This window comes from Scyliorhinus canicula, chromosome 9 (assembly GCF_902713615.1).
Source record: "Scyliorhinus canicula chromosome 9, sScyCan1.1, whole genome shotgun sequence".
NCBI lineage: Eukaryota > Metazoa > Chordata > Chondrichthyes > Carcharhiniformes > Scyliorhinidae > Scyliorhinus > Scyliorhinus canicula.
In genome coordinates this window covers 3,602,173-3,746,351 of record NC_052154.1, presented here as the reverse complement: position 1 = coordinate 3,746,351, position 144,179 = coordinate 3,602,173, and the positions used below count along the sequence as shown (strand labels likewise).

The following is a 144,179-nucleotide window of genomic DNA, read 5'->3' as shown; positions in this document are numbered from 1 at the left end:
TCCCAGAGCGACTTCCCCCTGGTGGTCGGATAGTACAACTGCACTTACAATGGGTAGATAACGAACATATATACATGGAGTGATATTGGCAACTATATATAGTGTGAATCACATTCACCATAGAGGTCAGTCCATAAGAGGGTCATTTAGGAGTCTGGTAACAGCGGGGAAGAAGCTGTTTTTGAGTCTGTTTGTACGTGTTCTCAGACTTCTGTATCTCCTGCCCGATGGAAGAAGTTGGAAGAGTGAGTAAGCCGGGTGGGAAGGATCTTTGATTATGCTGCCCGCTTTCCTCAGGCAGCGGGAGGTGTAGATGGAGTCAATGGATGGGAGGCAGGTTTGTGTGATGGACTGGGCGGTGTTCATGACTCTCTGAAGTTTCTTGCGGTCCTGGGCCGAGCAGTTGCCATACCAGGCTGTGATGCAGCCCGATAGGATCCTTTCTATGGTGCATCTGTAAAAGTTGGTCAGGGTTAATGTGGACATGCCGAATTTCCTTAGTTTCCTAAGGAAGTATAAGCGCTGTTGTGCTTTCTTGGTGATAGCGTCGACGTGGGTGGACCAGGACAGATTTTTGGAGATGTGCACCCCTAGGAATTTGAAACTGCTAACCATCTCCACCTCGGCCCCGTTGATGCAGACAGGGGTGTGTACAGTACTTTGCTTCCTGGAGTCAATGACCAGCTCTTTAGTTTTGCTGGCATTGAGGGAGAGATTGTTGTCGTTACACCACTCCACTAGGTTCTCTATATCCCTCCTGTATTCTGGCTCGTCGTTATTCGAGATCCGGCCCACTATCGTCAGCAAACTTATAGATGGAGTTGGAACCAAATTTTGCCATGCAGTCGTGTGTGTACATGGAGTAGAGTAGGGGGCTAAGTACGCAGCCTTGTGGGGCCCCGGTATTGAGGACTATTGTGGAGGAAGTGTGATTGTGATTGCAGTAATTTATAGTGTAGTCCTCACATTCAAACTCCGCAAATGGAAGTCAAAAGCCTCCAGGCCCCCTATATACACAGTTTGAGCGCCCCCTCTTTGGAATCCAATAGAGCTCTACTAATAATGTACAACTTAAACTATGATAACCGCTGCTAAATGGACCCTTTGTACCTCTGTACTGATGAAATGTGACAAGAAGGAAGAATGTGGTGCTGCTGTTTAAGTTTTGTAGATTTTGTGTTGTAGATAAGTTCTTTATGTAAAAACAGCAGCATGAGTGTAGCATAGAAAATTTAGTTAGCAACCAACCGTTTAGTATGAATTTAAGTTTAATTAATTTATATAAATTTAATTTAGATATAAAATAGCCAGTTGTAGTGAATTATTTTAATGAATGTATGTGATAAGGTATTAGGTAAAATTGTACAGTGAAGTCTGGGACAGAATAGAGTAGGACCTGAACTGACTGACCAGTGACCGGCTTGATAAGGTAGACTACGGGATCAAGACTGTGATCCACCACGTTCAGGATCAAAAGGACGGAATGTAGCCATGTGAAATGGCCACCTGCAAAGGACCATGGGAATTGTGGTCAATTTGGGGCACAGACAGGCACACAGCCTCTGTGTATTGTGCAAAGAAACCAGACTTCGCTGAAACTTGTATCCGTTAAGAATCAATTTCCATTTTCTCCAAGAAAATTGCCTTCGCACTAAGGACGATCAACGATAGCAGGCTAACCGGTGCCACCCACCCCCTTATTTGGAAAGGCCTACGTGCTGGGACAATGATAGCTCGGACCCGCCCAGCCATTGAGGTATCCGCCCCCTAATTGGCTAAGATCGATGAGGGTGATCGAAACACTATCGATCCATTGGACCTGGAGATTGGTCTCTTTTGGGACCGGCCTGTGCGCGACCAACTGGAGCAGAACAACCAAGTTCAAGGACCCGCGACCATCCTGAAGGACCACCCTGAAGGACCAGCCCAGCTGAGACAACCTCAACAACTTCCAACCGACCACGTGGACCCGGATAAAGGCCTCATCTCGCACAGTGCCAGTCACTCGAAGTCAAGTAAAGGTCACCTTAGTTGTTAGGTGTAGTTTAGCACGGAGCCGCGTGTATTATTGCATAGAGATACAAGTCTTGTGTTATTAATAAACTGTGTTTTTGAGCTAACATGCTGGTTGTATGGTCATTTGGTCAGTTTGAGAAACAGCTTGTGGTTCACATAAAGGGTAAAAAAGGCAACAGTGACTTGCTAGGCAATTTTAGAGGTTTTTTAAAAATATCAAACCACATTGCTGTGGGTCTGGAGTCACATGTAGGCTAGGCCAGGTAAGGGCGGCAGATTTCCTCCCCTAAAGGACACGAGTGAAGCAGGTGAGTTTTTACCACAATCGACGATGGATTCATGGTCAGCAATAGGCTTTAATTCCAGACTTTTTATTGAATTCAAATTTCGTCATCTGCTGGGGTGGGTTGGAACCAGGATCCCCAGAGCATTATCCAGAGCATAAAATTTGTCGGACCATTGAAATGTCCGCTGAGCTGTGTGGGAATTTCTGGCCTTGGAGTTGAGATAATCGTGCAAAATGTGTTTCTCTGCCATTTCCTTATTCCCCATGATAAATTCTCCTGTCTGTCTGTAATGGGCCCACATTTGTCTTTGCCAATCTTTTGCCTTTGACGTACCTACTGAAACATTCACCTATTGAAGATAGGCTCGGAGATCGGGCCAAAATTTGGCAGATGCAGTTTAATGTGGGTAAGTGTGAGGTTATCCATTTTGGACGAAAAAAACAGAAAGGCAAATTATTATCTAAAAGGAAAGTGGATTCAAACTGTGTCTGGGCAGAGGGATCTGGGTGTCTTTGTCCATGAATCACAGAAAGTCTGTATGCAGTTACAAAACATAATAAGAAAGGCAAATGGAATGTCAGCGTTTATTGCAAAAGAACTGGAGTATAAAAGTAGAGAACACTTCTTTACGTTTATCCTCCAATCTTTTTGCAATAATTGCTGACATTCCATTTGCCTTTCTTATTATGTTTTGTAACTGCATACAGACTTTCTGTGATTCATGGACAAAGTGTTGTTGCAATTGTACAGGGTGTTGGTGAGACCACATCTGGAGTATTGTGTCCAGTTTGAGTCTCCTTATTTGAGGAAGGGTGTGGTGACATTGGAGGCAGTTCAGAGGAGATTCACCAGATTGATTCCGGGGATGAAAGGGTTGACGTATGAGGAGAGGTTAAACAGTTTGGGCTGATACTCGCTGGCGTTCAGAAGGATGAGAGGGGAACTGATCAAGGTGTATAAAATACTAAATGGGATTGATAAAGTAAACGTTCCCCCTTGTGGGGCAATCTAGAACAAGAGATCACAGATATAGGTTGAGAGGAGGTTGATTTAAAACCGAGATGAGGAGGAACTACGTCTCGCAGAGGGTGGTGAATTTGTGGAACTTGCTGCCCCATAGTGGGGTGGAGTCCGAATCATTAAATGGTCTCAAGAAAGAGATAGATATATTTCTGCTAAAAATGAGTTAAAAGGGCAGCACGATGGAGCAGTGATTAGCGCTGCTGCCTCACGGCGCCGAGGTCCAGATTCGATCCTGGCCCTGGGTCACTGTCTGTGCAGAGTTTGCACATTCTCCCTGTGTTTGCGTCTGTCTTGCCCCCATAGCCCAAAGATGTGCAGGGTAGGTGGATTGGCCGTGCTAAATTGCCCCTTAGTTGGAAAAAATGAATTGGATACTCTAAATTCAAAAAAGAAAATGAGTTAAAGGGATATGGGGGGGAACAGGTAGGGACGTGGGTTTGAGACCAGCCATGATCTGATTGAGTGGCGGAGCAGGCTCGAGGGGCTGAATTGCCTCCTTCTGCCCCTATTCCAATGTTCCTAAGATGTGCTGATGCCCTGGGCCTGAATACCTTGAGTTAGTGAGGGAAAAACATCAACTAACATTGCAGTCCTTCATTCCCACCCAGTGACTCCATTATGGAACACATATTAGGCGGTTAAAAGATTGATCAAATCACAGATTCAGACAGCACAGAGCTGCCTGCGTCAGCTCCTTATAATAACTCGCCAATCATTCTCAATCCTCTGCTCTTTCTCATCAAATCTTACTGCAGTGGAAACTATGCAGCCAAATCACCTGCCAATGCAACACGTTCAGACTCATCAATGAAGAATGGCATCTCGCACCTGTAGGAATGTACATCAGCACAAACTGACAGCGCAGGAAAATATTTCCATGTTTAGAATTTCTGGTGACAGATTCTCGGAGACAATCCTGTCAGGGTGAGAGTTTCAAAGATATGGGGGGGGGGAATTCTCCGTTTCTGAGACTAAGGCTTGACGCCAACGCAGAATCCGTGGAGTTTCATGCTTCACTTGGACTGATTCTGCTAAAGTTGAGGGGCTAGCACTGGTGCATATGGAATACAATCCATTCCAATGAAAAACGGTGCGGGATTTGCCGGGTCCGTGATTGACACTCGGGAAGCTGACAAGCTGCAGCCGCAGATACACATTACACTCCCCACACACACTCATCCCAGCCTCACACACATTACACTCCCCACACACACTCATCCCAGCCCCACACACACTCATCCCAGCCGCACACACACATTACACTCCCCACACACACTCATCCAGCCTCACACACATTACACTCCCCACACACACTCATCCCAGCCCCACACACACTCACCCCAGCCCCACACACACATTACACTCCCCACACACACTCATCCCAGCCCCACACACACATTACACTCCCCACACACACTCATCCCAGCCGCACACACACATTACACTCCCCACACACACCCATCCCAGCCGCACACACACATTACACTCCCCACACACACTCATCCCAGCCACACACACACATTACACTCCCCACACACACTCATCCCAGCCACACACACATTACACTCCCCACACACACTCATCCCAGCCACACACACACATTACACTCCCCACACACACTCATCCCAGCCACACACACATTACACTCCCCACACACACTCATCCCAGCCACACACACACATTACACTCCCCACACACACTCATCCCAGCCGCACACACACATTACACTCCCCACACACACTCATCCCAGCCACACACACATTACACTCCCCACACACACTCATCCCAGCCACACACACACATTACACTCCCCACACACACTCATCCCAGCCCCGCACACACACATTACACTCCCCACACACACTCATCCCAGCCGCACACACACATTACACTCACCACACACACTCATCCCAGCCGCACATACACATTACACTCACCACACACACTCATCCCAGCCACACACACACATTACACTCCCCACACACACTCATCCCAGCCACACACACACATTACACTCCCCACACACACTCATCCCAGCCCCGCACACACACATTACACTCCCCACACACACTCATCCCAGCCGCACACACACATTACACTCACCACACACACTCATCCCAGCCGCACATACACATTACACTCCCCACACACACTCATCCCAGCCACACACACACATTACACTCCCCACACACACTCATCCCAGCCACACACACACATTACACTCCCCACACACACTCATCCCAGCCCCGCACACACACATTACACTCCCCACACACACTCATCCCAGCCGCACACACACATTACACTCACCACACACACTCATCCCAGCCGCACATACACATTACACTCACCACACACACTCATCCCAGCCACACACACACATTACACTCCCCACACACACTCATCCCAGCCACACACACACATTACACTCCCCACACACACTCATCCCAGCCACACACACACATGGGGCCTCACGGTAGCATGGTGGTTAGCATCAATGCTTCACAGCTCCAGGGTCCCAGGTTCGATTCCCGGCTGGGTCACTGTCTGTGTGGAGTCTGCACGTCCTCCCCGTGTGTGCGTGGGTTTCCTCCGGGTGCTCCGGTTTCCTCCCACAGTCCAAAGATGTGCGGGTTAGGTGGATTGGCCATGCTAAATTGCCCGTAGTGTAAGGTTAATGGGGGGATTGTTGGGTTACGGGTATACGGGTTACGTGGGTTTAAGTGGGGTGATCATTGCTCGGCACAACATCGAGGGCCGAAGGGCCTGTTCTGTGCTGTACTGTTCTATGTTCTATGTTCTATTACACTCCCCACGCACACTCATCCCAGCCGCACATACACATTACACTCCCCACACACACTCATCCCAGCCACACACACACATTACACTCCCCCCACACACTCATCCCAGCCGCACACACACATTACACTCCCCACACACACTCATCCCAGCCACACACACACATTACACTCACCACACACACTCATCCCAGCCACACACACACATTACACTCCCCACACACACTCATCCCAGCCGCACACACACATTACACTCACCACACACACTCACCCCAGCCACACACACACATTACACTCCCCACACACACTCATCCCAGCCCCGCACACACACATTACACTCCCCACACACACTCATCCCAGCCGCACACACACATTACACTCACCACGCACACTCATCCCAGCCGCACATACACATTACACTCACCACACACACTCATCCCAGCCACACACACACATTACACTCCCCACACACACTCATCCCAGCCACACACACACATTACACTCCCCACACACACTCCCAGCCACACACACACATTACACTCCCCACACACACTCACCCCAGCCGCACACACACATTACACTCCCCACACACACATTACACTCACCACACACACTCATCCCAGTCACACACACATTACACTCCCCACACACACTCATCCCAGCCGCACACACATTACACTCCCCACACACACTCATCCCAGCCACACACACACATTACACTCCCCACACACACTCATCCCAGCCGCACACACACATTACACTCCCCACACACACTCATCCCAGCCTCACACACATTACACTCCCCACACACACTCATCCCAGCCGCACACACACATTACACTCCCCACACACACTCATCCCAGCCGCACATACACATTACACTCCCTACACACACTCATCCCAGCCTCACACACACATTACACTCCCCACACACACTCATCCCAGCCGCACACACACATTACACTCCCCACACACACTCATCCCAGCCTCACACACATTACACTCCCCACACACACTCATCCCAGCCGCACACACACATTACACTCCCCACACACACTCATCCCAGCCGCACATACACATTACACTCCCCACACACACTCATCCCAGCCTCACACACACATTACACTCCCCACACACACTCATCCCAGCCGCACACACACATTACACTCCCCACACACACTCATCCCAGCCCCGCACACACATTACACTCCCCACACACACTCATCCCAGCCACACACACACATTACACTCCCCACACACACTCATCCCAGCCGCACACACATTACACTCCCCACACACACTCATCCCAGCCACACACACACATTACACTCCCCACACACACTCATCCCAGCCGCACACACATTACACTCCCCACACACACTCATCCCAGCCCCGCACACACATTACACTCCCCACACACACTCATCCCAGCCACACACACACATTACACTCCCCACACACACTCATCCCAGCCCCACACACATTACACTCCCCACACACACTCATCCCAGCCACACACACACATTACACTCCCCACACACACTCATCCCAGCCCCGCACACACATTACACTCCCCACACACACATCCCAGCCAACAAGATGGTACTGGTTGCGCTGGAGCGGGTCCATACAGCTGATGACACCTAGCAGGGGACACCTATATGACCCATAGCACTAAGTACGTTCAAAGTGGGCTGTTAGCTGTGTGCAGCTGCCTTGCTGTTGCTGCCTGCGGCAATGGTATTCCGTGCCCGTCCACCCCGACCCCACAGCCCACCTACTGGCCACCCCCCCCCCCCCCCCCCCCCCGCTACTCCCCCCATCCCTGGCAGAAGCCCCCGGCCAGCGGAACAACTGTCAGTAAACTATGGCGATGTTAGTCACTTTCCGTAACCTCCCTCTCTCTCCCTCGGCACCCACCACACCGGTTTCATGATTTTTAAAAGCACAAGTGAACCGCGCTGTCGGGAACCCGGCCCTTCGGAGGCGGAGAATCACGGAGGCCCCGGAGAATACCGGATCGGGCCCGCTAACAAACGGTGTCTAGTGTACATGTGTTCCGGAATGCACTGATGACGCTGTCGAGGTGCTGGAGCATTGCGATTTCGCCGTTGGCTTACGGAGAATCCTGTCCATGGATTTTCTACACCGGAAGCTCAGCTACATCTCTCAGGCAGTGAGCCTGTCAGCACCATTTAGTCTCTGTGGAGTTTGAGCTGTACTGGCCAGTTTCAGCCCTCCTGGACCAGGTCTGGTGCGGACTGGTGAGGTTCTCAGATCAGGTGTTCCGTGTGGTGCTGCATTGTGGGAGTTGTTGTCCTTCCAGCAACAGTTCAGGGGGTTGTGAAAGTTACAACATCACAGAGAAGGAGAGATATCCCAGTGTCTGCGACAACATTTCTCTCGGACAATGGCACCAGAAACACGTCAACTGATCATTCATTCCATTTGTCATGTTGGGCGATTGTGCTATGAAAATGAAATGAAAATGAAAATCGCTTATTGTCACGAGTAGGCTTCAATGAAGTTACTGTGAAAAGCCCCTAGTCGCCACATACCGGCACCTGTCGGGGGAGGCTGGTACGGGAATTGAACCATGCTGCTGGCCTGCTTTAAAAGCCAGCGATTTAGCCCAGTGAGCTAAACCAGCCCTGTGCAAATAGTCCACTGTTTTCTTGTCAATGCTCACCACACTTTGGAGTTATTTATCCTGTGTGAAGCATTTCGAGATGTTTTTAGGAGGGATGAGAAAGTGTTATTTAAATATGAGGATTTATTCCAACAAAATTCTCTCTCCTGGATTATAATGAGGCTTTTCCTGAACTTTTCCCTGTGTTTCTCCCTCACCTTTGGATTGGATTGGATTGGATTTGTTTATTGTCACGTGTACCGAGGTACAGTGAAAAGTATTTTTCTGCGAGCAGCTCAACAGATCATTCAGTACATGGGAAGAAAGGGAATTGAACAGAATTCAAGAAAGTACATGAGAATACATAATAGGGCAACACAATATATACAATGTAACTACATAAGCATTGGCATCGGATGAAGCAGACAGGGTGTAGTATTAATGAGGACAGTCCATAAAAGGGTCGTTTAGGAGTCTGGTGACAGCGGGGAAGAAGCTGTTTTTGAGTCTGTTCGTCCGTGTTCTCAGACTTCTGAATCTCCTGCCCGATGGAAGAAGTTGGAAAAGTGAGTAAGCCGGGTGGGAGGGATCCTTGATTATGCTGCCTGCTTTCCCCCGGCAGCGGGAGGTGTAGATGGAATCGATGGATGGGAGGCAGGTTCGTGTGATGGACTGGGCGGTATTCACGACTCTCTGAAGTTCCTTGCGGTCCTGGGCCGAGCAGTTGCCATACCAGGCTGTGATGCAGCCCGAGAGGATGCTCTCTATAGTGCATCTGTAAAAGTTGGTAAGGGTTAATGTGGACATGCCGAATTTCCTTAGTTTCCTGAGGAAGTATAGGCGCTGTTGTGCTTTCTTGGTGATAGCGTCGACATGAGTGGACCAGGATAGATTTTTGGTGATGTGCACCCCTAGGAATTTGAAGCTGCTCACCATCTCTACCTCGGCTCCGTTGATGCTGACAGGGGTGTGTACAGTACTATGCTTCCTGAAGTCGATGACCAGCTCTTTAGTTTTGCTGGCATTAAGGGAGAGATTGTTGTCATTGCACCACTCCACTAGGTTCTCTATCTCCCTCCTGTATTCAGACTCGTCGTTGTTCGAGATCCGGCCCACTATGGTCGTATCGTCAGCAAACTTGTAGATGGAGTTGGAACCAAGTTTTGCCATGCAGTCGTGTGTGTACAGGGAGTAGAGTAGGGGGCTAAGTACGCAGCCTTGCGGGGCACTGGTATTGAAGACTATTGTGGAGGAGGTGTTGGTGTTCATTCTTACTGACTGTGGTCTGTTGGTCAGAAAGTCAAGGATCCAGTTGCAGAGTGGAGAGCCAAGTCCTAAGTTTTGGAGCTTTGATATGAGCTTGGCTGGGATTATGGTGTTGAAGGCGGAGCTGTAGTCAATAAATAGCAGTCTGATGTAGAAGTCCTTGTTTTCGAGATGCTCTAGGGATGAGTGTAAGGCCAGGGAAATGGCATCTGATGTGGACCGGTTGCGACGGTATGCAAATTGAAGTGGGTCAAGGCATTCCGGGAGTATGGAGGTGATGCGCTCCCTATGGATTACCGTGTTTCCTTCCTTTGTGTCTGCAAAGAGCCCATTTTCCCACTAAGTACAGGTCTGCGTGCAGCCATTTGAATGTTGTAACTGAAAAACGTTAATGATCAAACTGGCTGTGAGTTCACCAGGATTTTGTTACACTGGTCATGGCAGGTTTATTTAACCCTTTGTGTCATCGATATGCCTCTCGATTCTCTCCCCTCCTCACAGCACTGAATCAGATTCTATAACTGCCAGGTGACCGGGTCCCAGGTTCGATTCCCGGCTGGGGTCACTGTCTGTGAGGAGTCTGCACGTTCTCCCCGTGTCTGCGTGGGTTTCCTCCGGGCGCTCCGATTTCCTCCCACAAGTCCCGAAAGACGTGCTTGTTAGGTGAATTGGACATTCTGAATTCTCCCTCTGTACCCGAACAGGCGCCGAAATGTGGTGACTAGGGGCTTTTCACAGTAACTTCATTGTAGTGTTAATGTAAGCCTACTTGTGACACTAAAGATTATTATTATATCGCCAGGAACCAGCCAGCTTCCAATACATGAGCACGGTCAGGCAACCTCTGTGACCTTGCCCATGTGCCAAGCAGCCATTATGGACCTTTTCCCATGCCAGTTAAGTTCTGGTGCTTTGTCAAGTGACCATTGCCCAAGTATGGCCCTTGATGGTGTCAGGCAGGCTGTCCAACTAATTGCCTGCGCTGAACTATCATCCATGGATCCTCCAGCAGGGGTCACTGTGTGGCGATACGGGGGTCATTTCCTGGAAAACAGTATATCAGGAACATGTAAATTGAACGGACAACAAGGATGGAGAGGCACCAGAGAACGTACAATATAGATTTACAAGGATGATACCAGAACTGGGAGATTATAACATTCAGGAAAAATCCAACAAGTTTGGGTTTCTTTTCTCTAGAAAATAAAAGCTTGAGGGGTGATCAGATACAGGTCTTTAAAATGATAAAGGGGTTTGAAAGAGCAGGCACAGCAAAGATGTTTCCACTTGTTGGAGTGCAAAAATAGGGACCATAAGTATACGACACTGACTCATAAATCAAATAGGAATTGAGGAGAAACTTCTTTACTAAGAGAGAGGTGAGAATGTGGAACTTGCTGCCACAGAGACCAGTCGAGGTGAATCGTTTTGATACATTTAAGGGAAGCTGGACGAGGGAGAAAGGAATAGATGGCAATAATGATGGATTACATAAATAGGGGTGGCTTGTGTGAGTATAGACCAGCTGAGCAAATGGAATGTGTTTGTACTGGAAATTCTTTTAATTATGAGAATCCATTTGATGTTTTTTTGATTAATTCATGGGATGTGGCTGGAGAGGAAATGATGGAGGGAAGTTATTTGTGAAGCAGCTGGAGGTGGTTAGCCCAAAGGCACCAACCTGAGGAACTGTTGCAGTGATCCCTGGGACTGAGAATGATTGACTGCCCACCACCACAACCATTTTCCTTTATGCTGGGTATGACTCCAGCCAGTGAAGCGCTTTCCCATGATTCCAGTTTTGCATTGATGCCATTTGATAGCATTGAACACTTACTGCTGTCTGCAGCACGATGCTCATAGAATCATAGAATCCCTACAGTGCAGAAGGAGGCCATTCGGCCCATTGAGTCTGCACCAACCGTCTGAAAGAGCACCCCACCCAGGCCTATGCCGCTGCCGTAACCCCGCGACCCCACCTAACCATTTGGACACTAAGGGGCAATTTAGTGTACCCACTCCACCTAAACCGCACATCTTTGGACTGTGGGAGGAAACCGGAGCACCCGGAGGAAACCCACGCAGACACGGGGAGAACGTGCAAACTCCACACAGACAGTCACCCGGGGCCAGCATTGAACCCAGGTCCCTGGCGCTGTGAGGCAGCAGTGCTAACCACGCTGCCACCGTTTATGCTGTTGAACATGTAGAGTATGTAGTTCTGTGTTGTAGATCCACCAGGTTGATACTTCATTCTGAAGTATCCACGGTATCTTCTACATCAAATAATGTCAATGTCCAGGGTTCTGGACAAGGTAACAAGTGGAAGCTGTTCCTTGCCGCACAAGATCCACGAGATATTTTGTTTATATTTTGTTTACCTTAATTAAACATTAACGAGCTGAGGTTAATGGTGTACTTTATTCCTTTGAGGATTGGCATCTGCGTTGCGTAAGTGCTGATGCTGTGTAAATGAGATTAGATTGTTTGTACTGCGAACATTGGATTGAATTTAGTGGGACCCTGCCACAGCGGGAATGATGGTGGGTAGTGGCGGCACGAGAATTGGTCACCAACTCTCATGGCTGGGGTTTCTGCCCAATGAGAGTTTGGCCCAACGTTGGCCAGCGATTTGCCCGACGGGCACTGAATCGTGCGGGGCCTCCCCTCGGTTCCCAACCACTAGGTTGGGCTACGTCACTGGAACAAAATTCATTCTATTCAAAATCTATTTCTCCGCTGGTGAAACGAGTATCTAAACCTGGTCAGTCTCAGTCTTATGCCCCCTTTTTCACGACTGAAACATGCCCCACCTTGCTCTGGACTGAAACATGGCCCTTCTTCTTCTAGACTGAAACATGCGCCATCTTGTTCTAGATTGAAACATGCCACCTAGTTCTGGACTGAAACATCCCCCCCCCCCATCTTGTTCTGGACTGGCCCCAACCAGCAGAATTGGTTTCTCTCCATCTAATCCAGCGCTTTAGAGACAACATTAATTCGTAGAGATGACCTTCCTGTGCTTCAATTGGCCTCAGTACCCTTGGGTCTGTGAGTGGAAAACACCAGCAGAGGTCGGCTGCTTGTAATCCACCCGGCCAAGCTTCTTTCAACTACAGGTAATGCAAGTGGAATTTATATCGGTAGCACAAGTGGCTAGCACAGTGGCTTCACAGCGCCAGGGTTCCAGGTTCGATTCCCCGCTGGCTCACTGTCTGTACGGAGTCTGCACGTTCTCCCCGTGTCTGTCTGTGCGGAGTCTGCACGTTCTCCCCGTGACTGTCTGTGCGGAGGCTGCCCGTTCTCCCCGTGTCTGCGTGGGTTTCCTCCGGGTGCTCCGGTTTCCTCCCACTGTCCAAAGACGTGCAGGTTAGGTGGATTGGCCATGATAAATTGTCCCTTAGTGTCCAAAAAGGGTAGGAGGGGTTATTGGGTTACGGGAATAGGGTGGAAGTGAGGGCTGTGGTGAATGTGATTCACACCGGATTATAATCTGTATATACATGTGCCTATATTGTAAGTGCAGTTGCACTACCTGACCACCAGGGGGAGTACATAAGAACATAAGAACTAGGAGCAGGAGTAGGCCACCTGGTCCCTCGAGCCTGCTCCGCCATTCAATTAGATCATGGTTGATCTTTTGTGGACTCGGCACTTTTCACTTTACCATTCATCTTAGTGTCATCTGCAAACTTGGACACATTGCCCTTGGTCCCCAACTCCAAATCATCTATGTAAATTGTGAACAATTGTGGGCGCAACACGGATCCCTGAGGGACACCACTAGCTACTGATTGCCAACCAGAGAAACACCCATTTATCCCAACTCTTTGCTTTCTATTAATTAATCAATCCTCTATCCATGCTACTACTTTACCCTTAATGCCATGCATCTTTATCTTATGCAGCAACCTTTTGTGTGGCACCTTGTCAAAGACTTTCTGGAAATCCAGATATACCACATCCATTGGCTCCCCGTTATCTACTGCACTGGTAATGTCCTCAAAAATTCCACTAAATTAGTTAGGCATGACCTGCCCTTTACGAACCCATGCTGCGTCTGCCCAATGGGACAATTTCTATCCAGATGCCTCGCAATTTCTTCCTTGATGATAGATTCCAGCATCTTCCCTACTACCGAAGTAGGGTACCGAGTAGCTCTGGGAATGCTCGAGAATTGTACTGGGCTTCTCCCTTGGTTCCGCCCAGGACTCCTCCCCGGAAGCTGCTGTATAAAGATCAGTGCCACATGGTCAGCCGGCCAGTTCACCGAAAGTTCAATGGCTAATAGGCTGGCTCTGTTGTGAGTATATTAAAACCGCTATTCTAATCCTACAAGCATGTGTCCGTAGAATTGTTGGTTCCAACAAGGACTTAAATGGGTCAGTGCAGACTCGATGGGCTGAATGGCCTCCATCTGCACTGTATGTTCTATGTTCAGATAGTGTGATTAATGCCAGGTTTACAATGTGGACAGTTCTGTACCTCAGTTAATAATTAATGAAGTGGCAATGCAACACTTTTATTCCTATTCAGTATATATCAGTGGACATCATTCTGTCATTGTACAGGTCGTTGGTCAGGTCACCTCTGGAATATTGCAGCCAGTTCTGACTCTCTTTTTCAAAGCTAGCTGACCCCTGTTTTTTTGCCGTGACTGTGTTGATGGGGGCGAGGAGGGAATTTTTCGGTGGGTGTGCTGGCAGGATACAGGATACAGGATGCAGCATGACTCCCCCAGTACGACCTGAAGGACCAGCTTTGTCTTTTCTTACCTGCTGTGTTTGTGTCCTTGTAGTAATCAATATCTGTTCTTCCCTCCATCCAGACACGTATAGAGGCCCTGGCTATCTCGACCTTTCAACCTTGAATGGCATGAAGCATGAGTTGAAAGGCATGGTAATCGATGTGGAGCAGAGATTCACTCAGAGTCAGCAATTGTCATTAGATATTGACACGGGTGTCAGCTCAGATCTCACTCCAAAGTGTGTGATCTAAACTGACGTTCCCAGTACAGTACAGTACTGAGGGCGTGCTGCACTGTCAGGGGTGCTGTCTAGCAGATGAAGCAATAAACCGAGGCCTTGTCTTCCCTCAGCCACTCACGGCCACTAGCTCAAAGGGAAGCAAGGGAGTTTTCCCAGTGTCCACGCCAATATTTATCCCTCAATCTGGTCGGCATCACATTGTGGTCTGTGGGAATTTGGTGAGCTGCTGTGTTTTCCACGTCACACAGCAACTACAATTCAAAAGCACTTTGTTGGATGTGAAGCACTTTGGAACTTACTGAGTTAGTGAAAGGTGCTACGCAAACGCAAGTCCTTAACGTAACAGGAGCATTTCCACTGGAGCAGTGAAGGAGATTTAATCAAGGTTGTTAACATTCTGATGGGCTGTATAAGGAAAACTTATTTGAAATGAAATGAAATGAAAATCGCTTATTGTCACGAGTAGGCTTCAATGAAGTTACTGTGAAAAGCCCCTAGTCGCCACATTCCGGCGCCTGTCCGGGGAGGCTGGTACGGGAATCGAACCGTGCTGCTGGCCTGCCTTGGTCTGCTTTAAAAGCCAGCGATTTAGCCCAGTGAGCTAAACCAGCCCCTATTTCCTCTGGTTGGGGAGAGTTCGTCATCATAAGCCATAAATTTAGATTACCCAATTATTTTTTCCAATTAAGGGGCAATTTAGCGTGGCCAATCCACCTACTCTGCACATTTTTGGGTTGTGGGGGCGAAACCCACGCAGACACGGGGATAATGTGCAAACTCCACACAGACAGTGACCCAGAGCCGGGATCGAACCTGGGACCTCAGCGCCGTGAGGCGGTTGTGCTAACCACTAGGCCACCGTGCTGCCCTATGCTGAGGACCTTTGGAGGAGACCAAGATGGACCATCCACGCAGAACGTCTGGTTGAAGATTGTTGCAAATGCTTCAGCCTTGTCTTTTGCACTGATGTGCTGGACTCCCTCATCAATGAGAATAGGGGATATTTGTGGAGCTGCCTTCTCCAGTGAGTAGTTTAATCGTTTCCGTTATAGCAATGGTACCAGGTGTCTACCTGTGCCCTCAGCCATTTGCTTTGTTTGCTATACTCTGTGTTTGGGAGTCCCAGCGCTCCAGAAATCGGAACCCTCTCTCCTGCACCATCTCTCCATCCACACATTCACCCGGTGAATTCTCCGGTTTCTATACTCACCAGCACGTGGTCTTGGGAGTAATGAAGGGATTACTACCTTTGGGATCCTGCTTGCTAATCTCTTTCTCAACTCCCGAAATTCAGCCTGCAGGACCTCATTCCTTTTTCTGCCTATATTGTTGGTGCCTGTGTGGACCACAACCTCTCGTTGTTCACCCTCACCTTCCAGAATGCTCTGTACGTGCTCCGTGATATCCCTGCCCCTTGCACCAGGGAGGCAATATATCATCCTGGGATCACATCTGCAACCACAGATGGGCCTGTCTGCTCCTCTTTTCAAAACAATGTAGAGTACCCAGTTATTTCTAACGCAGCAAGAGAGTTGAGGTGGAGCGGAGACAGATGATGTTAAGAGTTGGAAATAGACGGTCTTTGTGATAGCGTGGTCATGTCATTTAAAGTCCACCTCAGGGTCAAATATGGCACCAAGATTGCAAACCATAGAATCTCTACAGTACTGAAGGAGGCCATTCGGTCCATTGATTTTGCACCAAACCTCTGAAAGAGCACCCTACCTAGGCCCCCTCCCCAGCCCCATAACCCCATCTAACCTGCACATCCCTGGACACTAAGGGGCAATTGATCATGACCAATCCACCTAACCAGCACATCTTTGGACTGTGGGAGGAAACCGGAGCACCCGGAGGAAACCCACGCAGATACGGGGAGAACGTGGAGACCCCACACAATCACCCAAGGCCGAAATTGAACCCGGAACCCTGGCGCTGTGAGGCAGCAGAGCTGACCACTGTGCCGACCAGAACATTCTAGTTTACCTCAGACTCCAGAGGGAGGAATGGAGTGAGTTGCTAGCGTGCGCAGATTGTGTGAGGAACGAAAGGCAATGGTTTCAGTCTTCTTAATATTTCATTGGAGGAAGTTGGGTATTAGTGTCTCGGCTGCGTATGGGGCAATGGACATCTTCAACCTCTCCCTACTCCACTCCGAGGTCCACACCTGCTTCAAGAAGACCACCATCATACCGGTGCCAAAGAAGAATCAGGCAACGTGCCTCAATGACTACCGTTCGGTGGCCCTGAACAATCGTAATGAAGTGTTTTTTTAAATAAATTTACCATACCCAATTATTTTTTTTTCCAATTAAGGGGCAATTTTAACGTGGCCAATCCACCTAACCAGCACATCTTTGGGTTGTGGTGGTGTGAAACCCACACAGACATGGGGAGAATGTGCAAACTCCACACGGACAGTGACCCAGGGCCGGGATTCGAACCCGGGTCCTCAGCACCGCAGTCCCAGTGCTAACCACTGCGCCACATGCTGCCCTGTAATGAAGTGTTTCGAAAGGTGGGTCATGAGGCACATCAACTCCATACTCCCAGAATGCCTTGATCCACTGCAATTCACATACTGCCACAACCGGTCCACAGCAGACGCCATCTCCCTGCCCTACACTCATCCCTGGAGCATCTTGACAACAAGGACTCCTATGTCAGACTCCTATTTATTGACTACAGCTCCGCCTTCAACACCATAATCCCAGCCAAGCTCATATCAAAGCTCCAAAACCTAGGACTTGGCTCCTCCCTCTACAACTGATTCCTCGACTTTCTGACCCATAGACCACAATCAGTAAGGATAAACAACACCTCCTCAATAGTCTTCAATACCGGGGTCTGCTAGGCTGCGTACTTAGCCCCCTACTGTACTCCCGATACACACACGACTGCATGGCAAAATTCAACTCCAACTCCATCACAGCCTGGTATGGCAACTGCTCGGCCCAAGACCGTAAGAAACCACAGAGAGTCGTGAACATCGCCCAGTCCATCATGCAAACCCGCCTCCCATCCATTGACTCCATCTACACCTCCCGCTGCCTTGGGAAAGCAGGCAACATAGTCAAAGGCCCCTCCCACCCGGCTTATTCCCTCTTCCAACTTCTTCCATTGGGCAGGAGATACAAAAGTCTGACAACATTCACTAACAGATTCAAAAACAGCTTCTTCCCCGCTGCTTCACAGCTCCAGGGTCCCAGGTTCGATTCCCGGCTTGGGTCACTGTCTGTGCGGAGTCTGCACGTTCTCCCCATGTCTGCATGGGTTTCCTCCGGGCGCTCCGGTTTCCTCCCACAAGTCCCGAAAGACGTCCTGAATGACCCTCTTATGGACTGATCTGATCTCTTCACACATCTTCTCTACTGATTAGTACTACACGCCTGCATGCTTCCCCCAATACCTTTGTCTATGTATTTACATTGTGTAATTATGTTTGCCCTATGTATTTTACTCATGTATGGAATGATCTGTCTGGACTGTACGCAGAACAATACTTTTCACTGTACCTCGGTACATGTGACAATAAACAAATCTAATCCAATCCAAGTAGACAATCAAAAGCCATATCAATCTGAGCAGGGTAGTGTGAAGTCCAGCCTCTACTGTACTTGAGAGAAAAACATGATTCACATATGTGACAAACGTAGAAATTTCAGATATATTGTATTCTAAGTATTTGGTGAAGGAAGGATTAAAAGCCTGGGTTAGCGAATGTTTGACTGCTGCTGTCATACTTTAAAATAAATCTTGGTTTGAAAGACAACAAAGCTTTTAGGAGCCAGAGGTGCAATTACCGTTTGTAAAAGCTTGGGTTAACGCAATTTTGTTTTGATTATGGGATTTCCCTGGGGAGTTAATTAGTTTTGAGCTTGGTGAGATGATGTCATTGCTGGGTGGAGATAAGGCATCAGGGCTTTCTGAGAAAGCATTTTTCAGTTAGTTCTGATTCTGGCTGACACCAAGCAAGGCAGTTTCTTCTCTCTGTACGTTAGTTAAAAGAGATTAACTGTATTGAAAGCAGTGCAGACTTGTCTCAGGACAAAGGGCAGCTAAAATAAGCCATCAAAACACTCTCCCCTTGTCTGCATGGGTCTCAAAGATCCAGCCAGCATTTCTGAAGGGGTTTGGACTGGAGTCCGATCTGTTCTGCGAAGCAATGTCAAGAGGTCTCTTTCTCAAAGAATAACTGTAATTCTTCTCTGCCATCGCCAGTACGGTAGCACAAGTGTTGGCACTGTTGCTTCACAGGGGCAGGGTCCCAAGTTCGATTCCCGGCGTGGGTTACTGTCTGTGTGGAGTCTGCACGTTCTCCCCGTGTCTGCGTGGGTTTCCTCCGGGTGCTCCGGTTTCCTCCCACAAGTCCCGAAAGACGTGCTGTTAGATGAATTGGACATTCCAAATACTCCCTCTGTGTACCGAACAGGCGCCGGAATGTGGCGACTAGGGGCTTTTCACAGTAACTTCATTGCAGTGTTAACGTAAGCCTACTTGTGACAATAATCAAGATCATTATTACAGAGGGTGGATTGTGAGCTGATCTGGTCTTTTTCTTGTTGTTTAAGTGGATTGGATTGGATTGGATTTGTTTATTGTCACGTGTACCGAGGTACAGTGAAAAGTATTTTTCTGCAAGCAGCTCAACAGATCATTCAGTGGGAATAAAGATAGCAACTAAGGCTATTGTATTCACTGTGTTGAGTTATATAGTTTAAGGGGCAATTGTAAGTTATTTTCTTGTGCAATTTTAAAGACTTTAATACTGTCTTAGTAATAAAGTTTGTTTTAATTTACCATATCCCTATTCCTTTCTGAAATCACTCCTGGAGCGAGGTAGCCTTTCCTCACAGTCTTACAAAATTAAAGTAAAATATTGGGGATTCTGTCCAGTATCCTGGCCACTGGTCTGGGGGTAATAAATAGTATAAACAAAATTATACAAACTTAAAAAAAAAAATTTTTAGAGTACCCAATTCATTTTTTCAATTATCTGTCCGTGTGGAGTTTGCATGTTCTCCCAGTGTCTGCATGGGTCTCACCCCCACAACCCAATAGATGTGCAGGTTAGGTGGATTGGCCACGCTAAAATGCCCCTCAATTGGAAACAAAAGAATTGGGTATTCTAGAAGAATTAGGAGAAGTCAGCAATTCAGCCCTTCGAGCCTGCTCTGCCATTCAATCTGATCATGGCTGCTCTCTTCCTGCTCTGAAATCCACCTCCCTGCCTCTTCCCCATATCACTTTATCGTTTTTATCAGAAATATATCTATCTCCTTAGTTAGTTACTTCCCAATATATCGATTTTCTCTGAGCTATTGTCTCAGCTTGAATCATAAAATGACATCCTGTGTGACTGTGACAAAGGTAAACTTTCCCTCCTTGTCCCTTTTGACCATTGAAAGTTGACCACACCATTCTCCTCCAACACCTCCCATTGTGTCTGGGGGGTATGGGACTTCTCTCACCTGGTTCCATTCTTACCGACCAAATCGAAGCTAGAGTATTACCTGCAGTGGCTTATTTCTGGTGTCTTGCATTGACCTATTCTTGGCCCCGTTCCATTTCTCATCAGAAAACACTAAGGCCGGGATTTTCAGCCTCATCATGTCAGGAGCCTCCGTGGGAGCTTCAGCCGCCCAGTGCACTGACTTTTAGTTGGACCAGACAATCCCAGCAGAGAGCAGGGCTAGGAAAAGCTGCCCTAAGTCAATTTGCACATGTACAGACAACTCCCTGTCTCACTAGCACCACTCTCGATTCCTCCATTCTTTTTAAACAATCAGACTGCTTATCTGACGTACAGTACTGGATGTACTGAAATTTCCTTTAATTAAATATTAGGAAGATTGAAGCCATAAGTCTTCTCTCCCCACTCAAACTCCATTCCCTAACCAGCGACTCCATCCCTCACCCTGACAACTATCGGAAGCTGAAGCAGACTGTTTGCAATCTTGGTGTCATGCAAGACATAAGTGACCTTCAGATGACTTTCCGACCTTGTATCAGCCACATCACTCAGATCACCGACTTTTATCTCTGTAATATTGCCCAACTCTGCCTTGTCTCAGGTAACCCAAAACCGAAACCCTCATCTATGCCTTTGCTATCTCAAGACTAGACTATTCCAATATAATTCTGGCTCATCACCCACTTTCTACCCTCTGTAAACTTGGAGGTGATCCAAAATTCAGCTGCCGTGTCTTAACTCACACCAAGTCTCAGCAGATATGTGCTGTCTGAACTACATTATTCCCAATCAAACAATGGTTCAACTTTAAAATTATCATCTTTGTTTTCAAATCCCTCTATGTCCTCACTTTTTCCTAACCCCATGATCCCCTCTTGCCACACAACCCGCCAAAATATCCGTGTCTCCAATTCCAAACATATGAATTAGGCCATTTGGCCCCTCGAGTCTGCTCTGTCACTCAAAAGATCCTGGCTGACCTGATTGCAATCTCAACCCCACACTTCTGCCAACCACCGATAACCTTTCACCCTGGCCCCCTTGTTAATCAATAATCTAATTAGCTCTGCTTGAAAAATATTCAGTCTCTGTTTCCACTGCCTTTTCAGGAAGAGTTCCAAAAAAACTCAAGAAACTTTGAAAGAAAAGAATTTTCAACTCTTTATCTTAAATGAGTGACCCTTTATTTTTTTTAACAATGACCCCTAATTCTAGATTCTTCCACAAGAATCATAGAATTTACAGTGCAAAGGAGGCCATTCGACCCATCGAGTCTGCACCGGCCCTTCGAAAGAGGCCATTTAAGCCCACGCTTCCAACCTATCCCCGCAACCCCACCTAACCTGCACATCTTGGGACACTTGAGGGCAATTTATCACGGCCAATCCACCTCACCTGCACATATTTGGACTGTGGGAGGAAACCGGAGCAGCCGGAGGAAACCCACGCACACACAGGGAGAATGTGGAGACTATGCACAGACAGTGACCCAAGCCAGAAATCGAACCTGGGACCCTGGAGCTGTGAAGCAACTGTGCTAACCACTGTGCTACTCTGTTGCCCATCCTCTCCACATCCACCCTGTCAATATCTCTCAGGATCATAATATTCAATCAAATCACCTCTTACGCTTCCAAACCCCAGCGGATACAAGTCTAGCCTGTCTAAACTTTCCTCATAAGGCAACCCACTCATTCAAAGTGGCAGTCTAGTAAACAGGACTGCTTCCAATGCTTTTACATCTTTCCTCAAATAAGGCCAATACTGTGCACAATACCCCAGATGTGGTCTCACCAATACAACTTAAGTAAAACCTCCATACTTATCAAAAACTCTGTTTCCAGTTTTCTAACTTGTACTAAACTGGCACGACCACTGGCATTTTTCAGCAGGTGGCGCTGAATCAGGGCACCAATGACTGTGGCAGAACCCCCCCCCACAATGTGAAGGATACTGCAGAACCCCTACATCTACCATGGGTGTTATCTAAATCAGCAAACCTGGAGCCTTCCTCGACCTGCGTCATACATCACAGGTGTAATTTTTAGTAGCTTGGAGAGTGGAAAAACTCAAAAAAGATTTGCAAAGATTCAGCAGCAGATTTCAAAATGGAACTGGATAACTTATTTGGAGCAAGAGCCCAGGAATGGAACTCAATGGATTTCTCCTCAATAGAGCCAGACTCCCGGGGCTGAATGTCCTTCTGCGATGCTGGACTATTGCAACCATCGTCATTCCAGCAAGGACAAAATTCTCACCCCATTGAATTGAGTCTGGCTCTCTGCAGAGCAAGTCACTCAGTTCCATTCCATAGAATCCTAGAGTGCATAGGAGACCATTCGGCCCATCAAGCCTGCACCGACCCCTTCGAAAAGAGCACCCCAACTAGACCCACTCCCCTATCCCTGTAACCCCGCTCATTGATCATGGCCAATCCGCCCAACCTGCATATCTTTGGACTTGTGGGAGGAAACTGGAGCACCCGGAGGAAACCCACGCAGACACGGGGAGAAATTGCAGAATCTGCAGTCACCCAAGGCCCCACTTCAATTCCCCTCATATTGGAGTTGACATAGGAAAAGGAAATAATTCAGCTACTCAAACCTGTCCCAACAATCAGATCATGGCTGATCTGTATCTTAACTCCATCTACTCACCATGGCTCCACAACCCAGAGTGCCTTTGCTTAACAAAAATCTTAGTTTTGACATTTTCAACTGAACCCCAGGCGTAAATCCTTTTTGGGTGGGTGGATGGGGAAGGAGAGAGAGAGGAGGGTGGAGACAGTCCCAGATCTCCACTAATCTTTGTGTAAACAGCTTCCTAAAATCATCCCTAAGAAGCATGGCTCTAATTTTAAGGTTCTTCTCTTATTCTGGACTCCACCACAGGGAATCGTCAGTGAATTCTTATGAGCCTGGTTCAGATGGGCAGTCAGTAACTGATTTTGAAAAAAGTTTACTCATTGGACGAGGGCATTAAGGTCAGCATTCATTTCCGATCCCTAACTGACCTTGAGCTGACAAGTTGCCCCTTGAACTGCAGCAAGGCCAACAGCTTGGTCCAACAGAGTGCCTTGTTTGGCCATTTCAAAGGGCGGTTACGCGCCAATCACATTGCTGTGGACATAGACCAGGTAAGGACAGCCCTTCCTTCTTTCAAGGACATTTGTGAACTGGATGGGTTTCATGACAATCTGGTAGTTTTGTGGTCACCATTACTGATGCAAGCTTTTTGCTCCAGATTTATTAAATTAAAAAAAAAACATTTAGAGTAGCCAATTATTTTTTTTCCAATTCAGGGGCAATTTAGCGTGGCCAATCCACCTACACTGCACATCTTTTGGGTTGTGAGGGTGAGACCCACGCAAATGCGGGGAGAATGTGCAAACTCCACACGGACAGTGACTCAGGGCTGGGATCGAACCTGGGTCCTCGGCGCTGCCCCAATATTTATTTAATTAACTGAATTCAAGTTCTCCAGCTGCTGTGGTGGGATCTGAACGCATTATTTTTTCTATTGAGGTGTGGACATCATCGACTGGGCCAGTATTTGTTGTCCATCCCGAATTGCCCTTGAAGTTGAGCTGCCTTTTTGAAACATTCCATTCCATCTTTAAATCAGGTCTCCGAGTTACTAGTTCAGCAATATTACCACCGCACTATCGTACCAACTAGGCCCTAAAATAAAATCCAGAGCAATGTCGAGTTTGCTAACCTGAAGTCAATCCATGGCAATTGCTTTTATATTCATTCACAAGATGTAAATGTTACTGGCAAGACTGGCATTGACTGCCCATTACTAGTTGACCCTTGAGAAGCTGGGGTGCTGGGCCCTCCTGTAAGGTGCCATGATTTTCATCCAGTGATTATGAAGGAGCAGCCTTCAAACGTCCAGGTCAGGACAATGTGCAACCAGGAAGGAAACTTGTCTGGGTGGAATTCCCACGTGCCTGCTGCACTCATCTTTCTAGATGACAGAGGTCACAGGTTTGAGAAGTTCAATAGAAGATGCTTAGGCGAGTTGGAGGAGTGAATCTTGGAGGTTGTTCATAATGCAGCCAGTGTGTGCCTGTTGGATCTGGATGGGGTTGAATGTTTCGACTAATGGGGTGAAATATTCCCAATTTTGACAGCAGAAACCATCCAGGATCTTTGCCCCCATTCTTTCTTCTGGATCATTAAATGAAAGACTGACATGTAAAGATTCACCACTATCCAAACTAAACTCTTTGTGAGGAATGGTAGTGAAGTGCCATTTGGATCCATGTCCCAGGTTAGTCAGCAGTCTACATCCTGCCCACTCGAGTTAGCAGTAGCCATGTGTGAGTAGGATTCGATTGGGCATGTGAGATTGCTCTGAAAATGGGTTTTGAAATTTCACCACACTAGCGGAGCAGAACAAAGACATCAGCGGAATTCCTGCTCTAATCAGGAAAGGAGATGGAAACTCATGAAAAAAATATTTAAAGTTGCTCCCCTTCCAATATTTAGACAATAAACACAAGGCTAAATGTGGCAATGGAAACACATAGGCGATTGTGAATGAATACTTGTAGGGAATGCTACAGGATAGTTCTGAGGGGGTCACTCGAAGACTGAAGACACAAGAACTGTACACAGTGAATGTTTTAATCATGAAAACTGCCATTTGTAACAAAGCTTCTCGGTACATTTTACAGTTGATTCAGATACAAAAAAAACCTACTGAAACGGCAATGTCAATTTGCTACAAAAATACTTTTAGCTACACCCTCAGCAATCTCTCCCAACATTGAACAGGTCGATTGAATCAGTAACGGTTACAGAACAGTCCAACTGCATATTACATATTTCTTCTACCCACTCTAAACTACAGGGCAGACGACTCCTCTTCTGACAATGCTAAGTCCCTATGGTACCCTGCTTCCGTCCACTATACAATGTCCCTCCAACACTGCCAGGGAATCACATAGTGGAGATTGCCTTAAGGTGACCCAAGCATCAGGGCCCACCCCGGACCTGACCACTGGGGCCACCTCGGGACTGGACACTTGAGTCCGCTCAGAATCTGACCATTGGAATCCGCATAAAGTATGAACAAAAAAAGTTAAGATATCTGCGTTATACAAAAGTCACGTATAAATAACTACAAACTGTAACAAGACACAAGGAAAGTGCCCCTGGATCTGATTAAAGAGGCTCTGATATCAGGAAGTACAAACAGGCTTGGGGAAAATGAAGTGTTTACAGCAATTTACAAAACATGTCGCTGTTGTTATACAAAGGAACATTTTTAATACTTCATCAACAGCAAATTCTTTAAGTAGTATCAGAGCCGGAGAAGAGGAGGGGTAGGGAAACAATACGGGAGAACAAAATTCGCTTCAACAGTGCGCCAAAACATTTGGTTGTCAATTTATACCCAGCAAGGAGGCTGACAATGCTCTTCAGACTTGCTAGCAAGGTGCGGCTCTCTCAATGCTTGTGGTGTCTATCCCCACCCCCCATCACCTCTTTCACTTTGATCAGATAGTTTAAGGCTGTGACTTGTCGCTGGGTCTTTGCTGGCATAGTTTCCCGTACCCACCCCACCCCGATCTTAACAGTCTAACCCGACGACACAGAGTGGCGCCAGAATGAAAGAGCAGCCAGAATCTCCCAACACGTCACTCAATCCAAAGCGATGATGTCGTCCTCCTCCTCTTCCTGCTCGGTGCAAAGCCGCTTAACGACCACGCCTTCCGCCTCATCGTCCATCTTCCTCTTTAGGCTCCGGCTATCCATGTCAGCCTCCACTCTGCTAGATGAGGGTGTCTCTTCATCTGAGTCAACGATCAGTACATCATCCTGCTCGGAGGCTGAAGAACAGGACATAGTTATAAATGTAGGAGAATTGGGGTGCTTTGCACAGGGAGAGTCGTCAGAGAACAACAAAATGATAAGCATAGTCGGAGGCCATTCCGTCCATCGTTGCTGTAATAACTCTGTGAAAGAGCTACCCAATTAGTTCCACAATTCCCTGCTCTTTTCCCAAAACCCAGTAAAGATTGCATCCCTCCCTTCAAGTATTTATTCAATTGCCTTTAGAGAGTTGCCATTGAATCTGCTCCCAGGCACAGCATTCCAGATCACAACAACTGACGGTGTAAGAAAATCTATCCTAAATCCAAACACCCAAACAGAATGGTGAGTTTCAACAGTAGCATGCGCTAAAATCACTGTCCAGCCTGGAATTATTGTAGACTGTCAAAGCACAAGTCATAGCCACTGTGACATGTAAACAGCATGGAGACGAGCTAATGGAGCACAGGATCTAGATTACTTAACTTGGGAATTTGGTGAGAGTATTGGCACAGTTTTGGTATTTTACAGGACATGGAGTGGTCAGGGAGAGAGAATGCAACACAGTAAAACCTCAGACCAGAGTCTAGAGGCATTAATTAGATAAACAGGTAGGTTATTCACAGAATCGCTAACGGGGGCAATTCAGCTAATCGAATCTTCACTGACGCTCTGAAACAGAACCCCACCCAGGCCCAAAACCCCCGCCCTATCCCTGTAACCTCACCCAGCCTTTTGGACACTAAGGGGCATTTTAACATGGTCAATCCACCTAACGTGCACATCTTTCGACTGTGGGTGGAGACCGGACCCTGGGAGAATGTGCAAACTCTACCCAGTCACCCAAGGTCAGAATTGAACTCGGGTCCCTGGTGCAGTGAGGCAGCAGTGCTAACCACTGTGCCACCGTGCTCCCCACGTTGACAAGTTTTAGTTTTTTTCTTTAAAATAGAGTAGTTTTAACATGATTAAATTTATAACTGAACAACATAAACTTCTTAACAAGGGGGTTACCATTGACCAGAAATTCAACTGAACTAGACGTATAAATACCATGACTACAAGAGCAGGGCAGAGGCTGGGAAACCCGCAGCGACTAACTCTCCCCCTGACTCCCCAAAACCTGTCCACAATCTACAAGGCACACTTCAAGGAGAGTGATGGAATACTCCCTACTTGCCTGGATGAGTGCAGCTCCAACAACACTCAGGGAGCTCGACACCATCCAGAAAGCAGCCTGCTTGATTGGTACCACTTTCACAAACAAGCGTTCCCTCCACCATCAACGAACAGTCCAAAGATGTGCAGGTTAGGTGGATTGGCCATGCTAAATTGCCCAGGGTGGAGATGTGGGCTTAAGTAGGGTGCTCTTTCCAACGGCCGGTGCAGACTCGATGGGCCGAATGAACTCCTTCTGCACTGTAAATTCTCTGATGATACTCTTTCATAGCCTTTTTAAGTTCCCAGATGTAATCCCCTTAATGATTGATTCCAACACCTTCTTCACGACAGACGTCAAGCTAACTGGCCTATAATTTGCTGGGGTTTTTTTTTGTTGCCCCTCTCCCTTCTTGAATAGAGGGCTCATATTTGTTATTTTCCAGTCAGAGAACCTTTCCAGAATGTAGGGAATTTTGGAGAAATAACACCAACCACCAACTCATTTGCCAGCTCTTTTAAGACCCGAGGATTAAGTCCATCGGGACCCTGAGACTCGTCAGTCACAGCTACTTCGGTTTGCTCAGTACAGCTTCTCCAGTGATTGTGATTTCACCAAGTTTCTCCCTTCCTCCTCCTGATTACAGCTATTGCTGGAATATTGTTTATATCCTCTATTCTGAAGACAAAACTAAATATTTGCTCATTTCACCTGCCAATTCAGTATTATCTACTATTAACTCCCCATTTCTCACTCTCTCAAAGACCAAAAATCACGCAGCATACATTTTTCCTTTTTAGATACCTGCAGAAACTCTTGCTTATCCGTTTTTACATTTCTAGCTAGCTTCCTCTCAAACTTTAGTTTCTTTCTCCTGATTAACCTTTTCGTCATTCAGGGCAGCACAGTAGCACAGTGGTTAGCACATTTGCTTCACAGCTCCCGGGTCCCAGGTTCGATTCCCGGCTTGGGTCACTGTCTGTGTGGAGTCTGCACGTTCTCCCTGTGTCTGCGTGGGTTTCCTCCGGGTGCTCCGGTTTCCTCCCACAGTCCAAAGATGTGTGAGGTTACGTGGATTGTCCATGCTCTTAGTGTCCAAAAAGGTTAAATGGGGGTTACTGGGTTACAGGGATAGGGTGGAGGCGTGGGTTTGAGTAGGGTGCTTTTTGTAAGGGCTGGTGCAGACTCCATGGGCCAAATGGCCTCCTTCTGTGATGTAAATTCCATGATTCTCTGCCATTTTTTGTATTCATTTGATCTGCCACTCATAGAACATAGTGCAGAAAGAGGCCATTCGGCCCATTGAGTCTGCACCGACCCACATTAAGCCCTCACTTCCACCCTATCCTTGTAACCCAATAACATCTCATTTTTGTGCAATAGTTATATGCTTTTTTTCTTCAGGTTTGATGCTTTCCTTAACTTCTTTAGTTAACTGGGTGGCACGGTGGCTGGCACTGTTGCCTCACTGCACCAAGGACCTGGGTTCAATCCCGGCCCCGCTCACTGTCCGTGTGGCTTGCACATTCTCCCCGTATGTGTGGCTCTCACCCCCACAACCCAAAGATGTGCAGAGTAGATGAATTGGCCACGCTAAATTGCCCTTTAATGGGGAAAACAGTAATAATTGGACATTCTAAATTTATTTTTTTAAAACTTCTTTAGTTAACCAGAAGGTGGGTCCTCCCCTAAAAAAATATTTTTTTTTTATAAATTTAGATTACCCAATTATTTTTTCCAATTAAGGGGCAATTTAGTGTGGCCAATCCACCTACTCCGCACATTTTTGGGTTGCGGGGGTGAAACCCACGCAGACATGGGGAGAATGTGCAAACTCCACACGGACAGTGACCCAGAGCCGGGATCGAACCTGGGACCTCAGCACCGTGAGGCGGTTGTGCTAACCACTAGGCCACCTTGCTGCCCTCCCCTAAGAAAATATAACCTGAGTATTCTGAAATATACCCATAAATGTCTGCCACTATTTCTCTATTGATCTATAATCTAGCCTGGTATCCCAGTTCAATTAAGGTAGCTCAGTTTTCATGCCCTCACTTAAGTTTAAAATACTAGTCTCAGACCCATTCTTCTCCCTTTCAAACTTGATGTATAATTCAGTTATATTGTGGTTGCTGCTACCTAGTGGTACCTTTACTCTGAGAATTAGTCCTGTCATGTTAGACAATAGCAAGTCCAATAAAACCTGCTCTCTGATTGGTTCCAGGCCATGCTACTCTAAGAAACTGTCACAAATCACAAAAACATTCTATTGCCAATCTGGTTCTTCCAGTTTAAATGTAGATTAAAATCACACATTATTGTTGCTGCCCGTTTCTCACAAGCACTCAATATTTCTTCTTGTACACTTTGCCCTACATTGTGGTTACTTTTAATGACTTTTTCCCAACTGTTCATTTTCACCCAAACCAATTCTGCAGCCTGATCTTCTGAACCATTTCTAACTACTGCACAAATGTCATCCTTGATTAACAGTGCTACTCCCCATCCTCCATCCCCACCTTCACCTAGCTTCCTAGTCACATATCCCTCAATATTCAGGACCACTTCCGTGTCATTCTGCAGCCATGTCTCCGTAATGGCTATCAGATCATATTTATTTACTTCAATGTACACCATCAATTTGTTTACTTTGTTACGAATGCCACGCACCTTCAGAGAGAGCCTTTAGTTTTGTCTTTGTAATCTTGCAAAGCCCAGTCATGATTGCTAATGCATTGTTTTTTCCCCTCTATCCCTCCCTGCCATTCTCTGCCCCTCGTTGTCCATATTACTATTTTACTCATCACAATGGTATCCAGGAGCTCCCATGTGCTGCAGCCTTGACACTTCACCTGTCCTTCCATCCCTAATGTGTTTCAATTACTTCATTATATTATGCACTTATTTATGCTGCCTTTTTATATATTTTATAATCTTTACCACCAGTTGTGTGGATCTCACCCCCACAACCCAAAGATGTGCAGGGTAGGTGAATTAGCCATGCTAAATTGCTCCTTAATTGGAAAAAAAAAAGAATTGGGTACTCTTAATGTATTAATAAACTTGCATATAAAAAAAACTTTACCACCAGTTTGTTTACTAGGAATAGAATGGACCTTAACCACTTACCAGGTATCCACCAAACAGCTAGCTCCTTTCCCTGCAGTAGAGTAAGAACCAATTCCTACGGGTGATAAAGGCAGAAAAAGAAAAAGGAAGCAAACACCTCCTGCCCCCACTCAACAAACTCCCCCCCTCACCAAACTCTCAGGTTTGCACTCCGTTTCCTCAGCTGTACCAGTTTGCCGTAGCTGCACTAAAGACCCCTGAACTTAAAGTAAACCAAACTGGGGATAGAAAACCCAATTTCAACCAGTTAGCTAATTAACTACTCAGCTCTCACAGTAGTGTGTGTTTACCAGTCTACTCCACAAGTAAGAAAGAGATTTAGCCTACCTACTCAGTACTTTCCAATTACTGCTAATTACAGACTAGGTTAGACTTCAATCTTCATTTTGATCAGGCAAATCAAATTGGCAAAGGTAGTCTCAAGAACAATTTTATAGAGTGTATTTCTTAGAGCAATACATTGTGGAATTAACCAGGAAATGTGCAGGTAATGTGTTATGAGGCAGGATAAATGATCAAATAGTGAAGGATCCTCTCATGAAGTGATCATAACATGCTACAATTCAGTTTGAGGGTGGAAAACGTGGGTCTGCAACTAGTCGTCTTCAAAACAGACTAGAGAGCTTCAGCAAGTATAGAAAAAAAAGATTTGCTAAATTAAACATTGGTCCCTTATGGAACTGGGCAATTAATGGAGACATGGAAACAGCGGCAGAGACTTTGGACAAATATTTTCCGTCTTTACCACAGAAGACACTAAACCATCCCAATAATAACAGAAGATCTAAAAAGGGGAAAACTTGAAAATATCACGATCACTAGAGAAGAAGTAATAGGAATATTAATGGGGCTAAAGGCTGACAAGTTCCCAGTAACGCGATAGCTTACATAGAATTTTACGGGTCCAGAGAGACAGTGGATACATTGGTTGTGAACTTCCGATATTCCCTAGATTTTGTAAAAGTCCAGGCAGATTAGAAGGCTGTAAATTTAATGCCCCTAATCAAGAAAGGAGGGGATTAGAAAGTCAGAAACTAGGCCAGTTAGTTGAACATCGGCTGTTGGGAAAATGCTGGAATCCATTATTAAAGTAGCAGCAGGGCATTTAGTAAATCATTTAAAAAAAAAAAAAAGTTTTATTGAAATTTTTTGAAAATGCATAACAGAACAATAATAATAACAATGATAAACACCCCCCGGTCCCGTAACAACGCATATCACGAACCCCCCCACCCCCCCCAAACCCAATGAACAACAAAATAAATTTAAAATAAATTAAATTAACATAAACAATGCCCCCCGAAATCCCCCCCTTTGACCCTGGACCCTACCACCCTCGACACCGTCCTCGCCACCCCCTGCCAGAATTCCCCCAGTGCCGGGCATGCCCAAAACATATGGACATGGTTCGCTGGGCTCCCCGAACACCTAATGCACCTGTCCTCACCCCCCAAAAACCTGCTCATTCTCGTCCCGGACATATGAGCCTTGTGCAGTACCTTGAACTGGATGAGGCTAAGCCTCGCACATGAAGAGGAGGAGTTCACCCTCTCCAGGGCGTTCGCCTATGTCCCCTCCTCAATCTGCTCCCCCAGCTCCACTTCCCACTTAGCTTTCAGCTCCTCTACCTACACCTCCTCCACCTCCTGCATCACCTGGTAGATGTCAGACACCTTCCCATCCCCCCCGAAAGCACCCTATCCCTTACCCCCCGCGGGGGCAGCGAAGGGAACCCCTCCACCTGCTGCCTAGCAAACGCCTTGACCTGAAGGTACCTGAACATATTCCCTGGGGGGAGCTCATACTTCTCCTCCAGCTCACCCAGGCTTGCAAACCTCCCATCTATGAACAGGTCTCCCAACTTCCTTATGCCCACCCTGTGCCACCCCAGGAACCCGCCATCAATGTTCCCTGGGACAAACCGGTGGTTCCCCCCCGCAGCGGGGCCTCCACCGAGCCCCCCACTTCCCCCCGTGTCGCCTCCACTGCCCCCAAATCTTGAGGGTAGCCGCCACCACCGGGCCAGTAGTGTACCTCGTTGGAGGGAGCGGCAACGGCACCGTTACCAGTGCCTTCAGGCTTGTGCCTCCACAGGATGTCATCTCCATCCGTTTCCATGCTGCCCCCTCCCCATCCATTACCCACTTGCGTACCATCAAGACATTAGCCGCCCAATAGTACCCAGAGAGGTTGGGCAGCGCCAGCCCCCCTCTATCCCTGCCCCGCTCCAAAAAGACCCTCCTTACCCTCGGAGTCCCGTGCGCCCAAACAAATCCCAGAATGCTGCTGTTCACCCTCCTAAAAAAGGCCCTCGGAATAAAAATGGGGAGGCACTGGAGCAAAAACAAAATCTTTGGGAGCACCGTCATTTTAACGGACTGGACTCTACCCGCCAACGACAGCATGTCCCACCTTTTAAACTCCTCCTCTATCTGCTCCACCAACCTAGTAAAATTAAGCTTATGCAAAGTCCCCCAACTCCTAGCCACCTGAACCCCCAGGTACCTAAAACTCCTCACTGCCCTTTTTAGCGGGAGCCTACCAACCCCCTCCTCCTGATCTCCCGGGCGTACAACAAACAGCTCGCTCTTGCCCAGGTTCAACTTGTAGCCCAAGAAACTCCCAAACTCAGCAAGAATCTCCATCACCTCCGGCATTCCCCCCACCGGGTCTGCTACATACAGCAGCAAGTCATCTGCATAAAGCGACACTCGGTGCTCCTCCCCACCTCGCACCAAACCCCTCCACCTACCCGACTCCCTGAGTGCCATGGCCAGAGGCTCAATTGCCAACGCAAAAAGCAAGGCGGACAGGGGGCACCCCTGCCTCGTCCCACGGTAGAGCCTGAAGTACTCGGACCTCCTCCCATTTGTCGCTACACTCGCCATCGGGGCCTCGTACAGCAACCTCACCCATTTAATAAACCCCTCCCCAAACCCGAACCTCTCTAACACCTCCCACAAGTACCCCCACTCAACCCTATCAAAGGCCTTCTCCGCATCTAATGCCACCACAATCTCCGCCTCGCCTCCTGCTGCTGGCATCATTATCACATTTAGCAGCCTTTGCACGTTAGTGTTCAGCTGCCTCCCCTTCACAAAACCAGTCTGATCTTCATGTATCACCCCCGGCACACAGTCCTCTATTCTAGTGGCCAAGATCTTCGCCAGCAACTTAGCATCCACATTCAACAGTGAAATTGGCCTATATGATCCACACTGCAAGGGGCCCTTATCTCGCTTCAGGATCAGGGAAATCAGCGCCCGTGAGATCGTCGGGGGCAAAACTCCCCCTTCCCATGCCTCGTTAAAGGTCCGAACCAACAGGGGGCCCAACAGGTCCGCATATTTTTTATAAAATTCAACCGGGAACCCATCCGGTCCCGGCGCCTTCCCCGACTGCATGTGGCCAATCCCTCTAACCAGCTCCTGGCATTTAGTAAATCATAATACAATCAGGCACAATCAGCATGGTTTTATGAAAAGGAAATCATGTTTGACAAACTGTAAGCTCTTTGAGAATGTAACAGACAGGGTGGATGAAGGGGAACCAGTAGATGTATTGCACTGGGATTTTCAAAAGGTTTTTAAAGATGTGCCCCATAAAAGGTCACTCCAAAACATAAGAACTCATGTTGTTATCAGCATGGATAGAGGGTTGGCTAACGGACAGAACACAAAAGTCAGGATAAATGTGTAATTTTGCAGATGACAAACCGCAAATACTGGAATGCCGCAGGGAGCAGTGCTGGGGCCTCAATCTATATTAATGCCTTAGATGAATGGATAAAGGAGATAGTCAGAATTCCCGACAATAAAAAGAAAGTTTTTAGTGGTTGAGACAAAGACTGCAAGATAGGTTAGTGAGGGGGCAAACATTTGGCAGATAGTGCATAATGTGGGAAAATGTGAGGTTGTCCACTTTGGTGGGAAGAATAGAAAAGCAGAATATCATTAAAATGGAGAGAGGCTGCAGAAAGCAGCAGGACAGAGGAATACAGGTGCCCTCGTACAGGAATCACATGTATTGTATTGTTAATGTTTGGGATTCTCTACCCCAGACAACAGTGGAGGCTGGGTCATTGAATATATTCAAGGCTGAGAGGAAAGATTTCTCATCTACAAGTTCTATGGGCACAGGCAGTAAAATATAGTTGAGGCTACAATTCGATCAGCCATGATCCTCTTGAATGGTGGAGCAGTGGCTGAATGGTCTATTTCTGTTCCTATTTTTCTATGTTCTTATGCGACTTGTGGGAGCTGTGCACATATTGGTTGCCACATTTCACATTGGCGACACCATGCAGACGCTGCGCCAACGGATGAATGGACATCGCGCGACAATAGCCAGGCAGGAATGTCCAGTCGGGAATCACCTCAGCAGTCCCCCCCCCCTCCGGAAGCGAGTGATTTGAAACAAACCTGTTGGACTTTAACCTGGTGTTGTAAGACTTCTTACATTTCACAGAATCATAAAATGGTTATACAGTAATACAGGAAGCCATTAAGGCTGTGATGGTGCTGGCTCTCTGAAGGAACAATTCACCTATGCCACTCCACCCACACCCATCTTTGCCCTGTAACCCCGCACACATTTTATTTTCAGATGATGATCCAATGCCTGATTGACCCTGCCTTCACCACATACTCAGGCAGTGCATTCATGATTCTAACAACTCTCGTGCTGTTATTGCTTCATTTGCCAATTACCTTTAATTCCTGCCCTCTGGTTCACGATCCTTTTTTTCAGTGTTTCCCCTCTGTCCAGACCCCCCATGATTTTGAATAACCACATTTCCTATCTTGTAACAGTGACAACACTTCAAAATAATTTCATTGGTCAGAAAGCACTTTGGGATGCGCTGATTTTGTGAGAACTTGTGCTGAGATTATGGTGACCGCCTGAGTCCAAGTGACACTGCCGGTCCTAATTTAATCCATTAACAACATTGAGCCGAAAAGTGGTACAATTCACAGCCCACCAGCACCAGGCAATGACGATCTCTAACAAGAGAGAGCCTAACCATCGACCCATGACATTTAATGGCATTAATGGTATTACCATCGCTGAGACCCCATCAGCATCTTGCAATTGATCAGAAACTGAACTATCAGCCACACAAATACTCTGTCTACAAAAACAGGTCAGAGGCTGGGTATTCTGTGGTGAGTGGCTCACCTCCCGATTCCTTAAAGCCTCTCCACCATCTACAAGGGCCAAGGAAAGAGGGTGATGACATACTCTCCATTTGACACACACCATTCGGTCTTCAAACTATATTATCATTCCATCACTGTTTCTGGGTCGGAATCGCAGAACTCCCTACCTAACAGCACTGTGAATGCCGTGGTTCACCACCCCTTCTCAGGGGTAATTAGAGATGGGCAATAAGTGCTGGCCTAGCCAGCGACATTCATCCCAAAAATGTATTTTTAAAAAATAAGCCATTGAAAGCAAGAGGGTCAAATTTAAACCAGTGCAATAGAAAGTATTGCATTTATATAGCATCTTCCATTAGCTGATCTGGTATAGGACAAGGGAAACAGGAGAAGGGTAGGCACGGGAAGCCATTACCTTTAGATGTGGATGGTTGTGCTCCATCGTCGCTGCCGTTGGTTATGGCCTTGCCATCTTCCTCACTCGGTTTAAGAGGAGCTTTCTCGGGGGCGTCTCCAACAACCTCGAACTCTATGTCCTTCTCCAGATCTTCACTGCAATTGACCATTGCAACACATAAGACACTCAGCAGCCCACAGGATCCATTACAAACAGAGAAATATAAATGTCTGACACCCCACTGCCCCCTTGTAAATGTACTGCCCTGTGTGTTAGCAAGGGGTATACACCTGGAAGGGGCCAAGGTCAACGCTTGACCTGCGCCAAGTTTCTCAATGCTCAGCCTCAAGAACCATGAATCCATCTCTTTAATTGGAAAGGCTGCTGTGCAGATGCTAGAAATGACAGACAACACTTCACGGTGGCTTCTACGTGCAGTCAAATATGTTGCACTCAATCCCAACTCAGCTAGATAAGGTACCAGAGTGCAACCAGCAGCCAGACAACTGTACCCCAGAAAACAGTAGAGTATCACAACACTTACATCCGCAAAGGTGTTGTGACGGGGCACGGGCTGGTTTCTTACCTATGCAGGAGGGTTACAGTCAAAGTGTAGTCTTGTAAGAAATCATCCACTTGGAGTCGGCTTCCATTGCAGATCCCAAACTCAGACAGGTTCTTGTTGTTGTTTGCTGGGAGAGACAATAAAAAAAAACAGGTCAACACAAAATCCCCAGTCACTGGCCTTCAAACTCCCCAGTCCCTGGCCTTCATGTGTGATATCCCACCAACAATTCTCAGATCTTGCACGTCCTGTGGGGGCACGAGCCTGGAGGCGCTGGTAACGGCACCGCTGCCGCTCCCTCCAATGAGGTATACCACGAGGCCGGTGGTGGCGGCTACCATCAAAATTTGGGGGCAATGGAGACGGCACAGGGGGGAGGTGGGGGTCTCGATGGGGTCCCCGATACGGGGAACCACCGGTTTGTCCCGGGGAGATTTGATGGCGGATTCCTGAATTGGCACTGGGCAGGTGTTAGGAGGTTAAGGGACATGTTTGTAGACGGGATGTTTGCGAGCCTGGGTGAGCTGGAAGGGAAGTTTGGGCTCCCCCGGGGAACACCTTTAGGTACATGCAGGTAAGGGGATTTGTCAGGCGGCAGGTGGTGGAGTTCCCTCTGCTGCCGCTGCATGGGGTCCAGGACAGGGTACTCTCTGGGGTGTGGGTTGGAGAGGGAAGGATCTCGGCAACATACCAAGTGATGCAGGAGGTAGATGAGGCCTCGGTGGAGGAGCTGAAGGGTAAATGGGAGGAGGAGCTGGGTGAGGAGATTGAGGAGGGGATGTGGGCGGACGCCCTAGGAAGGGTGAACTCCTCCTCTTCTTGTGCTAGGCTTAGCCTCATACTGTTTAAGGTGCTGCATATGGCTCACATGACCGGGACAAGGATGAGCCGGCTTTTTGGGAGTGAGGACAGGTGTATTAGGTGCTCAGGGAGCCCAGCAAACCATGTCCACATGTTCTGGGCATGCCCAGCGCTGGGGGAATTTTGGAAGGGATCCAGGGTCAATCCAGGCTGGGGACTCGCAATATTTGGGGTTGCAGTGGAGCCGGGAGTGCAGGAGGCGAAAGAGGCCGGTGTTCTGGCCTTTGCGTCCCTAGCAGCCCGGCGGAGGATTCTTCTTCAGTGGAAGGATGCGAGACCCCCAAGCATGGAGGCCTGGGTCAACGATATGGCGGGATTTATTAAATTGGAGAGGGTGAAATTTGCCCTAAGGTGATCAGTGCAGGGGTTCTTCAGGAGGTGGCAACCATTCCTATATTTCCTGGCAGAACAGTAGAAAAATGCCAACAGCAGCAGCAACCCGGGGGGGAGAGCCATCTCATTGTTTTGGGCTGAAGGTACGTGTATATTTGTTCTTTGCTAATGACGTGAGTTAATTTATTTCTTCTTTTTTGTATACATGGGGGGGGTGGGGGGGGTTGTTCTTTCTGTTCTTAGTATTTTCTGTTGTTGATATTTTGTGAAAATTTGAATAAAAATTATTTTTAAAAAAAATTCTCAGATCTTGCACATAGTGCGACATAGGAACAGGGGTAGCCCATTCAGCCCCTCAAGCCTGCTCTGCCATTCAATAAGGTCATGGCTAATCTGTGGCCTACTCCATATCCGTTGGCCCATATTTCTTAATACCTTTAAAATTAACCACTGATCTAGCGTCTGCTGTTTGTGGGAGAGAGCTCCAAACCTCTACCACCTTTTGTGTGTGGAACTGATTCCTAACACCTCTCCTGAACGGTCGGGCCGTAATTTTTAGACTATGTCTCCTAGTTCTAGAATCTCCAACCAGTGGAAACAGTTTATCTTTATCTACCCTGTCTTTTCCTGTTACTATCTTGAAAGTTTTGATCAGATCAACCCCATACCTTCTAAATTCTGGGGAATACAGGCCTAATTATTATAATCTCTCCTCGTAACTCAACCTCTGTAGTCCAGGTATAATTTTTGAAAACCACGGCCAAAATATCCTTCCTAAGGTGTGGTGCCCAGATCTGCCAACAGTGCTCCGGGTGGGGTCTAATCAGTGTTTTGTAAAGCTGCAGCATAACTTCAGTGTCCTTATACTCCAGCCCTCTAGCTGGACAGCCAGCATTCCATTAGCCTTCTTCATTACCTTCTGCACTTGTTCGTGGCATTTTAAAGATCTATGCACAGCACAGCAGCAAAGCACTGACCCATCAAGTCACCTTCAAAGTCAGTAGCACTCTCATGTGAGTCACAAGGTTTGTGGGTTCAAGTCTCGCTTCAGTGACTTGAGCACAATGCAGGCTGACAATCCCTGTCCAGCATCACGGCAGTGCTGCACTGCTGGGCAGACTTTCAGGGGCGAGGTGGATGCAAAAGATCCCAATGCACTATTCTGAAGATGAGGGGAGCTCTCCCTGGATTTCTGGTCCAGAGGGGAGAGAGCAGAACTCAGAGTTCCTCAGCCAGGTGCACTTAGTGTGGGAAGGGGGCTAAAAATAAAAATGTTCTGTACCATCTGTTTCTCCCTCTTCCGAGGAGATGAGGATTGTTCCCTTGCCATCTTCTATCTGCACATCCGGAGCCACCATCCCAAATTTATCCTTCAAAATCTGAAGCAAAAACAGAAGAGTGGACTGAAGCGTAGAGATTATCACAGAACTTGCAGCTCCACGCCAGATAACTCACAATGCAGATATACTTCAGTGAGATGAAATAGCACCAAGTCCTGAAGCGCATGGAAAAGGGGTCAGAGAGAGGACGGGAGGTCCAGAGAGAGGGGGGGTCAGTGAGAGGGGTGTCAAAGAGAGAGAGGGGGGTGGTCAGAGAGAAAAGGGGGGGGGGGGGTCAGAGAGAAAGGTGGGGGGTGGTCAGAGAGAGAGACAAAGGGGTCAGAGAGTGTGAGAGAGGGGGGCAGAGAGAGAGAGAGGGGGGGGGGTCAGAGAGAGAGAAGGGGGGGGGGGTCAGAGAGAGAGAGAGAGAGAGAGAGAGAGAGAGAGAGAGAGAGGGGGGGTCAGAGAGAGAGAAGGGGGAGAGGGGGGGGTCAGAGAGAGAGAGGGGGCGTCAGAGAGAGAGAGAGAGAGGGAGAGGGAGTGTGGGTCAGAGAGAGAGAGAGACAGAGAGAGAGAGGGAGAAGGGGGGGTCAGAGAGAGAGAGTACCAAAAGAGAGAGAGAGAGAGAAGGAGGGGTGTCAGAGGAGCCGATAGGGGGGGTAGAGAGAGAGAGAGAGAGAGGTGGGTCAGAGAGAGAGAGAGGGAGAGACAGAGAGAGAGAGGGGGGTCAGAGAGAGAGACAGAGAGAGAGGGGGGACAGAGTGAGAGAGAGAGAGGGGGGGGTCAGAGAGATAGAGGGGGGGACAGAGTGAGAGAGAGAGAGAGAGGGGGGTCAGAGAGAGAGATAAAGGGTCGGGGGTGGGGGGTCAGAGTTTCTTTCTGTAAAAACACCATCTGGTTCGCGAACGTGTCTTTAGGGCAGGAAATCTGCCCTCCTTACCCAGCCTGGTCTACACCAGACCCACAGCAATGAGGTTGTCTTAAATGTTCCTCTGAAATAGTTGAGCAAGCCACGCCCACATCCCAAGGGAGAATGAATTGAAGAACAGGGAAGAGCGGTCGGGAAACGTGGAGTACACGAGTGGGGTGAGAATGGTAGAAGGGGTGAAAATGTCACAAGACTCTGTTTTCAAGCTGAGATTGTGATGGGATTGCCAGGTTCCCATCGAGCTCTTTTAAAAAAATTAATTTTGTATGGAATGTGGGTGTCGCTGGCTGAACCAGCATTTGTTGCCCATTCCTAATTGCCCTCGAGACGGTGGTGGCAAGCTGCCTTCGCGAACTGGTGCCGTTTTTGTGGCATTGTTATATTTACTGCACTGTTAGGGAGTGAGTTCCTAGAGTTTGCCCCAGCGACAGTGAAGGAACGGGGATATATTTCCCAGTCAGGGTGGTGAGTGACTTGGAGGGGAACCTCCAGGTGGTGGGGTTCCCAGGTATCTGCTGCCCTTGTCCCTCTAGATGGTCGTGGTCATGGGTTTGGATGGTGCTGTTTAAGGAGCCTTGGTGAGTTACTGCAGTGCATCTTGTAGATGGTACACACGGCTGCCCCTGTGCATCAGTGGTGGAGGGTTTGAATGTTTGTGGTAGGGGGAGCAATCAACAGGGATATGATGTCCTGGATGGTGTTGAGCTTCTTGAGTGTTGGAGCTGCACTCATCCAGGCAAGTGGAGAGTATTCCATCACACTCCTTTACTTGTGCCTTGCAGATGGTGGACAGGCTTTGGGGAGTCAGAATGTGAGTTACTCGCCCTAGGATTCCCAGACTCTGACATGGCTCTTATAGCTACAGTATTAATATGGCTAGTCCAGTTCAGTTTCTGATCAATGGTAACCCCCAAGATGTTGATTCAGTGATGCTAATGCCATTGAATGTCAAACGGCAATGGTTAGAATGTCTCTTGTTGGAGATAATTATTGCCTGGCACTCGTCATTTGTCAGTCCAAATCTGGATATTATCCAGTGGTTAGAACAGTTGCTTCACAGCTCCAGGGTCCCAGGTTGGATTCCCAGCTTGGGTCACTGTCTGTGCGTAGTCTGCACGTTCTCCCCGTGTGTGTGTGGGTTTCCTCCCACAGTCCAAAGATGTGCAGGTTAGGTGGATTGGCCATGCAAAATTGCCCTTAAGAGACCAAAGAAGGGTAGGTGGGGTTACAGGGTTAGGATGGAGGTGTGGGCTTGGGTAGGGTGCTCTTTCCAAGGGCTGGGCCGAATGGACTCCTTCTGTATAAAAGTCTATGATCTTATGATGGAAGGAAGGTCATTGATGAAGGAGCTTGAACCTAGAACACTTTCATAAAACACATTGTTTTACCCGGTCCTGCAAGACTTGGATGGAGACTTTCTGAGTGTTGAGTTTGACTGTGACTTCAGGCTTGATGGAGCACACGTAGCAGCTGGGATTTGGTGGATCCAGGGTACACGGAACCAACAATTTTTTCCGAGGGTTGGGCTGCTTGTTCAAAAAGATCTAAACACACAAAAAAGCCAATGGTTAAAACATGCTCAAATGGAACAAGCCTTCGTTCGTGTTATACTGAACTGGAAAATTCACAAGCCATCTTTCAGAGATTGAAATTAATTTCTATCAGTAAATATTTATCTCCTTACCCAACCCTGCTGAGTGGTACAAGGCCAAAGAATCGGGGCTCCCTCCCACTTTTTGGAGTTCACCTACATCCTGAAATGAGTATTTGTTCTTTGCTCCAGGGACAGTGGGAGGGCATCCCACCTCTTCAAATTCCCTGTTACCCTCTCCACCAGACTGGCCAAATTCCACTTGTCCATCGTGGCCCAATCGTGGGACCTGGGACTAAATCTGATGGGTCGATGCAACACCAAAAAAAGTAGCAATATTTTTCAAACATCACGTTTTTTAGTTATACTGCCCCTAGCTGCAAACATCTCAGAACATTTTATCTACATTTATTTATTGTGTAGTAACAGGGCTGACTCTCAACTGTGCTCAGTAGAAGCCCAGCAAGACACTCGACTGTATAAAATTCTGCACAAATGAATGGCAGCTAGGAGCATTGGCCTTGTCAGCAACACCCAAATCCTGGAAATTAATTCTAACAGAGGCTAGCACAGCAACCACTAAGCTACAGCAAGATTCCACCATGAGACACATGACGAGTTAACCTTGGTTTGGAAATTTGTGTTGATCAAGGCATGGTGAACTCTTCAAATAGCGTCATGGCATCTTGAAGGCAGAACTGCTGGGCAGGTAAATGAAGGCTTGTTTTAATGTCATTAATGCAGTACTGTCTTCAGCACTGCACTGGAGTGCAAATCTAGATCCTGCAAAATCCTGGAGAGGGGCTTGAACCACAGCCTTCTGTTTCAGAAACCTAGCCCACCACTGAATCAATATCAGCATTAGGAATTGAGACAGCAGCTGACAGGCTCAAGGAGACAATTATGAGCAACACACACAGTTGACTATGTGTCAACATCAACCTCTCTCATTCACCAGTTATGGAGAACAAAGATCTAGGAGCCCACATACACAGGGCAGTGCCCTGATTAACTTGAGCTTTCTCCCCCCCTCTTAGGGCGCGTTTCTCCCCACTCTTTCTCCCACAGTTCATGATTTGTCCCAGAGACTTACTGTCCTGCACTGCTCCAGATTCCCGGAGAGAATCTTCAGACCTTCCAAAACAATCAAGCCGGCAATCACTGCATTTGTGGTGGCAATCGCTGGAATGATGTTTCCTGCCATGGCTGCGGAGAAGATATACAAATTAATTGAAATGTTGAAAACTTTATGTGCAGCCCAACAACCCTTGAAGACAAAAATATTTGGTCAATGCAACACCCTGGATTGTTTAATGTCCAAAGTTTCACTTGTTACTCCCTGCCTCAGCTGTTTTCTCCCTAGGCTGTTCTCTCTGCTGGCTTTCAACTGTGAACACGAGTCCTCCAATACGTTTCATCGACAAGGAGTACAATCATAGAATTTACAGTGCAGGAGGCGGCCATTCGGCACATCGAGTCTGCCCTGGCCCCAGGACAGAGCAGCCTATCCTACCCCACACCTCCACCCTATCCCCGTAACCCCACCTAACCTTTTGGGACACAAAGGGCAATTTATCACGACCAATCCACCTGACCTGCACATCTTTGGACTGTGGGAGGAAACCCACGCAGGCACGGGGAGAACGTGCAGACTCCACACAGTCACCCAAGGCCGGAATTGAACCCGGGTCCCTGGAGCTGTGAGGCAGCTGTGCTAACCACTGTGCTGTCATGCCGCCCAAGTACCAGCAGCCCAGCCAATTGTGGAGGGTTTTCTAACTGAGCCTGGTCCCTGTCATAACACACACTTCTCCACAGGGCCCAATTTGATTTTCCCCACACCTAATCGATATCGCCAAGGCCACCTGCAGCATCCAGGTCCTGTTCACATTGTCTCTCTACATCGGGCATTAACTCCCAGGTTAGGGGCCTGTTTAGCTCAGTTGGCTGGACAGCTGGTTTGTGATGCAGAGCGAGGCCAGCAGTGTGGGTTCAATTCCTGTACCGGCTGAGGTTATTCATGAAGGCCCCGCCTTCTCAACCGTGCCCCTCGCCTGAGGTGTGGTGATCCTCAGGTTAAATCAAAGGGGAAAGCAGCCTATGGTTGTCTGGGACAATGGTGACTTTACTTTTACTTTACTAACACCCTGGCATGCTGCAGCTGGCCACCTGCAATGAGAGCCACTGCAGTGAATCAGTGGATTGAAGGTTTGTCCGCAGTGTTTCCGTGAAGTGATTTGCTTCTTCTGCCCACCACTGCCACCTGCTGACACTCCATGGTATTGAAGTATTTGTACTTCCTCCCTCTGTCCTCCAGGTCAGAGCTTCCAGCCTTTTCCAACAGAAATCACTATTTTGGCAGCAAAATCGGTATTTTCGTTTCAAAGAAAAAACGCCCATCATTCTGAAGGGCTTTACGCCTTGATTTCACAACTCTAAAACACGAATGGAAAATGCAAATCTAACGCTGTTGCATAGATGTGTATCATCACGAGTGGATGTTTTCAAATTAAGTTTCAAACATTCAGTAAATTTAATAATGAAAAGTTCTATAATACTGCACAGAGGACAATGCAGCAGGGTTTAAATTACCCATTTATGTGTTTTTAAATGATTACGGATGGATTCCTGAATCCCAGAGAGCACAATGGAACTTCTCCCGAACAACTAGCAAACATTTAAAAATTGCATCACATCACACCACACAATTTCCAATGCTGTACAGGGTTTTGATGACATAGATAGTTTACATGTGTGATTGTGTAGTCGACCCTCGACGTTGTCATAACATCCACTCATGTATATAATGAGATGCAGACAGGCAGTGATTGACACACAGGATGACCAGTAAGCACACAGAACACAGCAGCCAATCACCAGACAGGACACTACCACTATAAAGCCAGAGGGCACGAGGTTTCCCGCTCTCTCGGGATCCAGCTACTGAGACAGTCAGAGTCCACGAGCTAGCCAGTGCAAACACCATGTGGTAGCTAGTAGGTCTGGCCAGGCTACTACAAGGTCTCCAGTCAGATCAGTATAGTGTCAACCCACAGCTGAATATGTTTATCAGTTCTATAGTTCAATAAAACAGTGTTGGATCTTCTCCAGTGTTAGACGTCTGTTTCTAGCTTCCCTGCATCGAGTGAAGTCCACATCGAACCAATCTGCCTAACACATCAGACGTGATTTTTAAAATCCCAATAACGGGTTGTACTGCATGGCCGGTTTTCTCAGGCTTGAGAAGGTCAAGTTCGGCCTGAGAGGATTGATGCGAGGGTTTGCCCAGAGGTGACAACCGTTTATCGACTTCTTTGGAGAAAATGAAGCTGTCAGCAGATAAGAGGAGCTCCCTCTTAATAATTATTTTCTTCCCCCTAAAAAAAACCCCTCTCGCTTAAATTACTCTCCTTAACTACGGCGTGTGGGATTTATTCAAGGGATGCAGTAGATTTTGTATTTCAACTCGAGAAATCATATTGCAGTATTCAAGCTGTATGAAATACGGGAAATCCGTGCTAGCTGGCAGCGCTGCAAGGTAGAGACTACTTACTGAACCACAAACAATTGACCAAGCAGCCATTTTTCATGTGTGAATGCAAGACGACAAACTTGCATTTCTATAGCGACTTTCCTGGCCAGCAGGAGATCCCAAAGCAGTTTCCAATCAGTGAAATACTTTTGAAGTTTATTCACTGTTACATTGGAGGAAATACAGCAGACAATATTAGATCACAAGCAATGTGATAAAGATCAATTAATCTAATTCAGATGTTGCTTGTAGGATAAACATTGAACTACTGAGGAAGTCGTCAGGGACTCTGTTCTCCTCTGAACGCTGCCATGGAATATTTTACCCGAAGGCAGCCTTATCTAAATGCCGACACCTGTGACAGCTCCTGGGTACTGCACTGAGACACAAAATCTGAATTCTGTGCTGAACCTTCTGGAATAGGGCTTGAACTGACAAACTACTGATTCAGGCAAGCGTTACCCAGTTTGGCATGGCTGGAGGTGGAGCCCTATCCAGTCCTCACCTAAAGTCCATTACCGTACGGGGTGACTGCAGACAGAGAGGAGGGAGAGACAGGACTAACAAACCCGAGCTTCTAAAACCAATTTCAATTGGGTACTAATTTAACAGTCCTTCCAAAGAGCCAGAAGATGCACAACATAATTCCATTGCAAAAGATTGCACGATCCAATACCTCTTCGTGCCAACCCAACTAAATATCAACTAATGAAGCCTGATAAATACTTAAACTAACATTACTAAAACAGCTGAATTGTATATTTGTCATGAGTGAAAATAATTCAGTGTTTGTTTTTAAAACAGTTAAAAAATAATTAACTGAGGGCAGCATGGTGGCGCAGTGGGTTAGCCCTGCTCCCTCACGGCGCCGAGGTCCCAGGTTCGATTCTGGCTCTGGGTCACTGTCCGTGTGGAGTTTGCACATTCTCCGCATGGTTGCGTGGGTTTCGCCCCAACAACACAAAGATGTGCAGGCTAGGTGAATTGGCCATGCTAAATTGCCCCTTAATTGGAAAAAAAATGAATTGGAAAAAATGAATCTAGATTTATAAAAAATATATAATTAACTGGCTGTAAAGTGTTTTGGGATGATCGAGAGGACACAAGAGGCACGATATAAATGGTTTCTGATTAAATGTCCTTGAATTGAAATATTAACTCTGTTTTTCTCTTTTCAGATGCTGTCAAACCTGCTGCGTGTTTCCAGCATTTTCTGTTTTTGTTTCAGAATTCCAGCATCCATAGTATTTTGCTCGTAATGATAGAAACTCGAGTTGATTCATCAGGACTATCTGCTGGAAGGGCCATCCATACTAACACCACTGTACTTACAATCTGCTCACTCCTTAAGTTCTACGTCCCATACACGCTTTCAGGCAGTGTGGAAATGGGTCGGAGAGCTGCGAAATGACTAAACATCGGTCAATACCAAAGGATTAAAGATTACAACAAATTTCCCAGTGTCACAGATATGAAGCACCCAAGACCGGTGTCAGGTTCAATTCCTGGTCTGTGCTGAATGTGTCGCTCGCAGCCAGGGCTCCTTTGCTGGAGGACTCAAGAACCGGGTAACAGCTGCAATAATAAACTTCAGCAATTCGGCAAGGCAGAGAAATGTCAGCCAGTGTTCCTGGCTAGTGAAGACAAAAGTGTATGAGCAATACAGAGTCTGATTCAACCGACCTTGCTTCAGCATCTTTTCAACGAGACTTAAACATGCAAACCTTACATTTCACATCGAACTTGCTCTTCATATTCATGCTGAAGATGTGCATCCGCAGGTTGGAAGCTGCAGTCACAAAATTCATGGCGGGGACATCATCCTGCAAACAGTCAATGAGGGAAACAAACTAAATTGCACATTATCTGAATGAATCTTCCGAACATAAAAACAAGGAGTAGGCCATTCGGCCCCTCGAACCGCTCAATACAATCCTGGCTGATCTCCTCTCAGCCTCAACTCCACTTTCCTGCCCGTTCTCCGAAATCCTTCAACCCCCATTAATTAAAAATCTGTTCCTTAAATGTACTCAAAGTCCCGGCATCCACCGCACTCTGGGGTAGTGAATTCCACAGATTCACCACCCTTGGGAGAGGGAATCTGTGCGTGAGCATGTGAAATAAATATAGATGCAACACTGTCCCTCCTCCATGCCTATTTTTCAACTTTACACACCACTATTCTGATGCTCCCCGGACTGGACTCCTTGCACCATCGGCAAACCCGAGCTCATCCAAAACCCATTCTAAATCACATCAAGTCCCGCTCACTCTTCACCCCGATCAATGGTGGGTAAGGTTTTAGAAACAATAATCGGGTTAAAAAAAAAATCAACAGGCACTTGGGAGAGATTCGAGTTAATTAAGGAGAGCCAGTGCGGATTTGTAAAAGGCAGATTGTGCTTGACTAATCTAATGGAATGTTTTGTTGAAGTAACAGTGATGGATCATGAAGGCAATGCAATGTATGCTGTCTACATAAATGCTTGAATAACCATCTAACAAAGTACAACATCAAAGGCTGACTAACAGACCATGGCTAATGAAATGAGGGTCAGTGTAAACTTAGATGCAAAAATTGTTCAAGGGCAGAAAACAGCGCGTTGTGGTAAATGGTTATTTTTCAGACAGGGTGGGGGATGGTGGACAATGGTGTTCCCCATGGGTCAGTGCTGGGGCTACTGCTTTTTTTTGATACATGTAAATTGCTTGGATATTGGAACACAGAATAAATGTCAATATTTGTCAATGATAACAAACTTTGTTTTTTAAAATTTAGATTACCCAATTATTTTTTCCAATTAAGGGGCAATTTTGCGTGGCCAATCCACCTACTCTGCACATTTTTGGGTTGTGGGGGCGAAACCCACGCAGACACGGGGAGAATGTGCAAACGCCACACGGACAGTGACCCAGAGCCGGGATCGAACCTGGGACCTCAGCGCCGTGAGGCGGTTGTGCTAACCACTAGGCCACCGTGCTGCCCTAATGATAACAAACTTGGAGGAGTGACAAACAGTGTGGGTGATTATCATCGACCACAACAAGACATGGAGGCTAGGAGAATGGGCAGATATCTGGCAGATGGAATTCATTACAGAGAAGTGTGAGGTGATGGATTTTGACAGAAGAGACAGATAGAAGCAATATAATGACAGTTGTACAGAATGTGCAGGGACAGAGGGACATGGCGTGCATCCAGCTCTGAAGGTAGGATATACCGAGAGAGTGCGGTTTGGGTTTCATAAACAGATGCACCAAGTATAAAAGCAGGGAGGTTATGCTGGCCTTTTATAAAGCTGAGAATTGTGTCCAGTTCTGGTCGCCACACTTTAGGAAGATGTGAAGGTCCTTGAGAGGATGCAAAGGAGATGTATTAGAATGGTTCCAGAAATGGTTAGCACTGCTGCCTCACAGTGCCAGGGATCTGGGTTCGATTCCAGCCTTGGGTGACTATGAGGAGTTTGCATTCTCTCCATGTCTGTAGGTTTCCCCCAGGTGCTCCGGTTTCCTACCACAGTCCAAAGGTGTATAGGTTTGACAGGGTTATGATGATAGGGTGGGAGAGTGGGTCTAGGTAGGGTACTCCTTCAGACGGTCGGTGCAGACTTGATGGGCCGAATGGCTTCCTTCTGCAGTCTTTAGTCTGGAGAAGCTGGTGTTGTTCTCCTAGGATTGAAGGAGATCGAGGAGAGATTTGATAGAGCTGTAGCGATTCTGGCAGGTTTAGATAAGGTAAATAAAGAAAAGCTGTTTCCACTGGCTGATGGTATAAGGACGAGGGGGACACAGATTTAGGGTTTTGGGCAAGAGACAAGGCGGGTGTGAGGAAGAACTTTTCAAAACAACAAGTGGTAATGACCTGAAACTCGGTGTCTTGGAACGTGGAGGAAATTGAAACACTCAAATGATTTCAAAGGAAATTGGATGGGAGTTGAAAGAAATAAACTTGCAGTGATACGGGGTAAAGCAGGGGAATGGGACTGACTGGATTGCTGCACAGAGAGCTAGCATGGACCTGATGGGAAAAAGGCCTCCTCCTGCATAGTAATTACTCCATGATGTTTGCTCATGACCTGGCACTCTCTCAATTTCAAAATTCTCATCCATGTATTCAAATCTCTCCATGGCCTCATTCCTATTTTTGCAATTTTCACCAACCTCATAATCTTCATATCTGAGCTCGACCAATTCTACCCTGAGCATCTCCGAATCTCATCGCTGCACCTCAGGTGGCATGCCTTCAGCTACATGAGCCAAAAGTTAACAAGTTCGGAAATTCTGTCCCTAAACCTCTCCACCTATCTCCTCCTTTAAGATGCTCTGTAAAAGTAATTCTTTTACCAAGCTTTTGGTAAAAGCTAATAATGCATTATGTACCTTGATGTCAAATTTTGTTTCAAGACACTCCTGTGAAGTGTCTTGAAACATTTTGCTACATGAAACCTGTTACGTAAATGCAAATTGCCGCCACAAATATCTTACCAAGGGCGGCACGGTGGCTAGCACTGCTGCCTCACGGCTCCGAGGACCCGGGTTCGATCCGGACCCTGGCTCACCGTCCCTATGGAGTTTGCACATTCTTCCCATGTCTGTGTGGGTCTCACCCCCACAACTCAAACAGACGCGCAGGTTAGGTGGATTGGCCTTACTAAATTGCCTCTTATTTGGGGAAAAAATAATTGGGCACTCTAAATTTATAAAAAGACAAATATCTCAATAATAATCTTTATTATTGCCACAAGTAGACTTACATTAACAGCGCAATTAAGTACTGTGAAAACATCTTCCACGGTTCTATCACTTTTGACCATGCAACAGTCATCCTGGCTCCTGATTGCGTTCTTTTCAAAAAACTTTGTTAGAATTACCAGCAACCTGCTCTCCTCCCGCTGAGTGGTAGCACCCTGAAATCATCCATCAGCAACCCCCCCCCCCCCCCCCCCCCCCCCCCCCAGGGTGAGCTCAAAGCAGTCAATACTTCTGGGAGCGAGCAGCAAGCAGGTGTGGGCTGTTTGTGTGCTGCCTCGGCACAGGCAGAGACTGACTGCGTCCCGAGTGCGGTAAACGCTGGGAGGCTGAGCCGGGAAGGTCAGAGCAGCCTCAAACTTCAATATTTTTCTGCTCCTGTCTGCCTGTTGCAGTTTCCTTACCCCCTCCCCCAGGCCTGGCAGCTCTGCTTCTCCTGGGGATGTGGGGGTAGGGGAGAGAGAGGGGGTTGGGAAGAAGGGGCATTGAATGAGTAAGTTTTCTGTCACCAGAGAATATAGAGTGCTTGGCTGAAACCTCCAAGAGCACACGAAATAACATTTTCACAAAGTACTTTAAAAAGACAAATGTTCATATTTCTAGGATATTTCTTTTGACCTGTAATATTGAATTTTAAGTATTTACTAAATGTGAATTTGCAGCTTTATCGCTGTTCTGAGTTTGCTGGCATCACAATAAGTTTATCGCTGATCTGGGTTTGCTGGCATCACAATAAGTTTATCGCTGATCTGAGTTTTCTGGCATCACGATAAGTTCATCGCTGATCTGGGTTTGCTGGCATCACGATAAGTTTATCGCTGATCTGGGTTTGCTGGCTTCACGATAAGTTTATCGCTGATCTGGGTTTGCTGGCATCACGATAAGTTTATCGCTGATCTGGGTTTGCTGGCATCACGATAAGTTTATCGCTGATCTGGGTTTGCTGGCATCACGATAAGTTTATCGCTGATCTGCGTTTGCTGGCATCACGATAAGTTTATCGCTGATCTGGGTTTGCTGGCATCACGATAAGTTTATCGCTGATCTGGGTTTGCTGGCATCACGATAAGTTTATCGATGATCTGGGTTTGCTGGCTTCACGATAAGTTTATCGCTGATCTGGGTTTGCTGGCTTCACGATAAGTTTATCGCTGATCTGGGTTTGCTGGCATCACGATAAGTTTATCGCTGATCTGGGTTTGCTGGCATCACGATAAGTTTATCGCTGATCTGGGTTTGCTGGCATCACGATAAGTTTATCGCTGATCTGGGTTTGCTGGCATCACGATAAGTTCCACATGTGGAAAACAGATGTCCACTGGAAAATAGTTTCGGAAGCTTTGCCTCCACAGATGTGTTATTCTGACTTCAGTGTCTTGTGCGGCTAGGCCTACACCCCATCAGTACTGGCAAATAATTCAGTCTCTGTCCCTCCTCTGCCTCTCACTCCATTCTTGAAGTTCCTCTTAAACTTCACCACCTGGGGGCATCACGTGATGTCGGCATGCGGAAAGCTGCTCATCTTTTAATCCTATTTTTTAACCTGGTGCACAACTCAATTAGTTGATCCTGATGATCCATGATCAATGTCCCTTTTCTACCACAGATTAGAGTGGCACGGTGGCAAAGTGGTTAGCACTGTTGCCTCACAGCGGCATGGACCAGGGTTCGATTCCGACCTTGGGTCACTGTCTGTGCACGTTCTCCCCGTGTGTGCGTGGGTTTCCTCCGGGTGTTCCGGTTTCCTCCCACAGTCCAATGATGTGCAGGTTAAGTGGATTGGCTGTGCTAAATTGCCCCTTCATGACTAAAGGTTAGGTAGGGTTATGGGGGATTGGGCCTAGGTAGGGTGCTCTTTCGGCGAATGGCCTCCTTCTGCACTGAAGGGATTCTATGATTGGAGCTCACACTGATGAACAGAGAGATATCCTAAAGAGAATGGGTGAAGCGGAGGAGGGTCCCATCAGTTGAGGGCAGTTTCTTTGGTGGGAGGTCATTTTCAGTCCTTAGAAATCTTGCTGCATGATATGTTGAACATCTTGGTTAATTTGGGGAAATGGGGCCAGATAAGGGGCATCCTTGCGCCCAATCCCCCGAGGGGAGCTAGGGATGAATTCCTGGCCGAATGCGGGAACTAGCTGATGTGGCTTCACAATCTCGATTTGAAGGTTGGGCGTTTCTAATTCATTGGAGCAAATTTGTATCCGGTCATCAAGACCTGGGGTCGGTCGTGGACTCCAGCCACTGGTCTTACGTTGTCTTGTCCCCGATGTTTGTCGAGAAGGGTTGGACACGACTGGTCTTTGTCATGCTCCGGGGTCTAGGTTACTCTTCACCGTGGCTTCGGGCCAACAACATGGCGGAGGTACACGGTAAAAGTCTGGATGGATCCTGGATGCTGCTTGACAATCCGGTCATGGTTTTGGTCTTTCCAGGCTGTGTGGATGGTTATATTATCCTGCCGTTCATCAATAAGCCTGAACTCTACTCCCTTGTGATTATATCCCCGATTTTGTGGTATTGCCTTTTATCCAAACAAGGGTGTTTGCCCATATATGTCCTCATTGTGGGCGATAAAACGCCCCGTTAAAATTATTAGTGCTTTTTTTCTTTTGGACTTTTGTTACTTCTTGATTATGGAATCCTTGCTGGTCTCCGACAAAGGCAGATCTTGAATCCTGGAAAAGACTGGTTTCCTATTTTTTGCTGTGGTTTTCACCTCTGGTGTTGTTGGAGTTGGGGGAAATATTTACTGGTGCACACCCAGGCTTGGTCAGTTAATCCTTGGATATCTATCATTTACTCAGTTGGCCTTGGCTTCATGAGTAGTGACAGTGTTCACTTTATTGAGTAGGTTAGAGTAGTAGAGTAGATGTTTACCCGAGTCAGGTGGAGGGTATGTTGAGCAGGGGAGTAGATCACACCCCGGATGTCCCGTTCTCCAGGGGCTCCTGGATGGCTCTCCTTCTTGAGTTTTGGTTCCCCAGGGGATGCAGATGTTGGCTGCAAGGCCGGAGTGTGTGTCTGAGTGCTTCAGTTTAGTGTTGCTGGAGTCCTTCCCCACCCTCCCCCAAATGGTCTTTTATCGGGACTTCCAGACTTTCCTCCTTTTTGAGGCCTGGGCTCCCCTGGGGAGGCAGTGCCCTGAGTCTAATGAGGTTATGCTGTTCTATCCCTGGTATCTTTATTGCAAAAGTGTCCGTTGCGAGATTTGGTTTGGCGTTTATTGGCTAATCCTCTTTCTCTGGGGTTTCCTTTCTTTATCCAGGTTGCAGAGGCGTCAGAAAGGACTTTGAGTTGATGATTCTTCTTGTCCTTGTCGGTGGGGTTCTCTTGTGAAAAATGGTTTACTTTATGGTGTTGGAGGGGTCTGAACGGTGCCTTAGATTTGACTGGAGAAGAGCGAGTCTGACATGGTGTAGCGAGAATTGGCATGGTGTAAACATCCAGGGTTTACCGGCTCAGAGTGTACACTGCCAAGCCACCTCTTTTACCGATGGCGGCATCCTGTTGTACCTTCCCCGGGGCCAGATTTCACTGCCTGGAGATCTTGAGAGGCGAAGTTAGGTCACTTGGTGGCAGACTGGTGTCCTGCAAAAATTACATTTCTTGCCACAATTCCGGAGGTTGGCATTCTCATCATGGAAGCTTGTAAACTAAGGCGACACTATCACCCTGGCCCGTTCCAGCAGAGCCCGGTCGCACTCGCTGGTTGATTAATGCGATTCATTCTCAAAGCAAGTTCCACTACCAAGCCCAGAGTGCCACCCACATGCAAAGAATAAATTATAAACATCTGCTGTCACTGGATAAAGTTGCAGAGTTCCCTCCCTTCTCAGTGTGACTTCAAAACACCTTCTCCATCACCCGAATAATCGCTGACCTGGAGCCACAAGGAGTGACAAGGATGCTTACCCCACTGCCCCATGTACCCAGTTTGAACGTACAACTGCAATTTCACCAGAGGCAGTGTGGGATATTTGAATGTCCCTCAACTTGTTTCACAAAACACCCTTACACTAGAGAAAGCTTGTACCCCATGAACATATCAACTAGGGTGATAATCTCAGTGGTTCTACCTGAGCGCTGTCTTTCGAATGATATGTTAAACTGAGACGTGTCCTCATTGGCGGCTGTAAACAATCCTGTGACACAACTGGAAGAGCACAGTAAGAAGTCTAACAACACCAGGTTAAAGTCCAACAGGTTTGTTTCAAACACTAGCTTTCGGAGCGCAGCTCCTTCCTCAGGTGAATGGAGAGGTAGGTTCCAGAAACATATATAGACAAAGTCAAAGATGCAAGACAATGCTCGAAGCAGTCAAGGACATTCAGCCTCTGATTTCCGGGTAAGCGTTCTCCAAGGCGGCCTTCAGGTCGCGTGATAACACAAAATTGCCGAGCAGAAACGTATAGCCAAGTTCCGCACACATGAGTACGGCCTCAACCGGGACCTGGGATTCATGTTGCATTACATCCACCCTCCACCATCTGGCCTGGTCTTGCAAAATCCTACCAACTGTCCTGGCTTGAGACAATTCACACCTCTTTAACCTGGGTCCTATCTCTTGATCTGTAAAGACTTAATTACCTGCAAATGCTTGCATTCAAAGCATTGTCCTGGCATCTTTGATTTTGTCTATACAGTAGTCCCCCGTTATACCGCTCTCCGCAATACCGTGGTTCGCGATATACCGCGGGGGGGCTTATGGACCCCAACTGTCAGTTGTGTCAATTTCAGCGGCCGGCTCACTTTGATCCGGAGAGGGAAGCTGCTCTCACTGAAGCAATCAGCCGGCCGCTGAAATTGACACTGCCCACTGCTCTCTCCCTCCAATCCAACTTTTAAGTTTTAATGTTTCTGATTGGAGGGAGAGAGCAGCCGGCAGTGTCAATTTCAGCGGCCGGCTGATTGCTTCAGTGAGAGAGCAGCTTCCCTCTCTGGATCAAAGTGAGCCGTCCGCTGAAATTGACACTGCCAGCTGCTCTCTCCCTCCAATCAGAAACATTAAAACTTAAAAGTTGGATTGGAGGGAGAGAGCAGCCGGCAGTGTCAATTTCAGCGGCCGGCTGATTGTTTCAGTGAGAGCAGCTTCCCTCTCCGGATCAAAGTGAGCCGGCCGCTGAAATTGACACTGTTTTAATTAGATCCACGATGGGGGTTTTAAATTTATTTAAAAATCTATGCTAGCGCTTCCCATTGTGAGTCTACGGGGGTCTGACCTCTCCCCCCGCCCCCTGTAGACTCACAATGGGAAGCGCTAGCATAGATTTTAAAATAAATTTAAAACCCCCATCGTGGCTATCCGCGGCTCGGATACAACGCGGGTGGCTGTCTTGGACCCCAACACCCGCGTTATAAAGGGGGACTACTGTATATATGTTTCTGGAACATACCTCTTCATTCACCTGAGGAAGGAGCTGCGCTCCGAAAGCTAGTGTTTGAAACAAACCTGTTGGACTTTAACCTGGTGTTGGAAGACTTCTTACTGTGCTCACCCCAGACCAACGCCGGCATCGCCACACAATTGGAAGAGGAATAGTTCTCCCAGGTGTCCTTGTAAATATTTATCTCTCTGTCAACGGCACCAATCAGATATTTAGGTTATCACATTGCTGTTTCTGGGAGCTTGCTATACATAAATCTGTAGCCACATTTCCTGCATTACAATAGCATTTCTTTGACTGTAAAGCGCTTTAGGAGGTTCTGCGGTCATGAGATGTGTTATATAAATGCATGCATTTCTTTGGGTTGAATGTTAACTCGGTTCCCAATGGTGAAATCGGTATTCCGATTCAATGTCCCTTCTAATTAATTCCAATTCCTGAGTGTAGTTGAAATAATACTGACTTTAAAAAAACGAAATAAACAATGCTCAATCTGACCTTGTCCCAGACCAGCTCTCCTCCATCCCCCTTCTCAGCCAGACGAGCTTTGAGGTGATCAACACTTTGTGAAAATAAGTGTGCGTAACTCTTCACGTCCAGGACCTGCTGGTCCTTTAGGCCGGCCTGAGAAGTCCCTGTTTGCTGCAGCGACGAGCAGGTCTCTAAACACCAAGAACAACATGTTAACAATGACTGCAGGGTAGAGTAAAAGCATTGCCCATTTAGTCTTAATGTTAAAGGCCACTCCACGGTGCAGATAGTGGATAAAATTACAGAAAAAATAGCTGAATACTGAAATCACTACTATTATGTATTCTGCAAAATGGGTGATTGTACCAGTGCAGGTGGATACGGTTTAAGAAGCACCAAAAGATTTGTGTAATTGTAGCTAATTTGGAATCACTACCATTGAGGTTTCAACTGTCATCATGCTGCGAACAAGGCAAAACTGTTACCATGGAATCCCTACAGATTCGGCCCACTGTGCCTGCACCAATCCTCTGAAAGAGCACCTACCCAGGCCCACACCTCCACCCTATCCCCGTGACCCCACCCTATCCCCGTGACCCCACACCCCCACCCTATCCCCGTGACCCCACACCCCCACCCTATCCCCGTGACCCCAAACCCCCTCCCTATCCCCGTGACCCCAAATCCCCATCCTATCCCTGTGACCCCAAACCCCCTCCCTACCCCCGTGACCCCACACCCTATCCCCGTGGGCCCACCTAACCTGCAGATCTTTGGACTGTGGGAGGAAACTGGGGCATCCGGAGGAAACCCACGCAGACACGGGGAGAATGTGTAACCTCACACAGTCACCAAGGCCAGAACTGAACCCAGTTTCCTGGTGCCATGAGGCAGCAGTGCTAACCACTGTGCCACATGTCAGCTCCTTGGTATAAATTACATCCCATTCCAGTGAGAATGGAGACAATGTGCAATATGAACACACAAATATACAAATTAGAAGCAGGCCTAGGCCATTTGGCCCTTAAGCCAGCTCTACCATTCAGTAAGGTCATGGCTTCAACACTACATTCCTGACTAACCCCCCAATATCCTTTGACTCACTTGTTAATCAAGACTCTGACTACCTCAGAGGCAGAGGCAGCAGGGGGGGTTGGCGTTGCCAAACTTGCTTCATTATTATTGGGCGCCAAATGTGGACAAGGTGCTGCGGTGGTGGGAAGGAGGAGGAGTAGAGTGGGTTAGGATGGCGGAGGAATCTTGTAAGGGGTCTAGTTTGAGGGCTATGGTGACGGCAGCATTGCCAATGGCTCAGAGTAGGTATTCAGGGAGCCCACTGGTGCAGTCCACGGTGAAGACAGGAGCTAAGGGAGAGAGTAGAGCTGCCGAGGGGTAGTGAGTTCAGGTATCTACAGGTTCGGGACTTTGCACGAAAGGTCTGGAAGGAGTTCCCTAGATTGCCGGGATACACCCTGCTGGAGCGACTGCTGCTTCCGGATGTGGAAGGGGAGGGAAGAATTGGGGATATATATAAGTGGCTGGGGGAGCAGGGAGGCGACTGGGTGGTGAAGATCAAGGAGAAATGGGAAGTGGAGTTGGGAATGGAGATCAATTGGGGAGTATGGAGTGAGGCACTGCGAAGGGTAAACGGGACCTCCTCTTGTGCAAGGATGATCCTGATACAGTTCAAGGTGGTGCACAGGGTGCATATGACTCGGGCGATATGAATGAGTGGGTTCTTTCAGTGGGTAGCAGATGAGTGCGAGAGGTGTGGGCGGGGGCCAGTGAATCATGCGCACATGTTTGGGGTTGTGAAAAATTGGGAAGATTCTGGGCGGGAGTGTTCGCGGCCTTAGTCAGGATAGTAGAGGAAGGAGTGGACCCGGACCCTTTGGTGGCCATATTTGGGGTTTCAGAGAAGCCGGAGCTCATGGAGAAGAGGAAGGCCGATGTCAAGGCCTTCGCCTCTCTGATTGCACGGCGACGGATTTTGCTGGAGTGGCGGTCGGCATCGCCACCGGGGGTAGCGGCATGGTTGGGTGACCTCTACGACTTCCTGTGGTTAGAGAAGGTAAGGTATGAGTTAAGGGGCTCAGCAGGGAAGTTCGAGAAAAGGTGGAGGATGTTTGCAACCGTGTTTGAGGAGCTGTTCGTCGCAGGGGTCTTAGATTGGAGACCGCTTATTTTTACACTGAGTCCCCGAGTTGTAGTCTCCATCCTTTCAACATCCACCCTGTCAAATCCCCATAGGATCTTAAGTTTCAATAAGATCATCTCAATTTTCTAAACTCTCAACAGTCCCAATGTGTCCAAGCATTGCTAATAAGATAATTCCCCCCATCCCAGCAATCAGTTGGGTGAGCCTCCTCTGAATTTAATGCAATTAAGTCTTTCTTAAATAAAGAGATGGAAACTGTGCACAGTACTCTAGATGCGGTCTCACCAACCACCTTGTGCAACTGTTTTTCTATTTTTATAAATATTCCTCTTGCAATAAACAACAACTAGGTCCGACAAGCGAGTGGGTGGTCCTGGGCTAAAACTCTAGTCAGGCCACAGCTATAGCGTCAAATTCTTGTCACCACATTACAGGATAGACGCGATCACACTCGAGGGTACAGAGATTTGAGATTAAAAGTTTCAGTAACAAATAAAGATTTGATCGGCCACGGTTGTTTTCATTGGAACGGTGGAGGAAGAGTGGAGATTTAATTGAGATGCATAAAATTATGAGGGGGCCTAGGTAGCATGAATAGGAAGGTCCTTTTCCCCATAGCAGACAGGGCAATAACCAGGGTGCACAGATCTAAAGTAAGGTAGAAGGATTAGAGGGGAGTTGAAGATAAATATTTTCACTCTGAGTGGTGGGGAACTAGAACTCGGCAGCTGAGAGGGTGGCAGAGGCACAAACCCTCATCTCATTGGAAATGCACTTAAAGTACTGTAATCTCCAGAGCTATGGATAAAGTGCTGGAAGGTGGGATTAGGCAAGGTAGCTCTTTTATGGCCTGCATTGTAAATTTGCTAAATAGCCCTGACAGATGTGTGCAAGTTTAGAAATCCTCTCAGCTGCACTGTACTGCACCACATGGTCAATTAACACTTACTGCCAGGGTTCTCACATGACGGAAAGATATGAAAGAACATTTAGCACCCATGGAACTATAATCCAACACAAAGTCAGTGTATTAGAGATGGGAAAAGGTGAAGCGATGGACAAGTACAGTTAAAAGTCAAGATTGATCCAATATTAGACGTACCAAATTTCTCAACATCTACCCAGTCTAACGGGACTGGTGCTTTCCTTTTGCGCCACAGTTGGTCCATTGTGAGCAAGTACTTTATATCATCCCTGAAAAGCTAAGAAAACAGTGTGTAAAATAATCTTATAATTAGAAAATATTAACAGATCAAAGCTGACTGCCTACTGTTGACAACTTTCCTTTAAACAGTAACATTCCATTTCACTGATGACACAGCGACAATGTAATGCTGAGGCTATAACGGTTCAGCATCAATCCCACGTCACTGCTGAGTTAATTGATCGCTGTTTTAGCAGCAGTCCGACACTGTTACTGCTCCCCGTGCCGACTGACCAATCATTTCAACCACAGTTCACTGGGCAGAACACTCAATACACCTGTGTTCAAGACCCACTCCAGAGACTGGAACATACAATCCAGGCCGACACTCCCAGTGCTTGTGCTGAAGGACTGCTGCAATGTCAGAGGTGCGGTCTTTTGAACGAGACATCAAATGGAAGCCCCTCCTGGCGCCTCAGGGGAATATAAAAAATCCAATGGCGCTATTCGAAGATGATTGGGACATTATCCTGCCCAACATTTGCCTCTCAAAGAAAGTCTGAAACATACTGTGAAACCTTGCTGTGCACAAACTGGCTGCTGATTTTTCTACAGTATTTTTAACTGTGTTAAAGATCAGATGGCCATAGTACTCCGCACTCTCAATTTCAAGCTATTTTGCAGACCTTGTGGAAAGTCTCTACAGACCCTCAATGAATGAGATTGATTGCTACCATTAATCAATAAATCCATTGCTGCTGCATCATACAACTGCCAGGATGGTGGAAGGCAAACTAGATGGACCTCAGTGTTCTTCTGACCCGTTTTTCTGATAATTGTGACTCTTAAACTGGTTGAAAGTTTCCTACATTTACAGAAACTTCTAATTTTGAGCACCTTCATCAGACCACTCGCCTCTTGGTTCAGCTGAGCTATCGTTATATGCTAACATCAGAACGGCACAGGGTACTAAGCAGGAGCGAGATCTCTGGGGGCTCCGAGTAACTTGACTAGACAGCACTCAGAAAGCTTGGCCCTGTAACAGCTAGCAATTCCCACGTTGCTAAACATTTAGAAAGCTGCGTTTGAGGTTATAATGGATTCTGAGGCACAAAGTCCACCCTCACAGACTAAAACATTACCACTGGCACTCAAACATGTTACATCCTCTACGCCTGCTCCTGACTGTTCATTGGCTTCAAAAGTCTCATTGGATGTAGGGCTGCAAATGTGTCACTGCATGTACCTTGTTGAATATTTTAACTGGGTCATACCCAGTGGATCGGGCCCAGTCCTTTGTGGATATACGTTTGATGCCACCATCCTCATTGGAAGCTCCTGCCCTTGCTGCGGCGTCCGACAGCTCCCCTGCCAACAAGCAATTTGGAAATATGCTTAGACATGCAAGAAGATAAGCAATAGGATTGACTTCACAGTCCCTCAAGCCTGTTCCACGATCCTGTTAAAAAAAAACTTTCATTCACGGGATGTGGATATCTCCAGGAGAGCCAGAAGTTATTGCCCACCCCATTGTCCTCATGGAGGTGGTGATGAGCCTCGCTATCAAATACAACTGAGCGGATTACTCAGACAATTAAGAGTTGACTACATTGCTATGTGCCTGAGTCACATATAAGCTAAACTGGGTAAAAACAGCAGATTGCCACCCCGAAAGGGCATCAGTGTATCTGATGGGCTTTTAAAACAATTTGATAGTTTCATTTTTAAAAATAAATTTAGAGTGCCCAATTCCATTTTTTCCAATTAAGGGGCAATTTAGCATGGCCAATCCACCTAGCTCGCACATTTTTGGATTGTGGGGGCGAAACCCACGTAAACATGGAGAGAATGTGCAAACTCCACACGGACAGTGACCCAGAGCCGGGATTGAACCCAGGACCTCGGCGCTGTGAGGCAACAGTGCTAACCACTGCCACTCCGCCAGCCCTACAATTTGATAGTTTCATTTTACCATTACAGATATATTTCAGATTTACCTCAGTTAGCCAAATTTAAATTTCCTAGTTGCTGTGGTGGGATTTCGAAAAAAAATAAAATAAATAACCTTTATTGTCACGAGTGGGCTTACATTAACACTGCAATTAAGTTACTGTGAAAAAGTCCAGAGTCGCCACATTCCGGCGCCTGTTCGGGTTAGGAGGGGGAGAATTCAGAATTCACAGCTGGTACGGGAATTGAACCCGCACTGCTGGCCTTGTTCTGCATCGCAAACCAGCTGTCTAGCCCACTGAGCTAAACCAGACCCCATGAACTCATGTCTCCGGATCAGTAGGTTACTGTATCCCCATTTAATTTCTCCTCCAATACGATCACATCTGAACTTCTACCTCCACTCCATCCCCCCCCCCTCCCTCCCTCCCCCCCCACCCCTCCTCCCCCCCCCCCCTCCCTTCCCCCCCCCCCCAACACCGTCCTGATATTCCTTGATTCCATTAGACATTAAAATCGATTTGAACATATTCAACCATTAAACATCCATAACCCTGTGGGATAGAAAATTCCAAAGATTCACAACCCTTTGAGTGAATAAATATTGTATATCAGTCCAAAGTGGTCAACCCCTTAGTCTGAGGCCCCTAGATGTAGGCTCTCCACCACGTACCCTATCAAACATCAATTCGATTTTTACACGCTTCAATGACAACCAGACCAACCCCTCCCATTCTTCTAAACTGCAGAGGTTACAGGCCCACTGTAATCAATCTACAGAAAGAAATCCCAGGCCCAGTTCTGATGAATAACAATGCCACCTCGGGTCCCAAATGCAAGACACACAAATCTGCAGCAGGATAGCGAAGGGAATAGTCATAGAATCAAACAGCAGAGGAGGTTATTCAACTCAACATACCTGTCCTGTCTCTGAAAGAGCAAATCAATTAGTCCCACTCCTGTCACTATTTAATCTGCTTCCACCAATCACTCTTACAGGCAATACATTCCAGATCATAGCTCACTTCTTTTTTTTTAATAAATTTAGATTATCCAATTATTTTTTCCAATTAGGGGGGCAATTTAGCATGGCCAATCCACCTACTCTGCACATTTTTGGGCTGTGGGGGCGAAACCCACGCAGACACGGGGAGAATGTGCAAACTCCACACGGACAGTGACCCAGAGACGGGATCGAACCTGGGACCTCAGCGCCGTGAGGCAGCTGTGCTAACCACTAGGCCACCGTGCTGCCCTCACTTCTAATAAATATCTGTTCACCTTCCTCTGCTGGAAGGAGCAGAATTGCTGATTCTCCAGCTTATCCACACAACTGAAATCTCTCAGCGTTGCTGCCATGCCTCTAAACGTTTACTTTGGTACCTCCTTGCATAGTGAAACTGTTGGTATAGTTTCTGAACAGGTGGCGCAGTCCACAGGATGACCAATGTACTGGACAAGGCTTTACATTGGCAGTTTCTCCGAATTACACATCTCAGTCAGGCAAGAAAAAGGAGAATGAATACCTACACAGAATCACGATGGTTCTGGCGTTCACCAAACAAGTCACACAGATTCGAAGACACAGCTTCCCAGCCCACACCCTGAAGGATTATTTGATCCCAATGGTGGAGGTGGAACAATCACGCTGAGCATTGCTGGACGGGGGACTGGGTGGGGGAGTGGTGGAGAATAGGTAGTGGGAGAATCATTTAGGCTCCCTCGGTCTCCATCCAGTGAGCTCACTGGAAGCTGCATGCATTCACGAGAACGTTCAAGGCCGCACAGTGCGAGTGCCTGGGTGAGGGCAGGTCTGTCCTGGCTCCGATGGCTCTGATGGAACTAAGCTAGGTTCAAACAGGAATAACAATCACCTGGTGATATACTGGGCACCCAATATATGTCTCAATGTGAAAACACTAAAGCGGGATGGTCTGCAGAGCAGAAGTCTCAATTGTTTGATTGAGCAGTCCACCAATTGGTCCAACTACAAAAAATAGTAAACTGGAGAACTCTACCAACATGTCAGCAAATGCAGGAAATTAAATTCACAGGAACAAGCCGAGTGATCCAATTGGCCCATGTCAGTTCATGCTCCATGTGGGCTTCTCTCCACCCTGCTTCATCTCACTATCGACATATTCATCCTCTTCTCTCTACCCTCCATATTTAACTTGCTTCTCATTTAAAGCATCCACATTAGTCACCTCAGCCACTTCATGTGGTAGCACGTTCCACATCCCCATCACGCCGAGTGAAATCCCATCCAACTTTCTCGATTGATTTATTTTATCATGAACTATCTTATATTTGACCCCTAGTTTTAGACTCTTGCCACGTGGAACATTTTCTATAGTCTGGCTCCACTCAGCCACTTTTCAGAGTTTTACAGCACAGAAAGAGACCTTTCGGCCCATTGTTTCTGTGCTGGCCATCAAACATATTTCTATTCTAATCCCATTTCCCAGCACTTAGTCAGTAGTCTTGTATGCTTTGGCTTTGCGAGTGTTCACCTGAATGCTTCTTGTTGTGTGAGGGTTCCACCTCTACCACCCTTTCAGGCAGTGAGATCCAGATCCCAACCACCCTCTGAGCGAAATGGTTTTTCCTCAATCCCCTTGAAACCTCCTGCCCCTTACTGTAAATCTATGCCCCCTGGTCCCTGACCCCTCTGCTCAGGGGAAAAGTTTCTTCTTCACATCTACATACCTCAATTCTGTACACTTCAATGAAGTCCCCCCTCCAAGGAAAACAACCCCAGCCTAACCAGCCCCTCTTCATAGAGTTCACAGTGCAGGAGACCCTGGAGCTGTGAGGCACAGTGCTAACCACAGTGCCACCATGCTGCCCTTCATAGCCGAAACGCTCCAACTCAAGCAATATCTCAATGAATCTTCTCTGCACCCTCACTAGTGAAATCACATCCTTCCTATAGTGTGGCGACCAGCACTGCACAGTACTCCAGCTGTGGCCTAACAAGCATTTGATACAGCTCCATAAACCTCCCTACTCTTTTAATCTATGCCTCAGCTAATGAAGGGAACCACCTCATATGCCTTCTTTTATTAAAAATATTTTTTATTCTCCTCCTTTTTCACATTTTCTCCCACATTTACACCCAACAATAAACAATAATCAGTACCGAATGTAATGGCAATCCCCATATCAATAACAACGATCCCATCCTCCCACCAAACCCCTAAACATTAGTCCGCATGTTAACATAAAGAAATGACAAAAAGGAATCAGGAATCACCCATAGTCACCATTAACACATACAGTCCCCGTCCTCCAACTCTCCCAGCCGCCCCCCTAATGTTCGATGTGATCCAATTCTCGAAAGTGCTGAATGAATATCGCCCATGAAACCCCATATGCCTTCTGAACCATCTATCTACCTGTCCTGCTGCCTTCAGGGATTATTGGACATTTCACCCCAAGGTCCCTCTGGTCCTCTGTACTTCCCAGAGTCCCACCATTCATTGTTTATCCCTTGCCTTGTTTATTCTCCCAAAATGCATCTTTCACTTTCCAGGGTTAACTTCCATTAGCCACTGTTCTGCCCGTCTGACCAGCCCGCCTGCATCATCCTGAATCCTTTATTCCTCACTATTTTCCACATCACCAATTTCCCTGTCACCTGCAAACCCCCGTGAAAAGCTGCTAGTCACCACATTCCGGCGCCTGTTTGGGTACACAGAGGGGGAATCCAGATGTCCAAATTACCTAACAGCACGTCTGTCAGGACTTGTGGGAGGAGACCCATGCCAACATGGGAGGCTGGTTTATTGTGGGTCGAATTCAGGGGAAGATACCCAAGGTTCAGTCTTGTACTTACAGGCAGCCTCTGGGTCAGCCGTGTCGGGCGATACTTCCTGGTCAGCATCTTCCTCTCCAAACAACTGGCTGTAGAGAGATCAGAAAACATAAACACTCTGGGTGGTTACCTGGCCTGACATGTGCATTTTGATAGAATCATACAATTTACAGTGCAGAAGGAGGCCATTCGGCCCATCGAGTCTGCACCGGCTCTTGGAAACAGCACCTGACCCAAGGTCAACACTTCCACCCTATCCCCATAACCCAGTAACCCCATCCAACACTAAAGGCAATTTTGGACACTAAGGGCAATTTAGCATGGCCAATCCATCTAACCTGCACATCTTTGGAAACCGGAGCACCCGGAGGAAACCCACGCACACACCGGGAGAACGTGCAGACTCCGCACATACAGTGACCCAGCCGGGAATCGAACTTGGGACCGTGGAGCTGTGAAGCAATTGTGCTAACCACTACGCTACCGTGCTGCAATTCTTTACCCCTGCTGTACACAACCCCAATCGTTCAAATCATTTCCCATTAACATTGCCAAGCAGAATGGGGAGGTAGTGGCACAGTGGTATTGTCGGTGGATAGTAACCCAGGGTAGTGCTCTGGGGACCCAGGTTCGAATCCCATCCAGGCAGATGGTGCACTTTGAATTCAATATAAATCTGGAATGAAAAGTCTAATGATGACTATGACCTTTAGGGAAGGAAACCTGGCCTACACGCGACTCCAGACCCACAGCAAAATGGTTGACTCTTAAACGCCCTCTGAAATGGCCACTCAGTTCATGGACAATAACTGCTGGCCCAGCCAGCTGCGCCATAACGAATAAAAAAAAATTAAAAGCAAATTTAATGCTAGAAATAACCAGCAAGGAAATAGGATGAGAGCAGACAGGTGGAGGGAGGGTGGGGAAGGGAATTAGCATTAGCAAAAGTGGGCTTCTTAATGATCCAAATGTATTCAACATATGAAATCCCATTAGGTCATTCCTACAGCAGAGTTCCAATGGCGCACTCACCTTTTAAGGCCACACTGAAACACAACATAAATATCTTTTAAAATAATTTTGCTCTGGCCACATTTATTGCTCAATCCTCAATGCCCTGAGTTCACAAAATCAACCACGTGGTGTGTGGACTGACGTCATTTGCAGGTCTGACCAGGCGAGGGACCCAGGTTCCCCTTTTTGATCGACATTCGTGAACTTGCTGGATTTCTGCACCAATTCAACCAAGTTACTTTTCATCTTGTCTGGTGCGGCAGCCCAGAAAGTTACTGAATTCAATTTCCCAACTTGCCGTGAGGAGGTCTGAACTCTCAAGCTCCGAGTTGCTGGTGCAAGACCACAGTCACGAGGCTACCACAAACAAGCTGTGAATGGGGCCTCTACCCCTCATGATACCTTAAATTTAAAAATTCATCGCTGCATTGGGAAAATCTGCTGGGCTGAGTTCATGGAATAATTACAACAGAGAAAGTCAGTGGCCGATCGTGCCCCTGTTGCCTCTCAGTACAGCAATTCAGCAAGTACCAAGTGCCCACTCAACCTCACAGCAGTGCAGGGGTTCAATCCACTAACCTGGTTCAAAACGAGCCCGATGCGCAAACACACTTGACACATTTCAGCAACAACTTGGATGTATATCGTGCTATTGAAGTATAACATATCCCAAGGGATCTCTTAGGAATGTTATAGATTAAAATTTGATACTGAGCCGCTATGAGGGAGATGGTTAACAGGTCTTTGAGTCCATGGAACTCTCTTCTCCAGAAAATGGTGCAGGCAAGGTCAATGAATATTTTAAGGAAAGGCAGATAGATTCTACCATAGGTAGGCGGAAATGTGGAGCTGAGGCCACAATCAAATCAGCCACCATCTTATTGAATGGCAGAGCAAGCTGCTCGAGGGGCTGAAGGGCCTCCTAATCCGTATGTTTAGTCAAAGATGCAGTTTTAAATCTCAGTTGCTATGGTCTGGCCCAGGAAGCCATTTGGACCATCGTATCTGCATCAGCTCACCAAACGAGCATCATGGCTTAGTGCCATTCCCTGAATTTTCCCGGTCTCCCTGCACATTCTTTCTACTCAAGTAGTCAGCTAACACCTTCTTGAATGCCTCGATTGAACCTGCCTCCACCATATTTCCAGGCAGCGCATTCCAGACCCCAACCATCACCCCTTTGACACTCAATGGCATTACCATCACTGAATCCGGGGGGGGGGGGGGGGGGGGGGGGGGGGGGCAATGATCAGAAACCGAGCTGGACTAGTCACATTAATACTGTAGCTACCAGGGCAGATCAAAGACTAGGAATCCTACGGCGAGTAACTCACCTCCTGACCTCCCAAAGCCTGTCCACCATCTACAAGGCACATGTCAGGAGTGTAATGGAATCCTCTCCACTTGCCTGGATGAGCGCAGCTCCAACAACACTCAAGAAGCTCAACAACATCCAGAACAAAGCTGCCGCTTGATTGCTCCCCCTTCCACAAACATTCAACCCCTCCATCACCAACGAACAGTAACAGCCGTGTGTACCATCTACAAGATGCACTGCAGTAACTCACCAAAGTTCCTTCGACAGCACCTTCCAAATCCACAACCATCTAGAAGGACAAGAGCAGCAGATACCTGGGACCCCCACCACCTGGAGGTTCCCCTCCAAGTCACTCACCACCCTGACTTGGAAATATATCGGCCGTTCTTCACTGTCGCTGGGTCAAAATCCTGGAACTCCCTCCCTAACAGCACTGTGGGTGTACCTACACCACATGGGCTGCAGCGGTTCAAGAAGGCAGCTCACCACCACCTTCTGAAGGGTAACTAGGGATGGGCAATAAATGCTGGCCTGATCAGCGACGCCCACATCTCATAAATGAATTAAATATTTTATATATATCCAAAGATGTGCAAGTTAGGTGGATTGGCCATTCTAAATTGCCCTTAGTGTCCAAAAAAGGTTAGGTGGGGTTACTGGGTTACGGAGGTAAAGGGGGATAGGGTGGAGGCATGGGGCTTAAGTGGGGTGCTTTCTCCAAGGGCCTTGCAGACGAGATGGGCTGAATGGCCTCCTTCTGCACTGTAAATTCTATGAAATACCATGGGGCTGGAGATTATAGAGGCGCAGGGGGGCATGAAGGGACCTGAAAACAAGGATGAGAATTCTAAAATTGAGGTTTTGCTTGACAGCCAGCCAAGGTAGGTTAGAAAGCGAGAGGGGAATGGGATTGTGTGTGAATAAGGAAGCAGACTGCAGGGTTTTGTGTAACCTCAAACCTTTAGAGGGTGGAATATGGGAGACCAGCCAGAAGGGCATTCTAACATGTCAAGTCCAAAGTTGGCAAAGGCGTGGATGAGGGTTTCAGCAGCAGATGCCCTGAGCCAGTGGTAAAGTCAGGCAATATTACCACGTGGAAATGAACATTCGTAGTGATGCTTCAGACATGTGCTCAGAAATATGGTACCGAGGTTGCTAAGTCTGGTTCAAACTCAGACAGGTACCAGGACGCTGAATGGAGTCAGCAGTAGTGGAATGCAGTTTGGAGCTTGGACCCAAACCAATGACTTTGTCTTCCCAATATTTAATTGGAAGAATTTCGGCTCACCCAGTAGTGGATGTTGGAAAAGCAGACTGGTAATTTAGTGATAATGTGGGAATCAAGAGAAGTCGCGATGGTGGCACGATAGCACAGTGGTTAGCTCTGTTGCGTCACACCGCCGGGGTCCCAGGTTTGATTCCTGGCTTGGGTGACTGTCTACACGTTCTCCCCGTCTATGTTGGTTTTCTCCGGGTGCTCCTGTTTCCTCCCACAAGTCCCGAAAGACGTGCTTGTTCGGGGAATTGGACATTTTGAATTCTCCCACAATGTACCCGAACAGGCGCCGGAGTATGGCGCCTGGGAGATTTTCACAGCAACTTAATCAGGGGCTGGTTTACCACAGGGCTAAATCGCTGGTTTTGAAAGCAGACTAAGGCAGGCCAGCAGCACGGTTCAATTCCCGTACCAGCCTCCCCGAACAGGCACCGGAATGTGGCGACTAGGGGCTTTTCACAGTAACTTCATTTGAAGCCTACTTGTGGCAATAGGCGATTTTCAATTCATTTTTCATTGCGGTGTTTTTTTTAAAATAAATTTAGAGTACCCAATTAATTTTTTCCAATTAAGGGGCAATTTAGCGTGTTCAATCCACCTAGCCTGCACATCTTTGGGTTGTGGGGGTGAAACCCACGCAAACACGGGGAGAATGTGCAAACTCCACACGGACAGTGACCCAGAGCCGGGATCGAACCTGGGACCTCAGCGCCGTGAGACTGCAGTGCTAACCCACTGAGCCACCGTGCTGCCCTTTCATTGCAGTGTTAATGTAAGCCTAGTTGTGACAATAATAAAGATTATTATATGTGAAAACAACTGTGTTTTCTGGTGATGTTGCCGTAAGGGTGCACGTAGTTGAGAAATAGGAGGGACCAAGGATGGATCCTTGGGGATCACCAGTGGTAATTGCGAGGACGTGGGAAGAGAAGACATTGCAGGCGATACTCCAGCATTGATTTGTTAAATAAGAACGGAACCAGGCGAGCGCTGCCCCATCCAGATGGACCACAATGGGCAGCACGGTAGCATGGTGGTTAGCATAAATGCTTCACAGCTCCAGGGTCCCAGGTTTGTTTCCCGGCCGGGTCACTGCCTGTGCGGTGTCTGCACGTCCTCCCCGTGTGTGCGTGGGTTTCCTCCGGGTGCTCCGGTTTCCTCCCACAGTCCAAAGATGTGCGGGTTAGGTGGATTGGCCGTGCTAAATTGCCTGTAGTGTCCTAAAAAGTAAGGTTAAGGGGGGGTTGTTGGGTTACAGGTATCGGGTGGATACGTGGGTTTGAGTAGGGTGATCATTGCTCGGCACAACATCGAGGGCCGAAGGGCCTGTTCTGTGCTGTACTGTTCTATGTTCTATGATGGAGGTGAATGGTGCGGCCAACTGTGTCAAATACTGCAGACAAGTTGGAAGGGCAAGGAGTGATAGTCTACCTTTGGCACAGTTAAACAGGACTTCACTTGTAACTTTGATAACAAGTTATTCTTATATTGCGATGCAAGAGGAAATCTGATTGGAGGTTGTAATTGATAATATTGAAAGATGTGTCATTTGAAACATGGAAGTCTGGCAATATCTGGTCTGAGAGAAACATGAGAGGATACAGGGCAAGATCCCACAAAGGGTTAACAGCAGCTGCAAAGAGCAGGATTATAAAATGCAGATTCCTTCTCCCAAACAAGATTTTTGTATGAAGCTAAAAACAATGGCTCACACCTTCATTGAAATTAACTATCTTAGTAAGCATCTGGAAAAGCATGGATGAGGGTTTCAGTTGAGCTAAGTGATAAATGTAAACCTTCAAGTTATAACCAAGTGGATTTTTAGCATTACGCTAAAAGCAATGTTTCACACCTTCATTGAAATTAACTATCTTAGTAAGCAGCTGGAAAGGAAAGGATGAGGTTCAGTTGAATTTGGTGACAATTCTAGGTGTGAAATTCTGCTAACACCAAGTAAATTAAAGAAAATTGGAGACTATCAGTCTACGAGAAACATAATTTAGAGCCAAAATCAAAGTCATAATTATGAGCTGGGGACACAATTGGAAAATAAAACTATAGAAATGACAGGAACCAAACCAAAATTCACATCTCTATTGAAATGAAAGCATTTTTGAATATCACAAAGGAACTTTGAACATCACAAAGGAAACAATGTAATCAGAGACCTGAGAGGTGAGGTTATGTCAAAATGAATACTTAGTTGTATTAGAATGTTTAGATCAAAGATACTTTTTACAATCAAAGTGAAATAAAAGTTATTTTACAATAAAGTCATAAAAACTTAATAACAGTTAGAAAGAGAATATAAACCCAGAGACCAGAGCAGGAACTACCAGAACTCAGAGAGAAGCAAGCAGAGTCAGCTCAGTCATGGGAAAGATAAGACATAGCAGGCGAGCTAAAACAGCTAAAACATCTAAGGAAGACTAGAATTTAAAGAGTAGGCAGAGTCAGCTCTCATAGCTCAGCACATGGGATCGACAAGACATAACAACCGAGCGAACCAGCGAGTACATCTAGAGAAGACCAGACTTTAAAGAAGATTGATTGTCAAGTTAGGCCTGAAGGTCCCTTCAACCAACCAGGAGGATCCAGAAGCAAGATCTTTTTACCTTTCTGTAAAGAAAGTGATTGCAGCTATTAAAAGAAAAAATATAATAAAATAACTTAATTTAACCTGAAACAGTGGTTATTCCTAAGTCTACTTTACTTACTTAGCAATGCGGGACCCAGGACCGATGCTGCTAAGTGGTAAGTAGATGAAAGCTTCTGTGAAGGTATGGGTTATACCGGGGGATAACTTGAAAATATAGTTTGACCTGAATAGCACCCACTGAAGCCTGCATCTAAGTCAGGGAGTGAGAATCCCTCTTCACCATTTAGAATATTGACCCTTTTTGGTATAGGGGGAATTCTAAGAATAGTGGTGAGTTTTCAACAACAAGGTATATTAGTTCTTGAGACACACAAGGTCCGAAACACTTCAATGGATATGCACATACACATGCAGACTGGCACACGCTTCTCTGCAATATATACAAAATCTGGAAATACTCTGCAGGTCAGGCAGCATCTGCAGAGAGAATCAGAGTTTACATTTTAGGTCACTGACATTTCATCACAACTGCTCCTTACTTGAAGAGGTACTTTGCCCAAACGATACAGTGGATTGGCTCTGAAGGAGTGTTTCGGATTGTGCAACCTGGAAACGTTTTTTGTGATGGTTTGGGCTGGCACTCGTAGCATTCCGTTACTCCCTGCAAAAAGACAATTTCACTTTCAGCGGCATCAGGACAGGTCCCAGTCTCTCTCTGAAATTGCCTTCACTGAGAAAATTTGCATGCAATAACACAAGCAGTTACAACATTACATTAGCTCTATCTGCAAACAGGTAAAATGGCTTTTAATATCTATCAGCAACACACTTCCCCTGCAAAAATCACCGATTACCTCGCTTTTAATCAGAGCTCGAGCAAACATACGGTCCGTAAGTGATATTTAATATCACTGCAAAAATACAGACTACAATGTACGAAAATTTCTTATATTCATCACGCCCTCTTGTTTATCCAGAAACTATCGAGTTTTGCCTTGAAAACAAAGGCTTTGCTTCCACTACCTTTTGCGCAAAGGTGTTCCAAAGAATAACGACCCTCAGAAAAAAACTTTTTCTCATCCGTCATAAATGGGCAACCCCTTATTTTCAAACAGTGACCCCCTTGTTCAAGATTCTTCCTGAAGAGGAAACATCCTTTCCACACCCACCATGTCAACACCCCTCAGGATTGTGTATGTTAAAATCAAGTCCCCTCTTACTCTTCTAAACTGCAGCAGATACAAGCCTCGCCATCCAAACCTTCCTCATAAGGCAACCAGCCTAGTCCAAGGATTAGTTCAATAAACCTCTGAACTGCTTCAAATGCATTTACATCTTTCTTTAAATAAGACGACCAATATTGTACACAATACTCCAGGTGTGGTCTCACCGATGCCTTTAAAACTGAAGCACTACCTCCCTAATTGTATATCAATTTCCTCACAATAATAATATTCTATGAATTTTCCTTTTTAAAATAAATTTAGAGTACCTAATTCTTTTTTTTTCCAATTAAGGGGCAATCTGGTGTGGCCAATCCACCTACCTGGCACATCTTTGAGTTTGTGGGGGTGAGACCCACGCAGATACAGGGAGAATATTCAATCTATTAGCTTTCCAAATTACTTGCTGTACCTGTGTAACCTTTCACGGTTCATGCACCAGGACACTCAGAACCCTCTGCACCTCAGAGCTCTGCAATTTCCCACCATTCAGATAAGCTTTATTTTTTATTCTTCCTTCCAAAATGGACAAATTCACATGTGCCCACATTATACTCCATTTGCCAGATCCTTGCCTCCTCACGTAACCTATCTATGTCTTCTTATGTCTTCTTCAGAACTTACATTCCTACCTCTGTCATCAGAAAATTTAGCAACCATTCAAGTACACAAAATTGGTATGGTTGCAAAACCATTGCAGAATAAATAATATTCAGTACCTTTTTGATGACAGTGACTTGACCAAGATATCCTGCAGTCCCACTCTCTATAAGAGGAATGTCAGCAGCTAAACACATTCTATTCACATGGTTACGGGCAGCTGAAGAAATACAATAGATCGAATAGAAGCAAAATTAGGGATCTGTAAATTCAATCGACCACGAAGCAGCAATTGCTGTTCATTAAAGCAACTGCACAAAATCTAAACAAAACATACCCTTCCAAAAAGTACCACGCACTTAATTTTAGTTATGAGTTGTGTCCATTGCAGACTGGGGGAGATCAACTCTCCAGAGTTAAAGGAGGAAGAATTTGGAACCGTTCCACATAAAGTGGTTCTCGTGCAATGGGGCGGCTGTGCCATTCTGTGCCAGTGCACACAGCAGGTTATTGTCGATTATACAATTACACTGCGATTTTCCTCTCCCCCTCATTCCCTGCTCCTTTAAATGCAACGACTGTGAGCTTTGAAAAGTGTTGCTCTCTGCTGAAATCCAGCTGGTGACCTTGCAGACCAGCCATGTAAGGAACATCTTCAAGTGAGGAATTGTCACACTGCCCACAGAAAGTGGCTGCACTGATGTCACCACTCCCAACATTCCATTTCCGGCACTATTGCTCCTTTTAGCTGCTTGATTCAGGTATTTTCTGATCCCAATGACCAATGTTTCTTTCTCTAATAGCTGATTTGTTAGGGTAGTGGTGCACTGAGCCATGAGGATCTGGAAGGTCCAAAGTTTGATCCTGGTTCCTGATCAATTGGTCTCACCCAGGTCCTGCAGCAGCAGTGCTCTCGGTGCCACTGCATTGAGGCCAAGTAACATTTTCCTTTTTACAGAAAATGCATAAAGAGGCTTGTCGCCCTTTGTGTTTAAAATGGTGCGGGGGTGGGGAAATCTGGTCGAGGCGTTGATTATCGTCATAGATTATCATAGGATTTACAGTGCAGAAGGAGGCCATTCAGCCCATCGAGTCTGCACCGGCTCTTGGAAAGAGCACCCTACCCAAGGTCAACACCTCCACCCTATCCCCATAACCCGGTAACCCCACCCAACACTAAGGGCAATTTTGGACACTAAGGGCAATTTATCATGGCCAATCCACCTAACCTGCACATCTTTGGACTGTGGGAGGAAACCGGAGCACCCGGAGGAAACACACGCACATAAGGGGAGGATGTGCAGACTCCGCACAGACAGTGACCCAAGCCGGAATCGAACCTGGGACCCTGGAGCTGTGAAGCAATTGTGCTATCCACAATGCTACCATGCTGCCCCATGATAAGGGGGAAGCTTTGCAGGACTATGGAGAAGTACTGTTTATGCAGTTGGAGGTTCTAGAGTGTGGGGGGGGGGGGGGGGGGGGGTCACAATCTCAGGACCCTGGGTGGGCATTTAGGGTGTCTTCACTTAGAAAGTTGTGAACCTGTTGGATTTTCCAGCCCGGAGAGTTGTGGCCGCTTGGTTAGAGTATATCCGAGATTGAGATGATTTTCCAGTTGTAAGGGAATGAAGGAATATAGGAGTCAGATAGGAAAGTAGAGTTGATGTTTAAAATCAGCCATGATCTCACTGAATGACAGACGAGGCTATATGGCTCACTCCTGCTCGTACTACTTCTGTTAAAAATGTGTGAGGCAGTGGGATTAATTGGATAGCACTTTTGAAGAGATGGTGACGGACGATGGGTGCCTCCTCCCGTGCTGTTTGATTCTATGATTTGATAAAGTAGAAATACAAAGAAAGAATGGTGGGGGAAATCAAGAACAAAGAGACACAATCTTAAAATTAGAGCCAGGCCATTTCATGAGTGATATCCGGAAATACCTTTTCCACAGAGAGGGTTCTGAAAGTCTGTGGATCAACAGAAATTCCCATAATTGAGGTGAATAGGTTTTTATTAAATAAGGTCATCAAGGAATAGGGATCACAGGCTGGTAAATGGAGCTTGAGTACAGATTAGTCACAATCCAAGGGTCTAGTGGCCAGACAGCCTCCACTTTCTGCAGCAGTGGATTTAATGCATTAATAATTTTATCGCGTGTGGCCACATCATAGTCCAGGAAGTAAATTGCCAATGCTGCCTGCCAAATCCGTGTGCTATCTATTACCCTTGTCTGAGTTCATCAACCATTCATTACTCTTGTTTGAAACCAGCAGAGTCCAGAGCACCAGAAATCCTTACCCCTGTTATCCAGAGCATTCATCACTAGCGTAAACTGCCTGAAGAATTCCACGTTATAACCTGGGCTGCGGGAAACAAAAGTGAGAGCACTCTTTTAAACTGGTAACCACAAACAAGACCAAAAAACAAAGACTACACATTGTTGTCGCAGCAGGTCTTTCAAAACATTACTTCCCCGTGTAATTCTGCATGATAATTCCCACCCTCTTGGTCATCATCTCAATAGATGAGCAAGTCTAATAGGGAAGATCAGAGGCTTGGAGCTTGGCAAGGAGGGAAAGTAGGGAGCTGCTTACAGCTCCCCTATAATGCAAGGCATGACTTTCAGTTATCTCTCGGTACAGACTCAGTCTCGACGGGGCTGGGCCGGCGCCAACAGAGCCACCAGAAGGCAACACATCAATCAGTTAGACAAGTGACAAAAACGTACCTTGATGCTACAACAGTCAAGAATTGGAAACAGCCATTTGATTCAATAAAGCCAAACCTAATTGGCCGAAATCCAGATCTTACATCCATAACTGAAACTTGAGATAAGAACTGATTAACTTGTTTTCAACAAAGGTCACGATCTTTAATTAATTAATTAATTTCTGCTTTCCTCAGTGAAGGAACAAACTTTGGGAATCTCCATGCCTTTGGTGGCTGGCCTGTAGACTGTGTCCACTTGCAATTTTTTTTTAAGTGAAGGAAGTAAAAGGATTCTTTCTGGATTCAGTGTAATCTGTGAGTAGGTTTTTCTACGTGCTGTTTATTCATTCTCAAGAAGATGTGGGCATTGCTGGCATGGCCAACATTTACTGCCCATCTCTGGTTATCCTGGAGAGAGTGGTGATAGGACTAACCTCTTGAATCTCTGCAGTCTATGTGGTGAAGGTGCTTCCACTAGATAGGCAGGGACTTTCAGCATTTGGAAATTAAGAAAAAATATATCAATAAAGTGACCACAAAACTGTTGGGAAATTCCAGCTCATTCAACGAGCAGGAATCCTTCCCATCTGACCTGGTTTGGGCCGACATGTTTCTCCAGCCCCAACACGGTTACAATTGGAATGGTAGCGAGCAAGTCAATCAGTTGTCAAGTATTTGAATCCACTGGATGAATCGGATTTTTAAAGTGACCAACAATATAAACTATCAGCGAGCTATATGACCAGATGAAGCGAATGTTGAGATCAGTAGGAATGATGAAGACATTTTGAGATATCCTGAAGGCTGTGAAAGGTGTTATATAAATGCGGGTTCATTCTTTAACAGGGATACTCACTGCCTGACCAGGAGAGTGATACTGGGCTACCAAAGCTCAAAGAGCGTTCTCACTCTTCAGATTCACGACTTGCCCTCTATTCTTCTGGCAGCACAGAAGCTGTCCCAATCACCACTCTAAAAATAAAGTGCTTTGTTCTGTAGACACACTCTCTGTGATCCACAATAAGGGCCAACAAAAGATTGAACTCACTTCATGATGCTGTCGTGATGAGCTGCAATCCTGGCCTCAGGGCAGAACTTTAAGGCACTCTCCTTGGCCACCTGCAAACCAAATGTAACAGACGGTCAAATAAAATTTAGCCCAAATCTATTTGAGTCAATAACAGCCCTGCTGGGGCAGCACGGTGGCCTAGTGGTTAGCACAACCCGCCTCACGGCGCTGAGGTCCCAGGTTCGATCCCGGCTCTGGGTCACTGTCTGTGTGGAGTTTGCACATTCTCCCCGTGTCTGCGTGGGTTTCGCCCCCACAACCCAAAAATGTGCAGAGTAGGTGGATTGGCCATGCTAAATTGCCCCTTAATTGGAAAAAATAATTGGGTAATCTAAATTTTAAAAAAAATAACAGCCCTGCTGAAGATGCTGAGTAGAATATACAGCACATGAACAGGCCAATCGGCCCAACTGGTCTGTGTTGTTGTCTATACACCGCACGGGTATCCTCCAACCCTATCTCCTTCATTTCAGCCTTTCAGCAGATCTATCGGCCTCCTTCTCTCTCATGCAATTGTCTAGTTTCCTTTTGAATGCATCAAAGTTTGCGGTTCAACATCTTCCTGTGGTAGGGTGTGACACATTCTCACCACTGAGCGAAGTAACATTTCCATATTTCTCAAGCGGACCGTCTCCTAGTTAGGGACCCCAATTTAGAAGTTTTTCAAAAGTGCAAACATTCTCTCCCTATATTTATATATATATATATTATATATACACACACCCTGTCAACACCATCAGACCTTAATCAGGTCTCCTTTCAGCCTTTCTTTGCAAGAAAAAAGGGTTAATCTGTTCAATCCTTTGCAACGGTCATAATCTCAAGCGTTGGTATCACCCGACATAATCACAGAATGATACAGCACAGAAGGGAGCAATTTGATTGAATGGGCCTGTACCAGTTCTTTGGTGTGGTTATCCAATTACTCCTACTCCTTTTCTCTTTCCCTGTAGCTCAGTAACCGCTCTCCCTTTCTCCAATCTCTCTTTTTGAATGTTACCATTACATCTGTTTCCACTCTCCTTTCAGACTGTACGTTCTACATCAGAACAACTCAACCCTGTAAAAACGTTTCCTTATTTAATCTCCGGTTCTTTGATTAAATCACTTTAAATCTGTGCCCATGGTTACCAACCCGCCAGTGAGGGCAGCACGGTGGCGCAGTGGGTTAGCCCTGTTGCCTCACGGCGTCGAGGTCCCAGGTCACTGTCTGTGTGGAGTTTGCACATTCTCCCCGTGTTTGCGTGGGTTTCGCCCCCACAACCCAAAGATGTGCAGGGTAGGTGGATTGGCCACGCTAAATTGCCCCTTAATTGGAAAAAATGAATTGGGTACTCTAAATTTATTTTAAAAAACCCTCCTGCCAGTGAACACCGTTCCTCCTTATCTGTTCTGTCGAAGCCATTCAGGATTTTGAACGCTTCGATCAAACGGCCTCCTAACTTTCTCTGATCTAAGGTGAATAATGGCAACTTTGCCAACCTCTTCACACAGTTCCTAACCCTGATACCGTTCCAGTAAATTTCCTCTGCACCCTCTGGGGCTGGTTTAGCACCAGTGGGCTAAATAGCTGGCTTGTAATGCAGAACAATGCCAGCAGCGCGGGTTCAATTCCCGTACCAGCCTCCCGAACAGGCGCCGGAATGTGGCGACTAGGGGCTTTTCACAGTAACTTCATTGAAGCCTACTCGTGACAATAAGCGATGATTATTATCATTTAAGGCCTTGACATCCTTCCTACGGTGTGGCGCCCAGAGTTAACCTCCAAGCTGAGCTTTAACCAATGTTTCACTAATATTTTCTTTCTCTCATACTCTGTGTCTCTATTATTAAATCCAAAGGACCCCCTTCCCCATTTTGAACAATTGCTCACCTCTTCCCATCACCTTCACTAGTGCCTCGCCTTGTGCTCCAAATTGGACCACTTCACACCCCCGTGCTAAATATCATCTACCACAGGCCTGACCACTTTGCCAGTCTGTCCATATCCTCCTGAAGTCTGTTACTGTCCTTCCCATTGTTTACTTTCCGAATTGCATATCATCTGCAAACTTTAAAATGATGGCCTGTATACTGCATTAATATATATTACAAAGAGCAATCGATCTAATACAGACCTGTGGAGAACACCACTGCATACTTCTCTTTAATCAAAAAAGCAGCTTTGCTCGGTTTTCTGTCTCTTGGCCCATTTTGCCCGAGTCCTTTCAATCCCATGGGCTTTAATCTTGTTAAATCTATTATCTGGTACTTGTCAAACACCTTTTGAAAGCCCACATACTCATCAACTGCGCTAGCCTCATCAGCCCTCTCTGTTGCTTCCAAGTACTCAATCAAGTCAGTCAATCACAATTAGTCTTTTAGAAATCCCCTCTGGTTGTTTAGCCGCTTACTTCAAGCCTGCGTATTTTTGGTCACTCACCTTTCTACCACTGTTTCTCATTTTTGAAAACCATTCATGATTTTTAAAACCTCAACTTTATCTCCCCTTAACCTTCTCTACTCCCGGGGCTGCACGGCGGCGCAGTTGTTAGCACTGTTGCCTCATGGCACCGAGCACCCGGGTTCGCTCCCGGGTCACTGTTCGCGTGGAATTTTCACATTCTCCCCGTGTCCGCGTGGGTCTCACCCACACAAGCTAAATATGTGCAGGGTAGGTGGATTGGCCATGGCAAATTGCCTCTTAATTGGAATTTGTTTTAAAAAACCTTCTCTACTCCAAGGAGAACATTCCTAGTTTCTCTACAGAGCTGAAGTGCCACATCGTTGGTACATGAGGGGAGAGGGGGAAGCAAAAAAAAAAAACAAGGTCCTGAAAAGCGTCAGGAAATACAAGATTTTGTTTCTTGCTGGAAGATGTAATTGACAGAATAAAGAAAAGTTATTCCAACAGACGGTGCACAATTCACAGAGTCTCTTCAGCCTAATCTCCAACTCGTGGTAAGTCATTTCAGAGAAAGGTGGTAGGAGGAGAAAACAGTATTTCATCCCGAGTCTGAATCTTTTCTGTTTTTGGGTTGTCCAGAAGGAACTCTGGCACGAGAGGTCTGGCTTTCTACCACTGATAATATTTTTTAAAAACATGACTGAACAATAAAACTGTTAATGCAGAAAAATGTCACAAAGTATTTTACAGAAGGAAGGACAAGACCAGTCTCTCTGGACGATAAATGATTCTCACCTGAGCTTTCGACTTCCCAACATGTTTCTTCTGAAAGAGGAATTGCCGGTTAAGGTTGCTGACGTCGATAGTATCCAAATCCATCTAGAGACAAGTGAAGGTGGATTGTTATAAAGTTGAGTCTCTCCCAGAGACAGAACGACAGTGAAATAAAACCACTGGATGGGAACCAGCTCCCAGCACATTCCCAAACTCAAATCCCCAGGATCGGAACTGGCTCCCAGCACATTCCCAAACTCAAATCCCCTGGATCGGAACCGGCTCCCAGCACATTCCCAATCGCAAATCCCCTAGATCGGAACTGGCTCCCAGCACATTCCCAATCTCAAATCCCCTAGATCGGAACTGGCTCCCAGCACATTCCCAATCTCAAATCCCCTAGATCGGAACTGGCTCCCAGCACGTTCCCAATCTCAAATCCCCTAGATCGGAACTGGCTCCCAGCACGTTCCCAATCTCAAATCCCCTGGATCGGAACTGGCTCCCAGCACATTCCCAATGTTAAAGCCGCTGGATCTGAACCGGCTCCCAGCACGTTCCCAATCTCAAATCCCCTGGATCGGAACTGGCTCCCAGCACATTCCCAATGTTATAGCCGCTGGATCTGAACTGGCTCCCAGCACATTCCCAATCTCCAATCCACGGGTTTGGAACTGGCTCACAGCACATTCCCAATCTCCAATCCATGGGATTGGAACTGGCTCACAGCATGTTCCCAATGTTAAAGCCGCTGGATCTGAACCGGCTCCCAGCACATTCCCAATGTTAAAGCCGCTGGATCTGAACTGGCTCCCAGCACATTCACATTCTCCAATCCACTGGACCAGAATCTCAACCACAGGAAGGACGGGATGTTCAAAAATAAATCTGACCTCTTCCCCAATAATACTCAGAATCAGGAAGTCAGTGTGTGGGGGAATTCACAACCAGACAATGTGGAGGTATGAGAGCACAGGCTGAGAAACAACTGGGTCGATTTATTCACTGAAAAAAAAGCATGTGGGATATGTGAAGTTTTATAACCGGAGGTACAGAATTCAGAACCACACTAATCACTGGTTACAGTTAAAATCTACTGCTTCTCATTTCAAATCAAGAAATTGAATAAAAGCTTCTTTTTTCCACAATGGTCCAATTCAAATCAACAGATGTTTCGAAGTAAGAAACCTGTGAAAGAGCAAAGTGTAATGCGTCCAGTTTTGGGACAGCACTTTGGAAGCAAATCAAAGCCCTGGAAAAGGTACTGAAGTGATTTTTATTAGAACAGAGAAGATTGAAATGAAATCAGGTGGAGGTGTTGAAAATTAGTTTTATAAAATTAGAGAATGCTGCGAACATTTTACATCATGTTTCACGAACTGAAGATTGTCACGACTTTAGGGGAATACCACTGGTTCTTCAAGCAATGCCAGAGAATTGATGTCGACCTGAGTTGACAGAGAGCCTCATTTAAACCAGGAGTGACAGTGTTGACAGCTCAAACCTTCTCGCCGCCCAATTGCTGCATCCTCGGGTCCAGTGGAAAATCCCCAGTGCAGGAATGAATCAATGTTCTTTGGAGAGGGGTTCTCGGGGGGTAGGGAAGGGCTTCTCGGGGGGTGGGGAAGGGCTTCTCGGGGGGTGGGGAAGGGCTTCTCGGGGGGCGGGGAAGGGCTTCTCGGGGGGTGGGGAAGGGCTTCCCGGGGGAGGGGAAGGGCTTCTCGGGGGGCGGGGAAGGGCTTCTCGGGGGGCGGGGAAGGGCTTCTCGGGGGGCGGGGAAGGGCTTCTCGGGGGGTGGGGAAGGGCTTCTCGGGGGGCGGGGAAGGGCTTCTCGGGGGGCGGGGAAGGGCTTCTCGGGGGGTGGGGAAGGGCTTCTCGGGGGGTGGGGAAGGGCTTCTCGGGGGGTGGGGAAGGGCTTCTCGGGGGGTGGGGAAGGGCTTCTCGGGGGGTGGGGAAGGGCTTCTCGGGGGGTGGGGAAGGGCTTCTCGGGGGTAGGGAAGGGCTTCTCGGGGGGGTTGGGATGGGGTTCTCGGGGGTAGGGATGGGGTTCTCGGGGGTAGGGATGGGGTTCTCGGGGGTAGGGATGGGGTTCTCGGGGGTAGGGATGGGTTCTCGGGGTAGGGATGGGGTTCTCGGGGGTAGGGATGGGGTTCTCGGGGGTAGGGATGGGGTTCTCGGGGGTAGGGATGGGGTTCTCGGGGGGAGGGATGGGGTTCTCGGGGGTAGGGATGGGGTTCTCGGGGGTAGGGATGAGGTTCTCGGGGGTAGGGATGGGGTTCTCGGGGGTAGGGATGGGGTTCTCGGGGGTAGGGATGGGGTTCTCGGGGGGTAGGGAAGGGGTTCTCGGGGGGTAGGGAAGGGGTTCTCGGGGGTGGAGGTTCTCGGGGGGGGGGGAGGTTCTCAGAGGAGGGAGGGGGTTTTCGGGGGGGGGGGGTTCACGGGAGGGAGGGGGGCTCTCGGGGAAGAGGGTTCTCAGGGTGGGAGAGTTCTCGAGGAGGGGGAGTTCTCGGGGAGGGGGTTCTCGGGGAGGGGGGTTTCCGGGTGGGCAGGGGTTCTCGGGGGTGGGCGGTTCTCGAGGGTGGGTGGTTCTCGGGAAGGGGGGGGTTCCGGGTTGGGGGGTTCTCGGGGAGGCAGTTCTCGGCAAGGGGGGGTTCTCGGGATGGGGGGTTCCCGGGCGGGGTGGGTTCTCGGGGAGGGTGTTCCCGGGTTTGGTCGGGGGGTTCCCGGGGGACGGGGGGTTCCCGGGGGAGGGGGGGTTCCCGGGGGAGGCAGTTCTGGGGGGGGGGGGGGGGGGGGGAGGTTCTCGGGGGGGGGGGGGGAGAGGTGCTCGGGGGGGGGGGGGGGGTTCACGGGAGGGAGAGGGGTTTCTCGGGGAAGAGGGGGGTTCTCGGGGAGGGGGGTTCTCGGGGAAGGGGGGGTTCTCGGGGGAGGCGGTTCTCTGCAAGGGGGGGGGGGTTCTCGGGGAGGGGGGTTCCCGGGGGGGAGGGGGTGGGTTCTCGGGGGGAGGGGGTGGGTTCTCGGGGGGGGGAGGGGGTGGGTTCTCGGGGGGGAGGGGGTGGGTTCTCGGGGGGGGGAGGGGGTGGGTTCTCGGGGGGGGGAGGGGGTGGGTTCTCGGGGGGGAGGGGGTGGGTTCTCGGGGGGGGAGGGGGTGGGTTCTCGGGGGGGGAGGGGGTGGGTTCTCGGGGGGGGGGAGGGGGGGGGTTCTCGGGGGGGAGGGGGGGGGTTCTCGGGGGGGAGGGGGGGTTCTCGGGGGGGAGGGGGGGGTTCTCGGGGGGGGGGGGGTGGGTTCTCGGGGGGGGAGGGGGTGGGTTCTCGGGGGGGGAGGGGGTTCTCGGGGGGGGAGGGGGTGGGTTCTCGGGGGGGGGAGGGGGTGGGTTCTCGGGGGGGGGGGAGGGTTCTCGGGGGGGGGAGGGGGTGGGTTCTCGGGGGGGGAGGGGGTGGGTTCTCGGGGGGGGGAGGGGGTGGGTTCTCGGGGGGGGGTGGGTTCTCGGGGGGGATCTCGGGGGGGGGGAGGGGGGGTTCTCGGGGGGGGGAGGGGGGGTTCTCGGGGGGGGGAGGGGGTGGGTTCTCGGGGGGGGAGGGGGTGGGTTCTCGGGGGGGGGAGGGGTGGGTTCTCGGGGGGGGAGGGGGTGGGTTCTCGGGGGGGAGGGGGTGGGTTCTCGGGGGGGGGAGGGGGTGGGTTCTCGGGGGGGGAGGGGGTGGGTTCTCGGGGGGGGAGGGGGTGGGTTCTCGGGGGGGAGGGGGTGGGTTCTCGGGGGGGGGAGGGGGTGGGTTCTCGGGGGGGAGGAGGTGGGTTCTCGGGGGGAGAGGGGGTGGGTTCTCCGGGGGGGGGGGTTCTCGGGGACGGGGAATTCTCGGGGGGGAGGGGGGTGGGTTCTCGGGGGGGAGGGGGGTGGGTTCTCGGGGGGGAGGGGGGTGGGTTCTCGGGGGGGAGGGGGGTGGGTTCTCGGGGGGGAGGGGGGTGGGTTCTCGGGGGGGAGGGGGGTGGGTTCTCGGGGGGTGGGTTCTCGGGGGGGAGGGGGGGTGGGTTCTCGGGGGGGAGGGGGGTGGGTTATCGGGGGGGAGGGGGGTGGGTTCTCGGGGGGGGAGGGGGTGGGTTCTCGGGGGGGAGGGGGGTGGGTTCTCGGGGGGGAGGGGGGTGGGTTCTCGGGGGGGGAGGGGGGTGGGTTCTCAGGGGGGGTTCCTCGGGGAGGGGGGGGGTTCCTCGGGGAGGGGGGGGGTTCCTCGGGGAGGGGGGGGGGGTTCTCGGGGAGGGGGGGGTTCTCGGGGAGGGGGGGGGTTCCTCGGGGAAGGGGGGGGTTCTCGGGGAGGGGGGGGTTCTCGGGGGGGAGGGGGGGGGTTCTCGGGGAAGAGGGGGGGGGTTCTCGGGGGGGAGGGGGGGGGGTTCTCGGGGGGGAGGGGGGTGGGTTCTCGGGGGGGAGGGGGTGGGTTCTCGGGGGGGTACCTCGGGGAGGGGGGGGGTCATCGGGGAGGGGGGGGGGTTCCTCGGGGAGGGGGGGGTTCCTCGGGGAGGGGGGGTTCCTCGGGGAGGGGGGGGGTTCCTCGGGGAGGGGGGGGTGGTTCTCGGGGGGGAGGGGGGTGGGTTCTCGGGGGGGAGGGGGTGGGTTCTCGGGGGGGAGGGGGGTGGGTTCTCGGGGGGGAGGGGTGTGGGTTCTCGGGGGGGAGGGGGGTGGGTTCTCGGGGGGAGGGGGGGGTGGGTTCTCGGGGGGAGGGGGGGGTGGGTTCTCGGGGGGAGGGGGGGGTGGGTTCTCGGGGGGAGGGGGGGGGTGGGTTCTCGGGGGGAGGGGGGGTGGGTTCTCGGGGGGAGAGGGGGGTGGGTTCTCGGGGGGAGGGGGGGTGGGTTCTCGGGGGGAGGGGGGGTGGGTTCTCGGGGGGGGGGGTTCTCGGTCTCTCTCCTCCCGCCCGCTCTGGGCTTCCCAGGCCCGGCCTCCCCCCCGCCGCCGCCGCCCTTACCACTTCGATGTCCCTGAATCCGGCCAGGACCAGGTTTTTGAGCAGCTCACAGCCGATGCCGCCGGCGCCAACCACCAGCAACCGGCAGCAGGACAGGCGCTCCGACAGAGCGCGGGAGAGCGGCCCCACCAGCGCCATTTTGCTCAGCCAAAGGCCCAAGAGCCGGCCAACGCTCACCGAGTAAAACCGCGGGCTCGATGGCGGCCTCCACCAACAGCGCCACCCACCGGCACCGAGACCGCGGCCTCCACAGGCAGCGCCTCCCACCGGCACCGCCTCCCACCAGCAGCGCCACCCACCAACACCGCAGCCTCCACATGCAGCGCCACCCACTGGCATCGACACCGCGGCCTCCACAGGCAGCGCCTCCAACCGGCACCGGCACCGGCACCGCAGCCTCCACCGGCAGCGCCACCCACTGGCACCGACACCGCGGCCTCCACAGGCAGCGCCTCCCACAGGCAGCGCCTCCCACTGGCACCGACACCGCGGACTCCACAGGCAGCGCCTCCACCGGCAGCGCCTCCCACCGGCAGCGCCACCCACCGGCACCAGCACCGCGACTCCACCGGCAGCGCCACCCACCGGCACCAACACCACGGCCGCCACCGGCAGCGCCACCCATCGGCACCGGCACCGCGGCCTCCACCGGCAGCGCCTCCCATCGGCAGCGCCACCCACCGGCACCGACACCGCGGCCTCCACCGGCAGCGCCACCCACCGGCACCGCGGCCTCCACAGGCAGCGCCTCCCGCCGGCTGCGCCACCCACCGGCACCGCGGCCTCCACAGGCACCGCCAACCACCGACACCGTGGCCTCCATAGACAGCGCCAACCACCGGCACCAACACCGCGGCCTCCACCGGCAGCGCCACCCACCGGCACCGACAGCGCCAACCACCGGCACCGCGACCTCCACAAGCAGCGCCACCCACCGGCAGCGCCAACCATCGGCACCGCGGCCCCCACAAGTAGCGTCACCCACCGGCAGCGCCTCCCACCGGCACCGACACCTCGACCTCCACAGGCAGCGCCTCCCACCAATCGGCAGCGCCACCCACCGGCAGCGCCCCCACGGCCTCCACAAGCAGCGACACCGCGGACTCCACAAGCAGCGCCACCGCGGCCTCCACCTGCAGCGCCACCCACCGGCACCAATACCGGGTCCTCCCAGCACAGCGCCACCCACCGGCATCGACGGGCATTTGATCAAAGATATTTTAAGAAGAGGCCATTCAGCCCTTCCAGCCTGCTCCACCATTCATTTTTTAAAAATAAATTTAGATTACCCAATAATTTTTTCCAATTAAGGGACAATTTAGCGTGGCCAATCCACCTACCCTGCACATAGAACATAGAACATTACAGAGCAGTACGGGCCCTTCGGCCCTCGATGTTGCGCCGACCTGTGAAACCATCTGAAGCCTATCTGACCTACACTATTCCATTTTCATCCATATGTCTATCCAGTGACCACTTAAATGCCCTTAAAGTTGGCGAGTCTACTACTGTTGCAGGCAGGGCGTTCCACACCCCTACTACTCTCTGAGTAAAGAAACTGCCTCTGACATCTGTCCTATATCTACCACCCCTCAATTTAAAGCTTTGTCCCCTCGTGTTGGTCATCACCATCCGAGGAAAAAGACTCTCACTGTCCACCCTATCTAACCCTCTGACTATCTTATATGTCTCTATTAAGTCACCTCTCGGCCTTCTCCTCTCTAACGAAAACAACCTCAAGTCCCTCAGCCTTTCCTCGTAAGACCTTCCCTCCATACCAGGCAACATCCTAGTAAATCTCCTCTGAACCCTTTCCAAAGCTTCCACATCCTTCCTATAATGTGGTGACCAGAACTGCACGCAGTACTCCAGGAGCGGCTGCACCAGAGTTTTGTACAGCTGCAGCATGACCTTGTGGCTCCGAAACTCAATCCCCCTACTGATAAAGGCTAGCACACCATATGCCTTCTTAACAGCCCTATTAACCTGGGTGGCAACTTTCAGGGATTTATGTACCTGGATGCCGAGATCTCTCTGTTCATCTACACTACCAAGAATCTTGCCATTAGCCCAGTACTCTGCATTCCTGTTACTCCTTCCAAAGTGAACCACCTCACACTTTTCCGCATTAAACTCCATCTGCCACCTCTCAGCCCAGCTCTGCAGCTTATCTATGTCCCTCTGTATCCTATAACATCCTTCAGCACTATCCACAACTCCACCGACCTTCGTGTCATCTGCAAATTTACTAACCCATCCTTCTACACCCTCTTCCAGGTCATTTATAAAATGACAAACAGCAGTGTCCCCAAAACAGATCCTTGCGGTACACCACTAGTAACTGAACTCCAGGATGAACATTTGCCATCAACCACCACCCTCTGTCATCTTTCAGCTAGCCAATTACTGATCCAAACCGCTAAATCACCTTCAATCCCATACTTCCTTATTTTCTGCAATAGCCTACCGTGGGGAACCTTATCAAACGCCTTACTGAATCCATATACACCACATCAACCGCTTTACCCTGATCCACCTGTTTGGTCACCTTCTCAAAAAACTCAATAAGGTTTGTGAGGCATGACCTACCCTTCACAAAACCGTGTTGACTATCGCTAATCAACTTGTTCTTTTCAAGATGATTATAAACCCTATCTCTTATAACCTTTTCCAACATTTTACCCACAACCGAAGTAAGGCTCACAAGTCTATAATTAGCAGGGTTGTCTCTACTCCCCTTCTTGAACAAGGGGACAACATTTGCTATCCTCCAGTCTTCCGGCACTATTCCTGTCGACAAAGACGACATAAAGATCAAGGACAAAGGCTCTGCAATCTCCTCCCTGGCTTCCCAGAGAATCCTAGGATAAATCCCATCTGGCCCAGGTGACTTATCTATTTTGACATTTTCCAAAATTGCTAACACCTCCTCCTTTTGAACCTCAATTCCATCTAGCCTGGTCGACTGAACCCGAGTGTTCTCCTCGACAACATTGTCTTTTTCCAGTGTAAACACTGACGAAAAATATCCATTTAACGCTTCCCCTATCTCCTCTGATTCCACACACAACTTTCCACTACTATCCTTGATTGGCCCTAATCTTACTCTAGTCATTCTTTTGTTCCTGATATACCTATAGAAAGCCTTAGGGTTTTCCTTGATCCTATCCGGCAACGACTTTTCGTGTCCTCTCCTCGCTCTTCTTAACTCTCCCTTTAGGTCCTTCCTGGCTAACTTGTAACTCTCAAGTGCCCTAACTGAGCCTTCATGTCTCATCCTAACATAAGCCTTCTTCTTCCTCTTGACAATTGCTTCAACTTCCTTAGTAAACCACGGTTCCCTTGCTCGACAACTTCCTCCCTGCCTGACAGGTACATACTTATCAAGGACACGCAGTAGCTGTTCCTTGAAAAAGCTCCACATTTCGATTGTACCCATCCCCTGCAGTTTCCTTCCCCATCCTATACATCCTAAATCTTGCCGAATAGCATCATAATTGCCTTTCCCCCAGCTATAATTCTTGCCTTGCGGTATATGCCTATCCCTGCCCATTGCTAAAGTAAACATAACCGAGTTGTGATCACTATCACCAAAGTGCTCACCTACATCTAAATCTAACACCTGGCCGGGTTCATTACCCAGTACCAAATCCAATGTGGCCTCGCCCCTTGTTGGCCTGTCTACATACTGTGTCAGAAAACCCTCCTGCACACACTGCACAAAAACTGACCCATCTATAGTACTCGAACTTTGAGTTGTGGGGGTGAAACCCACGCAAACACGGGGAGAATGTGCAAACTCCACACGGACAGTGACCCAGGGCCGGGATTCGAACTCGGGTCCTCAGCGCCGTGAGGCAGCAATGCTAACCACTGCGCCACCGTGCTGCCTCTCCACCATTCATTTTGATTGATTTATTGTCACATGTACTGAAGTACAGTGAAAAGTACATACATCGTAAACAAAAAGAATAATCAACAGAGTGCATCGACAAATAGTGATTTGTTACAAAACACAATAAGGGGCCAAACAAGAGCAGCCTGGGGCGTCGTGAATAGTGTTCTTACAGGGAACAGATCAGTCCAAGGGGGAGTCGTTGAGGAATCTTAATCAGAGAATCATAGAATTTATAGTGCAGAAGGAGGCCATTCGAAAAATAATAATAATAATAATCGCTTATTGTCACAAGTAGGCTTCAATTAAATTACTGTGAAAATCCCCTAGTCACATTCCGACGCCTGTTTGGGGAGGCCGGTACGGGAATTCAACCCGCGCTGCTGGCTTTGTTTTGCATTACAAGCCAGCTGTTTAGCCCATTATGCTAAACCAGCCCCTACTTAAACCCACGCCTCCAGCCTATCCCCGTAACCCCACCCAATCATTTTTGGACATGAAGGGCAATTTATTTTTATTTTTTAATTTATTTTTTTGGTAATTCATGGGCTTTAATTACCAGAGAACTGGACAGCTGCCGAGAAGTGTGGCCACAGCATGCTGCCCAGTGAGCATCATCTCATATACCATTTCCTGGGGGCGGAGCCAGAGGCAGAGTCCCCCAGGGTTCCAAGCCCGGTCTTAAAGGGCCAATGTATTAAAGGCAAGGTACAGTTACAGCAGTTACTGATACCATTCATCACATTCACCCCCTGTTTTAAAAAAAACACATAGTCCGTCGGGGGTGAAAGTGGAGTTATAAGTTCAGTCTATTGGGTGGTCTGACCGTCTGTGCTGGTGCCGTGGATACGGTCGGCTTTGATGGTGGTATACCCGGGAGCACAGTTGACTGAGTCTTTGCCCGCTTTGGAGCGGTGGGGATATCTGGGGTGACTAGGGTGATTGGTGCCAGCGCTGGCTGGGGGGCAGTGGGCGCTATGGGGGGGGGGGGGCGCTGTTGGGGTCGGCAGTTGGTGCGGGGAGGGGAGCGTCGGTAGGAGGGGGGGGGTCGGTGGGGAAGCCGGCGGGTGCCAGGTCTCACAGGGAGACGGTGTCCTGCCTGCCGTCGGGGTGCTCGACGTAGGCGTATTGAGGGTTTGCGTGTAGCAATTGGACCCTCTCGACTATCGGATCTGTTTTCTGGCTCCTCGTCTCCGGAGTAGGACTGGTCCCGGAGTCGTCAGCCAGCGTGGAAGCAAGACCCCAGAGGTGGACTTCCGTGTCTGGATGAATAAAGCTCTCCGTGCTCCCAGAGTCGAATAGGCAGGGAATGTCGTGGCCGTTGATTCGCACCCACATCATTGAGTTCTGCAGATGCTTTGGCCGTGATTGATCGAGCGTGATCGCTCCTAGTTGCGGGTAGTCAGAGTCCTCGCTTAAGTCGGACTCACAAAATGGCCGCCTGGAGTCACAAAATGGCCGGCTAGAGTCACAAAATGGCCACTGCATCGGTCGCACGTGTCGGGATTCGAAGATGGCCGCCACCAATATGGCTGCCCCCATGACACGCACGAGGGCGATGACGCGTTGGAAGTAGGCGTGTCTGGCCGCCGTCCGGCCGCGTTGTGGGGCCTGTGAGGCCGGGAGCTTGATTTCTGGGCCTGGTGAGGCTTTTGTTTGTGGCCTTTGGGCCCAGCCAGGCAGACTTTCACGAAGTGCCCTTTCTTCCCGCAGTCGTTGCAGATTGCGGATCGGGCCGGGCAACGCTGACGTGGGTACTGGCTTTGCCCACAGAAATAGCATGGGGAACCCCCGGAGTGAGCGGATTGCCACGCGGCGCAGGCCTGTAGCGTGGCCGGGTCTGGAGGGGATCGAGAGGGGTTTGCAAGGTCCGCGGAGTATGTACGGAGGTTACGGTGGGCCGTTTCTAGGGAAGAGGCGAGCGTTACCGTGCCCTGGAGATCCTTTGCCCCGTCTTCTAGGAGCCGCTGCCGGATGTTCGAGGACCTGATACCGGACACGAAGGCATCACAAATATGTAAGTTCATGTGGGTTTCTGCCGTCACTTCTTTATGATTGCAGTTCCTCGCGAGCGCAGTGAGTCTCTCCACGTATTCATCTAGAGTTTCCCCGGAGTGCTGGCTGCAGGCTGAGAGCAAATGTCTAGCGTGTACCTTGTTAATCGGCTTTACAAAGCGTTTCTTTAGTATATCAACCGCAGTTTCGTAGGTTGTAGTGTTCTCAATCACGGGGCAAGTCGGTGGCCCACCCGGGCATGTAGTAAGCTCAGCTTGTGAGCGCCGTCAACTTCAGTCACTGAGGAGTTTAGATAGGCCTCAAAACACCGGAGCCAATATTAAAAAATTTCTGGGGCCTCCGGCGACCGAGTATCTAGGTTGAGTTTCTCCGGCTTTAGAGCGCTGTCCATCTTGATGTGTCTGGTAATTAAATTGAGATACCCTCAATCACGACACAGGAGAGAAGATTGGTAATTCAAAGGCTTTAATTACCAGAGAACTGGACAGCTGCCGAGAAGTGTGGTCACCACTAAGGGCAATTTATCATGGCCAATCCACCTAACCTGCACATCTTTGGACTGTGGGAGGAAACCGGAGCACCCGGAGGAAACCCACGCACACACGGGGAGAACGTGCAGACTCCGCACAGTCACCCAAGCCTGTGCTAACCACTGTTCTACTGTGATGCCTTGTCTTGTAGCTGTGGGGAAGAAGCTGTTCCTATGTCTGGATGTGCGGGTCTTCAGACTTCTGTACCTTCTGCCTGATGGAAGGGTCTGGCAGAAGGCAATGCCTGGGTAGGAGGGGCCTCTGACAATGCTGTCTGCCTTCCTGAGGCAGCAGAATCAAAGGCCACGGTGTTGGTGCGTGGTGAGCTTGTGAGCTCATCTAAACACTTCTTAAATGTTGTGAGGGTTCCCATTTCTTCCACCCCTTCAGGCAGAGACTTCCAGATTCCCACCATCCTCTGGGTTAAAGCGATTTTCCTCACATCCCTTCTTAATCTCTGCCCCTTTCCTTATCTATGCCCCCTGGTATTGAACGACCCCCCACCCTCCACCCCCCAAAGAGAAATGTGCATTCCTATCCACCCTATATATGCCTCTCAATTTCACACACCTCAATCAGGTCCCCTCTCAGCCTTATCTGCTCCAAGAAAAACAACGCACTAACCGCGCTCTCTTGAGAGCTGTAACCCTCCAGCCCAGGCATCCTGTCGAGTGCAATTGCTTCCTATAGTGAGGTGACCAGAACTGCACAGAATGTTCTAGCTGTGGCCGAATGAGTGTTTTATACAGCACCATCATAACCTTCCTGCTCTACGCCTCGACTAATAAAGACAAATATTCCATATGCTTACTTAACCATCTTATCTACCTGTCCTGCTGTCTTCAGGGATCTATATAGGCATGCACATCAGGGTCACTCTGTACTTCCTAGCATCTTACCATTCATTGTGTGTTGCCTTATCCGGTTAGTCCTCCCAAAATATACCACCTCACATTTTTCAGGGTTAAATTCCATTTGCCACCGTTCTGCCCATCTGACCAGCCCGTCTATATCGTCCTGTAATCTCAGACTTTCCTCGCCAACTACCACACACCAATTTTCATGTCATCTGCGAACTTACTGATCATACCTCATTCACACCCAGATCATTATTGTACAGTACAGACAGCAAGGGTTCCAGCACCAATCCCTGTGGAAAACCACTGGACACAGGTTTCCAGTTACAAAAGGAATGTTCGATCATCACCCTCTGCCTCCTGCCACTCTGCCAATTTTGGATCCACTTTGCCCTGGATCCCATGGGATTGTACCTTACTGACCAGACTCCCATGTGAGACCTTATCAAAAACTTGATTGAAGTCCATGTCGACTACAAATTGTCATTAATGGTGGACATGCGTCTAGAAACAATTATTCGGGATAGAATCAGTATTCACATGGAAAAATGTGGGTTGATTAGGAAGAGCCAGCATGGATTTCTAAAGGGACATTGGTTTTAACTAACTTTGCTGAAGATTTTTGATAAGTAACAAAAGGGTCGTTGAGGGTAATGCAGTTGATGTGGTATACATGGGCTTTCAGAAGGCATTAGATTCTGCACCACACAATAGACTTGCGAGAAAGGCTACAGCTCATAGAATAAAGGGACAGTCACAACCTGGATACAAAACTGGCTGGATAATAGGAAGCAGAGAGTAATGGGCAATGGATATTTTTCAGACTGGAGAAAGGTTTGTAGCCGTGTTCCCTAGTGGTATGGTATTGGGGCTCTTGCTTTTCCTGATATATATCAATGATCCAGATCTTGGGAGTGCAGTGAACAGTTTGAAAGTTTGCAGATGGCAAAAAACTTGGATGTGTTGAAAATGACGGTGTGGAACTTCAAAAGAGCCTTTTGTTACATGGACTTCAGAGAAGTTAATGGAATAGGGCAGATAGGTGGAAAATGGAAGTTCAATGTAGATATGCGTGAGGTGATACATTTTGGCAGGAAGAACATGGGAGAGACAATATAAAATAAAGGGGTAAAATTCCTAAATGGGGTGCAGGAGCCGAGGGTCCTGGGTGTTTATGTGTATAGATAATTGAAGATGGCAGGACAGGTGGAGAGAGTAGTTAAGAAAGCAGAGTGTGTTCTGGGCTTTATTAGCAGGGGCACAGAGTATGTTGAATTTCTACAAGACACTGGTTAGACATCAGCTGGAATATTGTGCCCAGTTCTGGGGGTCAAGGATGTGAACATATTGGAGAGGGTATAAAAGAGGTTTCCAAGAATGGTTCCAGGGTTGAGAAACTTCAGTTCTGAGGATAGATTGTCAAGGTTGGGACTGTTCTCCTTGGAGAAAGGAAGACTAGGAGGAGATTTTGTAGAGTTGTTCAAAATGATGAGGGGGCTGGACAGAATTGACAGGGAGAAACTGTTCCCGCTCGTAAAAAAGACCGAGAACGAGAGAGCGCAGATATAAAGTGATTTGCAAAAGAAGCAAATGTGATGTGAGAAAAAACGTTTCCACACAGGGAGTGGTTGGGGTCTGGAATGCACGGCCTGGAAGTGTGGCGGAGGCAGGTTTATTCGAGACATTCAAGAGGGCATTAATGATTATCTGAATAGAAACAGTGTGCAGGTTTCTGGGCAATGGCTCTAAGTCATTTCGCTCATTTGTATACCAGTGCAGGCACATTCGGCTAAATTTCTTCCTTCTGAACTGTAACAATTTTGTAATACCTCCAAACACAGCGCCACCCACTGGCACCAGCAGTGTCCTCCCAATACAGCGCCACCCACTGGCACCAGCAGTGTCCTCCCAATACAGCGCCACCCACTGGCACCAGCAGTGTCCTCCCAATACAGCGCCACCCACTGGCACCAGCAGTGTCCTCCCAATACAGCGCCACCCACTGGCACCAGCAGTGTCCTCCCAATACAGCGCCACCCACTGGCACCAGCAGTGTCCTCCCAATACAGCGCCACCCACTGGCACCAGCAGTGTCCTCCCAATACAGCGCCACCACTGGCACCAGCAGTGTCCTCCCAATACAGCGCCACCCACTGGCACCAGCAGTGTCCTCCCAATACAGCACCACCCACTGGCACCAGCAGTGTCCTCCCAATACAGCGCCACCCACTGGCACCAGCAGTGTCCTCCCAATACAGCGCCACCCACTGGCACCAGCAGTGTCCTCCCAATACAGCGCCACCCACCGGCACCAGCAGTGTCCTCCCAATACAGCGCCACCCACTGGCACCAGCAGTGTCCTCCCAATACAGCGCCACCCACCAGCACAGGGTCCTCCTGACACAGTGCCTGATAACTACTCACCTTTGGACAGGGAGCAAGCCAGCCTTTTTCCAAGGAATCACCTGAGCATCATGGGACTTGTTGGGGAACTGTTTTGGGGAATAAGCTCTGAAGGACAGCTGCCCTAACTTGCTTTCCCTCCTGCACAAAATTCTGTGTGTTTATCAACCCGCTGCCAAAGAATTCTCATCCGAGTGTAACCTGTTCGTTGTTTGAATCCTAACAAACAGAAACAAGAAGAATTGATGCAGCTTTATATTCTCCTCTACGCAGAAGCTCCAGGGGTGAGAACCTCCAAAAATACCGGACTTGTGGTCTGCCTTCACATGAGAGAGCTTCAGATAGACTTAAAAAAAAAAATCTTTATTGTCACAAGTAAGCTTACATTAACACTGCAATGAAGTTACTGTGAAAAGCCCCTAGTCGCCACATTCCGGAGCCTGTTCGGGTACACAGAGGGAGAATACAGAATGTCCAATTCACCTAACAGCACGTCTTTCGGGACTTGTGGGAGGAAACCGGAGCACCCGGAGGAAACCCACGCAGGCACGGGGAGAACGTGCAGACTCCGCACAGACAGTGACCCAAACCGGGAATCGAACCTGGGACCCTGGCGTTGTGAAGCAACAGTGCTAACCACTGTCCTACCATGCTGCCCTGTGAACTTTACTCTTTATTTATTTTTAATGGTTACAATTAAGGGGCAATTTAGCGTGGCCAATCCACCTGCCCTGCACATCTTTGGGGTTGTGGGGGTGAGGCCCACGCAGACACGGGGAGAATGTGCAAACTCCACACGGACAGTGACCCAGGGCCGGGATTGAACCAGAGGTCCCGGCGCTGTGAGGGAGCAGTGCTAATCACTGTGACACTGTGCTGCCATCCTTTATTTTATAAAGCCTATCCTCCGAAGTCCATCTCTGCAAGAGACCCTATCGCTTTGTCCTTTGTTTGTGTATCATTTTGCCTCAGCAGATGTTGATTGCTGAGTAACCAGATCCCAGAGGGAAACCTGGCGTACGGGTCAAAGCTTCTTTCTTGTATTCTGAAAATGAGAAGCAATTGTACTAAACTGAGCAGCAGGAAATCCAGTAACACTTCTGGGATTTAAGAAAAATAAAAGTAAAAGGTTTATTAATCAGAAAACTTAAGCACACAAGATTACAGTTGAACAGTTAAAATGAGACTCACAAAATATTCCCTCAAAATAGACTTCCTATTCGATCAGACACACAAGTAAACGCAACAATCCTGGAAAGAAGTATAACAATAAAAATCCCTAAGGCAAAGCTGATGTTGCTTTAATAAGGTATACGACCCAACCTCTCAACACCTCACTTTCATTCTGCTGTGGAAATCCAAAACTTCAGGACAAGACTGCTTTTAGCGGCCTTGAGACTTTTGTCACTCAACTGGATCGAGCTGGTCCCAACAGGTCTTCCTCGTGCAACGCATTCCAAAGCTCTCAACATCTCTCCTTAAATAACCTTTTTAACGGTTCATCTACAATTCCATTGTCAATATTTCTTTGAGCTTAATCTTTTCAATATATAAAATTCTTCAGGGCGCTATGGGATGGCCATGTCGCTCCTGACTCTATGATGCGTCGAGGCCGTTAAATATTGCTGGGCGAGATCCACATGAACATATTTAAGTGAGCAATTAGGCCTGGCAGAGCCAGATTCTTCTAAGGCCCGGGAATGAACGTCCATGCCTGGGAGACCTCGCGATGGCACGGTTTATACAAACGCGGACCAGGCATAACAGCACCTGGGAGGGGGTTCTCTCAGACCATTGGAGGCCCTTGTGTGGTCGGGCTCTGGGCAGGGTAATATCCTTGCACTCCTGCTGGCACCCAGGCACCTTGGCACTGACAGCCTGGCATTACTGGGGTGCATAGGTGACACTGCCAGGTTACCCGTGCTAGGGCTTGGGCCCGGGGGGGTGCCCTGCCCTTAAGAGGTGGGGTGAGGGGGCAGCTCAAGCACCCCCTAAGAGGCAAATTGGGGCACTGGGAGGGGGGGTCTGGAAGCTGTGGTGGGGTATCCGAGTTGGGGGGGATTAAGAGATTGAGGCAGCATTTAAAAATGGCATCATTTTAAAATGACGAGCTGAGCGTCAGTGCAGGAAGTGAGGTAAGTACAGGCTTGGCACGGCGTTCCCCTCTGAGGCCAAATAAAGCCCCGTTTGATAGCGGGGTCATTCTCTGCACTGCAGGTGTGGTGAAAGACCCCACCATGCACGCCCAAAACAGGACCTTTTTTTTTGCGCATTAAATCGTGCCCTTAATCATTTCAGCGACTGCACTTTCAGGTCAAATAAACTTTAAGACCTCTTGATTACTTATGGTACATTTGCAAGCTGTAAAAACCTTGTTAACTTCCCGTTCAACGTTAACAGCTGACTCAGATCCCCATGTATCCCCTCATGCAAATCTCTACCCCTTGTCTATTTATCTATAAACAATTTGTCTCATTACCAATATATGCATCTAGCACCTTCAGTCGTTTCCCTCAACTCTGCGACACAAAATATCTGCATTAATCTTTTCCCAGCTTAATTCAATAATTTACACAACAGCCTTCTTTACAGAACAACACATTCCTCAAAACTAGAATAAAATCATTCTCCACAGCGTGTGCGCCTGCGCTGTGGTATGTTTAAAATGGGATAGTTATACATCCAGAGTACAATTGTGTGTATCCAGTTCTTCAACATTTTTTTAAGAAGACCTTTTGTTTTATAATAATCAATCATTCTGAGTTTATTGAAAGAAGTCAGATTAAAGTCTCTTTTATTCTGGGTCGAAGAGCGGTGAAGGGAAATAATCAGCCATTTTGGTGAGTGAATTAAACGTTTAAACAAATAGCGCGACGTGTGGAGCCGTGGGGCCTCGATAAACTGCTCAATCCTCCCATCCTCGTCGTAACAACAGGGGGAGATGGAGAAATGTGGGAAGAGGTTCATAGTGCGGCCACACCTGGAGTATTGTGTTCAGTTTTGGTCTCCTTACTTGAGAAAGGACGTACTGGCGCTGGAGGGTGTGCAGAGGAGATTCACTAGGTTAATCCCAGAGCTGAAGGGGTTGGATTATGAGGAGGGGTTGGATTATGAGGAGAGGTTGAGTAGACTGGGACTGTACTCGTTGGAATTTAGAAGGATGAGGGGGGATCTTATAGAAACATTTAAAATTATGAAGGGAATAGATAGGATAGATGCGGGCAGGTTGTTTCCACTGGCGGGTGACAGCAGAACTAGGGGACATAGCCTCAAAATAAGGGGAAGTAGATTTAGGACTGAGTTTAGGAGGAACTTCTTCACCCAAAGGGTTGTGAATCTATGGAATTCCTTGCCCAGTGAAGCAGTTGAGGCTCCTTCATTACATGTTTTTAAGGTAAAGATAGATAGTTTTTTGAAGAATAAAGGGATTAAGGGTTATGGTGTTCGGGCCGGAAAGTGGAGCTGAGTCCACAAAAGATCAGCCATGATCTAATTGAATGGCGGAGCAGGCTCGAGGGGCCAGATGGCCTACTCCTGCTCCTAGTTCTTATGTTCTTATATTGATCACAAACACCGGTATACACTAATTGATAGTGCTGCAGTGGTAATGCCACTTGACGAATAAACCAGAAATCCAGGCTTACCATCTGAGGATACTGGTTCAAATCCTACCATAGCAGCTGATATCACAGCAATTTAGTTAATTAAATCTGGAATTGAAAGCTAGTCATGAAACTATCACCAATTGTTGTAAAAACCATTCTTTTCTTTTTAAATTAGATTACCCAATTCTTTTTTTCCCCAAGGGGCAATTTAGCGTGGCCAATCCACCTACCCTGCACATCTTTGGGTTGTGGGGGCGAAACCCACGCAGACACGGGGAGAATGTGCAAACTCCACACGGACAGTGACCCAGAGCCAGGATCGAACCTGGGACCTTGGCGCCGTGAGGCAGCAGTGCTAACCACTGCACCGCCCTCGGAAATCTGCCATTCTAACCTGGTCTGGCATGCACCTGACTCCAGATCCACAGCAATGGGGTTAACTGATGGCACGGTAGCACAGTGGTTAGCACTCTTGCTTCACAGCTCCAGGGTCCCAGGTTCGATTCCCGGCTTGGGTCACTGCCTGTGCGGAGTCTGCACGTTCTCCCAGTGTCTGCGTGGGTTTCCTCCGGGTGCTCCGCTTTCCTCCCACAGTCCAAAGTGCAGGTCAGGTGAATTGGTCATAATAAATTGCCCTTAAGTTTCCAAAAAAGTTAGCTGGGGTTTCAGGGTTACAGGGATAGGGTGGGGGTGTGGGGTTAAGTGGGGTGCTCTTTCCAAGGGCCGGTGCAGACTCGATGGGCCGAATGGCCTCCTTCTGCACTGTAAATTCTATGATTCTATGAAAGCCACTTTAGCTCAAGGGCAATCAGGGATGGGCAAGTAAAGATGAACCTTGTCCCATAAAAGAATACATTTCAAAACCACTCTTTGTCAATGTAACTCCCAAAGTAATTTACTGCCTGTGAGGGGTTTGGAGAATGTGCCAGTTTACGTATAAAGTTTCTTTATTTACTACACTCAGTTAAATTCCTCCAGTGTGAACCCAGTTATTGAGCGTCTGCTAAGATGTGTTTCGGGATCAGCAGAGGAAATATAATAGCCGAGTCCTATTGTGACCCATCTTACCCAACATAAACACATTCCAGGGTCCCCACAAATAAACGGACGCATCAGGAACAGGAGTCTGCACCTCGAGCCTGCTCCGCCATTCAATAGAATCATGGTTAATCCTCAACGCCATATTGCTGCCTAACCCCCACCCTTGTTAATCAAGGATCTATCGACCTCTGCCTTAAAAATATACCTCTACCGCCTTCTGATCCAACACAAGGAACGAGTAAGGCACTCCTGATTAGTAAGGCCCAGTACCAGGTATTACCTTGACCTGATCATCATTTGTAGATCCTGTGAGACCGCACTGGGATCTCACTGCTCTCGGCCTCACAGTGTTTATTCAGAGACCAGAACAACACTGGCAAGGGACTTGAGTCCGTCACACAAAGGAAGCTCGGAAGATTTGCAGGTAAAGGTGTGGGAGTATAAGTTGCCACAAAAACCTTTTAACAGAGTGCCCCTGTCACCTTATATCCTCCATAAACCTCACCTTATCCCGCCTGGTAACACCTCAACATTAAAGTTGCATTAGCGAGAGGCAGCACGGTTTTGTGAAGGGGATGTCGCGTCTCACTAACTCGATAAGAGTTTTTCGAGGAGGTCACAAAAATGATTGATGCAGGTAGGGCAGTGGATGTTGTCTATATGGACTTCAGTAAGGCCTTTCACAAGGTCCCTCATGGCAGACTGGTACAAAAGGTGAAGTCACACAGGATCAGAGATGAGCTGGCAAGATGGATACAGAACTGGCTAGGTCATAGAAGGCAGAGATTAGCAATGGAAGGGTGTTTTTTGATTGGAGGGCTGTGACTAGTGGTGTTCCGCAGGGATCAGTGCTGGGTCTTTTGCTGTTCGTAGTATATATAAATGATTTGGAGGAAAATGTAACTGGTCTGATTAGTAAGTTTGCAGACAACACAAAGGTTGGTGGAATTGCGGATAGTGATGAGGACTGTCAGAGGATACAGCAGGATTTAGATCATTTGGAGACTTGGGCGGAGAGATGACAGATGGAGATTAATCCGGACAAATGTGAGGTAATGCATTTTGGAACGTGGTAAGTGTAGCCACCGAAGTTGGCCATTCCCTAAATACAAAATGGAGGAACGCAAAGCTTGCAGGTTAAAATGGACAATGTTTGCTGCACAAGCAGGCTGCACCAAGCCAATGTGTATTCTGTCTGCTAAGAGAGCAGACAGCACTGAAACAAACATTCTGCATACTAATGAGGCAATCTCCGGGATAGTTAACATCGCAATGGAATGATCCCAGGGACAATGGCCACAAATAGAGAAGTGATTGCAACAGTGTATGGAAACCAGACACCCCGGCACCAGCGGGATTCGAAGACAAAGCACCTGAAGGCCCGCCCAGTAGCCGAGAGATAGCCTCAGTATTGGGGGGATTCAAACAAATCGATTGGGAAGAGACCCAATCGATTCCAAGCAGGTAAAGGGGTCCGCCCAAAGGGGTGCGGAGCCCTAGGACCTATAAAAGACAGGTCCCACACTTAGTTCGTTCTTCTTAACCAGCCCTCCTCTCTGGACCAGCATCTCGACCAGCTTTTGCCAAAGAAGACCTTGAACGAGAGAGAGGAGAGGTTTGGGACAGCAGCCACTAGCAAGTAAGTGTCTCACAACGATCGCTACCAGAGATAGACACTCCTGACCCCTTTTTAACCCGTACCAACCTGAAGTCTGCCGACCAGAGCAGAGCACGAGGCCTTGTCCCCTGATCCAGCAGTTCCCTTTGAGATAAGTATTGGTTTATTTAGTGGTAGGAATATTTTAGTCATCTTAGCGTGTGCATGGGTAGTATTATAATTGAAGGCTAGGGGCTGGTTTAGCTCACAAGGCTAAATTGCTGGCTTTTAAAGCAGACCAAGCAGGCCAGCAGCACGGTTCGATTCCCGTACCAGCCTCCCCGGACAGGCGCCGGAATGTGGCGACTAGGGGCTTTTCACAGTAACTTCATTGAAGCCTACTTGTGACAATAAGCGATTTTCATTCATTTTTTCATTTCAATTGTATTATAATAAACTCAGTTGTTTGAACTTACTAATTGGTGTATGGTTTTATTACTTTGAACTTGACCTTGAAACTTGTGGCGGTATCTTAATGATACCTGGCGACTCCAGAGCTAAGTAACAGAACAGAGCCAAAACGAGTGTTAAGCACACTCACCCAGAACGAGCAACATAGGAAATATACAGTGAATGGGAGAACCCTCAAGAGTATTGACAGTCAGAGAGATCTAGGTGTACAGGTCCACAGGTCACTGAAAGAGGCAACACAGGTGGAGAAGGTAGTCAAGAAGACATACGGCATGCTTGCCTTCATTGGCCGGGGCATTGAGTATAAAAATTGGCAAGTCATGTTGCAGCTGTATGGAACCTTAGTTAAGCCACACTTGGAGTATAGTGTTCAATTCTGGTCGCCACACTACCAGAAGGATGTGGAGGTTTTAGAGAGGGTGCAGAAGGGATTTACCAGGATGTTGCCTGGTATGGAGGGCATTAGCTATGAGGAAAGGCACTGGGCTAAATCACTGGCTTTGAAAGCAGACCAAGGCAGGCCAGGAGCACGGTTTAATTCCTGCACCAGCCTCCCTGAACAGGCGCCGGAAAGTGGCGACTAGGGGCTTTTTACAGTCACCTCATTGAAGCCTACTTGTGACAATAAGCGATTTTCATTTCATTTCAAATTTGGTTGTTCTCACTGGAACGGCGGAGGTTGAGGGGCGACCTGACAGAGGTCTACAAAATTATGAGGGGCATAGACAGAGTGGATAGTCAGAGGCTTTTTCCCAGGGTAGAGGGGTCAATTACTAGGGGGCATAGGTTTAAGGTGCGAGGGGCAAGGTTTAGAGGAGATGTACGAGGCAAGTTTTTCACACAGAGGGTAGTGGGTGCCTGGAACTCGCTGCCGGAGGAGGTGGTGGAAACAGGGACGATAGTGACATTTAAGGGGCTTCTTGACAAATACATGAATAGGATGGGAATAGAGGGATACGGACCCAGGAAGTGTAGAAGATTTTAGTTTAGACAGGCAGCATGGTCGGCACAGGCTTGGAGGGCTGAAGGGCCTGTTCCTGTGCTGTACTTTTCTTTGTTCTTTTTTCTTTCTCATTCTTGCCTTCAAACTCCTGCTCGACCTGGCCCCTCCCTGTCTCTACGATCTCCTCCAGCCGTCCACCCCTTTGAGATGTCTGCACTCCTCTAGTTCTGGCCTCTTGTGCATCCTTGATTTTGATCGCTCCACCATTGGCAGCCGTGCATCCAACCGCCTGGATCCGTAGCTCGGGAATTCCCTCCCGACCTGCTCTGCTTCTCCCTCGTTCTTTAAGATGCTCCTTAAAACCTAACTTTCTGACCAAGGCTTTCATCTCCTGTCATAATATCCCCTTAGACCATAAAAAGTAGAAGCAGGCCACTCGGCCCATCGAGTCTGTCCACTATTCAATGAGATGATGACTGATGTGATAATCCTTAACTCCACTTTCCCCCTTTATCCCCATAACCCTCGATTCCCTCACTGATTAAAAATCTGTCTTGAACATACTTAACGGCCCGGCCTCTACAGCTCTCTGCGGTAAAGAATTCCAGATTCACTCCCCTCTGAGAGAGGAAATTCCTCATCATCTCTGTCTGAAATGGGTGACCCCCTCACTCTGAGATTCTGCCCTCTGGTCCCAGAATATCCCACAAGAGGAAACAACCTCTCAGCATCGACCCTGTCAAACCCCCTGATTTTAAAAACTCACCACTATTCTTAGAATTCCCCCTATACCAAAAAGGGTCGATATTCTAAATGGTGAAGAGGGATTCTCACTCCCTGACTCCGATGCAGGCTTCGGTGGGTGCTATTCAGGTCAAACTATATTTTCAAGTTATCCCCCGGTATAACCCATACCTACATCGAAGATTTTATCTACTTACCACTTAGTAGCATCGATGTCCTGGGTCCTGCATTGCTAAGTAAGTAATGTAGACTTTCAGGAATAACCACTTTTTCAGGTTAAGTTATTTTATTATTATATGTTTTCTTTTAAAAGCTGCAAACTTTCTTTACAGAAAGGTAAAAAGATCTTGCTTCTGGATCCTGCTGGTTGGTTGAAGGGACCTTCAAGCCCACCTTGACAATCAATCTTCTTTAATGTCTGGTCTTCTTGGTTAGCTCCGTTGCTGTGTCTTGGTGATCCATGTACTGAGCTATAAGAGCTGGCTCTGCTGGCTATCTCTGAGCTGACTCTGACTCCTGTTTAAATTCTAGTCTTCCTTAGATGTATAGCTGTTTAAGCTCGGCTGTTCGTCTTGTCTTTCCCACGACCGAGCTGTGAAAGCTGAATATGCTTCTCTCCTCTCTCTGAGTTCTCCTCCCCTTCCCTTCTGGTTCTGCTCCCTGGGTTTATATTATCTTTCTAACAATTATTAAGTTTTAACGACTTTATTGTAAATTAGCTTATTTTACTTTGATTGTAAAAAGTATCTTTGATCTAAACACTTTAAAACAACTAATTATTCATTTTGGGCATAACCTCACCTCTCAGATCTGATTACATTGTTTCCTTTGTGATATTCAAAGTTCCTTTGTGATATTCAAAAATGTTTTGGTTTCAATAGGTGTTACTTTTAATTTCCATCAGTTGAATAGTTTAATTTTCCAATTGTCCCCAGCTCATAACTTTGCCTTTGATTTTGACTTTAAATTATGTTTCTTGTCGACAGGTTGTCTCCAATTTTCTTTAATTGACTTGATGTTAGTAGAATTTCACACTTAGAATTGACACCAAATTCGACTGAGCATCTTCCATCCTTTCCAGCTGTTTACTAAGAGAGTTGATTTCAGTGAAGGTGTGAAACCTTTGCTTTTAACTGTATGCTAAAATTTTACTTGGTTATGACTTGAAAGACCTGCCTGTTTTAAATATTCATCACTTAATTCAATTACAACTCTTATCCATGCTTTTCCAGATGCTTCCTAAGATAGTTACATTCAATGAAGGTGTGAGCCATTGTTTTAGCTTATTACATGAATCCTGTGTGTTTGATAAGCCTGCTTGTGAGAAAGAATCTGCATTTTATAATCCTGCTCTTTGCAGCTGCTATTAACCTTTTGTGGGATCTTTCCCTGTATCCTCTCATGTTTCTCTCAGACCAGATATTGCCAGACTTCCATGTTTCCAATGACACATTTTTCTGTATTTTCAAGAACACCCCTGAGAATCCGATAGGTCTCAATAAGGTCGCCTCTCATTCTTCTGAACTCCAATGAGAACAGGCACAACCTACTCAGCCTCTCCTTGTAAAACAAATCCCTCCATATCCGGGATCAACCGAGTGAACCTTCTCTGGACAGCCTCCAATGGCAGAATATCTTTCCTGAAATAAGGGACCAAAACTGCTCTGACTGGGCTCAATGTCACTTTTTGTCTGGTTATGATCCCAAGAGGGGCCTGGCGATGGTGTATTTCATTGAAGGCACTACGTCAATGCTCAAGTTGTTGCTAAGTAGAATTTTCACAAGTCAACATAGAAAACACTTTAATAATTGGAAAACTGCACAGACAATTAACTAATCCCCCTTTTTCATTCCAAAAGGTTCCCGGACATGTAAATCCAACTTGCTACCCACCTCCTTCAAAGTACACAATAATTTTACCCAAATCATGTCATGTTAAAAAAACCCCACAAATACCCAAAGGAATCCCATTTAAAATTAAAACCGATTTATAAAGAAAAGGTGTTTCTCTGTCAAACTGTTGAGACGCTGGTCCAGATCACCACGGCCATAATGACCGTGGCAGAGTTGTGTCAGAGACAACACACCGAGTCCTCTCACTGCCTTTCCAGTCAGAGGGAAACGAGGGAAGCTCAATGGAACGGGAACTGCTTTGCGGAACTGGCTCGCGCCCCAGTGTTGTTTACTCACTGCTTGTGGGACGACCCACTGACATGCTGGGGGTGTTCGCCTTCGCGAAACAAGGTGACGGGGAGATATGATGGAGGGGTTCAAAAATCAGGAGGGGAGTAGGAGAATCTTAAAATCACCGCCAGTTTTTGTGATCCAGAATGTGCTGCCACAAATACTGATGGAAGCAGATTTAACTGTAACCTTTGACAGGGGGCTGGATAAATATTTGACGGGGAAACATTTGCAGTGCGATAGGAAAGAGCAGTGGAGTGGGGCTAATGGGTTTGTTCATTGAAGGACTGAGCACAGGCACGATGGCAGATAGGTCTCCTGCTGAATGAAATTACAACTCGACCTCCGAGCGGGGCTGGTGACATTCTTCAGTGTGGACATTTTTGAGTCTCTGAAGTCCAGCTACGGAAGGAGCAGTCTCTGTGGCAAGTCCTGGTTGGTGCTGGTGCCAACAGGGGAGAAGCAAAATCAAATATAAAGTGGGTCTCCCTCACCTTCTCCCCAGAGGAAGAAAGGGGGAGGAGCGAGAAGAGGCAGGGGAAAATGGGACTCTGTCCCAGTAAGGGTCAGGACTTTCAGGAAAGAGGTGAATAACGGTTTGGGAATATACAATAAGCTCCCCGTCAAACAGGTCAGCATTGGTGGAAATTGGGAGTAAATCGGCTTTGGATGCTTGGCCTGAGTTTACGGCCCCTTCTTTGCACTGAAGGCTGAGACCAGGTCAAAACATTTTCAAAACAGTTCAGGAAAATCGCAATGTTAATTTTGTTTTCAACAATGAGAAACACAATTTAAACTTTCATTATCAGAATACAAAGTGTCCACAGTACGAAGCAGTCCATTGACAGTTTAAACATTCACATCCTGAGGGTGGAGTGTCACTGAAATCCCCCATACTGAGCTCCCTAGGAGAGAAAGAGAGAGATTCGAGTTACACAGGGCATTGGAATGAACACACACACGCACACAAACCCAATAAAAATCCAGAATTAAATAAGTCCAAATCCATGACCATGAAACCATTGAAATGAAATGAAATGGAAATCGCTTATTGTCACAATGTCGCTTGCCATGAAAACCCACCAGGTTCATTAATGTCCTTTGTCATGTGAGTGTCCCTTGAAGAAAGGGCTGTGTCTTATCACATGGCTTCTGTGATGTCATTGTGTGGGTGGAGCTGGGCTGTGGCTCTGTGAGCTTTTACTTTCGTTTTCACATTTGGCTGCTGTAGACTCAGACAGAGAAGTATTTTGGGCTGTCTCTCTATTTTCAATTTTGTTCTGCTCGGAGGGCTATTTCGTGTTCAAGCTGCTTTAATTCATTTTCATGTTTGAAGTTGCTTGATCTGTAATTGAATTCTTGCCATTTCCAATGATTCTGACTGTTTCAGGCAATTTTAAATGTTCAGCTACCGCCGCAATTGCCTCTTTTTTTCGTACTTTGTCAGGCAATTCTAACTGCAATGTTTTTGCCAAATCTAAAAGCCTTTTTTCAGTCTCCATTTTGTAAGGTACTGCACGTGACCTTCTCCACCCCCAAAAACGGCTGAGCCTCTGAAAGAGCCATTGTCCACAACACACTCCCTATTTAAACTTGAATACAACACCTGAAAAGCAAACACAAAATGTGCTCACCCCTCACTGTCTTTAAGTTTACTAAGCCAACCCAATCACGAAAGATAGACTTTTACCCCACAAGCCGCCAATTTTGTTATGGGCCTGGGTTACGAAAACTCCAAAGTATATTATGGAGATCACCTGACCCATAATTTTATTGTTTTTGGCTCGGATGAGCAGAAGAACCTGCTTTTCAGGTGTTATTCAACAGACTTTGTAAGCGCTTTTAACAAAAAAAACAAGCTTTAGTCTAAGAATTTTGTTAACATTTGTGTAAACACACACAGCAAGAATTATTATCAACCTACAAACATAAATACCCCACACAGCTACAGTAATCTATGTATGACGCTTTATGAATTCCTCCATAACTGTTCCAATTCAATAACAAGATCCAATAAACAAAAAGACCCTTTTTACCAAAACAACAGGTAACTATAATCATTGGGGCTTGCGATCTTTGGGGTCGGGGTAGAACCGGGGGTACAGGAGGCTAGGGAGGCCGGAATACTGGCCTTTGCGTCCCTAGTGGCTCGACGAAGGATATAAATTCAATGGAAGGACGCGAGGCCTCCAAGCGTTGAAACTTGGATTAACGATATGGCTAGCTATATTCAGCTAGAAAGGATCAAATTTGCCCTGAGAGGGTCGGTACAGGGATTCTCCAGGCGGTGGCAACCTTTCCTTGACTTTTTAGATCAGAGATAGACGTTCGGGGTCGTGGCAGCAGCAACCCGGGGGGGGGGGGGGGGGGGGGGGGGGGGGGGGGGGGGGGGGGGAGGGGAGGGGGGAGAGGGGAGGGGGGAGAGGGGGGAGGGGGGGGCAGCAAGGGTCGTGGGGGGGACATGCACGACTGTAACGCGGGCAAGTCTGCTCGCTGCTCATGTCTGAAACTGTAGGCTGCCTTGTTTGTTAAGGTTGCCTGGGGGGGGGGGGGGGGGGGGGGAGGACTGGTGCGCGCGAGAGGGCGGGCGAGGGAGGGACATTTGCCTAGAGGGATTGTGTTGTAAATAATTTAAAAATTAGTAGGGGTAATGTTTGTATGGAAAAACTCTTTCAATAAAAATTATTTTAAAAAAAACTATAATCATTGGTTTTTTTCCTTGGAATAACTCGTTAAAAATAGAGAGACAGCCAAAATACTTCTCTGCCTGAGTCGACAGCAGCCAAATGTGAAAACAAAAGTAAAAACTCACAGAGCCACAGCCCAGCTCCACCCACACAATGATATCACTGAAGCCATGCGATAAGACAAACCCTTTCTTAAAGGGACACTCCCATGACACCTTCAGGGATGGAAGTCTGCCGTCCTCACCTGGTCTGGCCTACATGGCACTCCAGATCCACAGCAATGGGGTTGGTTCTGAAATGCCCTCTCAAATGACGTAGCAAGATGCTCAAATCAAGGGCAATTAGGGATGGGTAATAAATGCTGGCTGAGCCAGTGATGAATGACTAAAAAAACGTCCCTCAACTGCCTGGGACAAGGGACCATGTAGATTGGCACAGCCTGGGAATCAACGTCTTTGTGAGGAATGGAGGAAGCCGGCTCAGCACTGGTGGTCATGTTTCATGGGTAATCCAAGTCAGTGACATTGAACAAGGTTAAAAAGAAGACAACAAACTTGCAGTTATATACAAGACAGAAAACTCTCTGAGCATCAGAGAGGCATCAAGAGTTAACCCATCAAGGTGGGGGAATAGAGTCCAAAGACAGAAGTTGGCCAGAGCAGGCAATGACAGCAGTTTCCTTTCATTGAAGGACATTGATGAATCAGCTGTGTTTGTAAACAATCCAGTTACTTCCACGCCCATCATGTCTGATGCCAATTTCACAAAGCACCAGATTTCACAATGTGCTAAAGTGGAATTTGAACCCCTGACCTCTGGATTGCTAGTCCAAGATCAGAGCTCCTATACCACTGTCCAGGGTGTGGTAACCAAGTGTGGCTAAGGGAGAACAAGAACAAAGAAAATTGCAGCACAGGAACAGGCCCTTCGGCCCTCCCAGCCTGCGCCGATCCAAATCCCTTATCTAAACCTGTCGCCTATTTTCCAAGGATCTACTTCCCTCTGTTCCCCGCCCATTCATATACCTGTCTAGATGCATCTTAAATGATGCTATCGTGCCCGCCTCTACCACCTCCGCTGGTAAAGCATTCCAGGCACCCACCACCCTCTGTGTAAAAAACTTTCCACGCACATCTCCCTTAAACTTTCCCCCTCTCACCTTGAAATCGTGACCCCTTGTAATTGACACCCCAACTCTTGGAAAAAGCTTGTTGTTATCCTCCCTGTCCATACCTCTCATAATTTTGTAGACCTCAATCAGGTCTCACCTCAACATCCGTCTTTCCAACGAAAACAATCCTAATCTACTCAACCTTTCTGCAGTTGTTTCATAGCCACAGGAAGTGAAGCAGAGGGATTTAGAGAGGAGGTCATGAAAGCTAGAAAGACTTGGATCATTGGGACGGCATGGTGACGCAGTGGTTAGCACTGCTGCCTCATGGCATCGAAGTCCCGGGGTGTCTGAGTGGGTTTCACCCCCAGAACCCAAAGATGTGAAGGATAGGTGGATTAGCCACGCTAAATTGCCCCTTCATTGGAAAAAATAAGTTGGTACTTTAAATTTATTTTAAAAAAGACTTGGATAATTCTAGTGCCTTTAACAACAGGCAAGATAATATAATAAAATTAATTAGTTGATAATATTTGATCTGGAGCTGTCAGGTTAAAACAGACTTCAGAAAGATCTCAGGGTATAGGATACACAGGTTAAGTTGAAAAGCAAATAAACACCAAAATTCATTTCAAGAAGGACAGAATACAAAAGCAGAGAAATTAAGTTAAACCTGCACAGAACCTCGTTTAATAATAATAATCTTTACTATTGTCCCAAGTAGGCTTACATTAACACTGCAATGAAGTTACTGTGAAAAGCCCCCTAGTCACCACATTCTGGCGCATGTTCGGGTACACAGAGGGAGAGTTCAGAATGTCCAATTCACCTAACAGCACGACTTTCGGGATTTGTGGGAGGAAACCGGAGCCCCCGGAGGAAACCCACGCAGACACGGGCAGAACGAGCAGACTCCGCACAGTCAGTGGTGCTAACCAATGTGCTACCTATTAGATCAGTGTTCTTCAAAGTCGGGGGCGGGTCGCGGGTGGGTGTCGGGAAGGTCGCGGAGCCGTTGTCCGCGGCGTTCCTGATCGCGCAAATCCCCGTGCAGCAGGCGGCTTTTCATAACGCCGGCTGCAAGCGACCGCGACCATGTTAAAAAAAAAAATTCGGCCACATTGCGCATGCGCACATGATGATCGGCATGCATGAGCATTCAGCGAACATGTTAAAAAAAAATCGGCCGCATTGCACATGCGCGTCGATACTCGGGCACGGATACACAGTGCGGCCACTATTTTTAAAAAACGGTTGCAGCTTTTTGTTTTACAAGTTCTGTCGTGGTTTTTATTCATTTATTTTATTCATTTGATTTTTTTTACAAGTTCGGGGGGGGGGCGGTTTATTCATTTTTTTTCATTTATTTTACTCATTTTATTTTTTATTTTTTTGATAAAACTTTACAGGAAAAAAATTCAGAACTTTGGACAGATGGAGACTCCAAATTTCCCGACACCGGAAGCTTCACCTTCATCCAACAGGTTCCATTGGAGGAGCGTGTACGAGGGCCAAAGGGACCCAAAACCATTTCCTCCATTTTTGGCAGCAGCAAACAAGGTAAGAGAAAATGGTGGGTCGCGCAGGTCGGCCGGCGTGGGTCGCGAAGGTCGGCCAGCGTGGGTCGCGCAGGTTGGCCGGCGTGGGTCGGGAATGTCAGCTGGGTTGGGTCCTGAAGGATGGCCGGTTGGTAAAAACGGGTCCCCGGATAAAAAGTTTGAAGAACACTGTATTAGATCAAACTGGGAGTATTGTGAACAGTCACTATATTTTAAAAGGGGGACAGAGGCAGTGGGGAAGATACAAAAAAAGATTTACTAATGAATGAATAGGCTGGCTCAAGGTTGAGGGGGTAATCAGGTTACAAAACGATTTGATAGCGTAGACACAGAGAAGAGTTTCCACCACTTGTGGGACTCGGGACTATAAGTACAGAATAGTCACTCTTCAAACTTGAATCAATGCTTCGAGCAAACCAACGTTTGCCAGTGAGTACAAGATTGGAGAGTGAAGGGGGCTTGGCGAGTGTCACGAAACAAGCAGCAAAGTTGAATTTTGTGGGATAATGTCCCTCGTTTCTGACTGTGTGGCTGGCAGCATGGTTAAAAAGCCCAGAATCGCCACTTGCCATACCTGACTATACTGGAATGCCTGTGGCTGTGCTGGGTTTGGGGCAGATTGCTGAGGTCGGAAAGCCACATACTGTTGCCCTGGATCCTGCTGGAAGTTTCTGAATTGTCCTTGAGAATTCTGTGCAGAATCTGCAAAATAAAACGTCAAAGGCAATTAACAGCAAAATTACATTGTATGGACTACTACAGCTAAATGGAGCAACTGGTTTCTCCCCCCCCCCCAATATTTGCTGCAAAGATGTCTGTGGCCACCAGACATCCAATGGTACAATGTTTCAAGCAGCCATAATCCATGATGGTGCGTGTCAGCAAGCTATTTGACTGCAAGGTGCATCGCTGCATCGGATCCCAGCCAATTGCACTTTTCAGCAGGAGTCAGTGAATGGCCATTGCAAGCAGGAGCGGTGAGCAGTCCTAATTCTTTGTTGAAACACCAATGGCAGACACCGCCTCCACTCATCCCCTCCCGCAAGGTCAGCCTCTCTCCATCGACCTCCCTAGACTCCAGGCTCTTCTAAAACTGAGAGGGCCTGTCAGCCCTCTCAGATCAACGTCAAAGATCTCATTCCACTATTTCTCTCCGGTGTTCTCTCCAAGATTCATCTCTCTCTCGACCAACATCACTAAAAGCCGATTATTTGGTCATTATCAGTTTGTTGTATGTAACTGGCGGCCACATCAGCTGCATTTTAAAAGTGACTGCACTTCAGGGAGTTCTTGACTGGCTTAGAAGCACTCTGAATTTGTGAAAGGCGCTATGCAAATGCAAATCTGTCTTGACATGAAGGAGAGTGCACAATGAGGAAACAGGGAGGTGGTTACTGAAAAATAGATGAGCAGAGAGTCCAGGCGGCTGGATCCATCAAATTGCAGGAAGTTACAGTCGGGCTAAAGGCCATTCGATCTTTAACTGAACAAAACGTCAGATACGTTCTTGAAGAGAATGTAACCAGGACAATTCAGGGAAGGGTAGCCCAATAGATCATAAGAAATAGGTAGAGGCCATTCAGCCCATCAAGCCTGCTCCACCTTTCAATAAGATGGTTTAACTGTGGCCCCAATTCCACTTTCCCGTCTGCACCCCATATTCCTCAACTCCCTTGGACGGGGGAGGAGGGAGAGGTGAGATTTGAGACGAGAGGACAGTATGATTAATGAAGCAGTTGGACTGAGAAAGTTTTGTTGAAAAAATAAGCATGTTTAATAAAGGTATCCAATCCTCTATCTGTAAGTAACTGGCTTTAAAAAATCATTGAAATGACTTGGATATCTAACATTTAGTCACTTCATTCGTCCATACTAGTCAGTTTCTGTGTAAATTAAATATATTTTGGGTGAAACAAACATTCTGTCCCGTGTCTGTGAACCTCACTATTCAATACAATTAAAAAAAATAAATTTAGAGTACCCAAATTTTTTCCCCCAATTAAGGGGCAATTTAGCGAGGCCAATCCACCTACCCTGCACATCTTTGGGTTGTGGGGGTGAGACCCATGGAGACACGGGGAGAATGTGCAAACTCCACACGGACAGTGATCCGGGGCCAGGATTGAACCCGGGTCCTTGGTGTCTTGAGGCAGCAGTGCTAGCCACTGCGCCACCCTGCTGCCCACAGCATTGAATGCAATTTAAAGATCGTTCCCTAATCAGTGCATATGACAGAATCTCGCTATTCTTTTTTTTTGTAAATATTTTGTATTTTCCTCCTTTTTCACATTTTCTCCCAAATTTACATCCACCAACAATAAACAATAATCAGTAACGAATACAATGTCAATCCCCATATCAATAACAACCATCCCATCCTCCCACCAAACCCCCAAACATTAGCCCGCATGTTAACATAAACAAATGACAAAAAGGAATCGGGAATCACCCATAGTCACCATTAACACATACAGTCCCCCCCCCCCCCCCCCCCCCCCAACCCTCCCATCCCCCATGTTCCATGTAATCCAATTCTCGAAAGTGCATAATGAATATCGCCCATGAATTGTAGAACCCCTCCACCCGTCCCTTCAGTTCAAATTCGACCTTTTCAAGCCTTAAGAATTCCAGCAGGGCCCCCCCCCCCCCCCCCCCCCCCCCCCCAACACCAGGGCACAGGGTGGAGAGGTTGGTCTCCACCCTAACAGGACCCGCCTTCGGGCGATTAACGCGGCGAAGGCTACAACGTCTACCTCCGCACCCGTTTCCAACCCCGAATATGGCCACCTGGGGACCCGGGTCCAGTTTCATGTGCGCCACTTTAGAGATTACCCGAAACACCTCCTTCCAGTAATCCTCCAGCTTTGGGCAGGACCAAAACATATGAACGTGGTTTGCAGGGCCCCACCCCCCCGCAACGTTCACACACATCTTCTACCCCCTCAAAGAGCCGGCTCATCCTCGCCCTTATATGGTGCACTCTGTACACCACCTTCAGCTGTATCAGCCCCAACCTCGCACACGAGGTGGAGGCGTTCATCCTCTGGAGCACCTCACACCAGACCCCCTCCTCCATATCCTCTCCCAACAATTCCTCCCATTTTGCCTTGATCCCTCTAGCGTCGCCTTTTCCTCCTCCAAAATAGCCCCGTAAACCGCCAAAGAATCTCACTATTCTGACTGGGGATTGGAGACCTGAATTGTGAATGGTGTAAAAGATCATGGAGAACACAATCATACGCAAGCGGTTTTTGGATGTAACCCACCCATATTTAAAACAGTTCACCTTTATTCTGGTTCAGTCAATTGTACTGATTGTGGAAAGCCCATTGGGGAGCTTTTTCAATGTTACTCAGAAGTACTTCACAGAGCTGGGACCCGTGTTCGATTCCTGGCTTGGGTCACTGTCTGTGCGGAGTCTGCACGTTCTCCCCGTGTGTGCGTGGGTTTCCTCCGGGTCCTCCGGTTTCCTCCCACAAGTCCCGAAAGACGTGATTAGTAGGTGAATTGGACATTCTGAATTCTCCCTCTGTGTATCCGAACAGGCGCCGGAATGTGGCGACGAGGGGATTTTCACAGTAACTTCACTGCAGTGTTAATATAAGCTTACTTGTGACAATAATAAAGATTATTCATTTAAGTTTAGGCAAGGGGATCAGTAGTAGTTGGGAATGTGAACTCAAAAACACAAATCGGTCAGCTATGGATCTTATTGAATGGAGGAGCAGACTCGAGGGGCCGAATACTATTTCATATGTACGTATGGTTTCGAATCAAGGAAAGCAAAGAGGAGATTTGACAGAGGTAGTTAAAATTGTGATGGGTTCAGATGAAGTAAGTCATGGCTGGAGGGCCATTGACCAGAAGAGATAGACTAGAAGCCAGAGGCAACATGATGAAAGGCTTTGTTCACGTACGGAGTGATTAGGATTTGAAGCACACTGCCTGAGAGTGAGCCGGAGACAGATTCAACATTAACTTACAACAGGCAAGTGGACAAATACTTGAAGGAGAAAGAAATTGCAGTGATGTTACAGCGGCACAAATTGGATTGCTCTTTGAAAGGACTGGTGCAAACTCAATGGGAATGGCCTCCGCGATGATTCTCGGAAAGGATTGCTTGATATAATTCTGGGAGACTAAGTGGGACAAATAACTGGGGAGAATTGGAGATTTGGAAAACAATACCAAAACATAATTAAGTTCAATGCAAGAACATAAAAAGACAATGCAGAATGAAAGATAAGGATGTTGGACTGGAATAGCAGTACGCTGAGAGGAGGTGGGTGTCAAGTTACATTGGGCAGCACAGTGGTCAGCACTGTTGCTTCACAGCTCCAGGGTCCCGTGTTCGATTCCCGGCTTGGGTCACTGTGTGGTGTCTGCACGTTCTCCCCGTGTCTGCGTGGGTTTCCTCCGGCTGCTCCGGTTTCCTCCCACAAGTCCCAAAAGATGTGCTGTTAGGTAATTTGGACATTCTGAATTCTCCCTCTGTGTACCCGAACAGGCGCCGGAGTGTGGCGACCGGGGATTTTCACAGTAACTTCATTGCAGTGTTAATGTAAGCCTACTTGTGACATTAATAAAGATTATTATTAACAGCATAAAAACAGGTCCACCGACAGACAGACAGTAAATATAGAAATGAAATGAAAATGAAAATCGCTTATTGTCACGAGTAGGCTTCAATGAAGTTACTGTGAAAAGCCCCTAGTCGCCACATTCCGGCGCCTGTTTGGGGAGGCTGGTACGGGAATCGAACCGTGCTGCTGGCCTGCTTTAAAAGCCAGCGATTTAGCCCAGTGAGCTAAACCAGCCCCTAGAAGAGGCTGATTCAAAAATTAGAATTTCATAGATAATTAAACTGCAACATAAGAGGGAGACATTTTATAAAGAATAGAGAAAGCGCTGGTACAGGGGGAAAGGAGGTTAGCAGGGTTAAAAGGGGAGGTAAAATAATGATCATATCCTATGAAAGGGCTTTAATAAACACATATTATTAAAAGACTAGTTAAAGCTAGGCTATGGCTGAATCATGCAGTAAGTTGGAGGGGTTAAAAAGGTTTGTTTATGCCCAGGTGTATTTTGTTGCTTCATAGCCCTTCCCCGTGTCAGTGAATTGTGCAGTTTGGATAGTATTGGAACACCAGCCCAGTCTCACCGTCTCCCCCTTCAATCGCTGTCCCAGGACTGAAAGGAACATAAATGCTCCGTCTCGTCGATATAACCCAGACACAGGCTGTAAGGCAATAAACAAAGTATTCCTCCAATAGAAACTTCTGGAACTCACTGAAGTCCTGAGGTGTGCTGGTGATTGGCTGCTGTGTGGGGTATTGCTGGTAGAAGTTTTGTTGGTGGGAAGTATTCTGCTGGAATTGCCCCTGCTGTGGTCCATACCAGGTACCTGCTGTAAGAAGATAAACTCCAAACGTTAGTCTCTGTTACCCACAAATTTATCTCAGTTTAACATTAGATTTAATTCCCCTGCTCAGTGACAAAAGACAGTGATTCTCACTGGGGTACAGGTCAAAGGGTGATCGTCGCTTCAGCTACTTGATGATTCCAAAGATGTGTAGGTTAGGTGGATTGATCGCACTAAATTGCCCCATAATGTCGAAATGATATACAAGTGAGGCGGGGTTACGGGGATATAGGATGGGGGAGTAGGCCTCGGTAGGGGCTCTTTCAGAGGATTGGTGCAAAATCGATGGGCCGAATGGCCTCCTCCTGCACTGTAGAAATTCTACGATTCTGCAGACACGGTGCTGTACTGGGTTATTTGCTGGACTTACAAACCAGAGCAGGTTGAGATTTGAATTGATACCTGGGTACCACCAGTAGGAACTTCTCTCTCTGTCCCCTCACCATCACCCCCAGACTATCCCAATCATACCACCTTGTCTATACCTATATACTGCTCCGTGGTGATGCCATTGGCACTTCTGGGATCAAGCTCTGTAAATAACCCCGCCTCCTTTGACCATATGGACAGAGAACATTTCCCCAACTGAACCCTGGCAATATGAAAGCCAAGAGTGCCTTTCTCTCTCCCAACCCCACCTCCCCCGTCACTTCCATAGCCTCTTCACGAGATAGAATGGAACCTTGGGAATCCTTCAACACCCTGTAGGATACCAAGACCATATTGGCAACACCATCTTCCCACTTCCCTTACCTCAATCCCATAGCTGACATAATCCTAATCGTTACTCTGTATCTAACCCCGTACTGTACCTGTCCTGGGAGTGTTTGATTGGGACAGCGTAGCAGGAGCTTTACTCTGTATCTAACCCCGTGCTGTACCTGTCCTGGGAGTGTTTGATGGGGACAGTGTAGAGGGAGCTTTACTCTGTATCTAACCCCATGCTGTTCCTGTCCTGGGAGTGTTTGATGGGGACAGTGTGGAGGGAGCTTTACTCTGTATCTAACCCCGTGCTGTACCTGTCCTGGGAGTGTTTGATGGGGACAGTGTAGAGGGAGCTTTACTCTGTATCTAACCCCGTGCTGTACCTGTCCTGGGAGTGTTTGATGGGGACAGAGTAAATTTTCACTCCCTCAGTGGCAGCAGTGTGCACAATCTATAAGATCCACTGCAGCAGCTCACCAAAACTCCTTCAACATCTTCCAGACCTGCAACCTCTACCACTTAAAAAGACAAGGGCAGCAAATGCATTGGAACACCACCACCTGTAAGTATCACTCCAAGCACGGTAGCATAGTGGTTAGCACTGTTGCTTCACAGCACCCAGGTTCGATTCCCGGCTTGGGTCACTGTCTGTGCGGAGTCTGCACGTTCTCCCCGTGTCTGCGTGGGTTTCCTCCAGGTGCTCCGGTTTCCTCCCACAGTCCTGAAAGACGTGCTGTTAGGTGAATTGAGCATTCTGAATTCTCCCTCAGTGTACCCGAACAGGCGCCGGAATGTGGCGACTAGGGGCTTTTCACAGTAACTTCATTGCAGTGTTAATGTAAGCCTCCTTGTGACACTAATAAAGATTATTATTATTAAGTCACACACCATCCTGACTTGCAACTATAACACCGTTCTTTCACTGTTGCTGGGTTTACATCCTTAAAGTCCGTTCTCAACAGCGCTGTGGACTGTAGCGGTTTAGGAAAGTGGTTCACCAGCACCTTCTCGAGGGCAATTAGAAATGGGCACAAGGGGCAGCATGGTGGTGCAGTGGGTTAGCCCTGCTGCCTCACGGCACCGAGGTCCCAGGTTCGATCCCGGCTCTGGGTCACTGTCCGTGTGGAGTTTGCACATTCTCCCCGTGTTTGCGTGGGTTTTGCCCCCCACAACCCAAAGATGTGCAGGGAAGGTGGACTGGCCGCGCTAAATTGCCCCTTAATTGGAAAAAATGAATTGGACACTCTAAATTAATTTTTTTAAATAAAAGAAATGGGCACAAAATACTGGCCTTGTCAGTCACACCTACATCCTATATAATAATAAAGATGTTTCTGATAAATGACCCCTCATTACTGACTCCCTAACCAAAGGAAATTGTCTTTCCTAATTTACTCTCAGAAAGATTTACAGTTTAAAAAAATACCATTAAATTTCCTCTTAACCATCTCCAGTGGAACATTCTCCATATCTTCAGTCCTCCGCCAATCTACAACCATTTAAAACTCAAACTTGACATCACTAACTACTTGCTCTCTCTCTCTCCCCCCTAAACTCTGAATTTCTGTAGTGTGGAATCTTTGTCAGGAACCAGTGTCCGGGGGCGGCACAGTGGCGTAGTGGTTAGCACTGCTGCCTCACGGCACCGAGGACCCGGGTTCAGTCCTGGCTTCGGGTCACTGCCCGTGTGGGGTTGTCACGTTCTCCCCGTGTCTGTGTGGGTCTCACCCCCACAGCACAAAGATGTGCAGGTTCGGTGGATTGGCCGCGCTAAATTGCCCCATAATTGGAAAAGAAGTGCAATTTTTTATTTTAAAACAAGAAATTCAGTGTCTGTTACCTTCTGTATAAAGCTGTAAGTTCATTCCTTCTGCTGGACCTTGAGTCTGGTTAAACTGGTTGTTGAAAAATTCTCCCTGGGAAACTGGTGGTTGTGCAGGAACTGATTGGTAACAGAGAAGACATACATTAGTAAAATACTAATTCCTCATCAGCGTGAATAGTAGAGTCAGACTGTTCAGGAGTGTGATTAGGGCTTTCACACACAGAGCAGTGTAAATCTGGATCTTTGACCTCCAAAAAGGCTGTGGATGCTGTGGTCAATGTTTCAGGACTGAGACTGATAGGCTTTTGTTGGGGAAGGGTAATTAGGGGATAAGGATTAGGTGGGTAAATGGAGTTAGGATGCACATCAGCCATGATATAACTGGACGGCAGAGCAGGCTTGATGAGGCTCCTTCTGTTTTTATGTTCCGAATACTCAATCGCAACACGAGTAAAAAAACATTTGGTGAATTGTGATGCTGTGGCTGTCCCAGGTTCGATCTTTGACCTGCGTTAAATCAGCTGTTTTCAGCCGGTTTATAAGTCTAGATATCAGGTGAGGGACGCCAAGGCTGTGTACAGCTGGGGGAACCTGTGCTCCTGATCACTGTCCAGTGACTCCTGCTGAGTGGACCCAGAGGACATCTTAAAGTCAGAGTCAGAGTCATACGTCATCCCAGTGGGCTTTCAACTGTTCAATCTTCCCTCTGGAAAAGCTGAGACCCAGTAAAGATGGGGTAAGAACCTGCCTTTCACTTGTGGGCGAATTCTGAACAAGGAGGCAATAAAATAAGAAAAATACCAACAGGTCAATATATTAAGGAGGAAATATTTTCCTCACAGAGAGGGGTGAGAATGTGGAATTCTTTACCGCTTGGAATGGTTGAAGCAGAGCTAAGGGGAGGGCGGCACAGTGGTTAGCACTGCTGCCTCACAGCGGCAGGCCAGCGCTGTGGCACAGTGGTTAGCACTGCTGCCTCACAATGCCAGGGAAGCACTGTGGCACAGTGGTTAGCACAACTGCCTCAGAGCTCCAGAGCAGCGTTGTGACACAGTGGTTAGCACTGCTGCCTCACAGCGCCAGGGCAGCGCTGTGACACAGTGGTTAGCACTGCTGCCTCACAGCGCCAGGGCAGCGCTGTGACACGGTGGTTAGCACTGCTGCCTCACAGCTCCAGGGACCCGGATTCAATTCCGGCCTCGGGTGACTGTCTATCTGGTGTTTGCACGTTCTCCCCGTGTCTGCGTGGTGCTCTGGTTTCCACCCACAGTCCAAAGATGTGTGGGTTAGGTGGATTGGCTGTGTTAAAAAGCCTTAGGGTCCAAAGATGTAATGGTTAGGTGGGGTTACAGGGATGAAGCGGGGGGCAGTGGTCTGAGGGAGGGTGCTCTTTCGGGGGGCCGGTGCATGCCCGATGGGCTGAATGGTCTCCTTCTGCACTGTAGGGATTCTAAGGACTCTATGGAGGCTTGAGGTGTACATGAAGAAGAAAGGAACAAAGAGATAGAAGGTGAGGTGGATCAGTGAACAGAATGTGCTCTGGATTCAATGTCAATAAGCAGCCAATATTCACTATGTGGCTGACATTAAAAATGGGCTCTTTGTAGAATGAGTGAGATGTAAACCACACAGGCCAACCTGACTGTGTCTGCTCTTTAATCTGACTGTGTCTGCTCTTTAACCTGACTGTGTCTGCTGTTTAATCTGACTGTGTCTGCTCTTTAATCTGACTGTGTCTGCTCTTTAACCTGACTGTGTCTGCTCTTTAATCTGACTGTGTCTGCTCTTTAATCTGACTGTGTCTGCTCTTTAACCTGACTGTGTCTGCTCTTTAATCTGACTGTGTCTGCTCTTTAATCTGACTGTGTCTGCTCTTTAACCTGACTGTGTCTGCTCTTTAATCTGACTGTGTCTGCTCTTTAATCTGACTGTGTCTGCTCTTTAACCTGACTGTGTCTGCTCTTTAACCTGACTGTGTCTGCTCTTTAACCTGACTGTGTCTGCTCTTTAACCTGACTGTGTCTGCTCTTTAATCTGACTGTGTCTGCTCTTTAACCTGACTGTGTCTGCTCTTTAACCTGACTGTGTCTGCTCTTTAATCTGACTGTGTCTGCTCTTTAATCTGACTGTGCCTGCTCTTTAATCTGACTGTGTCTGCTCTTTAACCTGACTGTGTCTGCTCTTTAATCTGACTGTGTCTGCTCTTTAACAGAGCTCTCAGCTGGGTGAGGTACTGAAGATCCGATCAAACTGCAGCACCCAAACAGCAAACTTGACTTTATTTCCATAATTATCGTTTAAAAAGTTCCAGTAACTATTTGCTTTTTAGACATACACCTGCAGTACAACTATGTTCCTGCAGATGGTGGAGCTGAGCTGCAGCACTGACAACAGTCTCGTAGCCTTGCAAAGCTGATTGTTTTTTGAAAAATCTTCTGCCCCCCCCCCCATCCCAACTTCTACTGACTTTTATAAAATCAATTCCACACTAAATTCCCCTGAGGGAACTGACTCTCACTGAGGTACGGAGCCCTGGGTATTGGAACCTGCTCACTTTACGCTGAAAGACAAAGATGAGAAAGTGATGCACAGCTGCACAGACTCGCGATCAGAGCCCGTTTGGAGTATCCTTGGTCAGTTTTGAACCCCTCCCCTCCGGGAGCAGATCTCAACCTTGGAGGGGGCGCAGCGTAGATTCACCAAAATACTGAGGGTTAGAAAATGTCGGGTCACGTGGGATTATTTTATTCCCTGGGTTAGAATACTGAGGCGTTTAAAACGTTAAAAGGATTCAATCGGGTAGGTGGAGAAAAACTATTTCCTCTGGTGTCAAATCTGAACTTTGGGCCAGATCTTCAAATTAAAGTCAGGCTGTCCAGCTGTTTCAATCTGATTTTTAAAAATTCATTTACGGGATGTGGGCGTCGCTGGTTAGGCCAGCATTTATTGCCCATCCCTATTTGCCCTTCAGAAGGTGGGGGGGAGCTGCCTTCTTGAACCGCTGCAATCCTTGAGGTGTAGGTACATCCACTGTGCTGTTAGGGAGGGAGTTCCAGGATTTTGACCCAGTGACAGTGAAGGAACGGCCGATATATTTCCAAGTCAGGGTGGTGAGTGACTTGGAGGGGAACCTCCAGGTGGTGGGGGTCCCAGGTATCTGCTGCTCTTGTCCTTCTAGATGGCAGTGGTCGTGGGTTTGGAAGGTGCTGTCTGAGGAGCCTTGGTGAGTTATTGCAGTGCATCTTGTAGATGGTACACACGGGGCACTGTTCATTGGTGGTAGGGGGTTTGAACGTTTGTGGAAGGGGGGAGCAATCAAACGGCTGCTTTGTCCTGGGTGGTGTTGAGCTGCTTGAGTGTTGTTGGAGCTGCACTCATCCAGGCAAGTGGAGAGGATTCCATTGCACTCCTGACTTGTGCCTTGTAGATGGTGGACATGCTTTGGGAGGTCAGGAGGTGAGTTACTCGCTGTAGGACCTGCCCTGGTAGCCACAGTATTATGTGGATAGTCCAGGGCTTTTCACATAACTTCATTGAAGCCTACTCGTGACAATAAGCGATTTTCATTTCAGTTTCTGATCAATAGTTACCCCAGGATGTAGGTATCACTGGCTGGGCCAGCATTTACTGCCCTCATTGCAGAGGTTAGGAGTGAGTCTGGAGTCACATGTAGGCCAGACCATGGAGTCACATGTAGGCCAGACCATGTAAGAATGGCAGAGTTCCTTCCCCAAAGGACATTATTGAACCACTTGGTTTTTTTTATGAGAATCGACAATGGTTTCATGGTGATCATTAAAACTTTTAATTTTGGATTTTTATTTCATTCCAATTTCACCATCTTGCTGTGGTGGGATTTGAACCCAGGTCCCTAGATCTTGTCCTGGGTCTCTGGATTATTAGTCTAGTGGCAATACCACTGCCTGCCTTATGAAATCAGAAGTACCTTACCACAAAACCTGGAACTTTCACCCCATAAAGGATGTGGATACTTGGGGTTAATTGGAGTGCTCAAGACCAAGAGAGAATTGTGTTTGATTCATGGAGAGGAGGAAGGCCGATGCCGTGGCCTTCGCCTCTCTGATTGCACCGCGGCGAATTCTACTGGAGTGGCGGTCGGCATCGCCACCGGGGCGGGGGGGGGGGGGGGGGTGTGTGTGTGTGTGTGTGAAAAGGGGAAAATATTTGTACAGACTGTATAGCTGTTTGCTGGGAAGTATGTTTCCCGGGGTGTTTGTGGGTTGTAACCTGTATTGAAACATGTCTGTAATAAAATACGGTTGTGCAGTGGCAAGCACTGCAATCTCACGGCGCCGAGGTCCCAGGTTCGATCCCGGCTCTGGGTCACTGTCTGTGTGGAGTTTGCACATTTTCCCCGTGTCTGTGTGGGTTTCACCCCCACAACCCAAAGATGTGCAAGGGAGGTGGATTGAACATGCTAAAATGCCCCTTAATTGGAAAAAATTAAAAAATTGGGCACTCTAAATTTATTTTTAAAAATACATTTAAAAAGAGGTTTCTGTTTGATAATAGTATGAAGAATATGGACAAAGACTGGCACCCTAACCTGTTCAAAAAGGAACTCACTGCCCTAGCTCTAACACAGCGAAAGCAAACAAACAAATATGACGAGTCATTTCTGTAGAATGAGAGTTCAATTCTCCCTCCGTAGCCTGAAAATTTGAATTCAGTCTATTTTTAAATCTGAAAATAAAAGTCTGGTCCAGATAAGATTAACCAGGAATCTGTCAGATTGTCAAAAAACCCACCTGGCCCACTTGTGTCCTTTAGTGACGGAAACCTTCCATCTATACCCAGCCTGGACCAACAGATGGTTCCAGTCCTCCACCAAGTCTTAGCTGCTCCCCTGAAGTGGTTCACTAAGATATCCAATTGCATCACCGCCTCCTCTTCCAGTGCACTGAAGAAGTGGACAGTAAGTGAAAGCTTTGCGAGGAGAAAATAAATTGCACCTCTGATAAAACCGTAACAGATGTGACAGGGAGATCAGATGGTGTTAAAACCAGGAGAGAGAGAGAGAGAGACTGTGTTGGCCAGAGAGTGTGGGACGGAGCATCAAATCAGTTGTCTCTTGCTGTGATGGGCAGGTTTGTGTTTCCTGCAGTGTTGTGCTCCATCTGTACTCTACCTGGGTTCTGCTGGGCGACAGGCTGCAGGTGAGACCCCAGGGGCTGCCCCAGACTCACTCCCATCTGCTCCTGGGCTGGGTTGAAGTTTCCCACGTTGCCATGACTACCGACAGGTAGGCCCATGGCGGAGTTTGGTGCAACCGGCTGACAGTGCGGCTGCCCCTGGGGGAATGGTGATCCAACACCTGCTGTGGGGAGAGAAGGAGAAGATTAGAAAAGACAAACAACAGCGTGTTTTCCATCACGTGGCAACGACTCTCCCCACGGGCCTGGTGTTTTCATCGGGCGCCTCCTGAACCCACATCTCTCACAAGCAAAACACACCTAGAATCCAGCTTAAAATCTTCCGTCTGTATCAGGCCAGACCTGGGGTGGAGGTATAGAGATCCCTGAACCGTGCCACCATCCTGAATGGTGCTGGCGTGGGGGAGGAGAGGTTTAACCGGAAAGGGCAAGTTCTGGAACTAAAACACAAGGCAAGGAGGCAGCCTTCCCACCCACACCACCCTGAAATTCATTGCAACAAACAGCTTGGCCGATTGCACAAGGGTGATTCTGTGAGATTACAAGTTTAAATTCCAGCAATTTGAGAATTTGATGGGAAGAAAAATCTGGAACTGACCCTGTAGCTGCTCCATAGAAACCCCAACTGATTCATAAATCTACATTTGACAGGTTTGTATTTCTGTAGCACCTTTCCCAAGCGGCGCTTTCCAGCCAATGAAGCACTTTGGAAAAGTGGTCAGGGGGGTAATGTAGAACACACAGCAGCCAATTAGGGGAGGAAACCTGCTGAGCTTACCCAGTATGGCCTATATTTGACTCCAGTCCCACACCAACATGGTAACTACCAAACGGAGCTACCAGATGTGCAGTAAATGCCAATCTTGCCAATGATACCCACATCCTGACAATCAATTAACGCAAAAGCTGCGCAGTACGGAGATCCTGCATCACACTCTTCCCCCAGTTCCCAACTCAAATCCATTGCCTAAACTCGCTGCATTCATGTTCAAACCCAACAGCTCTGTCAGAGATCACAGCCATTGGCCCTTTACCTGCCATCTGATGAGGATTTCCTGATCCCGGGGGAGGGGTTCCATTCCCCATGGAGTCTATAGTCCTCCCGACAGGCTCCAGCCCACCCGGCCCCATCGCCATCGGCTGCCCGAGTGTCTGAAAGAGTTAAAAATTGCTCAGTGTAAAATAAAACAAAGTCAGGTCAGCGGCTTCAACGATAGTGATTGGTTCCCAGGGGAAGTCGGGCAGACACTCTGGAGGTAGACTCTTGCTATGACAGTCGGCAGATGATTCGGAGAATCAGATGAGTCAAATGTATCGCTGTGAACATGGAGGCTCCCCCCAGGCAGTCAGCGTATACGAGCAGACATAAAAAAAAACTCACCAGCAAAGAAGAGTCAGGTGTTTGGCACTGGAAGCTGTGGACACTCTTGAGACTCGGTTTAATGGGTTTTTAAAGCTGCATGAAATATCAGATATCTATTTGAAGTAACAAGGCTCCACTCAGTAACAATCGGGGGGTGGGTGGGATTTACCAGTAAACCTCTGCTGCCAGATTGCTAATTCTCCGCTCATGTCTCTGTGGTACAGTGTGTGACTGGGGCCAATACAGCAGCTGGTGGGAAGATCCCAATAGAAAATGGTACAACTTCACATCATCATCAATATTCAAAAAGAATGGAATGAGAGAGAAATACACTCGTCGCTGAAAAGGGAGAGACCAAATTGTGCTTTGTCAGGTGAATGCTCCCACCCTGACAGAACGTTAAGCAAGTCCTTTTCTGATGGATCTGCTGCAGAGAGTTGGCAAAAGGACCAAGAAGATAAATTTTTTCCTGTAGGAAGCTGTGATCTGGAATGTGCTGCTCGAAATGGCGGTGGAAGCAGATTCGTTAGCATCTTTCAAAAGAAAACTGGATAAATACTTGAAAAAAAAAATGTTCAGGAACAGGGGGAAACAACAGGGGAGGAGTGCGACTAATCAAATAGCTCTTTCAAAGAGAGGACACAAACATAATTTGATCATTTTTTCAATTTATTGATAGAATCCCTACGGTGCAGAAGGAGGCCAGAGTCTGCACTGACCCTACGAAAGAGCATCCTCCCTCGGACTACTCCCCAGCCCTATCCCCGTAACCACACCCACCCTACACCCCCCGGCTTGGCCAGGTCACACACGGAATAACACGCAGGCCTGACCAGGTCACACACGGAATAACACGCAGGTATGGGCAGGTCACACACGGAATAACACGCAGGTATGGGCAGGTTACACACAGAATAACACGCAGGCCTGACCAGGTCACACACGGAATAACACACAGGCCTGACCAGGTCACACACGGAATAACACGCAGGTATGGGCAGGTCACACACGGAATAACACGCAGGCCTGACCAGGTCACACATGTGGGATAACATACAAGCCTGAGTACACGCCACTTACCACGGGTTGGGCGCTGGGCACATTCTGGCTGGAGTCTGCTATCGTGGCCAGGTAGATGAGGTTTCTGTGCAAGATCTGCTGATATCTGAGTGATAATCAATGAGAAAATATTAGTGATTTCTCATCCACCATTTTCTCTTCTGAAGACACCATTTCATTCTGGAGGACAGTTCCAAGATCACTAACAGCCCAAAGGTCTATTTCTCACATGTGCCTCTGACAGGCTGCTCAGCATGAACAAGGGAGTGGGGAGTGGCGGGGGTGGGCACCTCCTCTGGGCTATTTCCAAACTGCCCTCACATCCCAGCATGAGATACAGCAGTACTGGGCACCCCCAGCTGGGGTGTGGGCCACAGGAGTGAAATTGGCCAATTGCATTAACCTAGACCCCTGGATAAAAATGAAATGTGCCAAATATTTAATAACCAGTTACAGAAGATGCTTAAATAAACTTGCATATTTTAATAGAATTGTAACCATCCTCAAATGGCAAAAAACCAATGAAATATTTGTGCTGACATGATTAATGTGACCTCAGGTTGGATCTGTTTCCCATAGCTTTCTTTAGATTTGGACTCAACGATATACAGACGTTTGAAATTAAAAGAAAATTCATTTATGGGATGTGGGCGTCGTTGATTAGGCCAGCATTTATTTCCCATCCCTAGTTGCCCTTGAGAAGGTGGGGGTGAGCTGCCTTGAACCACTGCAGTCCCTGAGATGTAGGTACACCCACTGTGCTATTAGGGAGGGAGTTCCAGGATTTTGCCCCAGTGACAGTGAAGGAACGGCCGATATATTTCCAAGTCAGGGTGGTGAGTGACTTGGAGAGGGACCTCCAGGTGGTGAGGTTCCCAGGTATCTGCTGCTCTTGTCCCTCTAGATGGTTATGGTCGTGGGTTTGGAAGGTGCTGCCAAAGGAGCCTTGGTGAGTTCCTGCAGTGCATCTTGTAGGTGGTACACACGGCTGCCACTGTGCGTTGGTGGTGGTGGATTTGAATGTGTGTGGAAGGGGGAGCAATAAAGCGGGGCTGCTTTGTCCTGGATGGTGTCGAGCTTCTTGAGTATTCATAGAATTTACAGTGCAGAAGGCCCATCGAGTCTGCATCGGCTCTTGGAAAGAGCACCCTACCCAAGGTCAACACCTCCACCCTTTCCCCATAACCCGGTAACCCCACCCAACACTAAGGGCAATTTTGGACACTAAGGGCAATTTTGGACACTAAGGGCAATTTATCATGACCAATCCGCCTAACCTGCACATCTTTGGACTGTGGGAGGAAACCGGAGCACCCGGAGGAAACCCACGCACACACGGGGAGGATGTGCAGACTCCACACAGACAGTGACCCAAGCCGGAATTGAACCTGGGACCCTGGAGCTGTGAAGCAATTGTGCAAATGAGCAGCACTCATCCAGGCAAGTGGAGAGTATTCCATTACACTCCTGACTTGTGCCTTGTAGATAGTAGACGGTCTTTGGGGGAAGTTGAGTTATTTACCGTAGGATGCCTAGCCTTTGACCTGCCCTGGTAGCCACAGTATTAATGTGGCTGGGTCCACTTCAGTTTCTGATCAATGGTAACCCCCAGGATGTTGATTGTGGGGGATTCAGCGATGGTAATGCCATCGAATGTCAAGGGGTGATGTAGGAGATGGCTATTGCCTGGCACTTGTGTGGCTCGAATGTAACTTGCCAGTTGTCAGCCCGAGCTGGACATTGTCCAGGACTCGCTGCATTTGGACATGGACTGTTTCATTATCTGAGGAGTCACAAATGGTGCTGAACATTGTGCAGTCATCCGCAAACATCCCCACTTCTAACCTTATGAAGGAAGGGAGATCATTGATTAAAAAAATTTTTTTTTTTAAGAGTACCCAATTCATTTTTCCAATTCAGGGCAATTTAGCGTGGCCAATCCACCTACCCTGCACATCTTTGGGTTGTGGGGATGAAACCCACGCAGACACGGGGAGAATGTGCAAACTCCACATGGACAGAGACCCAGAGCCGGGGTCGAACCTGGGATCTCGGCGCCGTGAGGCAGCAGTGCTAACCACTGCGCCACCGTGCTGCCCATGAAGAGAGATCATTGATGAAGCAGCTGAAGATGGTTGGGCCGAGGACACTACCCTGAGGAACTCCTGCAGAGATGACTTAGAGTTGAGAAGATTGACCTCCAACCACCACAATCATTTTTCTTTGTGCCGGGTATGACTCCAACCAGCGGAGATTTTTTTCCCCGATTCCCATTGACTCCAGATTTGCTAGGGCTCTCTGATGCCATACTCAGTCAAATGCTGCCTTGATGTCAAGGGCAGTCACTCTCACCTCATCTCTGGCATTCAGCTCCTCTGTCCAGATTTGAACTAAGGCTTTAATGAGGTCAGGAGCTGAGTGACCCTGGGGGAACCCAAACTGAGTGTCCGTGAGCAGGTTATTGCTGAGTAAGTGCCGCTCGATAGCACTGTTGATGATTCCTTCCATCACGTTTGATCATTTCCTCTTGGATTTTAAACCCAGCAAATTATACATCTACAGATTTGCTGATGATTTGATGAAAGCTAGCCAAAGTCACTGCATCATTCTCATTTAATGCTTGTCTAAGTATCTGCCTCTGTTTTCATAGCTTACTTCAGATTTGAAAGCTGTCGAGCACATTGGGCAGAACGGAAAATTTGCCTTGAGAGGGATGGCATGTTTCATAATGTCTGTTAACATTGTATAGTTTTGGAACTGCCATCACCTCATTACAAATTAAGTACAATGAACAAAATAATCCAGCTCTCTCTGACCATTCTATCCTCGTCGCCCATTTTTCTCTTTTTTGTCACTTCTTCTTCCTCTGCTGTTTTGACTTAGCGTGGATTCTCCCTTCCTCATCCCACCACTTCAACACAGAAAGATGCATTAGGCAGGAGCAAAGTGGATGACTGCCAAAAATCAACAGCGAGAAGTGCAACCTCACTCATGCGCTCTGGCATTGAAGACAGCGGTTTCCCTGTGCTTGTGGAATCCAGAATGAGCTGTGATTGAACGGCAGAACTGCGATCCTGGCATCAACTTGTGGCAGCGGGGTCCCGAGCCCTGGGATAGACTGGAGCGGCGCGGCTCCTCTGCCCCGTGGACACTAGTCAACGGGTCACACTCAGAGCCTTGATGGACTGCACGCGGCCTGCTGGCGGCAGGATGCCCAACACAAGGTTAGAGTTTCTAAATGTTGGAAAGACCAAGGAACTGTTCATCGACCCCCCCCCACCCGGTCTACATAAATGGTTCCGAAGTGGAGATGGTCAATAGCTTTAAGTTCCTGGGGGTCACCATCACCAACAGTCTGTCCTGGTCCAATCACAGTAAAGCCTAACAGCGTCTCTACTTCCTACGGAAGCTAAAGAAATTTGTCATGTCTGCATCGACTCTCACAAACTTCTACAGGTGTGCGATAGAGAGCATCCTATCCGGCTGCATCACAGCCTGGTATGGCAACTGCTCGGCCCAAGATCGCAAGAAACTGCAGAGTGTGGTGAACTCAGCCCAACGCATCACACAAGCTTGCCACTCTCCCATTGATTCTGTCTACACCTCCAGCTGCCTCAGGAAGGCAGACAGCATTATCAGAGACCCCTCCTACCCAGACTTTGCCTTCTTCCAGACCCTTCCATCAGGCAGAAGGTACAGAAGTCTGAAGACCCGCACATCCAGACACAGGAACAGCTTCTTCCCCACAGCTACTAGACTCCTCAATGACTCCCCCTCGGACTGATCTGTTCCCTGTAAGAACACTATTCACGATGCCCTATGCTGCTCTTGCTCGTGTATTTGCTTTGTTTGGCCCGTGTTCCGCACTGTAACCAATCACTATTTGTCGATGTACCATTTGTCAATGTTCTCTGTTGATTTTTCTTTTGTCTACTATGTACGTACTGTGTACGTTCCCTCGGCTGCAGAAAAATACTTTTCAATGTACTTCGGTACATGTGACAATAAATCAAATCAAATAAGGTGCCGGACGTCGAGGAATTCATGATTAATCTCCTGTGGCAATGCTTGAATAACATCCCAGGAGATAAATCATTAGGACATTAAATTTGTTTGACCATTTTTTGTTTACTATTTATGAAGAGATTGGAGATAGGGAATAAAATTCATTTTACAGTCAAGATCATCCAATCCAGTTCCAGTCTGTTCACTTTCCAATTGGCCATGGGAAGGTGAGACACCAAGCAGTTTGGACACAAGACATTGGAGCAGGAGTGGACCACGTGGCGGCTCACCTGAATTTGAAAAATCCAAAGATTCACAACCCTTTGATTGAAGTAACTTCTGCTCATTTCAATCCAAAATGATCGGCCTCTGACCCTCAGATTGTGCCCGTGTGTTTTAGATTCCCCGACCAGTGGATCCAATCTCTCAACGTCCAAACCCCTTCAGTATCTTCTATGTTTCAATAAGATCAACTCTCATTCTTCTGAACTCCAGAGCCAAGTGAGGCACTCAATGGCGGCAGAGTAGGTCATTGATTAGAATCATAGAATAGTTGCAACACAGGAGGCCATTCAGTCCATAATGTTAATGCTAGCTCCCTGTAAGAACTACTCAGCTCTTCCCACTCCTCTGTCATTTCCCCCTCGTCATTCACATTTTTTTATCTTCGAGTGCTTACCCAATCCCCTTTGGGAAGCCTCAATTGAATCTGACTCCAGCACACACTTGGGCAGTGCATTCGAGATCCTAACCACTCGAAGCATAACATTTTTCCACGTGTTTTCTGTATATATCTGTCCCTCTGAATCTCAATCCTTGTGTCAAAGGAAGGATTTCTCCCTATCCATTCTGCCCAGACCCCTCAGGATTTTGAACACTTCCATCAAATCTCCTCTTTTTTGAGAACAATCCCCACCTCTCCAATCTATCCATGTTACTGAAGTCCCTCGTCCCTGGAATCGATCTTGGAAATCTTTTCTGCACTCTCTCTAATACGTTCACATCTTTCCGAACGTGCACTGCCCAGAACTGGATACAATACTTCAGTTGAGGCAAAACAGTGTTTAGTTTGTATTTATTTATTTATCTTAAAAAATTTAGAGGACCCAATTATTTTTTTCCAATTGAGGGGCAATTTAGCGTGGCCAATCCACCTACCCTGCACATCTTTGGGTTGTGGGGGTGAAACCCACGCAGACACGGGGAGAACATGCAAAGTCCACTCAGACAGTGGGTGACCCAGGATGGTCGTACCCGGGTCCTCGGCGCTGTGAAGCAGCAGTGCTAACCACTGCGCCACTGTACCGCCCGTAATGTTTTATAAAAGTTCACCATAACTTCCTTGCTTTTGCACTCTCCACCTTGACTTATAAAGCCCAGGGAGCCTTTTTCACCACTTTTTCTAATTGCTCCACCATCTTCAACTGTTAATTGTATGAATTCAAGTGTCTACAGGTGGGGGTCACTCATCTGTGGATCCCCAGACTGTGGATCTATGGTACTGTCACTGGCCTAGTAATCCAGAAACCCAGGGTAATGGTCTGGAGACCCAGGTTCCAATCCCAGCATGGCTGGCGGTGAAATTTAAATTCAATTTTAAAAATCAGGAATTTAAAAGTCTAATTACGACCATGAAACCATTGTCGATTGTTGTAAAAACCCATCTGCTTCAGCAATTCCCTTTAGGGAAGGAAATCTGCTGTCCTTACCTGGTCTGGCCTACACGTGATGTGGCTGACTCTTACCTGCCCCCTCGAGGGCTATGAGGGATGGGCAATAAAAGCTGGCCCACCCCCACAGGTACGTCTGTAGCTCTCCCTCACCCTCACCATTTCACAGACCATTGACTAGGTGACATTGACCAGCAAGGCTGATGAATGGAACCTTGACGAGAGGGTGAGGTAGCTACAGGAAGGAAACTGGAGGCTGCGGAGCCCAGGCCCCAACAGCACGAACAGGAAGGGTATTGAAGAGAATTTTATTTAATAAACCTGCAAGACTAGAATGAAGAGTGAAACACTGTGCAACATCAAACACAAACAATGACTCTTCTCCTGTTCTGGGGTCATGTTACAGTTGAGTCCAGACACGTCCAGAACAAAGATCTTACTGTCAGTTTGAGACTGCCTGATACATCAAACTTACTCGGGAACACTGCAAATTCCTACAAACCCATCCCACAATCACTTAATCTCCAAATTCAATCCACTGTTAAATTTTGTCCAGATACAGCAGGAAGTTTAAAACAGTGAAGCTCCCTGCTGGGGAGGGTCTTCTTGGCACAACGGGGCAGGGGATCTATTTCAGATTTGTACGGCCTTGTCCTTTCATCAGATTGTGTCCCTTTGGAGGAAATGAAGGACAGACGGGAGAGGAACTGGGTCCTTGGGGGGAGACCCTCTCCGTTCATCAGATACAGGAGCAGAATTAGGCCATTTGGCCCATTCAATCTGCTCTGCCATTCGATCATGTGCGATCTCATCGTGGTCTTAACTCCACCGTCCTACCCATTCTCCATAACCCTTCAACCTTCTATAGGGTGAACTCCAGTTCATCCTGGGCCAGACTGAGTTTGATTCAGTTTAAGGTATTGCACAGAACACATGAAATGAAATGAAAAGAAAATTGCTTATTGTCACGAGTAGGCTTCAATGAAGTTACTGTGAAAAGCCCCTAGTAGCCACATTCCGGCGCCTGTTCGGGGAGGCTGGTACAGGAATTGAACCGTGCTGCTGGCCTGCCTTGGTCTGCTTTAAAAGCCAGTGATTTAGCCCAGTGTGCGAAACAAGTCCCTTGTTGCAGCATTGGACCAAAGCGAGGATGAGTGGGTTCTTTCAGGGTGTGGAAGACAACTGTGTTCGTTGCTTACTTGCGCCAGCAAATTGCGTTTTTATCGGGTGGGGGCCCACTTTCCTGCCTTTGTCTCTTTAGTGACCAGGAGAAAGGACGTATTGGCGCTGGAGGGTGTGCAGAGGAGATTCACTAGGTTAATCCCAGAGCTGAAGGGGTTGGATTACGAAGAGAGGTTGAGTAGACTGGGACCGTACTCGTTGGAATTTAGAAGGATGAGGGGGGATCTTATAGAAACATTTAAAATTATGAAGGGAATAGATAGGATAGATGCGGGCAGGTTGTTTCCACTGGCGGGTGAAAGCAGAATTAGGGGGCATAGCCTCAAAATAAGGGGATTTAGGACTGAGTTTAGGAGGAACTTCTTCACCCAAAGGGTTGTGAATCTATGGAATTCCTTGCCCAGTGAAGCAGTTGAGGCTCCTTCATTAAATGTTTTTAAGGTAAAGATAGATAGTTTTTTGAAGAATAAAGGGATTAAGGGTTATGATGTTCGGGCCGGAAAGTGGAGCTGAGTCCACAAAAGATCAGCCATGATCTCATTGAATGGCGGAGCAGGCTCGAGGGGCCAGATGGCCTACTCCTGCTCCTAGTTCTTATGTTCTTATGAGGCAAATATTGCTCAGTAGAAGTTAACCATACGGCCCAGAGCATCCACCTGACTGGGCAACTTGAAGTCATTTCTACACCTGGAGAAAAATTAAGTATGCCATCGTGGGATCGGTGGAGAGATTCTCCCTGAGGTGGTAATCATTTATCTCTTTTTTTAAGGACCGAGACACCATCGACTGTTCGGGGGTTTAGTTCACAGTGGGGTTAATTTGTCTGTTACAATTATAGGAAAAATGTGTGTATATTATATCTAACTTTTTGACTCTGTATTTCTATTTTATGGTTGTTTCTTTGATGATATTGTGGTCAATGTTAATGAAATTCAAGAAAGACATCTATATATTAAAAAACTATAGGCCGTTTAGCATAACATCTATTGTTGGAAAAATAATTCAATTAATTATTAAGGAAGTAAAAGCTGCACATTTGGAAAATCACAATCTAATCGAGCAAAGTCAACATGGCTTCATGAAAGGGAACTCATGTCCGACTAATTTATTCTGGTTTTTCGAGGAAGTCTCAACCGGGAGTGAATAGAGGGGAACCAGTAGATGTGATGTATTTAGACTTCCAGAAGAGATCCAACAAAGTACCTCACAAAAGGTTAATTCATAAGATGTTGGGATGTAGTATATTGACATGGATAGAGATTGGCTAATGGGCAGGAAACAGGGAGTGGGGATAAGGGGATGAGGGTAGAGTCTCGGAATGAAGGGTGACCTGCAACTGGTGGGGTTCCACAGGGATCAGTGCTGGGACCACAACTGTTTACAATTTAGATTAATAACTTGGAGGAAGGAAGCAAATGTACTGCAGTCAAATTTGCAGGCGACACAAAAATAGATGGAAAGGAAGTTGCGAGAGCAATACTGACAGTTTGTTAAGTAAATGGGCAAAAGCTGACAGATGGTGTGTAATGTGGGAATATGTGTTATTGTTCATTTTGGAAGGGAGAACAAAAGAACAGAGTATTATTTAAACAGGGAAAACTGCAGCAAGCTGCAACACACAGGGACTTGGGGAAACTTGTGGACGGAACACAGAAAGGTAGCACACAGGGGCAGCAGGTAATCAGGACGGTTAATGGAATGGTGGCCCTTATTTCAACGGGGTTGGAGTATAAGAGTCAGGAAGTCGCTGCAGCTGTACAAGGGACTGGTGAGACCACATCTGGAGCACCGTGAGCAACTTTGGTCCCTTATTTACGGAAAGATATTATTTCATTGGAGGCGGTTCAGGAGAGGTTCACGAGGATGATCCCGGTGTGGAGGGATTGTCTTCAGGGCAAAGGTTAAACAGGTTGGGACTCTACTCATTGGAATTTAGAATGAGAGGTGATTTCATTGAAACATATAGAATTAAGGGGCTGACAGGGTAAATGTTGAGAGGATATTTCCCCCCTTCTGGGAGATTCCAGGACCAGAGGGCAGTGTGTCAGAATGAAGGGTTCCTCATTTATAACAGAGATGAGGAAGAAGTTCTTCTCTCACAGGGTTTAGAGTCTTTGGACTCTTTGCCACAGAGAGCTGTGGGGGCAGAGCCTGTGTGTATATTTAAGACTGAGATAGATTCTTGATCAGTCAGGGCATCAAGGTTATGAGGAAAGGGCAGGAAAGTGGACGTGAGCAATGTCGGATCAGCCACGATCCTATTGAATGGCGGAGCAGGGTCGAAATGAAATGAAATGAAAATCGCTTATTCTCACAAGTAGGCTTCAAATTAAGTTACTGTGAAAAGCCCCTAGTCGCCACATTCCGGCGCCTGTTCGGGGAGGCCGGTACGGGAATTGAACCGTGCCGCTGGCCTGCCTCGGTCTGCTTTAAAAGCCAGCGATTTAGCCCAGTGTGCTAAACCAGCCCCTTTGAGGGGCCGAATGGCCTACTCCTGTTCCTATTTCTTTTTTTTTAAAATTCCAATTAAAGGACAATTTAGCGTGGCCAATCCACCTACCCTGCACATCTTTGGGTTATGGAGGTGAAACCCACGCAGACACGGGGAGAATGTGCAAACTACACACAGACAGTGACCCAGAGCCGGGATCGAACCCGGGTCCTCAGCGCCGTGAGGCTGCAGTGCTAACCACTGCGCCACCGGGCCGCCCTTCCTGTTCTTATTTCTGTGATGGCCGCATGGAGGGAACAATTGTACAGTGCTGGGGTGGGGGCTCATAGTTGGAGTGAATGGGAGCTGAAAGAGGACATTCATGTCAGAGTGGTTCAGTGGATTGCATTCTCACCTGCTTCAGAAGGTTGTAGTTTCAAACCCCACTCCAGAAACTTGAGCATATAAACTAAGGTTGACATTCTAATGCAGCACTGAGGGAGTCCAGTACTGTTAGGGGTTCTGTCTTTTAGGCTAGATGTTAAACTGAGGCCCATTCCCCTCTCAGATGGATGTAAAAGATTCCATGAATACTAATTAAAATAGCATATGTGAGCTTCTCCCTTGTGTGCTGGACAATATTTATCCCTCAACCAGGGCAGCACAGTGGTTAGCACTGCTGCCTCACGGCGCCAAGGTCCCAGGTTTGATTCCAACCTCGGGTGATGATCTGTGTGGATTTTGCATTCTCTCCCGTGGCTGCGTGGGTTTCCTCCCATAGTCCAAAGGTGTACAGTTTAGATGGATTGGTCATGTTAAATTGCCCCAAAATGTCCAAAGGTTAGGCGGAGTTAGGGGGGGGGTGTGGGCCGGGGGAGGTGCCCTTTCAGAGGGTCGGTGCAGACTCGATGGGCCGAATGGCCTCCTTCTGCACTGTTGGGATTCTATTCTAACATTACAGCTATACCTCAAAAGCATTTAATTGGCCGTAAAGCTCTTTGGAACCTCCGGAGCTAGTGTCAGGGGCTATATAAATGCAAGTCTGGTTTACAGGGGCTGGTTTAGCTCACCAAGCTAAATCGCTGGCTTTTAAAGCAGACCAAGCAGGCCAGCAGCACAGTTCGATTCCCGGACCAGCCTCCCCGGACAGGCGCCGGAATTTGGCGACTAGGGGCTTTTCACAGTAACTTCATTGAAGTCTACTCGTGACAATAAGTGATTTTCATTTCAAGTCTTACTTTCTTTCAGTCTTAGAGCCACTGCGATTCACACTTGGTGCTGGAGGTGTGAGTGGAGAATTGGTGTCAATTCGATTTCGAGGCAGTTCTGTTTTGCAACAGTGAGGCCTGGGATAACATTCCCAGGAACATCCCTCCACCCAACGTTGGAACACCATCGCCGATAGGCTCACCACTTGTGGCTCATCTCAATTTGCCAGTTTAGTGAATCAAGGTGGCTTTCTGCTGTGTCCAATCAGGCCACATTTATTTTATGCCAGAATCCCGGTTTAAAGTGCTTCCTCACTCTAGGTCCAAGAGACATAACAACTGTGATTTTTGGTGTTTGCTGAATGAATAGTGGATCTGTGACAAAGGTTCGCATCCAAACGTGTCTGCTTTTTAAAGAAACTATGATTTGGGTTTGAACTGTCTCATTTAAAGATCGAACTCCATCCTTTTATCAAACGATATCTCCTTTGGTGACAAGGCCTTGGAGGGCACAGAGGAGATTTATCAGATCAGTACAAGGGGTGAGGGGCTTGTGTTATGTGGAGAGTTTGGAATAACTGGATTTAGAATCCTTAGAACGGAGAAGGTTAAGTGGAGATTTAACAGAGCTGATCAAAAGTATGAAGGGTTTCGATAGAGCAAATAAGGAAAATCTGTTTTCAGCGACAGGTGAGCTGGAACCCAGGGGACACAGATTTAAGACAGTCGGTTAAGAACAAGAGGGGACATAAGGAGATTTATTTAAAACACACCAAATTGTTGTTAGCTGGACTTCAATACCTGAAAGGTTAGCAGAGCAGATTTGGCAGTAACTTTCAATGGGGAAATGGGAAAATACTTTTGAAGGAAAAATGTGCATTGAGAGGGTGAACAGCAGGGAGTTGGACTGATTGAAAGAGCTGGCAAGCTAGCACAGGTTTGATGGGGCAAGCAACCTCCTCCCCACTTCTAAATGGTTATGATTCAAAAATATAAAATGTGTTTTTGTGCCTTAATTAGCTGCTTAGTTCATTTGATGAACAATAAATCATTCAATTGCATGACTTGGATTCATAACCGTTGGCTTGTTTTGTTCAATGTGGGAAGTGTGCGTGGAGAACTATTGCTTAAGAGAAATGAGCTGAAACCTAAAATTGTAAATACAGAAACAGGTCAGGACAAAACAAATTCTCCTTTCCACTCCCTGATCAAGGAATGTCATTTGAGCCAAAGCCAACGTGTTCAACACCAGGATATTATTCAGATAACCCACAACAACTTTAATATTCCATCTACAAAATAAACTCCTATGCATTTTAATCTTTTTATTAGTGTCACAAGTAGGCTTATATTAACAATGCAATGAGGTTACTGTGAAAAGCCACTAGTCACCACACTCCGGCGCCTGTTTGGGTACACAGAGGGAGAATTCAGAATGTCCAATTCACCTAACAGCACGTCTTTCGGGACTTGTGTGAGGAAACCGGAGCACCCGGAGGAAACCCACGCAGATATGGGGAGAACTTGCAGACTCCGCACAGACAGTGACCCAAGCCGGGAATCGAACCCGGGACCCTGCCGCTGTGAAACAACAGTGCTAACCACTGCGCTACCCCGCCGCCAATATTTGAACATTCAAGTTTTCCATTTTCTATTTGTGCTTCATATTAATTGCCAATAAATAAGTCTGACTTAAATTGGGAAATTCCAATTTAACCCCACTCTTCATCTCAGCAAAACACTTACACCTCTCCAGTGTCCCAACCCAATCCCCTCTCCCTCTGTCACTATTAAAGGAAAGAAATGATACTTACTGAGTGCACTCTGCAGTTTTGCCATTGTTCTGATACTCCACAATGCACTGAATTAACTGGTTGTTCTCGTCAAGTAACTGAAAACAGACAATATTACCACTTTTAGCAACAACTTCAGAGTAATCAATTTCTTCCAGGGCATAGAACCGAGGATTCACGAGTAGTCTACACAACCCAATGCCAATGGCTACAAAGTACAGCTAGACCAGAAGGTCTCCAGTCTTGGTCAGCCACACCAGTCATCGCCAAAATATTATAATTGGCAGCCAGAAAAGTGGGGCTGAAGTCACCAGCAGATCAGCCATGATCATATTGAATGGCGGAGCAGGTTCGAGGGGCGAATGGCCAACTCCTGTGCCTAATTTGCATGTTTGTATGGTCTCAGCATCTCTGAGTAGGTGAAGTGGGGTGGGGAATGGTGATGTGGTTATATCACTGGACTAGTAATCAAGAAGCCTAGGATAATATTCAGGGGACACAAGTTCAAATCCCAGCACAGCAGCTGGTAGTAGTGAGATTTGATCTGTAAGTCTATACCAAGATAGTCTCGGTGATTGTAACAAATCGTCAATTGTAATAAAAGCCCATCTGGTTCACAAATGTCCTTTAGGGAAGGAAATCTGCCGTCCTTACCTGGTCTGGCCTACACGTGACTCCAGACCCACAGCAATGTGCGTGACTCTTAACTGCTCTCTGAAATTGGCCTAGCAAGCTCCTTGGTTCAAGGGCAATTGGGGATAGACAACAAGTGCTGGCCAGGTGCCCACATTCCGTGAAGGAATAACAGAAGAGACAAATTAATGAGGTGTCCGCTTCCAAACTGCTACACAGCAGCTGACAATAGGATTAGCTAGTTCCCTGAATCAAGCTCCTTTTCATTATTACTGTTTTTTAAATGAAGAACTTACAATGAAGTCATTTTAAATTTCAGCCACTGTTGCTTTGTGGGGAAATATGAAGATAGCGTGGGTAAGTGGAGTAGAAAGAGATCAGCCAGGAACATATTCAATGACAGAGCAAACGCAAGGGGCCATATGGCTTTCTCCTGCTTTGTGTTTATGAGCAGCTGGCAGTGGAGCACTTGGATACAACTGAGTAGCTTGTGGGGATAATTCGTAGAACAGGTCAGGATCAACCACAGGGTGTGTGTGTGTGACTGGAATTAAACAACACTCCCCAGGTGAAGCCTGGTGGTGCAGGTCGGTTTTATGCTGCCCCAACTTTCATTTTGATGGACAAACAACTGAAAATTTCCATCCAGTCTTGAGAAGTGCGTACTTTCCAGTAAAAATCAATAGGCAGCAGCAGAACTGAGCTACTGAATAGAACTGCTTAAAAAAATGTATACAGCAGTTGGGAGCACTTGCAATAGCACCTTAACCATCTTGTGTGAATTGAAGTTTTTTCTTGCACCTGACCCACTCCAAACCATCTTGACAGTTCGTTTTGATTTGCTATTCAACAACAACAGCCAAACCCAATGGCAGCCAGCCCCATTCTGCAGCCAATGGTGCACAGCAACAGGGCATGGGGAGGCCATTCAGCCTTCCACGTTGTAGTACTATTCAGTCAGAGCATAATTGGTCAGCTTTTGCAACCTAACCCTCCCCTTGTTGAAGTTCCTGTGGTCAGAATTTGACCTGGTATTCTTACCTGGACATTTCCTCCATTTTAATATTTCAGACATTGGGAGGCACTGAACACTGTCTGGAGAGGAGGGGGGTGGTCTGAGTGAGTCCTTTAGATCCGAGCGGGGGGAACTCGCCATTTAAATCCGAGTGCGGGGGGGGGACTAGCTCTTTAAATCTGAGTGGGGGGGACTAGCCCTTTAAATCCAAGCGGGGGGAACTAGCCATTTAAATCTGAACTGGGGTGTACTAGCTCTTTAAATCCGAGTGGGGGGACTAGCCCTTTAAATCCGAGCCGGGGGAACTAGCCCATTAAATCCGAGTAGGGGAGACTAGCCCTTTAAATCCGAGCGGGGGGAACTAGCCATTTAAATCTGAGCTGGGGGGTACTAGCTCTTTAAATCCGAGTGGGGGGACTAGACCTTTAAATCCGAGCCGGGGGAACTAGCCCATTAAATCCGAGTGGGGGAGACTAGCCCTTTAAATCCGAGTGGGGGGACTAGCCCTTTAAATCTGAGCGGGGAGGGGGACTAGCCCTTTCAATCCGAGCCGAGGGGGGGGGGGGGTTGGGGGGAGAAACGAGCCCTGTAAATCCAATCTGGGGACTAGCCCTTTAAATCTAAGCAGGGGGGACTAGCCCTTTAAATCAGAGTGGGGGACTAGCCCTTTAAATCTAAGCGGGGGGACTAGCCCTTTAAATCTAAGGGGAGACTAGCCCTTTAAATCTGAGCGGGGGACTAGCCCTTTAAATCTGAGCGGGGGGACTAGCCCTTTAAATCTGAGCGGGGGACTAGCCCTTTAAATCTAAACGGGACTAGCCCTTTAAATCTGAGCGGGGGGACTAGCCCTTTAAATCTAAGGGGGGACTACCCCTTTAAATCTAAGGGGGGGACCAGCCCTTTAAATCTGAGCGGGGGGACTAGCCCTTTAAATCTAAGGGGGGGACTAGCCCTTTAAATCCCAGCGGCCGGATATATGAGATGAATAAATGTTGAGTTTCACGGCGGCGGCGGGAAGCGGGACCCGGGCGGGAGGAAAACCCACCGCAAAACAAACCAATCACTCAATAACCGCCCCCCCCCCCCCCCGGGCCCGGGAACCCCCCCCCCCCCCCCTCCCGGGCCAGGGAACCCCCCCCCCGGGCCAGGGAACCCCCCCGGGCCAGAGACCCTCCCCCACCCCCCCCCCCCCCCCGGGGCAGGAGCCACCCCCCCGGGCCCCCCTCCCCGGAACCTTCCCCCCCCCCCCCTCCCCTCCCCTCCCCTCCCCCGGGCCAGGGAACCCTCCCCTCCCGGGCCCTCTCACCTTCTGGATGGTGGCCTGGTTGATCTCGCATTTTCCCCGCAGTCTCTGCGGCACAAACACCACCGACATCCCGGCAGGAGCACCGACAGCCCGGAGCCCGCGGCCCGGAGCACCGACAGCCCGCGGCCCGGAGCACCGTCAGCCCGGAGCCCGCGGCCCGGAGCACCGACTCCCTCACACACACCGCCCGCCTCCCTCCGTCTGCCCGCCCGCCCTGCAACTCCCGCCCTCCTCACACACACCACCTCTCTCTATCTCTCCCCTCTCTCTCACACACTCTCTCTCTCTCTATCTCTCCCCTCTCTCACACACTCTCTCCCTCCCGCCGCTGCGCTGCTCTCCAGCGCCTCCCCGAGGCCTCAGCACAAACTGCATGGTTCCCTGCTGGGGGACAGCAAACCCCACTCCCCAGGAACAGCAGCTCACTCTGCCCCCTCCCCCCCCCATCCTGCCCCCTCCCCCCCCCCATCCTGCACCCCCCCCCCATCCTGCACCCCCCCCATCCTGCACCCCCCCCCCATCCTGCACCCCCCCCATCCTGCACCCCCCCCCCATCCTGCACCCCCCCCCATCCTGCACCCCCTCCCCCATCCTGCACCCCCCCATCCTGCGCACCCCCACCCCCCATCCTGCCCACCCCCCCACATCCTGCGCACCCCCACCCACATCCTGCGCACCCCCACCCACATCCTGCGCACCCCCACCCACATCCTGCGCACCCCCACCACATCCTGCACCCCCCCACCCTATGCCCCATCGTACGCCCCCGCCCGCCCCCCCCCAACCTACGCTCCCTCCCGCCCCCCCCATCCTATGCTCCCTCCCGCCCCCCCCCATCCTATGCTCCCTCCCGCCCCCCCCCATCCTACACCCCCTCCCCCCCACATCTCACACAGGCAGGGTGCAGGATACTTTAACACCATTCAACCATCAGATCAATGTCACATACTAACCACCTGCCATATAAACAGGTATACACAGAAAATAGCAGGAGGAGGCCATTCAGCCCTTCGAGTCTGCTCCGTCATTCATTATGATCATGGCTGATCATCAAGTTCAATACCCTGATCCTGCCTTCCCACCCAATATCCCTTGATTCCTTTAGCCCCAAGAGCGATATCGAATTCCTTCTTGAAATTACACAATGTTTTGGTCTGAACTTCTTTTGTGGTAGTGAATTCCACAGATTAACCACTCTCTGGGTGAAGAATTTTCTCATCACCTTTTCTTGTTATGCTCTTGGCGTAGCATAAGCTGCTTCCTTAATGTTCACTCTGACAAAGCAAGATTCAGACATGGAGATAACTTCAACACGTTTATTAAACTATTTACAATTCTCTTACTCTGATTCGCCTCCACTGTTAATCCTTCTATAGCTACTCAGACTGACGAACCAGTCTGCTACAATCCACGTGGTGGGTGTGATGTTGAATCAACCCTGTGTCTGTACTCACTGAGTGTCTCCACTGGAAAGAGGAAGATCATGTGTGTTGTGTCCTTTATATATGGGTTGGTGTAATGCCCCCCTGTGGTAGTATCACCTCTGTGTGTATCGTGAATGCCCATTGGTCGTGTCCTATCTTACTGATCTATTGGTTGAGTGTCTGTGTGTCATGTCTCTGGTGCTCTCTCTAGTGTCTATCTAGTTTACGTGTACTTACATTAACCCCTTGTGTATCTAGTGATGCATATCACCACATCCCCCTTTTTTCGCGTTACATATTTTCTGTACACTTAAAGAAAATTGAACAACAGGTAGATAAGCGATGCTCTGTACAAGTCACGATAACAGTGATCACTAAACAATAAGTCCAAATCATATGTATGAGTCCAAAACCCATCAATTATCATGGTCGAATATCTTTCTTGTTGGGTTGGTGAGTTGGTGATTTTGATGGTGGCATGTCCTTGTGAACGCCATCAGTGTCCCTGTGCATAAGGAACCAAGAAGTGGTCAAATCACTTTGTTGTCTGATTTGGAGTCTTTTTTTTTCGATGCTTGTGGTAGCGATGTTGGATGGCATCTGCCCTGAAAGCCAGGTTGCCTGTTGGTAGTGCAGCACACGTGAATTGGGAAGATGCATCGTCCTGCCATGGTATGTCATTGTACTGAGCTGAGCAGTAACAGTGTCCCTCATGGGCAGAGTTGTACCATGTCGTACCAGTCGTAGTTCCATTGGTGTAGTCTTCGTCTTGCTTGCTGTCGACGATGTTGCCTTTGGTACGCGTCGTGTTGTCTTTGATATGGTTTTCATAGGTTGTAATGTTGTGTTGGTTGGTTTTGTTGTCGTGTTTGCTGCGCTCAAGGACCACACTGTGGATAATACGAGTCCTTCACACAGTTACCTCTGTCAGCGTGCTTTGTGGCATCTGCTGTCACCTTGAGCGTGCCGTCACTGAGTTTGCGGCGCTCCCCGTCTGGAGTCATGTCCGGCTTACTTGAATCAGCTTTGGCTTGTGGTTGCTCCCCATCTGGAGTCTGGTCTGTTTCACCTGAGTCAGTGTTGGTTTGTCGATGCTCCCCATCTGGAGTCTGGTCTGTTTCACCTGAGTCAGTGTTGGTTTGTCGATGCTCCCCATCTGGAGTCTGGTCTGTGTCACCTGAGTCAGTGTTGGTTTGTCGATGCTCCCCATCTGGAGTCATAGCAGGTTCACTGGAGTCAGCTAAGATTTCTTGATGCTCCACGTCAGGAGTCAAAACATTCAGGAATGCATTTGCTTGTGGAGAGGCTTGAGCGAATGAGGTGTGAAGTAACGTGGTGTCACCGGAGTCACCAGTGGGCTCACTGTGATCGTCGAGTGCCTCTGTACACACTAGCTGAGGTCTCTCACATTGCGCATCTTGTATGGGAAGTGGGATGCCA

The 144,179-nt window shown here is 47.9% G+C and overlaps 2 protein-coding genes across 5 annotated transcripts; both read right to left on the bottom strand.

Annotated features, from left to right (window-relative positions):
* Positions 1–25,093: 25,093 nt before the first annotated feature.
* On the bottom strand, positions 25,094–85,073 carry uba2 (ubiquitin-like modifier activating enzyme 2). Of its 3 annotated transcripts, none has more exons than XM_038806204.1 (18): positions 84,882–85,073; positions 79,950–80,033; positions 76,748–76,818; positions 75,289–75,353; positions 73,104–73,204; positions 71,701–71,822; positions 64,976–65,043; positions 60,434–60,555; positions 59,146–59,245; positions 55,913–56,076; positions 47,008–47,101; positions 42,840–42,952; positions 41,544–41,699; positions 39,191–39,287; positions 36,736–36,841; positions 36,168–36,304; positions 30,594–30,648; positions 25,094–26,322 (listed from the first exon to the last, which is right to left on the bottom strand). In XM_038806204.1, exons 1-18 carry the CDS (start codon positions 85,017–85,019, stop codon positions 26,307–26,309), a joined length of 1,809 nt encoding a protein of 602 aa, XP_038662132.1. In that variant the 5' UTR covers positions 85,020–85,073; the 3' UTR covers positions 25,094–26,306. The 3 variants fall into 3 exon arrangements, with proteins under 3 accessions (XP_038662132.1, XP_038662133.1, XP_038662131.1); XM_038806205.1 differs by having other exon boundaries at positions 30,594–30,624; XM_038806203.1 differs by lacking the exon at positions 30,594–30,648.
* A 19,695-nt stretch (positions 85,074–104,768) lies between these two features.
* On the bottom strand, positions 104,769–141,502 carry LOC119971063 (protein SSXT-like). Of its 2 annotated transcripts, none has more exons than XM_038806201.1 (9): positions 141,316–141,502; positions 138,383–138,459; positions 126,094–126,178; positions 124,685–124,802; positions 123,626–123,811; positions 118,492–118,593; positions 115,815–115,931; positions 111,099–111,226; positions 104,769–106,072 (listed from the first exon to the last, which is right to left on the bottom strand). In XM_038806201.1, exons 1-9 carry the CDS (start codon positions 141,382–141,384, stop codon positions 106,046–106,048), a joined length of 909 nt encoding a protein of 302 aa, XP_038662129.1. In that variant the 5' UTR covers positions 141,385–141,502; the 3' UTR covers positions 104,769–106,045. The 2 variants fall into 2 exon arrangements, with proteins under 2 accessions (XP_038662129.1, XP_038662128.1); XM_038806200.1 differs by having other exon boundaries at positions 123,626–123,814; positions 141,316–141,501.
* Positions 141,503–144,179: the final 2,677 nt, after the last annotated feature.

Excerpts from the sequence above, each read along its gene's own strand:
- uba2 (XM_038806203.1), bottom strand. The coding sequence starts at position 85,019 with ATGGCGCTGGTGGGGCCGCTCTCCCGCGCTCTGTCGGAGCGCCTGTCC. Across the intron at positions 65,044-71,700 it reads TGGGCAAAGTACCTCTTCAA|CCAGTTGTTTGGAGAGGAAG; the intron begins GTAAGGAGCAGT and ends ATCTCTCTACAG. Across the intron at positions 59,246-60,433 it reads CAGTTAAAATATTCAACAAG|CTTTTCAGGGATGATATAAA; the intron begins GTACATGCAGTG and ends CTGTTTTCTTAG.
- LOC119971063 (XM_038806200.1), bottom strand. The coding sequence starts at position 141,384 with ATGTCGGTGGTGTTTGTGCCGCAGAGACTGCGGGGAAAATGCGAGATC. Across the intron at positions 126,179-138,382 it reads AAAACTGCAGAGTGCACTCA|ATATCAGCAGATCTTGCACA; the intron begins GTAAGTATCATT and ends ATTATCACTCAG. Across the intron at positions 118,594-123,625 it reads TGTCGCCCAGCAGAACCCAG|TTCCTGCACAACCACCAGTT; the intron begins GTAGAGTACAGA and ends GTTACCAATCAG.